Here is a 143,005-nt window from a genome sequence, read left to right as displayed (position 1 = left end):
TGACAAATACCGAAGAGATGAAAGGTTTCCGACCCAATCAGGGAGATATTCCATGTTGTCACAATCACAAATTCCCAATTCTTTCAGAGTAGTGAACTGTTGCAGTTGTTCTGGTAAACTCTGCAACTTTTCCCAACCAAACAAATGCAAAGATTCAAGAGAAACGATTTTCACGAGGAAACTCATATCAGGAACCTCATCTAGCTCCCAATAACTTCCAATCCCTAAAAGCCTAAGACACGGAAGGGTGTATAGCCAATCAGGAGGCTGAGTTATCATCTTTGTCATACTCCTTATACTGAGATTACAAAGACGGGTTAATCCTGTCAAGTCTGGTAGTGTCTCTACCTTTGGACAACAAGCAAACCACAATCTTTCCAACGAGTTGCAACTTTGTAGCCCTTTTGGAACACTTGTTAAAGCAAGATTGTGGAAGATCATAAGCTCACGCAACGAGCCAAGGTTGCTGAGGTTCGGTATAGACACTAGTTTGTCACACCTCTTTATTTCCAACACCTGCAACGATATCAACATCGATAGATTCTCTGGTAAGAAACTCAGATTTACACAGTTACCTATTTTCAGTGTTTGCAGAGATTTGCAACTTTCAGCCAAGTACTCGGGTAAGTCTGTGATATCTGTTATCCAGTCAAGTTGAAGAACTTTCAGACACTTCACAGAGCTTTTGTTGGTTATTATGTTTGACAAGGGACGACCGCTTGTGATATTTGTAACAGTTAACTGTTTAAGAGAGGGGAATGTATTTGGAGTTGTTGTCAATTCATGGCAGTATGCCATTTTTAATTCCTCCAACAAAGGAAAGAGAGTCCACCCCCCCGAACTTGGCTCAACCCATTCTGTTAATTTGTGAAGCCCGATTAATCGAAGTTGTTTCAAGCTTGGAAAATATACCATTGACGACTTCACCTCAGTTAATATCGCAGTATTACAGTACAACTCTTCACCTATACACTCCAAGCTTTCCATATCTTCAATTAACAGCTTTTCTAGAAAAGGCAGGTGCCCTAATGTTGGCAATTTTTGGCACCTCCTACAACCAACAAGCTCGATTATCTTTATCACATCCATTCTCATTAGCCATGATGGAAAAATCTCACCCCCATACCCGCAAATTATCAGATATCTCAAATTACTCTTCGGCTTCAACCCATCTAACACTTCCTTATGCTTTATCCAGTCATCGTCACTATCCCAGAGTAGCCTCAACTTCTTAACTCTCGATTTCTCTGATAAACTGGCACTTTCAGCATCTTGTTTGCTGTTGATGTGTTCGAGGCCATGAATTGCTAAACTGCCACTTACGTGAGGCAAATCTCCCAATTCAGAAATCTGGAATCCCCCTTCATTCACCCACAGAGGTGGAAGAGTTTGCAAACACCTCAACTGCCCAATCATCCCTGCTGGTAAATTTAATATCTTAATCATAAGATGCCTCAGATTAACCAGGTTGCTTAATCCTCCAGGTACCTCCTTTAATAGATCACACTTCAAAAGATTCAAAGATTGCAAGTTGTATAACTCAGTAACAAATTCGGGCAACACCTTTATAGGGTTAGCTGCCAAACTGAGAGACTTTAAACACTTCAATCCAGCGACTGATTCTGGAACCTCTTCTAGACCCATGTCACATAAATCTAATACACGCAGGTACTTTACATGCTTCAATAATCCTCCAGGTGAACCCTTATACACGTGTAATGCACGTAAATTTTCAACTACCGTTTTGTCCCAACAATCGATTTTCAGTTCCTTGTGTTTATGTATTGCCAAATGTCGAACATCAGATATGGTTGTCACATGGTTACCTGCTTGCAGGTTTAAGAATTCGTGCCCGGAAACTGATCTTGCTAGGTCATGCACTAAGTCATGCATACCATACCAAACTATTTCTCCAAGTACATCCCTTTGTACTTCATGTAAGAAGGAAATGCTTAACAATTCATCAATATATTCTTGAGCAATATCCTCCATCAAGTCTCCATTTTCAGATTGTTGGACAAGGCCTAAAGCCATCCACTTACCTATCATCCCGTCTTTAAGAATGCAATAGCCCTTAGGAAGAATGGCAGAAGAAGAAAAACATTTCTGTAAGAATGGAGATGACAGATTCTTGTAACTGAGCATCAAGGATGGTAATATGCCAGTATCATCCTGCGATAAATCCCATATCTCACTTCGTTCTATTTTCTCCCACAGGTGTAAATGTAACTTTTTTTCCAGCATTCCTCCAATGGTCTTGATTGCCAGAGGAACTCCCTTACATTTCTGAACAATCTTTTTACCAGTGGTTTCAAATATAGAAATATATTCCCGGGATATTTTTGCGAAAGCAACTTCCTTGAATAAATACCAACTATCATCTTCTGTGAGTTCTGGCAGAGGATGGACAAAAGCATGCACCGTTTGTGCTACAGCATTATCTCTAGTTGTCACCAAAATCATGCTTTCCTGAGAACCACCAATACTTTCCAGTGAACTTTTCAGTACATCCCAAGTACCTTGATGAGAATTCCAAACATCATCAAGAACAAGTAAGTATCTCGTTCCATCTAGATTTTCCTTCAGTTTTCGTTCTGCTACTTCTCTGCTGCTGGTGGTCACACTATGGTTCATATCAACAGACTCCAGCATATTGTTTAAAATCTTCATAAGATTAAAATTCTCTGATACGACAACCCAAATTCTTTGTGTGAATTTGGTCGTCACTCGCTTATCCTCAAAAACCTTTTTAGCTAGCACTGTTTTTCCAATTCCTGTGACATATAAAGGTACCAATTACCGTCTGCCATAAACTATGTTATGTTGCAAATTATCCAAAAGAAAATACCAGCAGATATATCAATTACCGTCTGCCATAAACTATGTTAAGTTGCTAACTATCCAAAAGAAATTACTAGCAGATTTACCAATTACCATCTGCCATAAACTATGTTAAGTTGCTAATTATCCAAAAAAAATTACTAGCAGATTTACCAATTACCATCTGCCATAAACTATGTTAAGTTGCTAATTATCCCAAAAAAAAAAATTACTAGCAGATTTTTCAAGCATTGTTCATTACAGAGTATAAGTCAAACGAATAAGAGATTGTTCATTACGGAGTATAAGTCAAACGAATAAGAGGTTGTTCACAACTTCTGAAGTAATTCATAAATATGAATAAAACAAGGGTGGGGAGATAGTTATCCGCTTCGAACATTGAGCCTAAGAGGAGAAACTCTCCAAGCTTATAACTTAGTTATTATCTCTTTTTTTTCTCCCATGTGGGACGACTCAACATGTGCATATGCAAAATTGCAAACATGTTCATATGGGGTCTCAACAGTATATATAACATGATTTAGGGAAAAACTCAGTTGTACAAGAAGTTCATCACTCAGATAAGTAGGGTAGAGCTTGATAAATTCAGATAAATGATAATCAAGTGAATATAACACACCCTAAGAAGTAAGAATGTTACCTCCAATTCCTACGACGGCCACGACAGAAAGGCAGTTATTGCTGGTATTGTAACAATCCTTTGAAGGGTTGCACAATTTGTCCACCACAGAATCAACATCAGAATCCCTTCCAACTATCAAGGATATATCTACATATCGTCGAAGCTGTTGCAGACGATTCTCTGCAGCTGCAGCCGCGCCTTCATTGGTAATAAAGTTTGTTGCAGTTGGCAGGGGAGAGGTCGAGTGCACTAAATCCTTAAGCTGGATAATGGTTTGAGCCTCTATTAAGGCTTCCCCAGTAATGGTATTAATTCTTTTAATCCACCTGCTAATCTTACGGCGAAAGTAAACCTGTTTTAAAGGCCATAAGAATGTCCTTTTCATGACAACTTGGCGCTGCTTCTCATAGGCCAACACATCCAGCAAGTCCTCTACATTGTGTACAATGTTCACAACATCTCTCACCCATAACTCCATAGTGTTACTACTACTACTACTACTACGAGTATTAGTAGCAGATGTCATGTTGAGCACAGTGCTTGAGATAATTTGGATCTTGCGTTGGAGTTCGCTCAGATCTCGGTTGAAGTCCCGGCAGAGCTGAATCTCCGCCGTGACTCGACTCACCAGTACCCCGATCATGGGTTTCGCTGCCTCGGCCAACAGCGGCAGAACAGCAGATTCTGCCATTTATTTCCCTTTTCTTTGTTGTTTGTTTTGGATGGAATGATTTAATTTATTCAATGAGAAAATGTCTACCAACTATTGTTTTGTGCTTGATTAGATAATTATAATAATCCATAGTACTAAGCTACTAACCCACCCGCGTTGTAGTCTTCTCGAAGCTGCCACACTTTTCATTTAAAAAAGAAGAAAGAAACCTAACATTGTCTTTACTGAATTTTGATTATTATTACTCCGTATGTGCTTAAAAAGGCTTGAAATCTTGAATGGATAAATGTGTATAAATAAGAATTTGTTTAGTAATTAAGATTGATGGCCTCTGCGTACGATAGGTCAAAGTTCAAATCCAAACCGTAATCACCAAACAGTTTTTTCCGGAAATACTCCCGATGTTTCACAAAATTCACCTTACTCACTGAGTTTCAAAAATACACCAAATACTCCAATTTTTCAAAAATACATCAAGATGTCCTTCCTTCTGACGGAAGTCTACCTCCGTTAACAATCAGACCCTAATTAACCACTAATTAATTAACCCATTAAGTCCTAATTAATTAATTTAACCCAAATTAACCCATTCTCTCTAATAGCAACCACGAGCAGCCCCTGCATCTTCCTGCACCCTTCGTGCACTGTTGCCTGCTTCTCTCTCCTCCCCACTGCAAGCAGTGCCACCAACAACACGCTAATAGCAACCCGTAATAGGATCAAGATGAGCATACCATTTCCAAAACTATGCAATGTCAATTTTTTATATCTTCCAAAATTCATGGAAAAAACCCCCAAATTCTACTGTAGACTAAAATAAAAACACTAACTAGGCCGCTTCAAATGAGCAATTACTCAAATCAGTGACTAAAAACACTAATTGCAAACTACGGACTCTACAAATCACAAAATTGGTATGTTGTTCATCAATCCGAAGTATAAACTACTGAAAAAAACTGAAATATCTTGTCCGATAACCATGAGGAAGACAAAGAAACCATAAGGCAAGAATTAAGGCAAAAATTGGGGTTTGATACCTCAAAATTGTGATTCTTCGTCCCTTTCAAATGGAAATTGGCGACCAATTACCGACGAGCAACCGGATTCGCCGGCGGTTAGAAACTGCAAGTGTGGTGGTGGACTAGTGGACCGGTTGGTCACTTGGTGGGACAATCTCAGTAAAAGAGGGAAGAAAAGAAAAGGGAAAGAGAGTGAAAAGATAAAAAATAATCCAATGGCCCAAATTTGATGTTGATGATCCAACGACCATAATAAAAGGTTGAATATATGATCACTTGGGGATAAATGTTACTGATTTTTCATGAAATACCAAGTTTTGACATAATTTACCAAATGTTCATCAACTTTCAGAAATCACTCAATGTCCCTTACAAATGAAGTAATACCCAAGATACGCTTACTAATGGCGTGCCGTTAATCCTCCATTAGCTTAGTTTCACAATTCACCAAATACCTTATTTTAATACTTATTTCACCAAATACTCATATTCTGAAACATAATTCACCAAATAACCTAACTTATTGATTGCCTATAACTGAAGTCAAATATATGAAATGTAAATTAATCAAGCCAAATTACAAGGGGAAAAAAATAGTACCAAGTCCTTTCTGCCGTCATTCTTTCTAATTTTTGTAACAAAAAAGGGGTTGTTGGATGGAAATAAGTCTGTTATTCCTTTTCCAAGGTTCTTGACATGGTATCCAGTGAATGAATCTAAAAAAGTCAGACATAAAACTTAATTCAATAGAATGTTAAGTGTAGCTGAAAAGAACCAATCTTATATTAAGCCAATGTAAGAAAAATTCTTACAATTTCCTCCCCTGCCAAGGTTCTTCCTTATAGCCGAATTCTCAGCTTGGTCCACGACTAAATCTTCTTCATCTTCATTGTCCTCTTCTGTTGGCGTCTTTGCTTCTTCTTGGCCTGCAAAACACCCGGTAACTGGTTGCTTCTTGAAATGACTTGTATTCGGAGTTCTGATCTCAAATGTAGAGTATCCGTCATATTTAAACACCATAAATTCTCCCCCTAACAGTGGATAATCGGAGACAAGCTTAGACCATCCTTCTTGGAAAAACAAGCCATCCTCGTTTTCAACAATTCCAACAGGCCAATGGTCATCAAAACAATTTTTCAGGATAACTTTCTTAGGGATTTTTGTGCTTAAATGTTCCAGAAAAGCATCTGGGATTTTCTGTAAATATGATCAAATTAACATCGAAAATAAATTCATCCATGAAAATTTATAAAAAAAACAATACATGAATGAATTACTTGAGGGAGAAAGTACATTAAAAAGTGATGAACATGTCAGCCAATGTAATACTTTGTAGTTAACATCACACAGTATGGGAGAGTGGGAAACCATACCATGGTCTCAGAATAATGATCTGGGCGAAAAGTTTTGAAGAACTCTGGAAGTTTCTCCTCTGAAGAACCCATCTTTGAAGGTTTCAAAGAAACTTCCCTTATACCTGTGATATCTCACTGTCTGCAGATACTTTGATTTGTGTCTTCAGTTCTGAAAAGCAAAATCAAGAGGTGGTTGAGACTGAGTAAATTAAGAAGGTTTGAAGAGAACAAAAAAGGCAATTCAAAGCAGAAGAGCAATCCTATCTGTTTTTTTCTACCAAGTAGGAAATAACCTCCTGTTCATGTAGTACTAATATTTTTTAATGGAATAAGCTGTCTTTCTCGTGGCATGATCGTACAATTAGTCCTCCACACGGTAATCTACTAATCTCAGTCTTAAATCTCCATTCGAGACCAATAGTATCACTACTATAGTACCATCACCCCCATTTCATTAGCTCTAATTATTCATTGCAACACATAATATCCTGTTTCTTGACTCCATTACATTATTTTTTACCGCTATAAAAATCTCGACAATTTTCATACATGCCTATGAGTGCAGATCCCACAAAGACACCCTTGCTGAACAGCGATGACTTGAACCATGCTTACAGAGTTACAGGAGCAGTTCAAGTGATATATAATGTACATACATCACTAGCCTTAAATATCAATGCTTTTGCTCCTGTACTGACCAGATGAAAATCTTTTCAACATCAGAGTCCGAGCAAATATTTCTTTGACAATCAATCAATATATATCAAAGAAACCATTAGCTTCATCCATGAAGTTTACTACCCTATTTCACAAAAATAATATGTAACAACTGAAAAAAGTCAGATCAGTAGAAATGAGGAAGAAGATGATTTGGGGATAATTGATAAATGGTTGTATTAGCAGTGCAATAAATCATCACTAAGGAGATTACAACCCCAGGCTACTGAGTGGCTGGACACTCTCACTAAAACTTAAACAAAGTAAAATGAAACTCAACAAATTTCTGCTTATCACCTCCCTAGTTGATGTACTCTGTACATAGAAAATAATTCTCATCGCTGTACTGCTACATGAAATCTCTAAAACTATTAGGATTCAATATCATAACGAAAAAGAAACTTATAAGAAAAAGGATTTAAGTAACTAACCTTATTTTCAAACATATGAGAGATCTTCACCAACCTCAGTAGCAACTCGCAACTCTTCCAGGATGACTACTCTTGCTTATCTGAAAACGGCCAAATTAATTAATAAAACTTACATTTGTTTTAAACCAAACAAAACTTCTTAGTTTTAAGAAGAAGTTACTACGTTGAAAGAGCTAAACCATATTACCATTAAAAAGACCTCTATGGGTAAGTAAAGTGAAAACAGAGAGGAAAGAAAGGAGCATCAGCTTGCTTTAAAACGTAGCCTCACTCTAGCAAAATATACAAGGGTGTTCATTAATCAAATAAAATAAAAACAGCTCATAGAAAGTTCTGTAGCTTACTTTTTTAGGTCAAATCATGTAAATGTTATTTCATAGAAACATACAATTTAAGGTTTAATGACACTTAAAGTTTCCATTCAAGGGGTATGGGGACCTCAGAACTATATTGCTAAAGTTCAAATAATGTTCAGTGATAATTTTAGCAACATATTGGCAACAAAATAAATTCATTTTCTTTCTTCAATGAAGTGTAATAAAATGCATTATTATTCACTCTTTACTACCATATGGCAGATCACACATCACACATCACTTTCCTATCACAATGTGAACATGTAACTGCTGGAAATTTGTAGGTTTAAAATGGGAGACCCTGTTTCAACCAGTAGTCTAAAAAATTAAGCACCCACCTTCGGTAATTTTCGCAGATACAGATCGAGGTACAACTCGATCAACTCGCACGTTTTAAAAGTAAATGGCAATAATGTCAATAATTATGCAACCAGATATTATAAATGAATTGACATACAACATAGATAATTGAGCAATACTGGAAGCCTATAGAGCAGCTATAAGCAATATAAACACCCATATTTCTGCATTTTAGGTTCAGAATTACAAACTCTAAAAGAAACGAATATCATTATGCACATAAAAAATATACTCGGATATTTAACACTTGGCATGAAATGAGAGACATGAAATTGAACCAACCATAATTGCTAAGAGAAATGCCTCCACACACTTGAAGTCTTTTTAACTATAAGCCTATAAGGTCATAATAGAAAACTGGTACAATTGACTGATGACTATAGTTTCTTACCTCATTGATAAATCCAACACCAAAACCAAGCAACATCTATTGATAAGTTAATAACAGCATTCAAGGAGAAGGCTTATAGCTCTGGTACAGAAGAGAAGTCCCCCAAGCATACTCCAGCTGAATCAACTATTCGTGTTAACATAGAAGCCACTGTGGAAGACATACAGAAAAGTGAATGTCAGAGTCATGCTGCCAAGTTCCCTTCTTGAACCGATGGGAGAAACTTCAAGAATGGTGCCATCAACTGAATAAAATAGATTAGGATATAAGCGGATCAGATTTTGCAGTTCAAATATTGCAGAATCCTATGTGGCTTACTATACAGTTTCACAAGGCTAAACATAACACAAAAGCACAACTTCAGAATCACAAATAGGTAGAAATAAACTATCTTTATGAATATCAAAAATCACAATCACCTCTCCCCATGCGTAGTGAATGTGTATAAAAGGGTATTGCAACAATCACCTAGCTAGTAAGCGATAATTTTATTAGGGGTCTGGGAGATAGTACATTTTTTTCTAGTATCCAAAATAGGTATAATAAGGCATACCATATGATTTTTTACTAGGAACAAGTTTAGTATCTGGTTCCAAAACATATTTGGATTGCATGAGGTGCTACAATCCCTTAGTTTAGACCCTTTGATTTTGTGGAGAAGGGAGAAAGTGCAATTTCCGGTGGATGTCACATTGTCACATAATAACAAGAATACAATCTGTAGTGAAGATTGACAGTAATACTTTAAGTTTTCTACAACCATTTTAATCATTATCAAGGAAATAAGAGATAATGAATGTGATCTAACTGAGTAACTTTCACGGAGAAGAAGATTTCGGCTAATACATGCAACTAGTGTGTACACCCCTATAGCATCCTAGTGGAGAAAACGTTACCTCAAGAGACGGCTCCTAACAGGATTGAACAAGGTGGATGACCTTGATGTGGTCTCTCATTCTCCTGCCATGAAAGCACATCCTGGTTTACTCAACCAAACTGTATCCGGGGTCTTTCTTCATTCCCTTAGATCTTAGTACTGCATGAGACATCTCTGTGCCCTCCCAATCACCCACTGAGGAGTACAAATTTGAAACAGAGCATAGATGCCCAGCACCTGTGACTGTGAGATCTAGTGTGAGTAGTTGTTGGTATATCTCAGCTCCCACCTTGGTGTTACCGTAGACTCTACACGCACTCAGTAAAGCACCATAAACCCCAGAATGTGGCAGCAAAGGCATCTTAGCCATCACCAAATGGGCCTCATCTAGTCTCCCTGAACGTCCAAGCAAGTCTACTACACAAGCATAATGCTGCTTATTAGGAACAATGCCCCTTCTCTTAACCATAAAGTGGAAAATCTGAATACCTTCATCAACCATACCAGCATGACTGCAAGCAGACAAGACAGATACAAAAGTTGATTCATTTGGATTAACGCCCAAGTCGTCCATTCTCCAAAGGAGACGAACTGCATCACTACCATTCCCGTTCACTCCCACAGCTCTTATCATTGCATTCCAGCACGTAATATCCTTCATCTCCATTCTGCTAAAGTACTTCTTCGCGCTACCTGAATCACCACAACTTGCATACATGCTGATGAGTGCAGAACCAACAAACACGTCCTTGTTGAACCCTCGTTTAACTACCAATGCATGAATCAGTCTGCCTTGAGGTAAAGCTCCTGAACGTTTACAGCATGATATCATGCTTACAAGAGCAGTAGAATCAAGAGACATATAATATACACGCATCAATTCACGCAAATGTTGAACGGCCTTGCTCCAATACTGACCAGAAGAAAATGCTTTCAACATCAAAGTCCATGCAACCATATCTTTGACAACCATTTCATTAAAGACACCATAAGCTTCATCAATGAAGTTACCACTCGTATACATATCAATAAGAGCGGTTTGAATTTGTTGTTCTTTGTTGTATCCTATTCTAATAATCAAACCATGAATCGTACTACTAGTTCTTCTTTGACTAGACTCAGAACAAGCCAAATCAAGCTCATGACGGTAAAATAATCTAATGAAACCCCATTATTTCGCATTAAATTAAAAAGGTACAGTGCATCATCACCCATTCCATTGTTAGCATACCCTGAAATAATAACATTCCAAGAAACAAGATTTCTCACAGGCATTTCGTCAAACAGATTCCGGGCAACAATAATGCGCCTGAAACGGCAATACATATCAACCAAAGACGTCTCAACAACAACATTATGCTCAAATCCACGACGAACCCAGAAACAATGAACCGATTTCCCCATCAAATCCAAACCCAGATTCGCAAAAGCTGGCAAAATGCTTGAAATAGTAACCTCATTGGGCATTAACCCACTTCCCACCATTTCCCCAAATAATTCCAAGCCCTCGTCATAAAACCCTTTTTTTGTTAACCCAGATATCAAAATTGTCCAAGAAACAACATTTTTTTTGGAATTTGATCAAAAACTCTCTGGGCGTTGGAGATCAGACCAGCAGAAGAAATATATGCATTCATCAAATTGTTGGAGAGAGAAACATGGTTGAAGGTTGCGCCAGAAGTGACGATTTGAGCATGTAACGGAAGTAGATTTGTGGGATTTTTTATAGATTTGAGAATGGAAGAGTAAAACGATGGAGATGGAGATGGATGATGAATTTGCTGGGTGCATTTGAAACGAACAAGGTGGGATGCAAATGCAGTTATTTGGCGGGAAATGGAAATTGCTTGTTTTTTCTTTTTCAACATGTTTTTCTTATGATGTGAGTGTAAGGTGATAATGGTACTCGTGAGTCGTGACTCGTGAGTTAGCAACTTAGCACATTATCAGTGAAGTATATGATTAAAAAACAATTATTAATAAAAGCTGGCGTGGATTTCACTATCACTATTCTCTATTAGTGGTGGGTAGTTTACTCGGTAAATAGACAAAGTTTTTTCCTTAGATATGCTTACTCTTGATTGTTGTTCGTGCTAATCTATTTCCCATCCTAACTTATCTATACTCCATAATGGGTAATAAACAAAAACATAATAAATTATTAAGCAAAATTAGGGATAAATACGAGCCGAGCCGAGCCGAACTCTAATGTAGCTCAACTCTAATCTATTTCCCATCCTAACTAATCTTTACACCATTCTACGTGGACAATAATTTGATAAATAAGTTTTATTCCGACGCATAGTGGAAAATAAGTTTTATATGTGCATTAGTTTGGTAAATCGATTCTCATTTGTATTGACTTGGAAAGGACATTACTCCTGGTAATTTGAAGATGTCATTGTGTTAGAATCAATATGTGAGATCTTCTTGTTGTTTTATTGAAGGATCTAAGTGGAGTAGCATGGTCACAGAGGGTTCCGGTAAGACAAAGTGGTCACGATTACTTTAGTTGTTATGTTTTCCTTTGCTTTATTTAGGCTCTACTTGTTTAGGGGAGTAACCAACCTGAAGGAAAACGGTACTCCTTACTTTCATTGGTTTGTTGAGTCAGCCAACCGCAGGAAAAAGGGGGTCGGAAAAGAGCTTTTCACTGAGGCAAGTACCTTTTACTTTACTATATTTGGAACATTACACTTTCCCTTTTCTTGCCCTACCTCTCTCCTCATCCGGCATGATTTATCTCTCCTACCCAGCGCTATTTGTTTGTAAACTTTTATTTTTAATGAAAGACAAGTGAACATAAATTAAGATAGTTTTTTTTCGAGACTACATCTTAATTTATATAAGAAAACAAAGGAGTAAGAAAATTTGATATCGATTAGTGGGTCTATATCTTGGTAGGTATGAATGTGATGACTAATGTCTGCAACATAGTACGATGCACGGTTAGCTCTAGGATATACATGGCGTGAAGTATGTAAGCAGATGTTGACATCCTCCATAAGCAACTGAACCTTCCACGAACAAGTAGCACATTGCTATAAAATTTGAATAATTAGTAATTATCTCCTTCAATGAAAACATGTCTAATATGATTTTCAATTCCTAAAAGTAACTTGCGGAGGGAAATTGCTTCTACGAGAAGGGCTGTTATGTCTCTCAAATTGTAAGAGCGACTAGCGACATCATTTCCTAAAGGATCCCTAATAACCGCATCTATAACATCTGAGTTATGACGAACAAAGTTATCTAAGTTGAGTTTAAATGTATTAGGAGTAGGAGGGCCCAGACAACTTGAATATAACAAGGCAGACATTTATAAATATTTATATTTGAATGCATTTCCAAAGAGTCCAGACAAGTACGTGGCACTAAAACTTTGATATGTGCTGATTTTGGCACTATAACTTTTAACAACCCTGTGAAAGTGCTGCAATTATAAACGCTGGGAAATGCAACATCCATGAACATCAACATTAGGACAAAGGAATCATCCAATAACAGCAGTATATTATACATATATATGCTATTCCTGAAACAGATAAGATGCCATTGAATTTACAAGCAGTATATTATACATAAAGATCGGTAATCAGTCAATAAAAGTCAACGTAAATGGATACAAGAAGGCTGTGACCTGTATGAGCCAACAGCAATCTCACACCAGCAAAATATGCAGTCTGAATTTTTCTATACAACATAATTATAGATTTATAGGCATAATCTAACCCAAAACAAGGGTCCAAAACAAGTATGACTGACTGTATGAGTAATTAACTAAGTACCCGAGACTTGACAGAATTTAGCCATAGCATCGAATAGGGTCATTGCACCCTTTCTCAGTGGATTGCCTGAAACCAAACCGGCCACCCTTAGCAAGGTACTGTTGATGGTACTCTTCAGCTCTGTAGAACTTCTTTGCAGGCAGAATCTCGGTCACGATTGTCCTGTTTAAAACCTTTTGTTGAAGGTCCCTTGATTCAATTGCAGTTTGTTCTTGCTCAGGTGTATAGAAGTATATTCCTGATCTGTACTGTGTCCCTACATCATTCCCCTGATACGTAAAAACAGGTCAAGCAGTTAAAACAGTTCTTCTGCATTCCCTCCCCCCCCCCCCCCCTCTCAAATGTAAGAAAAATATGATCTTATTGTTCATGAAATCCCTTAGTAGCTAGTGCTACTCTGTCCCAAATTACTTGCCCCAGTTTGACTAGACACGCTTGCCAATGCACAACTTTGACCACTAACATTTGGTTTGCAAGTATACTAGAAACAAAATATGGTCAAAGTGGATTGCGGGTGAGTAGTGTAAAAAGTCAATATGGTGCAGAAATTTGGGACAGAGGGAGTAAAAGAAATAAGATTGCACATCTTAACAGTTAACAGTTAATAGTTAATACCTCGTATTCACCTTCTCAGCCCCAGAGGAAGTACAAAGAATAATTACATGAACGAAGAATGAGAAGGGCAACACTTCAAAAGTTTAACTATTGATATTTTAAAACTGAGGGCTATCTGTTTTGAAGGAGACTGAGACAAAGAAGAAACTAGAGGATGAGAGCATAAAAAAGAGCATGAAACTTTTTTAAGAAAAAGTATATTAAGGCCAAACTGAAATCCGGAGATTCTGGTTCATGGGGGTGATGCAATTTACAAGTGATTTGCATGCCTCGAGAACATAGTATCTCAAGCATTGAGCGATTTAAATTTTGAACAATGAACCATGTAAAAACAAAGGCACAAATATTCCAAGATGTCAAGTAACTCAAGTTGTTATCTTCTCAACTATCCATGCTAAGGCCAAATCTCAAAGAACAGGGCCAAAGACCTGGCCCACCTTAACCAACATAAAACCAATAGGAATAAAGGCCTGGTTCGCGTCTATTGGCAGGCACTATCCAACATTCCAACAACCAGTTGAACTAGCTGGTATGTCTCAACATGAAAGTCATTGTCTCCCCCCCTTTTTTTTGACATAATCTGTTTGTCTCCCATTGGTAATCACTGTATTGTGGTAATAAAAGCTAGGTCACCATGAAGCATGAACCCCTAGTTGCTCAGTTTTGTGCTTATGCAATTGCATTACTTATATCACTTTGGTGAACTAAAAAGCAGTAGAGTTTCTAGGAATGATTTCATTTCACGAATTACTACGTATTACCAACAATGCGTCAAATCATTGATCGAGTCTGTCCCAAATCAAATGAAGGGCTGATTCAACAAGTTAATACTTAAAGCCTTTTTGCTTCCCATGAACTCTCAAACGCCCATCCTTCTTATTAAAACCAAATATCTTTACTACACCTAAATCTACAATGGCTAGCAACAACATTAGTCTCTTTTACATACTCCTTTACCATCAACATTAGCCTCTGTGCATATAAATCATTCTTAACATCTTCAACTACACCTAGATGATGCCCCACATGAATGATACAATGAATACTACCTAGAAACTCCAATCAGCAGCCAAACCAGCATTCTCCCCCAGCTAAAGTTAAAGTCAGTGGATACAAGTCAATATATAAATACCATGGTTTCCATAGCTAAAGTTATATTAACATCTATACTAGCATTACAGAGCTCCTGCTATTGAATCGACAATTTCAGCTCTCATAAGTAAATGTTAGTCAGTTGGTATTCAACTATTCACCATTCAGTAGAATAAAGGCCCTTCACATACAAGCAACTCAGGCAGAAAAATGATTAACAAAGTACTCCGTATAAGAACAGTGTGACACTGAGACATTCATCCTTTCTTCAAACTCTCATGTTTCCATTTTCAAGTAAAAGTGTAAAACCAAAGGATATGCAACAAAACTCAAGGAAACACCATTCTTTTCCATTCCTCTTATCCAAAACTTCATTGGCATCTTTCCTCAAAAGAAAAAGTGTCTTCCTCTCACAACTATTGTAATTATAAAAACCAAAGTAGTATATGACACTTTTGTGCATCATTCTGTAATCAACTAATTATATGTGCTACATGCTTCATTTAGCCCACTATATACACTTCCAAAAATACCCTCAGCAACGCGCAACTTTTCAGAAAATTTTTCTTGAGAAATTTAACTTTTCAGCTGAATTGAACCTTCAGAAATACACTGTGAGCTTCAGAACATAAAGGCTTCAGTATTCCAATCTCAAGCATGGGCAATTCTTCACTACAAACCCTTGGCATACATTCAAGTTTCAACAATAGCAATCTCCCAATCATTTGATTTAGCAGCCACATGTTTGAAAATCAAATAGTAGATCAATACCTAATTAAGAACGGTGACAACTTTTTCTCCGAACATCTTAGCAAATTACAGCAAACTCAAACCCCAAATTTGAACTGAAAACGCAAGAATTATACCAAGCAAGAAAAAGAACAAAGCAAGTCTAAGATTGAACTTTTTTTTTATGATGGCCAAGATTAAACTATTCTTAAACCCAACGGTAACATAATATCTCAAAGTCATCAAATAACACAATCACACACAGATAATCACATTAATTAACAACAACAATCTGAAAACCCCATGAACATACTACCAAGTACCAACCAATGAAACACTCAAAACCCAGAAAATAATCAACCAAAAAATGTAAAAAAAAGTTCCGAAATTCAATGAAAAATCAAGAAAAAAGGGAACTTACTGAACGGTTAAGAGTAGTAGGATCATGTCTAGCCCAAAAAAGATCGAGAAGATCCTGATAATTACACACTTTGGGATCATACTGAACCCTAACAACCTCAGAATGGTTAGTCATCCCAGAACAAATATCCTCATAAGTAGGATTATGAGTGAGCCCTTGGGTATAACCAACTTCAGTACGGCTCACACCAGGCACCCTTTGAAATGCCAATTCTACCCCCCAAAAACAACCTGCCCCAAATTGAGCAAACTGCTGACCAGGGGCAGGCAAGTCATCATCTGGGCCTTGCGCAATTGCAGAAGAATCCGCCAATGAAGCTTCTACGGGGGTTCTAGAAGCAAAACCCAGTTTTCCAAGGAGGTTGTTCATGGGGTTTTTGAAGGAATTGAGAACAGAGAAAGTGCGAAGTGTTGGTGGGTTTGAGGGTTTTGAGAAAGGGAAAGAGAGACAACGAGATAAGGATGAAGAAGATGAAGATTTATTGAATTTGAAGAGAAGTGGGAGGGATGGAGATGATGATGTTATGGTTTTCAACATTGTTTTTTTCGTGGAAGATAATTTATTGGGAAGGTCAAAGGAATTGAATTGTTCTTGAAGAAATTGAATATGGGAAGTGGCCTAAAATTAATTTCAGGGGTGCAAATTGCAAATGGGGAAAGATTAATCTAGAAATGTTGGTTGTGTGTAGGATTGGTTTTTCTGGAAAATGTTGATGGGAAATTTTGTAAGCCTTATCGAGTGAGGGTGGAATGTAGGGACAATTTGCATTTTGGCAATTTTGTTTGTGTGTGGTTGGATTGACTGACGTGGTGCTCAATTATTCATAGATCACTTTTTGTCTCTCTCTCTTCCCTCTCCTTGATATTTGGATGAGTAGTCCGGATCTTTTGTCAAACGATCTGACCAAATATCATTTCTATTTTTGTAGGTGTTTAAGTACTTTCTCTGTCCCTTATTGTTCGTCCCTTAAAACAAATGTGCTTCATTAAGAAATGAGTAAATAGAATTGAGAAAATTCAAAAGTGGTGTGCCAAATGTATTATATATGAGAGTAAAATTGTAGTCCCATAAACATTTACGATAGAGGGACTATATTTAGGGACGGACTAATATAACAAATGAGGCAAACAAATAGGAGTTAGGTTACAACGTTGTCCACCAACGGGTGTTTGCCCCATACCCACCCCAAAAAGAATGTAAAAGAAAAGAAATTGAAAAAGTTGGTTGGCCCTTAAATAAATGTGTGAAATGGTTGCTAATTTGTTATATAGTCAACGGTAATATAAGTATTGTCATTGTTATATTAAAATACTGTCAATCACCCAGAAAAAAGGAAATGAAATGAAATAGAAAAAGTAAAGGGATCGTTTAAATAAATAGGTAAAAGTATTGCATATTAAATTAATGGGTAAAAGTGTTGTGTATTAAGTGTTATATATAAGTATTGTCATCGTTTGCATAAATATTGTTATTATTGTATTAAAATATTGTCATTGTTTTATTAATTACTGTCATTATTGCCGGTACTTAGTACTTTGTTTGACTTTTCAACGCAATAAGCGAAAATATGGGGCAAAAACCGTGTAACCTACCTCAACAAATAGGGACAAAAGGAGTATTGGTTAAGATTTTGAAGTTCGGTGGTGCGGCTAGTGCCATTAGATTAGCATAGAAGTTCTGAATTTAAAATCGAGTTAAGCTCATACAAACCGAGTTATGGCCTAGCCAAATTTGAATAAGAGTAAGTCACAAGTCACAAGCAAGTTAGGCCAGGTATCTCTAGTACAAATACTCCCTCCGTCCCGGAATACTCGACCCGGTTTGACCGGCACAGAATTTAAAGGTTTTGAATTGACTTATTTAATTTAATAGATAGTAGTTGATAGTAGGGTATTATTTTAATGTAGTTAGTGGGAGGTGGGTTAAGAGGTGAGGTTGGGGGAGAGTAGGGGTTGAATTTTTAATTATTTTTTGTATGGAGTAGGGGGTAGGTGGGTTAATAGCGGTGGAGTGAGAAATAATATAATATTGTTAGAATATTTACATGTTTAGAAACAGGTCAAGTATTAAGGGACGGCCCGATAAGGAAAACAGGTCAAGTATTCCGGGACGGAGGGAGTACCTAAAACAATGAGATATGGGGGAGAGTTAACAAAGACAGCTATGGTACAAGTTGGTTATAACCAACAGTAAGGGTGTTTCACCAAGCTTGTAGAAGAGGTTTTAAGATTCAAAACTGAAAATAGACCTGCACAAATAACACCATATTTAAAAAAAAAAAAAATAGTTTACTGATCGCATGATAAGGGCACATGTGTGTAGGAGATACTTTGTACTCCTACAAAATAGCTTATATATTCACCAAACAAAAAAAAAAGCTCATATATGTTGTACAGAGTACATGCTAAGGCGGTTTTATTTTAAAACAAACCGCCATTTGAGTTGGCGGTTTATATCATCGAACCGCCAATTCAAATGGCGATTTGTTTTAAAACAAAACCGCCATTTGAGTTGGCGGTTTTGTGCTGAATCGGAAAAAAAAAAAAATTACTTTTCTTTCTTCCAACGTGGACGGTATGGAGGAAAATATGTTATAAAGTGGCGTATTTTGAGAATTTAACGGTCTTTAAGCAATATTAAAGAAAATCGCTCAAGTTAGAAAGAGCTTTTGTCAACTCAATTGACTTCGGGTTCACCAAACCACTCAAAATTAGCCAAAATTCATACACATATGTGACATTTCTTTCATATGTTTAATTTTGCTCATAGCCTCACCTGTCACGCAAGTTGTTGGACTTTCTTGTAGGTTGGATTGTAAAGTCTAACTTGCATTCTTGCAGATTTTGATTGTTGGAGTCTTTGATGTCATTTGCTATCTAAAGCTTGAGTTTGATGTGAGTATTGACTAATTCAATTCACCGAGTGATTTGGAGCTCACTCTTGAGGTCGTCCGTTTAGCGTCTGAGAAATAGCTTTCATTGAACCAATCACGGTGTATAGTACTGCTCTGAGTGTGCTTGCATATGCTTGCACTGATGCAACAAGCTGAAACGCACAAGAAACAACGACATGCATCAGCATTTTGGAATGAGATCAACCCAAGTAATCTTTTAAAACATTGAATAAGCTAAATCTGTCCAATTCAGCTGTGAGAAATAAAAAAAAACTATATATGACCAACTACCTATTCCACAGAAGATTGACCTTAAAACCATCATTAAGAAAATGCCACCAACCTACCAAATCCTATCTACGGAGTATTGGGATATTTTTCTTCAAAAATACATTTTAAAAAGGAAAAGAAGTTGATGACGACTTCCATAATCCATATAAGTGATATAACATGATGGATTCTTCTGTTGAACTTGTAAAAAGCCTATTTAATGTAGTGTAACACCTCTTTCAATATTGTTCTTCAGAATTACGACCTTTCAAATGAAGGAAGTAAAACTACCTCCATCTAAAAATTGTTGGACATGTCTGAGTTTTTTGGTCAACCCTTATCAATTTTGACTATGGTCAAACATTATATGATAATCAGAAGCAGCAGCAGCATTATCAGCAAAATCTAGTTAAGAATGGCTCAAGTGGTTCATATGTTTCATCATGGCCATAAAGTTGACAAGAATAATCAACTTGATAATGGTTTTTTAATCCTCTAATGCCATCTTAAAGCACATATCCATATCAAAAAAGGACAAACAACGGTAATGTTTTGTTTGTACTTCTTTTGTAATAGTAGTTGAATTCCACTTTTCTTAATTATTTTTATTTACAGTTGTCATATCTTTGAGCATGTTAGTTGAATTCAACTAGACAAAACTTTGAATATGCTAATTATGTCGTAGCCTTATAAAACTACCATCTGTTCAAAGTTAACTAAAGGCTTGTATATAAAATAATAAAATTGTAGCCAGACAGAGTACCGGGAGCTAGTACCTGGAAAGGTTTCCGTGAATCTGTTTAAGACTCTGCTGACATTTGTTTGCCATTTGTCTGACTTCTGCTTGCAGCATTTAGTACCACGGTCAAAGTGGCTGGCTTCAGTTCCACACCAAGAGACAAAATCAACAAAGATAGATGCAACAGATAACTAATCATGAAAATAGCACTAGTGAAAACCAAATACAAGATATGACTAAATGTGTGTCTTACTGGAGACGGTCTGTTGACTGGAATCTGGATGCTTTGGTATGAACTGCATACTAGAAGCCCATTTTCTTAGATGAAGCCAAACCTGACATAAATTTCAAACCACTAAGAATAAGTCTAAACGCACAATAAAGTTTGAACTGGTTACTGGTTAGCCAAAGACAAAACACACAAAGCTACTACTGTTAGTAAAACCAGATCGAACAGTTTCTTTGCTCATAGTAGAATTAGAGAATCTAAAAACTTGCATTTAAAGCAAGAAATGAATCTGTATCTACCTGTTGGCTTGACTAATTACAAACCAAGTGCTAGGTTGTCTACCTTTCTGTCAACCAAACCAGATTGCCTCAGCCCAATGCGGTTCAATTATTGCGGACCCACATCCTGAAGGCCTTAACATGCTCAAGCCTCAATCTTTGTGCTTCAGTTGTAGCATCTGCGGCCTTCAACCTTCTGTAAAGATTCTTATGAAGCCTTATAAACTCCTGCTTATACATCCATCTATCAGTATACATAGCTTGCTCTTTCATACAACAAAGAACATCCAGTACTCTCTCAAAGTAGCCTCCTCGAAGAAAATTTAACAGCAGTAACTCATACAAATCCCTGTTTGCAAGTGAACATCCATGATACATAAACCTTTTGATGTCACCCCACAAGATGGTATTTTCCCGATACATTTCTAAAGATAAGTAGCCTTCTACCAAGTACGCGAAAGTTTGCACTGTTGGCGGGATATTTAACTCCTGCATTTTTCTGTATATTGTCTGAGCATCCTCCATCATTTTGGCCTTACAGAAGAAATACATAGACGAATTCAGCTCATAAACTTTAGACGAAGATTTATATTCCCCGTTCATTTCTTGGACCAAATATTCAGTTAATTCTGATTGTCTACCGGTAATTGGTTCAACCACACTTCCATTTAGTACACCTGTAATACAATTAGATACCATCATTTCATCAGATGCATTGATGAGCAGACCAATCCTTTTAATTTGTTTCACCAGGGCTTCTGCTTCCTTGGACATATTTTTTCTGCAGTAGGCATTCAACAGTAACATATATGTTGAGGTGGGAACAGACATGTTAGCCATTTCCATATCATCCAAAATATCATGAGCAGTCTCAAGGCAACCAGAATAAATGCACGCATGAATAACATCACGGCAGAGACTGCCTTCTTGATCTGAACCCGTCTTCTTTTGAATTGCAGCAATAAGTTCCGACAATTCACTAATCCTTTCTCTTTTCTTGTATTTTATAATTAGTCGTGCCCACCCTTTACTGGTAAGGACAAGTTTTCCGTTCTCAAGAACTACATACTCCTCTTTTCCTTTTGCGTGAACAACAAAATCCTTCTGCAGCAACTCAAACATAACTTGTACTTTCAAACCTTCTTTCAAATATGGGGGACCAATAGGTACTTGACAGGGCTTCATTAGGTCCTCAGTTGGATGCTGAGGACGTGATCCCCAGAGAAGATAAATATCTGCAACAAGTCTGGCAGCAGCATCAAGATCATCAAAATCATAATGCAAGCTCAATAACTTGTCATAGAATTGAACATAATGTCGAGAAAGTGGCAAAGAAACTCGATCTACATACTCTTTGAACTTCTTCAACTCATCCCTTAGACCATTCATTTCATAAATGTAAGTGAACAGAAGAACGGAGTGTACATCAGCTACTACTCTTATTCGTGCCATTGCCTCTATTATCTTATTTCCTTTCAGTGATGATCCAGATCTTACACAAGCCTCAAGAATAAGGTTGAAGATTGTGGTACTAGGCTTCATTAACATGGCACATTCAGATCTCTTTGCACTAAGATGATGGAAGAGGTCACAAATTTCAAGTAGGGTATTCGATGCCAGACATTCGCCAGCCTCAGTCTTTACCATATGCATAAACACAGAACACAACACATCCACTGGGGGAGCACTATTTCTCTGCACCATGAGTCTAATTACTTTCGATGCAAGGACAGGCATCTGAGCTCTTCCGAGTGAAAGGCAAAGCCTAGACAAACTATCATGCTGAAGTGATTCAGTATTTTCTTTTGCAATTTTAAATACTAAGTTGCACACTTTAGGAAGTGAGCGGTGGTCAGATGAGTAGGAGAGTCCAGAGATCACCTTACTCAAAACAGCAGGAGGAGGAAAACCATACAAACTCTTAAACTTGCTAAAAACTGCCCATACCTCATAATCTTTGCAATCCAACAATGCACTTTCAAGCCTTTTCAACATAATATCATGATTAGAACCTTCCCAACATAGCTCAGCTTGCTCAGTGTAAGTAGAAAATCGCTTGAGACAAGCAATATTACATTGTCGATAACACAAATCCGTTTCCTGATAAGTTCTAAAGGAAGATTTATTGATATGTGGGTTGTGGATCACTCCTGATACAGCCTTTTTAATGTTTGAAGTAACAAGTAAATTGAAGATGGAGAACTTGATCAACCGTTGATACATACTTATCACTTAAAACCAAGTATAATGCCATGTAGACACATCACACATGTAATACTGTAAAATGTATCCATGAAGAACATTTTCCATCATCTATCAAATATAGTGAATGCCCTGCCTCATAAAATCTTGGATACATGTGATGATATTGACCTCATTTAGCTCATTCCATACTACAAAGGCCTGTATTACACATTCCACAGCAACATTATTTATGCGGGCATGCATAAAATTGAAACTAGCATCAAAATTCATTAACTAAATCAAATGATAAAAATTGGGCATGAATCAACAAAATTAAGTTCCCAAATCTACCTAACTACAAGTCTACAACTATATTGAGCACAACAGGAGGGCACACCCAACCTGACCCAAGGGCCAGGATAAGGGAGAAAAGGACCATTTTCATAGTTCTCCATCTTAACATAAAAGGGTTATAAACATCAACCAGTGAAATTAGGCTGATTGGTGGAAGTGGTTCAGTGGTATTGTCAATTTTTCATCAATTTTTTTAAGACATCAGGGGTTCTAACCCAGTACATTGTCTTCTCATGAACTAAACCACTACCAGCTACATTTCCTCAAACTCCATAATTCAAATCAAAAAAATTGCCCAACTTCCTATTCAATCAAACTCATGAAAAGGATAATATGATTTTCAACTACAATGATGAAGTGAGTATAATTAGACATGAGCCAACAAAAAACCCAACATACTATATTAAATAAGATTCTATCATTTGAAACATCATACCAGGCAAAATTATCATCCCCACATGAGACTAAACACCTTTTTTATTATCTATGAATACAATTAAATTCAACAGCAAAATCCAAAAATCGGTATAAAATAGACAAATAAAGAAAATAAATGAGGAAAAGAAGTTATACACTGTCGTCAACACCGAGAATATCAGCGGCAGAGAAGGAGAGGTGGTTGGAATTCCCCAAAATTGAAAACTCTAGGTTTTTCATCCACAATGGCAGAGGCGGCGCCGCCGAATAGAGGTTGTGATACAACTAGAAGGTGGCGGTTTTGTTAGAGGGGAGTAGTTAGGGTTCCGCCAAGGTAGTTTGGAGATGAAAGCAGCTGCGAGCTGGAGTTTGAGGAGAAGGAAAGTTCATTTGGATTTTGGAGTTTTCCTTTTTTGTTTTGCAGAAATTACTCTGTATTTTATTTTTATTTTTTTGAGGGGACCAGATAGGTAGATGGATTACTAAATAATTGTAAATAGTTGGAGGATTTTTCAAAAGCCAATAATTTGATGGCAATATCTATTTTGATGCATTTGGAGTGGTTTTTACGGATTAAAAAATTAAGTTAATAACTGAGAAATAAAAGTAAAGGAAGACTAAGTACGAGTACATCTTAAAATTGAAAGTAAGGACTTGAAAAAGATTGAAAATAGTGCATATACGTGCGCGGTTCTTTAGAGAATCACATGATACAATTTTTAGTATATGATGACAACATGCATATAGGTACGATTAAAGCAAAAAATAGAGATACATTATTTCTCACCCCTACAAATGATAGCCGACACCACAATTAATCAAACAATATGATGGTGGAGGATTGGTGAGCATAGTAGTTAATTAGTTGAATCGAGAAACAAATAAAATTAGGTTTTAGAAATCGAATTACCTCCACAATCAATTCATTAGCTTACTAAATTACCAAGATCTTTTGAAAACCAACCCTAACCCTCTATTAGAACAATTAATATGGTTACAAATTTAAGATAATTGCTCATTCCAAACAATGTTAATTCATCCACTCTAAGCAATCATTAAATGATGCGTCTAAATGTTCATGTACTCTAAGGAGTTGACCTAGTGGGAAAAATCGATGGGTTGTATACAATAGATCATATCTCTAGAATTCACTCGCGCCCATTTATAATTTGTAACACCCTTATATCTCACTAGTTGTTGGATTGCGTGCGATCCTCCAAGATATTGAAATCAATCGGCAAAATGAAATCAGCAAATAAAAAGAGTGATAAGGAAAAAGAACCTGAAAAACTGAACTTCGCAAAATAATATATACGAAGTATATAACAATTAGACAAGCATTACATGATTCATCAATAAATACGTGAATATGGTAGGATTGAATGATGTATAACTTAGGCATGCTATAATATGCTATATACATGTACTAGAAAAGAGAAAGAAAAGGAAAGTACTCCGTAAAGAACTATGCAAAAAATACAAGCAATGAGGTTTGAACCCTAGATGGCTTGCAACACCAATATAGAGCTTTTAAAGGGAAGCTTTGGAAAACACCCTCTTTATGAATAGTGAATATCATGGATTTCTCACCCATATCACTATTGATAATCAAAGTACTCCAAACACATGTATTTTAAAAGTTTGAGATTCGGACCATAGAAACACCAAACACAAATGAAAAATCAACTCCATCTGTAAATAACGAATTTGTAAAGTGCATAAAAATCAAGCTAAGCTTGGTTTAGTGGGGATAATTATATTTTCCAACCTCAACTTTTGTGTTCAAAGTCCAATCCCAATAAAAACACTTTGAAAAGTATGTAGTCTGCTAACATGAATCGGAATAACTCGGTTAACTCGAGAGGGGTTCGTAAGCATTAGGGGCCAAAGAAAAAAGAAAACAATACCAACAAAATAACAAATCATGAAAAACTTGTGCGACTTTCGATTTATGTGTAAACTAGTGTAGTACCCGTGCGATGCACGGTTTAAAATATTAATATTAAATTTGCATATCTAAACTACAGCTATAGATAAGTCATAAGTATCACTAACATAGAGCTTATAGATAATCTTCTTATTAAAATTTATAATTGATAGATATGTTACTCCCCCCATTCCGTTGGTTATTTATTTTAAAATTTGAAAAAAAAATATGGGTACGTAAAAAATTTATTTTCTTCCCCTTTCATCACATGTTTCAATTAAGCATAAAGTTATTCTCATCTGCTCTTTACTTTAATAGTATAATACACACTTAATACTCCCCCCATCATCTAAATCATTACCCAGATCATTTAACACTAATCCCCACCATATATACTTTAATCAGCTAGAGATAACTTCGAATCGGGGTGGGGTTGGTCCCTAAATTCTCGCATCCTCTGCCCGCCACCACGATAGGTACGACACTCATTCCTGTCCTAATCCCCGCCTCACATGCAGAAAACAATTATATCCCCGTTTATTACCGTTCGTGTATCCACACCCTCCTCAAACCTAGCTTTAGCCCTAGGGGACGAGCTAGTGTTTAAGATGTGGGGTCATTAATTTGACCCCATTTGAATGTAGATGTTTGATAAATTTTTAAAAAATCAGAAAATTTGTAGTTTTTTAATAATAAAATCAACTTTGGCAATTTGCATCCACTAAAATAAAGATTTTTTTCTACCCACTATTATATTATTTTGGATCCGCCACTGCCTAGACCCGACATCATTTTTTTGGTAAAAGAATTTTGAATTTTAAAATTCTTTTGTGGAGTATTTGGTAATTTGGTTGTCTGATTAAAGTAATGGAGTAAATAAACCAAACATTATCAAGTGTAGATTAGTAATACTTGTTTTTACTATAATAGCTACTCCCTCCGTTTCTTTTTGTTCTTTACGTTTCCTTTTTGGATGTTTCAAAATGTTCTTTACATTTCCTTTTATATTATCACATAAATGCTTTAATATTCTAATCAAAATTTGTGTTCAATGATTATTTTAACCAATTAAATTCATCGGGTCATTTTAACTTTCATACTTTTTCATTGGGACATTAAAATTTCTCATTTTCTCAATATCATATCAGAATTTTGATAAAAGTGAAAACATTATAAATAAATGTAATTTGCCTTGTTTACATAAAAAAGATAGAGGAATCTCAATGTACATTAATTAGTCGTTAATAAACGTGTAAAAAGCCAAATGTTAAGAACAAAAAGAAACGGAGGGAGTACTATATTAAACTACAAACTAAATTAATATGTAGAATGAGCAAATCTCTTTATTGTTATATTGACTAATATTGTATCCCTATATTTCTCCGTTGCCCTTCTAGCTAGCATAGATGTGACATAAACATTCTCTAAACTCATCATTTCTACAATTACCTCCGTTCATGCACTTAAGATCTTTACGCTTTATGTTTTAGTCATTTCCTAAAAGTTCTTTCCACTCTGGTTTATTCCATTGTAAGCATATAAATTTTACATAAATTCCCTCATTTTCCCACCACAACATTCAACTAACAATATTTTATTATAGGAGTATGCTAACCACAAATTATTCACTCACACTACTTTAATACTTAGTTTTCACCCACTTGCATTGTTGATTTATTTAGCACCATTCTATTCAACTTATTTTGTCTGAACTTATATTATCTGAACTTATATGAACTCATATGAACTTAACTAAACTTATCTGAAATCACTAAACTTATCCGAATTGGAAAAAAATTGTCTGAAATAAAATTATTTGTGTAAAAATGTATGAAAAAAACTTATTTTTATGAACTTATCTTAATTGAACTTATTTTATCTAAAATAAGTCAAAATAAGTCGAAAAAAACATAGCCTTATAGTCACACATTTTCCTATTTGTTACCCGCATATATCATCACATACTCACCAACGTTCTTAAATTATGGTTCAGATAGTTAACGTAAAGATCATTCAGGAACGGAGGTATATATGAATATGAAGTACGTCTAATTCAAATAAAAGTATATACTTATTGAAGAAAAATGTAATATAGTTATATAAATCTGTTGATCCTTGTAAATAAATAAACATACTCCATTTGCTTCAAAATAATTATACAGTCACATGCCATAATAAATATAGTATGTTTATTATTCCGTAATAATTATTCTATCTTTTTTATTAAATGGAGTAACACACGAAGTAGCGAGGCTTTTAGTTTTTGGAAAAAATAGAAGATATAGAATTTCTTTTGTTGGTAGATAAGAGATATAATATTTAACATAATTTATAACATTTACTTATGGTGCAAATAATTAACGTAAATATCATTTGGGAGCGGAAGTAGGAATACGAAGTATGTCTAATTCAATTAAAAGTATATATTGATTTAAGAAAAGTGTTGGGTTTGCTAATATGTTGGTCCTTGTAAATAAATAAACATACTTCAATTCGTTTGTTTCAAAATAATTGATACAGTCACATGTCATAATAAGAGTATATATGTTTGTTATTCCGTAATAATTATTCCAATTTTTATATTTAATCGAGTAACATATAAAGTAGTCAGACTTTTAGTTTTAGGAAAAATAGAGATAAAATATTTTTATATTTGGTAAATAAGAGATATAATATTTAACATAATATATGAATGTTTGAGAATACAAATATACTGGTAATTTAATTTTTTTACGTAAACTTTATAGGATATTTATTATTAACATGATCTTAAGAGTAGTGAATAATATTTTCATGGGGTGTATATTTTTCCTTATGTAAGACAAAGTAAATTTAGATTACTTATTTTAATTATTTAAAAGAGAGTCGAACCATAAGATGACATTTGTCATCACCACATTAATTTCCTCTCATTTAGTATAATATTATTATTTTTTTTGGTAAATAAGAGATAGAATATTACATAATATGTAACATTTAATTATGGGGTGCAAATAGTTAACGTAAAGATCATTCGGGAGCGGAAGTAGGAATACGAAGTATGCATGTCTAATTCAATTAAAAGTATATACTGATTTAAGAAAAATGTAAATTGGGTTAGATAATATGTTGGTCCTTGTAAATAAATATACTTCATTTGTTTTAAAATAATTGATACAGTCACATGTCATAATAAATAGATTATATTTGTTGCTACGTAATAATTATTCATTTTTTCTTAATTTAATCAAGTAACATATAAAGTAGTCAGACTTTTAATTTTTAGGAAAAACAGCAGAGATAGAATATTATATTTGATAAGTAAGAGATAGAATAATTAACATAATATATGAATATTTAAGAATAAAAGTATATTGGTAATTAATCTTATTCTATATTTGGAACGATAAGATCTTAATATTATATTGTAGATTATATTTAAATATCATATGAATATTCTATATTAGATTTCTAACTATATTCTAAAGTATCTAATAATGTAAATATATTAACAAAATAGTTTTTTAAAAAATAAATATATTTTTTACACAGGGACACTTGTCAGCTCCAGACTGAGCGCCCTGTGTTTTAGTAGAGTACTAGTATAGTACCCGTGCGATGCACGGTTTAAAATATTAATATTAAATTTGCATATCTAAACTACAGCTATAGATAAGTATCACTAACATAGAGCTTATAGATAATCTTCTTATTAAAATTTATAATTGATAGATATGTTACTCCCCCCATTCCGTTGGTTATTTATTTTAAAATTTGAAAAAAAAATATGGGTACGTAAATAAATTTACTTTCTTCCCCTTTCATCACATGTTTCAATTAAGCATAAAGTTATTCTCATCTGCTCTTTACTTTAATAGTATAATACACACTTAATACTCCCCCCATCATCTAAATCATTACCCAGATCATTTAACACTAATCCCCACCATATATACTTTAATCAGCTAGAGATAACTTCGAATCGGGGTGGGGTTGGTCCCTAAATTCTCGCATCCTCTGCCCGCCACCACGATAGGTACGACACTCATTCCTGTCCTAATCCCCGCCTCACATGCAGAAAACAATTATATCCCTGTTTATTACCGTTCGTGTATCCACACCCTCCTCAAACCTAGCTTTAGCCCTAGGGGACGAGCTAGTGTTTAAGATGTGGGGTCATTAATTTGACCCCATTTGAATGTATATGTTTGATAAATTTTTAAAAAAATCAGAAAATTTGTAGTTTTTTAATAATAAAATCAACTTTGGCAATTTGCATCCACTAAAATAAAGATTTTTTTCTACCCACTATTATATTATTTTGGATCTGCCACTGCCTAGACCCGACATCATTTTTTTGGTAAAAGAATTTTGAATTTTAAAATTCTTTTGTGGAGTATTTGGTAATTTGGTTGTCTGATTAAAGTAATGGAGTAAATAAACCAAACATGATCCAAAATATGGGTTAATTAGAAAAAAATGGGTAAATGGGTGGGTTAATTAGCTGGTAATTGAGTTAATTAAGGATGATGACGTCATTGAAGGGTATTTGGGGGTATTAAGTGATTTGTGAGGGGTATTTTATGAATTATTGAAACTTGATGGGCATTTAGTGAATTAAGGCAAAACTCGGGGGTATTTCATGAAATATCCGTTTATTATTTTAATTGTGATTTAAAATATTTAATGGAGAAATTGAGGATTAGTTTTTGCTAAAATATTTTCAGGAAATGAAAAATAAGATTTCTAATTTATTTTTGAATTAAAAAAATTGGGTGCCTCTCTTTTAGTATAGTACGGAGTATATATTTAAATTAAGAAATTTATTGACATGGGTAAATAAGTAATTCGTATTATAATCGATTATTACCACAAGTAATTGGAAGATTTTAGGTAAAATATATACAAAGTATATTAATTATTTTATCAAAAATAATTTTAGGTAAATTATTTTATATTAGTTAACAATTTTATAAAAGAGGTAAATCGGAGCAGCATTGTCAGATATTAATATCTTAAATTATCAATTAGTAAAAATTATTTAAAAAAATGGTAGTATTATATAAGTATTTAGACAAATCCAACAAAATACAACGGAGTAGTACTTGACTATGTTCATCATAAATTATTAATAATCACCAAAAACAGAAAAAGTAGAGGTATGTGTGAATATAATAGCTATAGTGTAAAAATCAAATAGTTGCATCTAAAATATTCAGGAATTACGTAGATAAATTAGATTAGATTACACAAATTTTGCTCATGTTTAAAGAAGTTACATATTTTTTTTAAAGTAGTAGATAATTATCGAATTTAGTTGCTAAATATACTACGTACAAAATAGTATAATCAATAATGGTTATCTCATTTAGCTGCTAAATATACTACGTATAAATAGTACGATCAATAACTTTTTATAATTATCGCATTTAGCTGTTAAAATATTATATAGTACTAATGTAATTTTTTTATAAACTCTTATTCGTATTTGAATGATTTTCTAATTTATTTGTGTTCGAATTATGCAAGTACGAAATACAAATAGTAGACTACTCTTGAATTTTTATAAAAATATACAACGTACTCCGTATAATGGATTAATTTTTTATAAAAAGATAATCTTATATTGGTTTTTTTTATAACAAATATAGAAAATATATATAATTTAAAACTATATTCCCTATGTATAAAATGAAATGTTTTTTTATTTTCAGGAAAAGAGAATCAAATATGTTTTTGAGGTAAATGTTAACAAAATAATTATAGAATCAAGTATTTTATTTTAATTTATTATATATCTATAAGAGAGGTCATTCAATGAGTTGCATTTGTCATCACCACATTGATTTTCTCTCTTTTAATATAATATATATAGATTTTTTTATTTTATTGTTGGTATATAAGAGATATAATATTACATAGTATATAACATTTAATTATGGTGCAAATAGTTAACGTAAAGATCATTCGGGAGCGGAAGTAGGAATATGAAGTATGTCTAATTCAATTAAAAGTATATATTGATTTAACAAAAATGTAAATTGGGTTAGATAATATGTTGGTCCTTGTAAATAAATAAACATACTTCATTTGTTTCAAAATAATTGATACAGTCACATGTCCTAGCAAATAGAGTACTCCGTATGTTTGTTATTTCGTAATAATTATTCATTTTTTTTATTTAATCGAGTAACATATAAAGTAATCTGAATTTTAGTTTTAGGAAAAATAGCAGAGATAGAATAATTTTATGTTTGGTAAATAAGAGATAGAATATTTAACATAGTATATGAATGTTTAAGAATAACAATATATTGGTAATTTAATCTTATTCTATATTTGAAACAATCAGATCTTAATATTCTATTGTAGATTATATTTAAATATTATCTGGATATTCTATATTAGATTGTTAACTATATTCTAACGTATCTAATAATGTAAATCTAATATATATATATAAAGGGGAGTTGTTTGGAGAGATTTTAGAGCGTCCACGTAGGATTGTCCAGTCACATAATTAAATATTAATTTTATTTTTAAATGATAAATAATGAGATAAAATTGAATATAATAGTAGTCAAATACTGATAAAAGATAATAAGGAATAATATTATCAGTAAAAGTATAGGATAATTATTATCCTAATCAATAATACGTTTTTAAGATAAACTTTATAGGTATTTTAGTTTACACTAAAAACTCATTGCTATAATTCCCTATATAAACAAAGCATCGTCACTTCTCATCCATCACCCAAAAAAAAGTTTGAAGCATTCTCAATTGTTTAATTAAGTTCTAAACAAAAATATTAACTATGGGTAAGGGTGGAAATTCTGATGTTCCTGCTTCCGAAAACATGGCCGCATGGCTTCTTGGGGTTAATAACCTCAAAATCCAACCTTACACTCTTTCCGCACTTGATAACGAAGGCCTATTTATGACGGGCTCAAATCCCGTGACAGGATATCGTATGTTGTTATTTTAATACTTTTACCCCATAAAAAAAATAACAAATTATGTATTGATCCGTGCATTGCACGGGCTTAATTCTAGTATATACAAAATTTTAGTTTTTGTACACATAGACACTTGTCAGCTCCAGACTGAGCGCCCTCCCTGCCAAAGAAAAAAGAAAACGATACCAACAAAATAACAAATCATGAAAAACTTGTGCGACTTTCGATCTATGTGTAAATTAGCCGATTTCTTTTGAACAACTTCTTCACTAGTTTCCTTCAAAAAAAAAAAAAAAAAAAAAAACTCTTCACTAGTTTTATTTGTCTTTCAAATAAAAAACCCTTGTCCCCCATTTGTCTCTCACTCTATCACGCACAACGGCAGCCACTACCGGATTCCGGTCACCGGCGACGCGCACGGAGCATCCTAGATCTGGCCACTTTGTCTTCTCAACTTCTCTACAAGTCTACTATTCAAATTTTTCTAAGGTAATCTGCTAAATGTTGTCTTATTTGTTCTAACTAATTAGTAATTGTATTGCGAGTTAATTGAACTCAGAATTTCATATTCAGTTTATCAGATTAAATTTCATATTTTGTTGTTGGTTTTTACTTATTGTAGATTTATTTGTTGTTTAGGGAGTTAGGGTTGAAGTCTTTGAATTTTTAAGAAATATTGTCAATTGAAATTGAAATTGTTGGTACAGAAGAGGATGATTTGTGCTATATTATGTCAAATTAATCAAGTACTGTTGTGATTTCTGAATTGTGATTGTTAAATGTTCATATGTATATTTCTGGGCTATAGCACAGTTTTAGACTTTGAAGTTTGAACACGAAGGGTTTAGAGCTAGTTTTTATGGAATGACCATCTGTCAAAGTCACAAAAATCACCAGCTTGGTTCAAGACCACTCGTTGAGTAAAAATCATTTTCAAAACATGAAAACTCGTCGAGAACAATTGTAAATCATGTTTCCTTTATTGAAATTTGCACTTGTGCACCAAATTATTAATTGTAAGTTGGAATTTTGATCATGGTATTAGTTTCATTATATGTGTTTGAAGACTTTGTACTCACAAGTAATACTTTTTGAATCCGCCTCTGTGCTAAAAAGCCCCTAATGGCCTAAATTATTGAATTAAGCTTCATTTGGAAGTGATTTCAAGTTAACAAATGCAACTGTTTTTTTGTCAAACCCCTCCTTTTCTGACCGCCATATGAATTAGTTTTCTGAATGAACCTTGAATGCTGGTTTAGTCTGTAGTATTATTCGTTTAGAAATCAGTATAATCTGTTTGAATACAAAACTCCATGATTATGGTAAAAAACTTACCCAAGTTTGTTTTATTGCTAATTAATGAAGCTGCTTGAAAGTGTAGCACCACTAGCACTATCCAATGCTAAAGCAGTAAAGCCTATCTGCTTCCCAATAAAATTAATAAATTTCCTGGAGGTGCCTTTGTTTTTTTCCCCTCGAGGCTCTCAATTTCACCGGTTTTTGTTCTCGTTCCCGGCTCTTGACTCTTGAAGTCTTGAGTAAGGTTTTCCAAATTTTATTGAGTACTTCTCTTTCTTTGTTGAGTTTCCTGCAAATGTCTAAAATATATTGGTGGAACTTTTATATGTATGTTGTTTGAGTACATTCTGTTGGCACCAATTCGTCATGTAGTGGATTTTTACTATCTTCTTGAAAGAATGTGTAGACTTGCTTTTAGATTCCTTTTTAGGGCTGGGACTGAGGGTGGGACTGTTGGTAATGTTGGCAGTTTTTATTCTGTTATCTTCTCTGGCTTCCCAGTCCCCGTTCGTAATGTATAACTTGAGCACCATTGTCACAAACAACTTATAGTTTTGAATCTATAGTTTGTTTATATTTTTTCTCCTTTACAGTGTTTCCGTTTGTATGATCAATTGTTTGCCTGTTGCCATTGCTATATGTTACAAGGCAGCCCTGAACATCTTTACTTCTTAAGAAAGACTTTCTTGGGGGTTGAGGCCTTGAGGGGTCTGGCCATGTGGTAACTGGTAAGGGGGAAGTAAATATAGGTTGCTCCTCAGCTAGAGTTGAGAATAAAGCTGGTGTTTGACTAAACTAAGTCTTATTATGAAGCCATGGGAATGCTTCCTTTACCCTTTTGATGCGGCTGCATAGTCCTTTGTATTTAACTGAACTCATTTGTGATGTGAACACAGGTTGAAAGCATCGGTTTTTAAAAAAAAATTCTTTTCGTTTTTAAATTTTTATGGTAAGCAAGTAAGACTTTTTATTGCAATTTATAGTTTCAAACACCCATTTACAATCAAGAGTAAACTGGCGCCACAAACCATCTAAAATAGACCATGGAACAAAACCAGAGAACTCTTAAAACAGCTAGGCTAGCAAGCCTGAGTAACAAACTCAATACATAAAAAACCAGGAAAGAACTCAGTGACAAATGCTGTCAAACCAAGTTTTATCTTGAGCACTTATCCTAGAACTCACAACGGTAACTCTATCTAATATCACTCTTTACATTCTTTACAAAATTATCTACATACATCAAGGGAGTGTTCGGTTTGGTGTAAAACGTTTTCATGTAAAATGATTTTCCCATTTTCGATCATTTTACATTGTTTGGTTTGGCATGGGACGGTTCCAGAAGTCCTTCAAAGGTGGAAAAACCTTTTCCATTTGAAAGGAAGAGAACTACTTTTCTACGTTTCCACCTTTCCTCTTTACCTCACTCTTCCTTCTTCCCATCAATCTTCACACATCTTCTCCCATTTGTCTATGAATTTCTTGTAAGGAACCAAACAAAGGAAAACTAGTTTGAATTGTGTTTTTCCTTTGAAAATGCTTTCCGTGGAAAATCATTTTTAACTTAAAACGTTTTACACCAAACCAAACGGAGCTCAAGTGTCGATCTCATAGGACAGTGTTCCTGGTTTTCCATTGCTGATAAATGACAGCTATGAAGCAAGCTTTAAACACACCTTTCCTGAATAGTGAACACTTGATTCTCCTCACACTTCTGATTAGACCGCTTAGATTCCTGAAACCGTACCTAAAACCAATCCAGTAATCAAAGAAGATGTGGTTCTGAGACTCATCTGCCGTTCCAAGCAGTAGGCACAACTTATCTGTTATCTGAAACGATGCCAAACTGTATCTTTTGTGTTCAACTGCTGCTTGAAGGGTAGCCAGGCAATAGATTTCTTTGGAAATGGCAATTCTTTCCCAGACAAAACTATCCCAGTTGCATCTATCCCGTGTAGGCTTCAGTCCCTCCCCCAACTGAGCAGGAGTAAAAACACTATTCATCTTATCCTTTACAGCACAAATCTGCTCCCAGTACCAACTACAGTGCTCTTTGGTGTATAATCCCACCAGTTTTGTTTTTTCAAGTACACAGAAGTAACCAAAAGCATGTTTTTTTGTCATTTCTGCTTGAATTACCCGAAACTTAATAAAAAGGATAAGTATTTCCAGCCTAGAAAAGGAAGGATTTAATGAAACAATGTTGAATTTGGACCTTCGCTCATGCTTAGTAGTCAACTAGTCATTATAGATTTTACACCAAACTGTTCCCTACAACACTGCATCTACTGATATAAGAGCAAGTATGCAACCATAATTTTGAATCCCTTCGTTTCACTTACCCATAGTATCCGTCTCTTTTTCTCATTTATATTACCGTGGATTAGTGAAATTTGCATATATCTTTTTCAGTGTATTCAACCGGACCATTTCCTGTTTAGCCATTTTTTCTGTAATGTTCTTGCTGAAAAGCAGGTGAATGGTGTAATTGGTTATCTGTCTTTATCTTTCCCTGCAAATTAACTTTTTTTGGGTGTTACTTTCTGCAGACATTTTGAAGCTTCAACTTTCAGCCAATCAATCATCCTGAGCCAGAAGCATGTCAGAGAGCAAGGGAAATCCAACTGTAAACAAGTCAACAGGTTTGCCTCGGAAGCGATTTTACCGAGCCCGAGCGCACAGTAATCCGTTAAGCGATTCTCATTTCCCTGTTCCACTTTCATCCCATCATGTTGACTACTCGCTTCATTTTCCTCAAATTTTCCCTTCTCCCGACCGATCTGGAGATGCTAGGAGGATCGAATTCGCCGACATAGGTTGTGGTTTTGGAGGGCTTCTCATTAGCCTCTCAACTTTGTTCCCCGAAAAGCTAATGATCGGAATGGAGATTAGGGATAAGGTGCAAGAGTATGTAAAGGAACGGATTTTGGGGTTGAGGACAACAAACCCGGGTCAATACCAGAATGTCTCTGTGGTAAGGACCAACTCCATGAAATACATTCCAAACTATTTTGAAAAGGGTCAACTATCAAAGATGTTCTTCTTGTTTCCCGACCCACACTTCAAAGAGAAGAATCATCGCCGAAGAGTAATCAGCCCGTTCTTGCTAGATGAATATGCTTACGTACTCCGAGAAGGAGGGATCATCTACACGATTACAGATGTTGAGGAGTTGGGAGATTGGATGAGGACGTGTCTCAAGAATCATCCCATGTTTGAGGATATCACAGATGAAGAACTTGAAGCAGATCCTGTAGTTAAGCTCTTGGAATCTGCTACTGAGGAAGGGCAGAAGGTTGCCAGAAATGGGGGACTGACTTTTCAAGCCGTGTTCAGACGGATTGCTTTGTCTGGTTAGTCTGTAACTTTGAATGCCCTTTTAGTTTTTAGCAGAATATTGGATCTGAATCAGTTTTGCATCTCTTAGGAGTAGTTCAGTTTATATTGTGCTATTCTGAAAAAAATGAAGGTTCAATTTTGAGGTGTGGGATTTGTTATGCTATTTTGCAAGATTTTGGGTTTTGAATTTATTTTTATTTTACTAGACAGGTTTTGGATTTAAGGTCACAATTATCCTCAGTCCCAGAGGTTACTTCAATTGCAGGTAGTCTATTCTTTGTTAAGAGCTAAGATTGAAGGTAATACAAGTACAGTAGTTGAAATCAATTTTTTGAACCCTAGATTTTTGGGTAGTTCAGTACCATTATTCAGAATTTTACCAGCCAACCGAGGTCAAACTTTTATTGATAACTTTTATCAAGGCTTTTTTTGTTACTCCGTATCCGTATTAGAGCCGGGCTGGCACGAGGGTCGTCAGAGCCAACACGGCCCGAGTCTATTGTAAGTCCGACATGACACCAAAGGCACGCCAATAGGCTATTGCTGTACATAGACATAATTTCTGAAATTTGGCACGAGTAACCGGGTTGGCCCCTACTTATTTTTTCATACGTGGGACGGGTTATACATGAGCCTTACTTATGGAAGACAGACACAAGGCGCCAAGGCGGACGCAAGATGAATTTTCTTGGGCAGTTTCAGACACAATCCGTTGGGGTAGGAGGACATGGGCTTTGTAAGTGGGCTTAAACAGCCCAATACATGCTTAGCTCTACTACGAATAAGGTAATACGAAGTAGTTGAAATCAAATTTTTGAATCTTCATTTTGGGCCGTCTATTTAAAATTTTACCAAGTTAATTGTCGAAGATAACGTAGTTATCTGGAGGATACTCCGTAGAATATAATATGAGATAGAGTTATCTCATATTTGTGAGATAGAAGTCTATACTTAAGAATTCTACGAAAAATTTGATTGACAATAATATAACTCAATTGCTTAATCATAACGGGTTATCATTGGTTTAAATAGGAAAGTATTTCATAACTTTATTAGGTTTAGGACTCTATTAGATTCTTAAAGTAATACAGTTTCCTAAACATACTAGAACCCTAGATTTATTGAGTGTTTTACTTTAAAATACTTGGGCTTCAAGCATACACAATTCAACGGCTTATGGGACCTAGTACTCTTATTTGAGGAATATAAATTAATAAGGCTTCCTTCATTACATAATCATCAATTCTTTCGACCTTTTCCCCCTCACCCAAAACCGTACCCCTTCCAAAACAATGGCCAGACATGAGAGCAGCCATAACAAAGGAGAAAGAAAGAGAACGATTTCTGAAGAAGATTTAAAGAATTACGCCGTGAAAAAGGCTCTGAAATTGGCAAAGAAGTTGAAGACTCGTATTGTTTCAGGCGATTCGAGGTTCGTATGGGTGAAAAAGATCGAAAGAGATGTGACAGAACAAGGAGTTGCGAAGATGTTGGATCAACTCAGTGTTAAATCTGAATTGAAGAGGCGCCAGAAATTGATGACTGAGTTTGAAAAGGGGAAGAAGAACAGAGAAAAGAGAGCGCTAGAGAAGGCGCGTAGAGAAGAAGAATTACTTTTACTGCAAAGAGAACGAACTAGTGATGAAACCGATGTCTTAGAGAAGAAAGAGACAGAGTTCCGATGCAGAGAAGAAGAATTACTTTTATTGCAAAGAGAACGCTCTATGACCCAAGCCGATGTCTTAGAGAAGAAAGAGACAGAGTTTGGCTTTGAACAGAATACGGTTAGGGAAGAAGAATTGCTTTTTTTGCAAAGAGAACGCGCTATGGATGAAGCCGATGACTTAGAGAAGAAAGAGGTAGAGTTTCGCTTAGAACAGGTTAAGTCTAGGATTCGGTTTCTATCCATGGAAGAAGGTGACGTGGTATTAGGTTCTGGTTCTGAAGTTAATCTGGATTCACAGGTATATGGCCTAAGAAAACCGAAGTTCTTGAACCGTTTTCATACAGGTTATGAATGGAACAAGTATAACAGAACACATTATGATTATGATAACCCACCTCCCAAATATGTATTAGGGTACAAATTCATCATCTTTTACCCTGATCTTATTGATAAATCCAAGATTCCAAGGCATGTTTTTGAGAAAGATGGGGATTCTACCGATACTTGTATTATTAGGTTTGAAGCTGGCCCTCCTTATCAAGACATTGGTTTTCGGATTGTGCTTAAAGATTTGGAGGTTTCACATAAGAAAGGTTTCAGATGCACCTTTGAAGGTGGCATATTACGTTTGTATTTTAACTTTAAGAGGTATGGTTATCGACGATGAATGTTCAGACTAACTTCACCAACATGATCCTTTGTTTAACAAAATTTGTAATTTGTTTACTACTTAAGAACAACTTAGTGTTTTTTTTTGGGGCCTTTTTTTGCTGCAATAGTGCAACACTCGGCTTTAATTTGCTGCTTTGAATATGTAAGAACCTGGTTTTAGAAGCTAGAAAATAAAACAGGGTTTTGATCCATTTGACTCATTGAATGTGTGGGAAAAACATTAGCTTATGTAGCTTAGTGGATGGTGTTCTTGATTTAATTAGAGTTGGTGGTTATTTTTCTTTCAATCTGATGCTCTAAAAGTCACCAATAAAACTGTAATTTTTTTTATAGAAATCACTAGCAATTTAGGGAAAGCGTGCAAAAAAAGATTATACAAGAGTCACAGGATATCCTGCAACCCAGCAAATCTTCTAAATGACATTGCGATTAGGGTGGACTCCAATTGGGCTAACGCTGAGATTTTTTTAAGATGACATCTTAGTTTAATTTCAGAATACGATTACAATTATGTTTTGTTGTTGTTGTTGTTGTTACTAAGACAGACTACATGTCACTAATGATTGAAGAAGAAATGGGACCTTATGATGATACTACCTCCCCATAAGGAAGTGAATGCCAAATTTCGTCCCTCACAATGCACACATGAGGTTTCTCACATGGCCATGGGCCAGATTGGGTCGGGCTTCAGGTCGGGTCGGGCTTTGGGCCGGGCCAGATTGGGTTGGGATTGTATCGTGTCGGACCGAGCCAAATTGTGCAGTCAAGCAGATCGCCCAAATTGTGCAGTCTAATTTTGACGAAAAACGAAGAACATATGGCATTTTGATCGAATACAGAGAATTGTGCAGTCAAGCAGATCGCCCGATTGGGCCCGATCGGAAAGAAAATTCTTTTACTATTTTCCAAGAAACTAAGGAAAGCGCCTAATACCAATCAAACTCATGCTCTAAATAGCTAAGTGAACAAACCCCTACTAATTGCAAAACAACTAATAACATGTTAAGCAGAGACTTTTCTTTCATATCATACATAACGGTAAGCAATGCTATGAAGGTTGGCCATTTGGACCATCATAATAACTCAAATCATCCAGCATAGTAAACAATTCCCAATAACTTGTGAATATTGCCCTAAAAAATGTCGGAACAACCAATTGTTAGTCAGTGTCCTCAAAAACTTACCTTGCACTGTCTACTTCATTGACAAAATCATGTGTGGTGCATCGATTTTTTTTTTTGTTTTTTTTTTGTTATAATAACACTTTTGTTATAATCCCGTCTTCATGTCTAAACTCATGTTCATACTCTCCCTACACGGAAATGTCTTTTCTTCATTTCTTATTTGTAAATAATTGTTTACGAGTAATTAATTAATAATACTCTCTAAATAAATTTTTAAACATACATTTTAATATGCAACTTTCGTCTTACAACGTATTACATATTTTGTATGTCTAATATGTTAATTTTACCAAAATAATAAGAAAATAAATAATTAATCTAGTTAGAACTAAGATTTTAGAAATAAGAAACTATTGTAAACTCTATCATTAGCTTCATAAACTCTTAACGCTTGTAATTATTTACGCTAACCATTTACGCATGGGCTTCTTTCATAGCATACTTAAAGCGCTTAAAGAGTTTTGGTCTACGAATTTCTATAACGTATTTATCAATTAGAAGTTTGGGTACCCTCTCAATTACACGGATTATATTGGAAGGTTATTATCTCTTGGAAGTTCAAAGGCACAAACAATACAAATAGTACACCTTCTTAGGCACAGTCGAATTTACTAATATCAATTAATCATACAACTTGATAGCAGTCAATTATAAACTCTAACACATTTATCTAAACTCTTAACTCTAATACATTTATCTAACTATTAATACAATGCTTTAACCCTAACATATTTATCTAAATTCTTAATACAAGGCTTTCATACTTTCATAGCGTACACATCCGTCAATTGAGCTATAAAGTTGTCCCAATTCGACCACAACATTAATTGATATTGCCCAGTGTAATACACTACAGAATATCCCTTAAAATAGCCTTGAGATTGAGATCGGACGGCGGAACAAAAGCCCCTGCGGTATCCTCAAAGTTTTTTCTCGATTCCTCTATTTCACGCATAAATTTCTCTGGCGTAGAGCAGCGCTCTTTACCGATTACAAAACTTTCCCTACTTGATGGAATGAAAAGTTAATTCTAAATTCTCCATTTTTAAAATCATCAGGAATGTATTCCCCTCTAATGTAATTCATCCCTTCTTCAGAGACAGAAAAATTTCATCTTATCCCAAGGCTCAAAAAAATTCCAATAACAATCTGAAAACAAGCCCCAAAACTACCAAAATCAATAGTCACAATAAATTTTTTATTTACGAGTAATTAATAATACTACGTAAACAACTTTATAAACATTCGTGCGTTGATTCTAAGCTAGTTATGACTAATTTACTACAGGAGTACATATCTATGTCTATTTCCATGGACATGCATCATATATATATATGCACACGGAGTATCAATTATGGGCATTTCTCTTTTTATCTTACCAAAATTTTTTTAAATTTTTTTAAGAATCAAACACACAAAAATCTATAATAAAATCAGAAAAATCTAATAAACTCACCAATGTGAAAATTCAATCAAACAAATATCCTCTGTAATAAAAATTCTTCCACAATTATTTTGATGTCTACTTTTTGAAACTCTGCGAATAATTTTTTCTATATAACATAATTTTAGTTTTCAATATATCTAATACTAGTCTTATACTTTCTCTGTTCTTTTTTGAATGACACAATTATTTAATCACGTTTTTCAATGCTCGATTAATATCTTCTATCATGGATAAGAAAAAATTATATAAAGTTGATATTTAAAAAATATTTATTGACAAGAATCTAATAAGAACCCACACGACTATGTTTTTTCTTATTTATAGATAACAAAAGGATTCAAATGAGTTTGTGTGAAGTGTCAAAAACCCAATTGTGGTCATGTAATAGAAACGGAGGAAGTATATATTAGAAGTATTATTGAAATTATTCATTTTACACGAATAAAATATTATTTGTAATTTTTAAAGGTATAAATATTATTTGTTTTTTTTGGATATCGATATTCACCACGTACTCCCTCCGTTTATTTTTGTTCTTTACGTTTGGCCTTTTACACGTTTATTAACGAATAATTAATGTGTATTGAGATTCCTAGAAAAGTGTGAGAGATCAAAAGACCCAATGAATTTAATTGGTTAAAATAATTAGGACAAATTGTTTTTTACCACCTACAAAAATCGATTTTTTTTTACTACTTAAAAATTTAAAACTTGTATTTTATCACCTAAAAAAATATATTAAAACTTACTTTTTTACCACCTGAAAATGAAAAAATAGATAAAACCTCTAAGTATGGCTACCTAATTCCATTTTTCTCCAATTATTTACACTCCTTGTGTGATTTTCTTTAACTTTTTCACCATTCTCTCTTTACTTCCATTAAATTTTATCAATTTTGTAAATTGATGGTGGTGAAAAATTATGTAAATTAATGGAAGATAAGGAAGCGGGGGAAGGGAAGAGAGTTAAATACATGAAATCGTGGAAGAATAAAACATATCAGAAGTATTATAGTTATTAATTGTGGCTCCCCATATAACATTTTCATCAATTTTTCCATTTTTCATGTGGTAAAATACAAGTTTTAGATTTTTTTAAGTGGTAAAATACAAGTTTTAGTTTTTTGGGTGGTAAAAAATAAATTTTCGATTTTTTTAGATGGTAAAAAATAATTTATCCAAATAATTATTTGTAACAAATTTTGATAGATTATTAAAGCATTTATGTGATAACGTAAAAGGAAAGGTAAAGAACATTTTGATACACTAAAAAAGGAAAACGTAAAGAAGAAAAAGAAACTGATAAAGTATTATTTTATTTCCATAAAATCTTACATGTATATTTCGTGGCAATTTGTTTCCTATTTTAGCTAGCTTGGGGCAATTGCGCAATTAGGTTCCTACTTGGAGTTGGCTTCTCGAAAACTGATTACCAAAACATATTCTTGACTTATATGGTCCAAACCCTCATACTATAAATATAAGATCGAGCACAAACAAAACCCATTATAATTTTCTTTATTATACAAAACAAAAAGTGCCTGAGATTGATCGAGAGAAAGAGATATCGATCTATCGATCGGAGTTTAAGCAAGTTTATCAATGGCAGTTTATGACAATATCTTGAAGAAGATACATGAATACAACCGCAACAATTCGACGGCGGCTTCGGATGTCGTTCGAGACGGAGAGAAATTCGAATCAATAATAATGGATGAGTTACTCAATCTGGAAATCCCATTCAGCGGAGAAGAAGGGTTAGGGAAGTACCTTGATTTACACGAGTTTTACAACGTGTTTATTAATTCGAAGTTTGGGTACCCTCTCGATTACACGGATTATATTGATTACATCGAAGGGGTGTTTGAGTATTTGGTAGGGTTCTTGGATCGAACAGAGCCTTTAATGTTATTGGACAGAGTTTTTAAGAATTTAGAGGCAGAATTCGAGAATCAATGGAAGAAACGGCCAAGAACAACGACGATTTATGATGTGATCGAGAATTTTGATGAGTGTAACACAGTGGAGAGTTTGATTGAGTTAGGATCAGTGAAGCTTAGAGAATGCTTGGAGGTTTTAGGGCTTAAATCTGGTGGTACCGTTCTCCAAAAGGCAGCGAGGGTTTTCTTAGCCAAGAACACCCCTGTAAACAAACTAGAAAGAAAACACTTCAAGAAGAGAACAGAAGATAAAGCAACCGTTCTCTTAGAAGTCAAAGTGAAGAAGTTATGTGAGATTTTGAAAGAAACTCTTGATCGAACTCGACAACATGTTAAGAATAGGTTAGCAATGACTGCTAAAGAGTTAGCTGACGACGACCGCGAAGCTGATGATGTTCTTGACTTAGAAGAAATCGATGGAGAAGAAGATGATGATGATGACAACAAGGTTGTTAATGTTAATAAAAAGTTGTCGATGCCGTACTGGTTGTACAAGTTTCATGGACTCGATCAAGAATTCAAGTGCCAGATTTGTGGGGACTGTACTTATAAGGGTAGAAGGTCTTTTGAAAACCACTTCTGGGAAAAACAACATGAATATGGAATGCGTTGTTTAGGAATACCGAACTCTAAGATGTTTTACGAGATTACTGAGATCGATGAAGCGAAAGAGTTGTGGGAGTCGATTCGATTGAGAGAGGGGTTGACTCAATGGTGTCCTGAAACAGATGAGGAATGTGAAGATGGTGATGGTAATATTTATACTAAGAAGACTTACATGGATCTTGTTAGGCAGGGCTTAATTTGATATTATTACCTTCATTGATTAATAGGTTAATTAGTCTTGTGTTGATTTCAGTAGCTTGTGTCTGGATTTTGACTTTTGTAATTACAAATTACTGATTTGTTTCATAAATAAAAGAACTAGAATTCCTGATTCCAATTTGGAGTAGCATACGGTTTCGATCTGTCAAATAATCTGATTTTAGTGTAAACAAATTATAAGTATTACAAATACTACAAATTCTTAGGCAATCCTTGATCTCTAACTTGACTACTCGAGCATTGCCTGTAAATTAAGCTAAGTGAAGAACACCAGCACCAGCAATGTCAAAGTAGTCTTACGGGAAATGTATTTTCCGTGATCTTTTCATTGATCTTGCATAATAATATATTATATATACAACGTGATAGTATAACCATTAGCATAATTCTAGGCTTAATTACATGAGCTAATTGACTATAACCAAGGAATTAAATATTTACTTGTTAAATATAAAAGATTATACTAATATGTGCATTGACTATTTCCATAGTCTATCGTTACAATCATATAGCATTTGAAGGTAAGACATGTAATTCAACATTATATATAGGCCACTGATTCCATCCAAACAAACAGATCAATGATACCTGATCAAGGTGAGCCCGGCCCGCCCGAAATATTTGCGGGTTTGGGCAGAATTTTCCGGCCCGGTTTCCGGGTCTGGCCCGAAAATTTAATTTTTTTGGGCGGGTTTGGGAAACACAAAAATACACTTTTTACTTATAACGGGGTTGGGCACAATTTTAAGTCCCCAAAGCCCGGCATTTTAGGCCCGAAAATAACGGGGTTGGGCACAATTTTTTGGCACAAATCTTGGCTTGGCCCGACATAGCTGGCTGATTTTTATGCCCAGACCCAACCCAAACCCGACTCGGCCCGTCATTTGATCAGGTCTATAATATCTCTGGACCAATGGACTACAACAAGCAGAGTACTCAAAATTTAGTGATATAAAATAGCAGCTACGTTACCATTTTGTTTGACGTAATTATCCTTGTTTCATTGTTGCTGCTGCTATTCCTTATTTTAACATTATGATTTGCTATTGTTTTTGGCATTCTTGGAACTTTTATGTTCCACTGTGGTTTTGTAGTTTCTGAATTGTTATTTGAATATATTGACACCACTTGAAGATTGAACATAGTTTTAAATGCTTGATTTATACTATATAGATTTAGTAGTTGGCATTTGCTGCTTCTTGTTCATTATTGATTAATTGATCACAGACAAGTATGCTAGGGAAGTAACCACATAAAAAAGGGGTAAAAAACAGGCATGGATCAAATTACTAGTCATAGACTGAATAAAAAACATGGAAGAAAGAAAACAGAAACAGATCAAGGATTCAGATAACAAGGCCTTCAATAAAATTACTAATCAAATTACTAAAACGATAAGGCTAATTAAATTACTAAACGGCAACTTTTGTGTAAGACCGCCTTACCGGAAAGACCACTTTGGTTGCTTAACTAGTTGGTTCAATTTCTTAACTAATTAGTTACATTACTTAATTAATTGATTCAATTGCTTAACTAATTAATTCCTTTGCTTAACTAATTGGTTTCAGTACTTAACTAATTAGTTCAAGTGCTTAACTAATTGGTTTCATTGCTTAACTTATATGATACCAAAGTGGTCTTTTGTGTAAGACCGCCTTATAGAAAAGTTTGTAATTACTAAAACCTTACCAACCTGTTTAGCTTTGGGAAAAAAAATTTGCAGAGAAAATAAAATACTCAAATTAGCTTAAAAGTTATCCTTCAAAACTACAACTTGGGAATCCTAAGAAACCAAAACATTAAAGCATGGAAATAATCCAAAAAAACATCCCGAAAAAAACATTGTTCGGATATCTAATTAAGACTACAAAATGCAAGTACTGAAAACTCCCATATCGATCAATGCTAGCTTCTCTAGAAACCTGGCCTGAAGAGTCTGCTCCCCAACTTTGGATTCGTCAAAGGAACCTGACCTGACACAAATCAGCTTGGCTGAGTACGCACTTAAATAACATGCAAGACAAACAAATTAAACAACCAATTATCTAGGCTCCGTTTGGTAGGGCGTAAAACGTTTTCATGGAAAACGATTTTCCCTTTTTTAATCATTTTACGTGTTTGGTTGGGTAAGGGATGGAAAACAATTTTCCATTAGGAGGGAAACCACTTTTTCTTCTTTCCTTCTTACCCCCCTCTCTTTTCTTCCACTCAATCTTCACCATCTTCTCCCATTTTCCTTTAAGTTACCAAACGAAGGAAAACTAGTTTGGAATTGTGTTTTCCCTTGAAAAATGTTTTCTGTATTTTACAATGAAAACGTTTTACGCCTTACCAAACGGAGCCCTAGTCACATACAAAATCAGTAGCAATCACAAGTAATTTTAAGCATAAACCAAACAATTTGCATACATCATTAGGTAATTAAGATGTTAATTAATACCTGCCGCCAACATGCTTGAAGAAAACAAAAGTTGCCAACGGATCGAATGTCAATCAAAACCTAAAAGTACTCAATTCACACGCAAGGTATCCATTTTTGCAGTCATATCTTGATGCTCTTATATACTCAGCTTTGAACATAATCTCACAAGTTGAAGATCGAGCTCCTTGGAAGCTTTTACAAGTCGGTGAAGAATTTACATTTCATTCCATAGTTTAGCTTCTTTAGTTACACGATTCGAACGAAGATTAATGTGAAGCTCTTCCAAAACAGTTGCATTACTTAAAATGTAAGCTACCAACTTGAGTTCATAATCAGTCCCATTAAGTGTCCTCATTTTGATTGTCTGGAGCTTCCTTACTAAACAATCTGGCACAGAATCTGGTGCAGACCACCACAGGTTCTCCATTCGAAGATCATTTCCCATTTCCATGTTCACTTCAAGATGTTTTAATTTTGGAAAGTGTTGCATACAAACTAACAAATCCTTCCACCCAATTAAACCAATATTTTTCAATGTCGCTTTAAGAAGAGTTTGTAGGAGATATGACTAATAGTAGATGAAATTAGAATGGCTTATCTGAACTTATGTCGTGGCGTGACACCAATCACTGCCCTAAAGTTGAATTTGCCCCGCTACACACACGCGGACTCATGGCAATCAACCCCTATGGTTACACGACTCCTCATTTCCGGTGTGGACGGATACGAAGATTGAGAACACCCTTAAGCAATGTCCAGAACAATGGTCGATTTTGTGTTTGTATTTTTGGAGAAGATGAATAAGGATTTCTTTTCTGTGTCTCTGGAGGAAGAATCAATAGCCTTTAAATATGCCGAAAAGATCAACAAGAATAGAAGGTTATTAATTGGTCATCAATTAGTCCATAAATGAAGGAAGTAATTAAGGTAATAACGGTCAACAAATCAATTAGTTGACATTACACAATCAATTCAATAATTACGCTCCAAAATTGATGATTCATAGTAGGAAAAACCACATTATATTTACGGAAACTTTAATTCTTTTGAAGCAACATAATTTGGAGTTTTTCAACATAGACCGACATGAGTAAAACTCCAACAGAGTTAAGTTGGGAAAGATTGGCTGGTTCACTTGATTTGTAGGATTAAAGTAACTGTATATATTAGTTCTTTTGTCTACCAATAATTTAAGCTGACTAACATTAGACATTCCACCTACAAACTTGGACATCTGGTGTATATAATCTTCCTGTTCGACCATCAAATGTGGTTCATATTCCCAATATGGATTCAAGGTCAAATCAAGAGATGAAAAGAGCAATGCAGTTGGATTTTGGAGCAAATAATAACATGAAAGGGATCAGATATCTTGAGGTACATAGGGTTTCCAACAAATGACAAGACCTACATAGGGTTTCCAACCAAGGATAGACTTCCCTAATACGGGACAAAGTAAGCTTTTTTAAATTAGGAAGTCGGATTTCAAAATTGAACTCAAACTTAAGCTCAGCACTCAATTCCAAACTTACCAGTGATTGAGTTTTAAACACAAAGGCAGGTACTACAAGAAACTTATCTTCAAATATTCGGCCTACAATAGTAATTTCCTCCACATTTCGGCGACAAACTTGATGAAAGCATGATTCTGCTACTCCAGGTTCACAAAAGTAATCCAGGTAATAATGCAACCAGATCAGTAGCGGATCCAGAAATTGAAATTTTAACTATATAAAAAAAATAAAAATAAAATTCAAGTGGGGTCAAGGACCCCACTGAGGGCACCGTGGCTCCGCCACTGAACCAGATATAAAAAACCCGGAGTTTTGTACAGGTCAGCTTTGGTAACATGTTGCGGATCGCATTTGTCAATGTTTCGTCGTCCCCTTCGTAGTCTGATAAGTCGAAGCGGGTAACACCTGTCCAAAGGTGGCGCCACCGGTGAGATAAGACGGAGGTTGCGACGGCGCTATCCATTTGAAGGCGAGATAGAATATCGTCTGGAAGTGAGCTCAACCGATCTCCATCTTCTAAATCCTTGTTCAACCTCTTGCTTCGTCGTTGTTTGACATTGTTAGCACTTCCTTTTTTGGTTCCACCCATTTTTCTCTCACTAAGGAAAGTATTAAGGTCACAAGCCTATATATATGGTAAAATTTCTTTGGAATAAGTATACTTTTCGAGTAGTTAGTGAATTCTGATTTAAAATTCAAAGTCCAAACTAGTGACTCTTTGTATTATTGGTTCACTCATACGAAGTAATCCGTACTCCCTGATGTGAAAAGTATTTAATTAATTATACAAAGTACACTATGTCACTATGTCTATGTGTAGAGAGAAATACGGAGTACTTATGTAAAATAATGGATTAACTGAACAGGTACAACGTACTTCGAGTTTTGAACAATGGGAAAATGAGCTGATGAATTGAACGTACATAGATGAAAAACATGGAATGGAAAAGGAGCATATTTAAATTTGATTAAATGCAGTGAAAAAAACATATTTGTGTTGAACTGAACTTATCTGAACTTAACTGAACTTATTTTGTATGAAATAAGTCAAAATAAGTTGAACAGAATGGCGCCTAACATAGCAGCTATAATACCATTTTAGTGACGCATCTACATTCCACTTCATGGAGGTAGGGGGTGGTGGACGTACTCCATAGAGGTTGTTGTGTTATGTTTCGACAACCAACCTTGATTAGGGATGATACATTCCATAGGAGGCAGGACAGGTTGAGAAGGATATCTTGAGTAGAGTACAGGAAGGGGTCCCCCCCCGGCCTTTGATCCACCAACTTAGTCTAAATGAGGATCATATCATTTCTTGAAGGTGAACATGGGTGGAGGCTGTACGTGTTGGCAAAGATTCTGGAGTTCCTTTCTTTCCATATTGTCCACAATATAATGGAGAATGATCGAGGCAGCCCACATGCACTTTTTTCAAGGAGATGTCCATTGTTCAAACATCGATCGCACTCAATGTGAATGGCGGGGACCAAGAGATTAAGCAGGGCCGACTCCGACAATTTAGAGACCCTGTGCTAAAATATAAATATTGTGGCCCGGTGCTGGAGATCCGCCTGGACCTCCCTTTAGCCGGCCCTGAGATTAAGCCACCAACACCAAAGTTTCCAAGCGAGCGAACTTGCAGTGTAGAACCAAGTGGTCACTATTTTATGGGTGCGAGTTACAGAGGATACACTGACCTTCCGAGTTTGGGAGACCCCTATGGAAATAGGCTTTAATTTTGTATTAAGTTTGCCTAGAAGAGCAAACCATGTGCATGAAGAGCTCAATTCGGTGCGGGATCAGTCCACGCCACAAACCTTTGAAAGGGAAAAGGGAAAAGGCTACATGTACAAGATTCTCTTGTACACCACCATTAATTTGTTGATACATCATCAAACCCACTAAAAATGAGAATAAAAGACAATAAGTATGTCATTTCAAACAATAGAAAAGCATGGTGTACAAGATGCCTTGTAAACTAGGTGTACATGTAGTAGGATCCCTTTGAAAGAGGCTGCTCTAGACCCGGGGGAGAGCTTTTCCATGTTGAATGATTTCACAGAAAATTGTGATTTCCATATTGTGTCTTTGTATTAAGACAAAAGAGAGATTGTGTCTAAAAGAGGGGCTCAATATAAGAAAATATGCCTATATAGGTGCTTTTGTATAATAATGTAGCAACTTTTGCATATATTCTTTTGTATATTTGCATATTAAAATTGCTACATTATTAAAATTTAATACTTGTGTCTCTACTACATTATTAAAAATTATTAAAATTGCTACATTATTAAAATTTAATACTTGTGTCTCCTCCCTTTCTCATACCAAAGTTGCTACATTATTAAACTTTAATACTTGTGATAAATTTGCATATATTCTTCACCATAGAAGTCGTGATGAGTAAGGCATATTAATGTAGCAACTTTTGTATGAGATCGCTAATATGTCTATATAGGTGCTTATAATAATAATAATAATAATAATAACACTTAAAGGTCGCCTTTATTTGGTTCAGCATTAGTAAAGAAAAGGAAGATAAAATTAAAGAAAGGAACTTTTGAAGGGAAAGGGAGGAGATTTATATTTTCTAATGTTTCGTTTAGTGGAAGAAAATGATCGAACACTGTGTTTGGATACCACTTTAACATGGAAATTTAGTGAAAAGTAAAACGATGGAAATCTATAAAAAAAAATGAAATCTCTAATTTTTAATTTATTTGGCTAATGATTTTGAAAAACTATGGAAAATAGACTATTACACACATTTCACTTTCACCAATGATATCTTGGCCTAGTGGTTAAGACTGAGGGCCTGTGTACAATAGGTCTCAGGTTCGAATTCCCCCGCCCCCATTTGTAATTTATATTGCCCTGCGGCTCATTCGCACCAAAAAAAAAAAACACATATTTCACTTTCCATGGTTTTTTCTTCAAAACATTACTAACTGGTTTGTTTCAGAAATAATTTCACACAAAGTTCTATTTTGCCTAAACTATGATTCTATGCAAATATCCCTTACCCTTCCAAAACATATCCCAAGATCAATCTATTATCTCCAATTTTCATACCTTTCACAAATTCACAATTCAAAATTCCAATCACAACATTAGAAACTTAGACTAATTTACTTTTACAATGAATCCATTTTGGGACATATCATTCGATAATAAACGGATGCAATCACCATCAAACTCGATTTTAGAACTCCATGGAACCATTAACATTGTCATAGGTAACTCATATTCCCTCCATAGCTGAAATCCTTCACTACCATCGCCGCCATTACCATCATAAACAGAGGAAACATAAAGCCGATCCAGATTAATCGCCTTACTTAGAATATAAACCAACAACTTCACATCATTAGTATTACCCTTTATATTCAGTAACATTATCTTCTTCAACTTACTTAACAGGCACACAGGTATTGGGTTCCGGTCACCCAAATCCGCTTCATTCGTAGTCATATCTAACCTTAGATGAACCAGATTACGAAAGACTGATCCAAGATCAATTAAATCCGAGGTATTGAGCGCGTTGAACACAGCAAGACCGTTTAACAGGTTAAGAGACTCAACACTGGAAATCCCTTGAACAAGTTCTGGTATATGGGTCAGATAATCAGTCCTACTGTAACTAAAATTCGAAATGTCGAGGTCTGCACTCAACAGTCTCGCTGGAAGCTTGACAAATTTATAAATTCCAAGAAAACCTCGAATCTCGATGTGTTCGAGGGTTGGTGCATCGATCATGAACATGAAATGTCGCGATTTTCCTCGGATGATCAAGGATTTCAGATTCTGAGATGATATGTTTAACAGCTCAAAGTTGGCAGAATCTGAATCTAATTCTAAAGACAATGTTTCCAAAAGGGGGGAAGATGTAAATAATGTTTTAAACACAGAACGGTTGATGGGTAGATCGATCAACACAACTTTCTTCAAATTAGGAAGATTAACAATTCCAGTTTCTGGTAATTTGCAGCGAAGATTTCCACCCAATTCAAGCTCTACTAATGACTCTGTTTCAAAGATAAAACTCGGCAAAGGAACGTGAGGAGAAATAAAGACAGGAAAGTCGCAACTTACCTTGATTTTAACCACATTTCTGACGCAAATTAGACGAATCCAGGATTCGAAATATGCAGAGAAAACATCAAATTCATCTTTTTCCAAAGTTGGCGGGAAAGGGATGTGTAGATGGAAGGTTTGGATATGGTGGGAGGTGATTTGGTGGAGTATATGGTCAACGGTGGTGATAAATTGGTGAAATTCTAGGAAGTAATCGGAGTTTGTGGAACGCGGCCATGGACCGTCCAAGAAGAGGTGGGGGAGTTGTGTCCAAAGGTGGCACCACCGGCGAGATAAAACAGAGGTGGCGGCCGCGGATTTGAATGGGAGGAGTGAGAGGATTTCCACTAACAGAGTGTCTGGGAGTGAGGTTAATCTGTCTGTTACACAATTTGAGAGAGTTTTAGCCATTTTTGTTCGGATTTTCGAGCTTGAATATCTATGGAGTATAGGCTGACTTGAGGCATATATGGGAAGGATTTGATAAAAAGGAGAACGAAGGTGTTGTGAAGTTGCCCTGTTTGTATTCTTTTCTCTAAACAAAGAAAAGAAGTTGGTTGGTCGGTCCAAAAGTCTACATAACTTTTGAATATTTTATTTTGGAGGGATTAGACTAGAAAACTGGATTAAGTTTACTATGTATAAAAAAAGACTACAACTGAAATAGGTGGCAAAAATTAAGTCAATGACTAGTTGACTACCATTATAAACTGATCTTTAATCAGCCGGCTCGAAACGACCTTCTTAAAGCATCTTTGTGTTAGATGCTCACTTGGTTCAAATAGATGTCCAATTGTCTAAGGGAAAAGGACGTTAGTCTGTCGGGTGGTACAAACATCTAAGGTGCACCCTCTTACATTTTTCCTATTACACGTGCATATCATGTGAGGAGAAAATGTGAAAGAGACTACCAATTGACATTAAAACACCCTTGTGCCAGTGCATGATGCACCTAAGAATTTTTAGGTCTGGTAATGGCGGCTGCAACGCTGCAGAATCCCTAATTGGGAAAGGATTGCTACAGTCTGCAGGGAGTATTGCACTATTTAAAGAATCAGAAACAGCTGATTACCAGACTCGACCTAATCTTAAGGGGGCAGATTAGCAGGAATACACTCTGTTATATTCATGGCCTGGAGTACACTATTTAGTTAGCAGTCTGCTAGCTTACAGCACAAAAAAGTCACTTATTGTGCATAAAGGTTTCCTGCAACACTTTTAACACTATGACTCATGAGTCACGACTCGTGAGTCATGAGTGCATGATTCATGGTTCTTTTAATTTCATGCTCTAAACTCTTCAGACAAACTTTAATGTCCGGAGTCGGGAATAACACGGACATTCGTACAGGATTATAGAATTGCATTTTTGAGAAATGCAATTCATTGAATTTCCTAAGAAAGACTCAACACAAGAAATCCCTTGAAGAAAGTAAGAGCATCAATCAGTAATACTATGAACAAAATCCCAAATAATTCCGATGTCTGAAGCAGACTAATCAAGGAAAAGAGAGGAAGAAGAAACAAAGGAAGCCGACAAACTCACCCAAAAACTGAAAAAACCAGAAACAAACTAAGCATTCACAAGTAGAAGAAATTTAAAGAGTAGACCCTAACCTTCTTTTCAGTTGAAAAACCTGAGGAGCATAAACACTGTTTTATACAGAGTACTCCCTCCGTCCCGGAATACTCGACCCGGTTTGACCGGCACGGAGTTTAAGGGACTTGAATTGACTTATTTAATTTAATAGGTAGTAGTTGATAGTGGGTTATTATTTTAATGTAGTTAGTGGGAAATGTGTAAAGGGGTGGGGTTGAATTTTTAATTATTTTTTGTATGGAGTAGAGGGTAGGTGGGTTAATACTTAATAGGGGTGGAGTGAGAAATAATATAATATTGTTAGAATATTTCTATAAGAAACAGGTCAAGTATTAAGGGACGGCCCGATAAGGAAAACAGGTCAAGTATTCCGGGATGGAGGGAGTACTCTGTAATGATCATTGTGGTAATATTAAGTTATCTCCACTTTAAGTTGGCTAACATATATTGGCTTAATATGTTTACCTGTTGAGGTTCTGTAAGGAGTCGAAAACAGTAGTAGTCAAGCTCAGTATCAACTATCAAGAACACAGCTATCTATTACTAAAATGATAGGAAGTTCAGGCTTAGCATCAAGAAGGAATGTGCAAGGTGACTTCCTAAGTAAACAGCTCAATAGTTGCCTGTAAATTGAACAATGAAGCCGAATATTTCAGAATCCAATATTTCAGAGTAGGGAAAGTGGACAGGCAACGGAAACATCTTTCATGACGAAAAGACTTATTTCATGGGGTATTAGAGTCTGAAACAGGTGAATATCAGACTCAATGATGTTAAGGAGGACAATCATTTGTATTCAAAGGCCAAGCGATCACTAATTTGTTAAAGAGGTTGCTAGCTTGCAGCTAAAGAATAAAGAATCACTAGTTGGGTATGAAGACTGTCATTTGTGGTCTTATCTAACTGCTACAGACAGAATTTTAGCTCCTACACAATTTTCAGAATTAAGGATGTCTTTCACGCTAATCAAATCCTCTTGAACACACTAACATAATCGGGCAGGAACCAGATAGTGATAACAGTATTGTCACAAAACGATGTACAGGAATAAAGTTTTTCAGGAGTTTCAGCAGTCAAACTCAGAAGTCAGAACATAGTCATTAGTCATGTAATACACAAATAGATAGGATGTTTCTGTAAGAGGGAACCATTCCTCACTACACGACTCCATAAATTAAGCGATAAACTCTAAAGGACTCCAACCATAATCAGTTTAGGCACTAGCGGTAATCAGCAACTAATAATATGATTAAGCAAAGATAACATCATGCCACAATAAAAAGGATTACTTAAACGAGTTTTTGAGTATCTTAACCATGCCCTTTGTGTTCTTAGTTAACTGTACTTGCAGAATTCTAATGTGTCACAAAAATAACACAATGTTTCAGAGTATAGGATGCCCTTAACAACGATCAAATCCTCTTGAACAGACACAACTTAAAGTTCACCTCTAGTTGGGTAGAAGATACACTAGCAATACATGAGCATACATCACATAGAATCACAGGCAAACACAACATATGAACAAACAAATACAGTAAAACACCCTGTTAGGATGACAAATGCTACTTCTGTGATCTACACAGAATCTGAAAAGTTAAAAAACTAAAAACTGATAATCAAGAAGAGGGTTGGCAGGAGTACAGGACGGAAATCAGAGAAGGATATACAAAGAGAATAGCCTAGAGTTCACTAATTTATCAAGCTGCTCTCATGATGCACCAAACTAGACTATAAATTGTCCATGAAAACCATGTCATTTGCGGTTATATTCATTTGAAAAAGAAAGGTTGAATAAGTTCTATAAGATACATGGTACGATAAATTGATAATTTAGGATGTACTTGTGAATGCACATCCTGCAGTGATGTTTGTACAAGATTAGTGATGAGTTTTTCATATCAACTTATAGGGAAGATAGGAGATGAATCAGGTAATTCAAATTTATTGCAAAGCAACAACATTAGCTAATATTCAATAACCATATTGAAATTCAAAGCACAAGGCAAAAAATGCATACATAAAAAGGTATTGAATGTTCTTGCTATAACCAAGAAATTACCATGATAGTCTATTCATCGGATTCATTGTCGTCCTCATCGTCCTCATTTAGAGCAGGCCACGTTCGGGATCTCGACCAGTCAATCTCAGAACATCCTGATTCATTTTGAGGCCCATAACTTGATGCACGGACATAAACACCATCAAACTCAATCTTGCAAGTTAAAGATATCCTTGGAAATAAGAACAAATTACCACAAAACTTATATTCCTTCCATAATACACTTCTCCCATGTCTGCGAGTGTTAGCAAATGAAGTAATGTGAAGCTTGTCCAAAACATTAGCATTAGCAAGAATAAATTTAACTGATTCCTCATCATCTTCATCCCCATTCATTGTTGATAGCTCTATACTCTTGAGCTTAGTTAACAAACATGGAGGAAGAGTGGCACCCCAATTCCCATATTCCTTATTTAAAACCAATTTAAGATGGGTCAGATTACTAAATAGTGACCAGATATGGGCATAATTTGGATTAAAGCCATTGAATATAGCAAGATTAGTCCCAAATGTAATGAACCTAGCTTTTGAAACCCCTTGAAGAAGATCCGGTATGTTGGTAAGATGAACACCTACTTTCTCAGGTTCATAAAATTGAATCGTTGCCTTCTGCAAGTTACATGGTATCTTGACAAAACTATACAATGCAACACAATCTAGCATCACAATCACTTCCAATAAGGGTGCATCAATCACAATTTTGCTCCGGTACGACGATCCCATCATCCAAATTGTCAATGATTTCAGATTTGGAGCTAAAATATCAATAAGTTGATCCTCCACCAAATTTAATCTCAAGAACAAAGTCTCCAGTAATGGGCAAGAATTAAACAATGTTCTCAATACTTTAGGGTCGAAATCAACGCCATACAGACTAAGTTTTCTCAAATTAGGAAGAGTTACAATACCAGATTCAGGCAAGTTGCAGTAGAAAAACCCACACAAGTCGAGGTTGACGATTGAATTGGTTTCGAAAATACAAGTTGGCAGAGTAATGAATTCCCCATTTTGAGAAATTACGAAGCTTACCTTCAAAATCGCTGGATTTCGGGCGCAAAACAAAGGGATCCATGAAATCAGAGACGCCGAGCAAACATTGAATTGTTCAACATCCAAATTAGGGTAATTGAAATGAAGATCGAATGTATGGATATTGGGGGAAGTCATCTGCTGGAGGATGTGATTGAAGGTGGTGATAGATTCATGGAATCTTTCTTTGCAGCTATCGGTGTCAAGGTTAAAAATGGGGATGTCGGAGTTGATTTTTAGAAGGGGAAGTTGGGTCCAAAGGGGGATCCAACGGCGGGACAAGGCGGAGGTAGCGGCGGCGCTATTGAGAGGGAGGAGAGAGAGAATTTCGACTAGAAGAGAGTCTGGAAGTGAGCTTAATCTGTCTTCTTCCATTTTTATGGAGGTGTGGCTTACTGTTCAGATGGTTGTTTGCCGGAGAAGAACAGTCTATTCCATCCTTTTATCGGCGAAAAACAAAGGGGCGTTTTCGTAAATTAATCTAAATTTTAAAATAACAAACCATGTACTTGAATCCGACTAAGACCCCTCAGAAGTTAGACCCAGACCCTATTTTGCGATATGCGTTGGTAGCATCGGGTTTAGGTGTCCATGGGTTGAGTCTAGACCAGAGCAATAGGTCTTGTACGTATCAGGTGTACAATAAATTTATGTACATTATGTAACTTTTTTCCAATTGTTAGTAACTTATAATATGTTCAGATTAACTTTTTATATTATGAAATAATTTTAATTAAATTATCACATTAATACATTAGGATTTATGAGTGATTTTAAAAGTTAAATCTATTTAAAAGAAAAATGTATTACTAGTAAAAATAAATAACTTTTACCTACCGAGGTAACTTTTAAGTATTTTAGGATAAGTTTATACGGAGTATATGTCTTGTAATATTTATTGTACACCATGTGTAATTAAGAATTTGTGAGATCGGACTATAAAGGATAATATATCAAGGAGATATCATTTCCTTGATTGTAGTTAGTGATTGATTATCACAAATTCACAATCTTTCATAATTGTATAGATATTATTGTAGAATATCTTCTTATTTAGGAAATTATTGACTTTATAATATTATTAGACTTGTATAAATGTATAATACTCAACATTAACATTAATGATTTCAAACCGTCAAAAAAAAACATTAATGCTTTCAAGCTTTCTCATAACTGTATCACGGACTCTAACAATTTTCGCCGATTCACAAATTCCTACATATATTTTCAAATTATCTCTATTATGATATTTCGGTACCACCACTTTTGGTGTCCCCCATCTAAAACACCAAAATACCCTCTATAATTTATCAATTTAATTTCAATTACAAAGCACCTACAACGTACCAAAGAGCAGTATGTAAAGGTTTGAATTGTTGTACTATTATTGAAGACTTTACAAACTATTACAAATTTACAATGTCTAAGGTTGTACAACTAAGAGAATCAATCAATACTCAAGAGAATACTTTACAAATATAAAAAGATAATATATGCTAACAAAGTCAAGGAGATCAAGAGATTTCCGTGAGTATTGACGACTAAGTAATATTTCCATATATTAAGAGTAATATCATGATATGATATTATTCTTCACACAGTAAATGCCTAAAATCAAGGAGCAATGAACGCCTAAACCTTCATAATTGACCGTAAAAATTTTAAGGCAGTTTCAAAGTTTCAATTTAGAAGTTGAAATCAACACATCCCACATCAGTGAAGAGGCCAACCCAGGTTGTATAAAAGACAAATAAATAATCAGCCTTCCTTACCCAAACACGCAGTGAGCACAAAACTGATCAGCTTTTGCTGGGGTTGCTGTTGGCGGTGCTGCTGTGACGACGTCAGGGATTTGGCTCGATCCAATTTCAAGCTTGCCTCTAATACCGAAAGCCATGTCGAAGGGTTCTTCGATTATTAAAATCGGATTAAACAAGTGAAAAACAAGAATGCTTCTTTAGATGGGCGTTGTGAACGGATTTTCTTGCCTACTGTGTCTGTGGTAATTAAATATTACAACACAATTTTAATTTTTATACTCAGATGCGTGCATATAAGACTAGTTCACATCTGAGATAGGCATATTTACGAGTTGCGACTTTAAAATGTACTACTTCGTTTATGAATTGTGGAAGTATGACAATATCTTTGTTGAATTATAATGTTTTTTTTCGTTTATTTGGCAGGCATGATGTAACGCCCCGACTTCTAAACACCATTAATTAGGTTAATTACCTTTAATTAGCAGCGGAAACCCTAATTTAGTCGGAGCGTCACTGCCGTATCTCCCTCGTGGGAAATACAAGGCGACATAACCTTTTTAAATTTACTGACTACTGTTGAGTAACTGTAATTATACTTCACTTCGATTAATTCTTTAATATTTACACCGAAATCTAAATGAACTTTAATAAATATTCCTAACATTGATTAAACATAAATATTAAAATCTAACTTAATACTTAGAGTTTAATTAATACATCCATTATTACTAGTGAGACATAGTTATCTTTATCGATCGTGAATTTGATGGTTGCATCCTCACTCTAAGGCATCTCATGATCTTCTTCGTACCTAAAACAAAAGCAACATCGTGAGCCGAGGCCCAGTAACATACTACCCTAACAACGTAAATTCATTTCAATTCATTTTATTTAATTTGCAATAAGGGAGAATAGAATATAATAAAACACTTTCATAAATGCATTATAATAAAACATCACTTATAACTTGAAACTTTAATAGATCCCATTATCTTTCATAAAACCTTCATTTTACTTGGTAACTGACAAGTTAGCCTTGCGGGACGTCTCCCACCTTGCGATAGTCCTCAAGGAGCACTCTCCCTTGTTGGACATACGCCCGTACCTGATTCGTTTTTTTTTTAAGCTTGCGGTAACCCTCAAGGAGCACTCTCCCTTGTTGGGTATTCCGCGGTACGGCGGTACGTGCACGACCTAGAAATAGTAACTCCACTAACTGCCAGAACCGGTTACACTTTTATTTATCATGTTTCGTATCTTATTCGTAACTCATCATTCTTATAAAATCATTCATAAACACATTTGAATATCATCATGCATAAAACACACTTTGTAAACACAATTCATATCCCACAATCCATTAAAACATATCATTATAAACATATTTCATAAATTCATAAAACACAGTTCATAAGGGGATTGTGGGTGTTAGCAATAGATGTTACCTCAACCGTAGTTTATATTCCCTGTTCGATGGACCGTTCTTCCTGAGCTCCGAGTCCAATTTCCAAAAATAAATAATAGTAAAGTGGGTTGACCTTATTGTTAGGAATAAGAGTACTGACTACTCAGTACAATTTAATTTGGAAATTGATTCCAAATTCTGGGAATTGGTTGCACAGAGACACGAACAAGGAGGAAGGAAGGAAGGGAAAGGGGCGACAGCGAATTGGTGGCTAGGTGGTGTGGCGGCGAGGTGGAAGGGAGGGAGCAAGGGCGGCGATGATGGTGGCTGTGCGAACCGGAAGAGGACAGGGGTTTCGAGTGAGGAGGGAGGCAGGGGAGGTTGCAGGGCGTTGCTGGAGGCGGCTGGTTGGTCTGGTGACAGGGCGGCGGCGGGACGGAAGATGGAGGCCGAGGGTGGTCAATGGTGGCGGCAAGAACAGAAGGCGGTAGTGGTGGTGGTGGTTAAAAGTCGAATCGAAGGTACTGAAAATGGTGAAAACTCCATTGTTTTTAATGGTGGTTAGAGCTTGGTTGAAGGTGAATTCAACTTGATGGTTTCTGGTTCAATTTGCTGGCTATTTATAGTGATGAATGGTGTTGGATGACATAGGAGATAACATCAATTGAAGCTCCATTGATTGACAAATGTGAAGCTTAATTGATGGACAAATGTGAAGAGGAATTCAGAATTGATGACTAAGGCATAGAAATTCTGATTAGTGTCATGGAATTGATGAGTCAAATTGAGATGAACAAGGGTGGTGACAAGTGGAAAGTAAGCTTGACTTCCATGGAGAAAAAGGGAAAGTGGCGTGAGGGAGAAGAAGGGAGTAAGAAACTGATTTTTGGTTTCTCAATTGAAAAAGGGGTACTTTGGTAATTGCAAAATATTAGAAAAATTTCTGAATTTTACTCCTCTAATTGAACTTAAATCGAAAATAGTTACAACTTTAAATAAAAAATTATGAAATCAAAATAATAATAATCTTACCATTAAAATATTTAAATTTCCAAGTCAAAGTAATTTAAAATTGAAAAAAAAAGTAAGATTTAAAACGGTTTTGCGCTAATAAAAATAATTTAGCATAATTAATCAGGTTTTATAAATTCGGGGTATTACATTCTTACCCCCTTAGAAAAAGTTTCGTCCTCGAAACTTGAAAATTTAGTTGTATAAAATGATTGTCGAAAGTCGAAAATATTCGAATAAAAGTATGATATTTTATTTTAAAACCAAGATCTCACAATTTTGTTTCAATTCCGACAATGTCTAGCCTTCATTCCACCATCTTCTTTCATGACTCCGCTTCAACTCGAGACCTAGAATCGAAGAGTAAAGAATACAAAAGGGGCAAAATTATATGTTGATCCTTAATCGTCATTAAGGTCAATTACATTTTGCCATCGTCTTTCGTATCTCCACTTTACTTCATAAAATAGGATCGAGGAGCAAAGAACATAAAAAAAGGGCAAACTTGTTAGCATAGGCTAAACTCCCATTTTACTTTGTGATATCCCGTTTGAAAACATTTTCTACCAAAGATAAAAATTATAATTCAGAAATTATACATATATATAATGAAAATAAATATTTACCTAACAACTAGAATACTCAAATAATTTGTAAAAGCCATTTATTATAACAATCTCGTACTCTGAGCTCAGGAGAACTTCCATAGAAGACGGCTTCCATGTATAACGATTAGTTATTACCAATACAATCATGTAAGCATAAACATAATCCATAAAGCATATTATAAACACAAAATTCTTTAATTGAAAATTTCACATTTAAAATAAGCATAACATTCATATAACCAATGATGGTAATACATCTTAGTTAGATACTCGATTAGCGCATACTACTTTCAAAATTTCCATCATTTATTCTAAAATATTTTCTCTAGATGTTTGATCACACGTTTTCAAAAGGTCATTCTGCTTCATTCTTCATTCCATACTAGCGAAGTCGTCGTTGTCATTTGCATCATCGTCTTTTCCCTGCATTAAAAACACTCTTCCATTCGAAGTTGGTCCACGTGGGGGATTACGGTTGAAATTTTTAGTGCCACCATTCCCTTTGTTCACATCGTTTCTCTTATCACCTTGCTCTCGATGTATTTGCGGACAATCTCTGATTTGGTGATCTTTGCTACCACATTTGAAGCAATCTCGCGTACCAATTCGACATTCTTTCTCAGTATGGTTCCATCTTCCACACTTGGCGCATCCACGATTCTTGTTGGAGTTTTGGTTTCCGTTGTTCCCTCCTTGATAGCCAATATTTTGTTTCTTGTTGTTCGATTGATTTTCCTCGAAGTTTCCTTTTCGTTTTCCATATGTTTCTTCTCGAAGCTTGATAATTCTTTCGACGTTAATTGCTCGGTCGTACAACTCTTGGAAAGTGGTAATCCTAGAACTCGAAAGACGATCACGGATCTCGAGGTTTAATCCTCCTTCAAAGCGGTTCATCCTTTGCCTATCAGTAGCCACCAAGTCAGGGGCAAATCGAGCAAGCTCATTGAATTTCACTGCATATTCTAGAACATTCTTCTTTCCTTGACTTAATTTGATAAATTCCGATTCCATTTGAAGTTGCAGGGAATATGGATAAAATTGTTCCCGCATAGCTTCAGTGAGCTTTTTCCAACCAAAACCAAGCTCATTTTGGATTCCTTTAACACTTTTCCACCACAGGTTGGCTTGTCCTTTCAAGTAAAAGACGGCGTAGTTGACCTTCCATTTCTCGGGGCATTGAGTTGCATCAAATAACTTCTCCATATCGCTAATCCATTCCTCAAATTCAGTAGGGTCTGGCTTGCCATCATAAGTAGGGGGTTTATGAGAAGAGAACTTCTTGAACATGTTGGAGCATTCTTCTTGCTCTGACCTTGGCTTCTGACGATTTCCTTGTAGAAGTTCCGACATTATCAATCTCATTAAGTCCATTCGATTATCACTCGTTTCTCCTGGGGTGTCACCGAAAATGGGATCCTTGCGCAATTCTTCAATTCTTTCTTGCATTCCTTCCAGCGTTAATGCAGATTTGTGATTACCATTGCCATCGTTAACATCGTTATCGTTTCTAGTGCCGTCAATAGGAATATTTCCGCTTGAAGTCATCGCCGATCTAATCTCAAGGATACAACGCTTCAGATAATCTTTTCTTCTTGAAATTAGACAAAGAAATTCTGCAAATCATAATAAAGAAAACATTCCCGTTGCGTTCCCCGTTCCTATCACTCACACTCATTTCATTTTAACTTAGCATGATTTTAACATATTCTTTTTACTTATTCCATAATATTCTTGCTTAAAACCTAATAAATTTTATTTCGGGCAAAACCCGTAAAGTTTAGCACTTATGGTCGCAGAACCTTGGCTCTGAATACCAAACTGTAACGCCCCGACTTCTAAACACCATTAATTAGGTTAATTACCTTTAATTAGCAGCGGAAACCCTAATTTAGTCGGAGCGTCACTGCCGTATCTCCCTCGTGGGAAATACAAGGCGACATAACCTTTTTAAATTTACTGACTACTGTTGAGTAACTGTAATTATACTTCACTTCGATTAATTCTTTAATATTTACACCGAAATCTAAATGAACTTTAATAAATATTCCTAACATTGATTAAACATAAATATTAAAATCTAACTTAATACTTAGAGTTTAATTAATACATCCATTATTACTAGTGAGACATAGTTATCTTTATCGATCGTGAATTTGATGGTTGCATCCTCACTCTAAGGCATCTCATGATCTTCTTCGTACCTAAAACAAAAGCAACATCGTGAGCCGAGGCCCAGTAACATACTACCCTAACAACGTAAATTCATTTCAATTCATTTTATTTAATTTGCAATAAGGGAGAATAGAATATAATAAAACACTTTCATAAATGCATTATAATAAAACATCACTTATAACTTGAAACTTTAATAGATCCCATTATCTTTCATAAAACCTTCATTTTACTTGGTAACTGACAAGTTAGCCTTGCGGGACGTCTCCCACCTTGCGATAGTCCTCAAGGAGCACTCTCCCTTGTTGGACATACGCCCGTACCTGATTCGTTTTTTTTTTAAGCTTGCGGTAACCCTCAAGGAGCACTCTCCCTTGTTGGGTATTCCGCGGTACGGCGGTACGTGCACGACCTAGAAATAGTAACTCCACTAACTGCCAGAACCGGTTACACTTTTATTTATCATGTTTCGTATCTTATTCGTAACTCATCATTCTTATAAAATCATTCATAAACACATTTGAATATCATCATGCATAAAACACACTTTGTAAACACAATTCATATCCCACAATCCATTAAAACATATCATTATAAACATATTTCATAAATTCATAAAACACAGTTCATAAGGGGATTGTGGGTGTTAGCAATAGATGTTACCTCAACCGTAGTTTATATTCCCTGTTCGATGGACCGTTCTTCCTGAGCTCCGAGTCCAATTTCCAAAAATAAATAATAGTAAAGTGGGTTGACCTTATTGTTAGGAATAAGAGTACTGACTACTCAGTACAATTTAATTTGGAAATTGATTCCAAATTCTGGGAATTGGTTGCACAGAGACACGAACAAGGAGGAAGGAAGGAAGGGAAAGGGGCGACAGCGAATTGGTGGCTAGGTGGTGTGGCGGCGAGGTGGAAGGGAGGGAGCAAGGGCGGCGATGATGGTGGCTGTGCGAACCGGAAGAGGACAGGGGTTTCGAGTGAGGAGGGAGGCAGGGGAGGTTGCAGGGCGTTGCTGGAGGCGGCTGGTTGGTCTGGTGACAGGGCGGCGGCGGGACGGAAGATGGAGGCCGAGGGTGGTCAATGGTGGCGGCAAGAACAGAAGGCGGTAGTGGTGGTGGTGGTTAAAAGTCGAATCGAAGGTACTGAAAATGGTGAAAACTCCATTGTTTTTAATGGTGGTTAGAGCTTGGTTGAAGGTGAATTCAACTTGATGGTTTCTGGTTCAATTTGCTGGCTATTTATAGTGATGAATGGTGTTGGATGACATAGGAGATAACATCAATTGAAGCTCCATTGATTGACAAATGTGAAGCTTAATTGATGGACAAATGTGAAGAGGAATTCAGAATTGATGACTAAGGCATAGAAATTCTGATTAGTGTCATGGAATTGATGAGTCAAATTGAGATGAACAAGGGTGGTGACAAGTGGAAAGTAAGCTTGACTTCCATGGAGAAAAAGGGAAAGTGGCGTGAGGGAGAAGAAGGGAGTAAGAAACTGATTTTTGGTTTCTCAATTGAAAAAGGGGTACTTTGGTAATTGCAAAATATTAGAAAAATTTCTGAATTTTACTCCTCTAATTGAACTTAAATCGAAAATAGTTACAACTTTAAATAAAAAATTATGAAATCAAAATAATAATAATCTTACCATTAAAATATTTAAATTTCCAAGTCAAAGTAATTTAAAATTGAAAAAAAAAAGTAAGATTTAAAACGGTTTTGCGCTAATAAAAATAATTTAGCATAATTAATCAGGTTTTATAAATTCGGGGTATTACACATGATCATAATATAGTTTTGTACATATGACAATACATGTTGAAGGTTATGAATCAAACTTTGACCGTGAAAGAGTGAACGGAATCAAGAAGGTGTACACACAAACACTTAAACACACTTCTCTTTTACTAGTTGATTATCTCTTAATCACTTCAGTAATCTTATTTAGGCATCGGAGGGGATCCTCGAACCACCCCCGAGACTAGTTAATCTATTCTATTGTGCAGATACAAGCAGGCGTTCTCAACAGGAGTTCAGTACCCCACAGTCAGCTGTTCCTACTCCATACCCCGAACAATTGGCGCTAGAAGGAGGGGACTTCATCCCTCTTAACGGTTAAACAACTAACATGGATTTCTTACTCAAAGATAGTAATAAAAAATCGAAGAAAATTCAGGAAAAGGCGACAACTTCGCAGTCGGCAGGAATTGGCAAATCTCAGCCCGCGCGCACCCATAAGTTCAACGAATCCTTTACCAGCACAACCGCTCATAAGCCCAGTGATAAGAAACGTCCTTCAGTCGGCACAACAAGATTTTATTGTAGAGGATGATGATGAAGTAGAAATGGAGAGTCATGTCCGGGAGCAACCCGCAACACCCCTAGAACAGACGCTGCAGGAGCGCCTGTCACCCCTGTCGGCGATATTCACGGGAGAACAGTTAAAAACGTTGTCCACTGTCATGGCAGCTTTATCAGAATTACCACCCGCTCAAAACTCAGGTTCAGTCGGCAGCCTTAGAAAAGCCAAATCAGCCAATCCCCACCTACCCGTTAGGAATCTCCTACCCTCTCTCAACCAGGAAAACGCAACACACAAAAAAAATGCCCAGACCCACACGAAGATGGAGAACATGAAACAGAACCACAACCCACCCCAGTGTACGAGCGTAGAGCGCCGGTACTGCAGGAATCCAGACGGAAAACAATCCAGCCGAAAGATTCTCCTCTGTGAAGAGAAATCCTGGAAGAAAGAATGGAAAAAATAAAAATCCCTACCGGAAAACATGATGGAACGACGACCGATCCGGAGGACCAGTGCACCACCTTTGAGCAACACATGATGCTATACACAGATTCTGACGCCATGTGGTGCAAGGTATTCCCGTCCACGCTCCTAGGAGTCGCGGCAAGTTGGTACAAAGGTGTAGATGCTCATTCAATCTACAGCTTCAGGCAATTACAGGCGGCATTCTTGTCGCGCTTTGTAAGCAAACAGAAGAGGAAGAAATCATCGGGAGAATTGATGTCGTTTATCCAGAAAGATAGAGAATCTTTGAGGGATTACCTCACCCGTTTCAACAACGAATCAATCACTATACCCAATCTGCAGCAGGAAGTTGCGGTCCTGGCTCTGATGAGAGGAATGCAGGACTGTGAATTCAAGAAATATCTTAGCCGGAAGTCATACTTTTCGTTTTTGTTTATCCATCGGTTTGATCAATGCATATTATTGTTTGAGTTGTACTTCATTCTATGAATCCTTGTTTTCTTTGCCTATCTAGCTTTGTAACAACCAGCTTATGACGTCATTATTGTGTGCCATGGTAACTTGATTTTATTGTGCATTTGTCTTGGCTTAGACTTTAGAGTGGTTGTTTTGTGCAACTACTGTTAGTATAGTAGAACTTGATTTTGGGTTCGGGGGATGTTCTGAATGGTCGAGTCATCACTTAGATAATTGTAACTATACTTTTGTGCAAACAAATACATATAAACCATAATTAACTCCTATTTTTATTAAAATAATTATTCTTTATTTTATTATCACTCTATTATATTTCGTTTGCAAAAGATAACATGTAACATTGCAAAGCAAAGTGGATAAGTCATTAGTGTTAAAATCATCAAGTTATGAGTTTGAATCTTGTAATTCTAATTTTTGAATAATATGTGAATGACATGAATTTTGGATTTCCAGGTTTGTAGCTCACATTACAATTACAAAGCAAAGCGGTTTTTTATGTGCAACCCCACTTGATCCATTTGATGATTGCACTAGGCTCGTGATAATCTTCTCATAAAGTTATGAGAAAGCTTAAGTATATCTATACCTAGTCTATACCTAGTAGTATTTAAAAAGGAACACCATAAAATATTAGAAGCCATATGACATCTCATTATTAGAAGCCGTGTGACATCTCTCCTTTCATCCATCATTTTGTTTTGTTTTTTTTTCAATTTTTCTTTATTGTTTCTATGATTTACAACTTCTAATGTCTCTTCCACTCCATTTTCTTATTCAACATCAAGTTATTAATAGTCTAATATACTCATTAGTCTCTTCCACTCCACCCCTTTAATATCCAATATTTATTCAACAAATAATTTTTATATTTTTCCAACCTTCAAATTACACCTCTATTTAATTCATATATCACCAAAAATCACAAGTACTCACTAATTAAAACTTCAAAAGACATCTGAACAACCACTATACAACTGCCCGTTCTATGAACACGCTCAAAAGCTAGTTGATGCTTATGAGGGAGTATTTATACAATCCTCGGAATATTACAAAGACAATAATGAACATAAATTAGAAGATTACAATTAACTATAGGATTATTTACTTTAAATAATCCAACCTTTGAGCCATTTTCCAAAAATAATCCAACCTTTTGATTATTCTGTGTTAATCTAACCTTTATACCCCTTTGACACGTAATGCTCCCAAAAACTGGGAACCGGCTTACCAAGTCAACGTTTTTGCTGACCCCTTGGTTTTTTCTGATTTCCCTCCAAAAACCAAAAACATTAACTTCATTCCAACCACCACCTTCTACCTTCTGATTCACAACTCTCCATTCTGTCTCCACGCCATTACTGCAATCAACATCCCAAACCTAAATTTGTACTAGCAAAGTGACGCGTCGTTGTCCTTGATGAAATTCTTTTCCATTTGAAGCAAAAAAGGGAACTTTGACTCTGCAATTCGCATTAAATTCGCACAGTAGAGGTAAGTTGCGAACCTGAATTTCGTTCTCAATTTTCATTAAAATTTGATTCTTAATCAGTTTTTGTTGACAATTTATGTTCTCTATGGTGTATTATACCTTGTCGTTGTTCGTACGAGTTAGATTTTGCCTCTGACCATGGATTATGTGTTTTTCCCTAATTTTGCGATTTGATTAGAGGAACAAGTAATTGAAGTAATTAATTAAGTAGATGTTGGCTAAATTAATTAAGTTGGTTAATTTTGTAATTATTTAGGGCATAAAATTCGTTGCTTGATAGTTAAAATTAAAAACCCTAATTTTTGTAAAAACCCTAATTTGGTCTAATTGTAACTGTACAGTATGCGTTGTGGTTTGAATTTAGCAATGTGTTATTGTATCGATTTTGAATTGTTAATTTGCCAGGAAAGTTTGACTGAATTAGTTAATTGTTGTTAAATTTGGCTAGGATGGGTGATGTGACTTTGAAATTTTGGCATGGTGGGATCTTTAAGACCGTTAATAATGGCCAATTAGTATATGCGGGTGGAAAGGGGAAGACTTGCCAAATCGATTCAGATGTTTTGTGTTGGTGGGATTTACTCGATTTAGCAAAGAAAACTGGGAATTACACCACCATTGAGGGGTTGTGTTATCTGGTCCCAGGGCAAACTTTGGCAAATGGGTTAAGAAAGGTTTATGAAGATAGTCAGGTGTTGGAGTTGACTGACTTAGCATTGAAGCATAGGTGCATTGAGGTTTATGTAAATCATGGGGTTGAACTTCCTGGGAAAATGCAGAAATTACAACCCAAAAGGGCCCCACCTCCACCTCCACCTCAATTAGATTCTTTGAGATGTAGTCCTAGGAAACCAACTGCATCCCAACAGAACAACACACAAACTGCCAAAAAAATACCATCCACCCAAAAAGATGCTTCTTTGTTGTTGACTGGTCCCACAAAAACTCCCACCCCTAAAGAAAATTGTGACAAAAGCAGCAATATAGGGCAACAACCAACACCCCAACCACTTCATTCCCCCTTCATTCCTGATCCAAAACAATCCCAGAAAAACATAAACCCTATTTCTCAAACACAACTAGATCCAACTCAACCTGAAGTGGAAAATCAAGATGATTTTCTCAACAATTATGAATGGGAAGACCCTAGACCTAACAGCCCTGTGAACCTCAATGACTATTACTACACTGACAGTGAGGATGATGATCATGTTGATCCTTTGTATGACCCTTATAAAGACAAAGGCAAGGGTGTAGCACTGGGTGACATCAGTGTTGGGGGGGGGGGGTACTGTGGGTGAGGGTACTGATGATGCTGAGTTCAGTGATGCTGAGTGCACTGATGCTGAGAACAGTAGTGGATATTCTGACCCAGATCTAGAAGCTGACAATGAGGGGGATGAGTTAGAAGCTGAACAAAAGAATGAAGATGAATCTGGTTTTCAGTCTGACTGTAGTGATGATGAATATGAAGCAGCTAAGAAAAGAGTTAATGAGGTGAATAATAGGCTAACAGAAATAGCCCTGCAAGTCCAGAGGCAAATTGAACTAAATGGTAGGCCCGTTGAGAATGATGTACAGGAATTAAGTTGTAGAAAATGCAGAGGGTGGTTTTCAGAGTGAGTATGAAGATAGTGAAGATGAGATACACACACCACCAGATTTAGGGGATGAGGATCTGAGTTTTGTGGAAAGGAAGAAAAGGAGAGGGGTTCTTGTTGGTTCTGAAACTGACTTTTCTAAGTTTAAATGGGCTGTTGGGCAGAGATTTCCAAACAGGAAAGCATTTAAGGATGCAGTGGCAATGTATGGGGTGTTACAAGGCAGAAATTTGTATTTTAAAGTAAGTGACAGAAAAAGGCAGCAGAGATTAGGTGTTAAGTGTGTGAAAGGGTGCCCATTTTATCTCTACGCTTCTTGGGATTCTAAAAGAGCTGTTCTGGTTGTTAAAAGGGTGGTAGGAGAGCATAGTTGCCATAGGAATATGAAGAAGAATAGGCAGTTGAAGGCTAAGTGGGTAGCTAAATAGTTTCTAGAAGTTTTCAAGACGAGACCGCATTGGCCAGCTAAAGAGATTAAGGAGGCAGTGAGAAGGGCTTTCAAAGTGTTGATTAGGAGGACACTTGCTTATAAGATTAAGTATTCTGCCCACACTTTTTTACATGGCTCAATGCATGATCATTACATGAAAGTTGGTGGGTATATTGAAGCACTAAAGTCAACTAGCCCGGGAACGGAGATTGAGTTGGTCACAGACCCAACCAAAGAGTGTATCCCACCTGTATTTCAAAGGTTATTCACATGTTTTGAAGGGTTGCAGAAGGGGTGGAAAGAGGGGTGCAAGAAGGTTATATGTGTCGACGCTTGTTTTTTGAAGACTTTCCTTGGTGGTAAGTTGTTGGTTGCTGTTGGTCGAGACGGGAACGATCAAATGTATCCCATTGCCTGGGCAGTTGCTGAGGGTGAGAACAACTATTCTTGGGAATGGTTCTTGAAGCATCTTCAGAATTGTCTTGACCTAGGAGATGGTTCAGGCATTGCTTTGATTTCTGATGAACACGTGGTACGTATAAATCTGTTTTCAGTTTACTATTTATTCTTCTTGTTTTTAGTTCCCTTCTTGTTTACTTCTTGTTCTCACTTTTGAATATCCTTCATGTTTTCATTAATTTCAGTTTACTTTCTAATTAGCTTGAATAATGGGTAGTAGTTTCAGTTTGCTTTGCTACATTGATGTCTGATTTGTAGGTAGTAACCTCAGTAGTTTAGTTAGTGTGTTAGTCTTATTTTGTGTGTTGTTTGTGCTACATAACAGGGTATACTCCATGGTGTAGCTGTTGTATTCCCTAAGGATGAGCATAGGCATTGTGCAAGACACATTTTTGCTCACTGGCACAAGGCATTTAAAGGGGATGAAATGAAGTTGCAGTTTTGGAAAATTGCAAAAGCATATAACTTGACAGACTTCAATGATGCACTGGCTGAACTTGGTGAGATGAACGAGGAAGCAGTGACTAAATTCAACTCATACAACCCTAAATTGTTCTGCAGAGCTTACCTTGATTGCACTATGAAGTCAGATGCCATCACAAGCAACATGGCGGAAACATTCAACGGATATATCATAAATGCGAGGACGAAGCACTTGTTGTACATGCTGGAAGACATCAGATTGGCTTTGATGCAGAGGCTTGTTTTAAAAAGGCAAGAGATGGAGAAGTCCAGTTCTGTTTTGTGTCCTAGAATTCAGCAGAAACTTGAGAAGGAGAAGACTAAAGCAGCAAATTGTGAGGTCATTCCATCTACTGACAGTGTGTTCAATGTGAACTACTACTTGGATCAGTTGGTAGTTGATTTGGAAGCGAGGACATGCAGCTGTAGGATGTGGAATATGCTTGGAATACCTTGCTGTCATGCCATTGCATGCATATATATTTCCTCAACAAAGAGGCCGAAGAATTTGTAGAAGGATGCTATAAAAGGGAAAACTACTTGAAAGCATATTTAGGTACATTTCTGTTTTAGTTCCTGATGTGCTTCATTTATTTCAGTGTACAACAAATGGAAGCATGTTCTCACTTAGACACTTCTCACTTAGACACGTAACACTTAGACACGTAACTTTTGTTCTAACTTTTCATGTTCTCACTTAGACACGTAACTTTTGTTCTAACTTTTCATGTTCTCACTTAGACACGTAACACTTAGACACGTAATTTTTTGTTCTAACTTTTCATGTTCTCACTTAGACACGTAACACGTAGACACGTAACTTATGTTCTACTCGTGTTTTGAGTTTGGCATTTGTTACTTGTTTGTACAGGTTCAATACCAGCTATTGAAGGTGAAAGGTATTGGCCTAGGGTGGACCGTGCTTTAGATCCTCCCCCGATTAAAATTGGACCGGGGAGACCTAGGACCAAAAGGATCAAGGGTCCAACGGAGGATCCGAAGAAGCCTAGAACTTTGACAAGAACTGGCATGGAGATGACATGCAGTACATGCCATGTTAAGGGCCACAACAAACGACGATGCCCCAACAGGGAGACTGCTCCAGCTGCCCCAACTGAACCACAACCAAAGAGGCCAAGAGGTAGACCGAGGAAAGATGGTCAACCTCCTGTCTCACACTCACATGTTACATCAACTACCCCACAACAATCAACTGATCACCACAGTGCAACTGCACAGCCAACCCAACTTGGAAGAGGTGGTAGAATGTGTCGAGGTGGAGCAGGTTCAAGGGGAGGTGGAGCAGGTTCAAGGGGAGGAAGAACAACTTCAGCAAGAGGAAGGGGCAGAGGGTCAAGGGGAGGGAGGACAACTTCAGCAAGAGGAAGGGGCAGAAACCAGGTGAGTTTGCAGGCCCTTGTGTTGTTTTATTTATTCCCCAATTTTTTTTTACACTTAAACACGTAAACGCGTACTCGGGTTTTCCATACGAACAATGACAGTCATATCTAGGTTCTGGTTTGAATTTGTTGTTATTTTCCTTTCAGGTCTGATAGTCTGATTGTGTGTGTCCATTCTTTGTGTTTGCGTTGCAGGTTCCAATTGGTGTTGGGATGTACATTGCTTCAGATGGGTCAGCATATACCAATGTAAGTGTTTTTTTTTAGTACATGTCATTTGCTGTCAGCATGCCTTATACAGTCACTCATGCCTATAAGTGTATTTGCAGCAAGGTGGCAGTAGTTATGCACAGCCTAGACCAGTGGATAGCCAAGCAACACAATCAAGCCAAGCCTCGACAGTGTACCAAGCAACTCAGTAGCATATTTAGCTCAAGAGTACACCAAACTTCAGTGGAATGACAACTCAATATCATGTTTAGATTGACAACTTTTGTGTATGCCAAAACTGTAGTGGAATTTCAATTTAGGTGTTCACTAATCCCTGATATTTTGGATTCAAACAACATTGTGCCCTCCTTTTGGTTTATTGTTGTTGTAACAGTTTGTGATGTTCAACATTAAACATTAATCATATGCTTTCAATTTGAATCATTCAATTTTGTGCAAACAAATGCTTCTTTACTTCTTCATTAAACATCACCATGAGCCATTACAATTGACAAAGACAATGTAAACGCTTAGTCGGGTGATCGTCCTAATTCAACAACTACTTCAAATACATAATTATGATGCAAAAAAACACCCAAGAGCATAACAGAGCCATGGAGAAATTCTTCTCATTTCTAGAGGTGTTCATAAGTTCAATGCGTGTGTGGCGAAACTCGATTTTAATTTCCTGATTCTCTTCCTCAAGGCTATCTTTCTTCACCTGCAATTTTTTGATTTTCTCTGCCATCAAACGTTGCTCGACCTCCAACTTTGCTATGACATAATCCTTCTCCGAAATTGTACATTGTAGCTCTTCAATTTGATTATTTTCAGGAAGAATCCATCTGAAAAATTGACATGTGGTACGCTACACCAATCCATCAGAAAATACTGAATTTTTCCCCAATTTTTCCACAATTTTAAAACCTATTAATTTCAACAAATTAAAAAATTTAATGAATGAAAAATTAAAATCAAGGATTATTGCACACTTACTGGCCATAAAGGGCATCCATGGAACTTCATTCCAATGTTAGGGCCATGTTTAACAGTCCGCACAACCGAATCATTACCACACTCGCATTTCAATGTACCCCGTGAATTTTGAGAAGCTCCAGACCCAGTTGAACTTTGCCCCTTACGAGATTCCATTCAGGTTTGATTTTTTTGAAAAAAAAAAATTTAAGCTTAGCCTTCTTCAATGGTGAAGAAGATGCGTTGGGGAAGAAGTAGGGGATGAAGAAGAGGGGACTGAGGTTTTGAATGGGGGGAGGGTAAAATATAGCTGGAAAAAAAGGGGACCCACATACTTTTATAACGGTTATTAGCCACGTCAGCAAAGTGACCGGCTTCACCTGCTTCGTAACAGGTTGGGAGCATTACGTGTCAAAGGGGTATAAAGGTTAGATTAACACAGAATAATCAAAAGGTTGGATTATTTTTGGAAAATGGCTCAAAGGTTGGATTATTTAAAGTAAATAATCCTTAACTATATATGTTTCTAAATATATTAGAATAAAATTTATACTAAATTAAGTTATTCTGATTGATTAAATCAATCAATTAATATATTCTATTAAGGATAATATATCAATGAGATATAATCTCCTTGATTATAGACTTAGAATCAATTAATATATTCCAAGTCTATAATAAAGGAGATTTTATCTACTTGATATATTATCCTTAATATCTTCAATGAATGAGGTCCACAATGGACCTCTCCCAGTGTCTTGTCATGCGGTGCTAGCCACACTTTAATAATTTTAACATTTTATTTTTAATGGTTTAAAAATAAGCAGGTCAAACGCGTGAATCAGTTTTATCATGTTTATGTTGACTTTTATCGAATTTCTTAAATGATCTCTCTACACAGCCTATGATCCATTGGCGTGCCTTTCAAACATTGTGTCTGACTTTCGTACCGTATCGAGTAAATTTTGTGTCTGCTCGACCCATGCCCCATCTACACACCTACACGTAGATCTACGTACACCTGCACCAAAACGCAAAAATATTAAAGCAAAACGCAAAAAAGCAAAAAAAGGAAAAAGAACATAATAAACTAAACAGAAAGAACATGATAGAGTAAACGAAAAGAACATTATCCAAAACCTGAAAAGAACATTAATGTTAAAAAAAACTAATGAAAAGGTAAAAAACGAAAAGAATATTTTCTCTCTCCAGATAAACTATAAAAAGAACAACTACTTTTCAAAAAGAACATCATGATAGAGTAAACGAAAAAAACATTAACCAAAACCTGAAAAGAACACTAATGTTAAAAAACCAAATAAAAGGTAAAAAACGAAAAGAATATATTTTCTCTCCTGATAAACTATAAAAAGAACAACTATTTTTCAAAAAGAACATCATGTGAAAAATGCAATACAAAAACAACAAAAAAATCAGAAAGAATTGAACATGATATAGTAAACGAAAAGAACATTAACCAAAACCTGAAAAGAACACTAATATTAAAAAAACTAATGAAAAGGTAAAAAACGAAAAGAATATATTCTCTTCCCTGATAAATTATAGAGAACAACTATTTTTCAAAAAGAACATCATGTGAAAAATGCAACAAAAAAACAACAAAAAAATCAGAAAGAACATAATAGAATAAATTAAAAGAACATTAACAAAAACCTGAAAAGAACATATCAAGTAAAACACTAGTATTAACAAATCAGACAAAAGGTACAAATATGAAAAGAACATATTCGTTCTCATTTAAAATTTTATAAAAAGAACATCATGAGAAAAATGTAGGATAAATAGAACAAGATAGTCAAATATTGATAATAATACTTGAAAAATTAAAAAAAAGCGTCAAAAAACCTCAAAAGAACATAAACCATTAAAATTAAAGAACAAAAAAACTCAAAATTAATAATAAAAAAAAAAACAGAAAACTACAGGGGAAAAAAGCAACATATGTGAAAGAACAACAAAAGTAAAAGAAAAGAACAATAAACAAAAGTAAAAGAACAACAAAAGAACAATTTTATTTAAAGAATGTAAATGAAAAAGAACCATGCACCAAAGTTTGGAATAAAGAACAACATTATTTTTAAGATTAATGTTCTTTTAAAAGGTCTTTTTGTTCTTTTTAATAAAACGACGATACTTGGAAGGACGAAAATTATATTTCAATGAAAGAATTATGTGTATGTTCTTTTAAAAGTTGTTATTATACTTCTAATACAATTTATTTTTAAGATTAAAAATGTGTTTTAATTCCGTTATTTTATTTATCAAAAATAACTCAACACAACACTGTAAATTAATATGTAAAAGAACAAACAATGCTGATGACACAGAAATAATATGTTAAAAAAAAGAACATTAGAATTTAAAAAGAACATAGAAATAAGAACAAGGAAGTGTACCTCAATCACCCGATGCACATTCATCAGCAGCATCAATATCTTTGAATCGATAAAAAAAAATACAAAAACTAGCGAAATTAAACTAGTATTTTGCTTAATTAGCTAGTTTTCGATAAACGAAATTCAATTAAAATCACATGTTAGAGAGAGAAGGAGGAGAAAATGTATTTCGAACTTTCTCTCTCATAAAATCTCTCTTTTGTTGAGAGAAAATAAAACCTCTCCTCTTTCTCTCTCTAAAATGTGTTTCTAAAATGAGAAATGATTGAATTCAATAGGAGAAATGTTATATATATAGAAAAAGAAAAATAAAACAAATAAAAAAAAGAGGAGGAAGGAGAAGAAATATAAGCAGTGTTCATAATCAGAACGGTGCACTTTTGTTGGGGTACAAATATGAAAAGAACATATTCGTTCTCATTTAAAATTTTATAAAAAGAACATCATGAGAAAAATGCAGGATAAATAGAACAAGATAATCAAATATTGATAATAATACTTGAATTTTTTTTTCAAAAAAAACGTTGAAAACCCTAAAAAGAACATAAACCATAAATAAAAGAACAAGAAACTCAAAATTAATTAAAAAAAACAGAAAACTACAGGGGGGAAAAGCAACATATGAGAAAGAACAACAAAAGTTAAAAAAAAGAACATTCAAAATCTGCATGAATACTAATAAAAGACACAAAGAACATTACCAGTACATAAAAGAACAACAACAAAGCCTAAATGAACATATTAAGATAGAGAAACGAACAACTACAAAAGAATTTCAAAACAGTACCAAAAGAACTGCGAAATAATTGTGAAGTAATTGCGAAATCATAATCATCAAAATCATCAAAATATATAATCTAAATACATTCATCAAAGTAATTGAAAAATTAGATAACTGCGAAATAAAAATCATCAAAACATGTAATTCGTTATTAAAAAAAATTGAAAAATCACCTTCACAAATCTGATTATCAGCTGAGGAATTCAAATTTTAAAAAGAAGAATCAATAGAATTTGATATTGGAGTAGAAAAATCAACCAATATCTGAGAATTTTCCATTATTTTCTCTCTCTAAAATTAAACTTACAGTTTATCATAGTTTCTCTCTCCTCTTCACAAATTCTGATTTCAAAATTATGAAAAATACATGAATATATACCCGCAAAAAGAAGCGAAAACAAAAGAACATAGTAAAACACAGCGGAATAGAACATAGCATTCTTTGTTCTTTTTTTTAAACAAAAAAAAGTTCGTTTGTTCTTTTGTTCAACAAAAGATGTTCTTTTCTTCTCCAAATTTAATAAAAAGCGCGTTTTGTATTTAATGGTTGTCGTTTTGGTACCAGTGCACCAAGAGCACGGTGCACAAGCCTACACCATCAAATTTGCGCTACACACATAACTATATTATTTCTTTATACAATGGCCAAACTTCGCAGGTTTGACCTAATAATATGCTGGGCCATGCCATCTTTAGTTGGGTTATTTATTCTGGGTTATCTGGAATTCCTGATACTACTTTAACCTAAAAACAACCGTCCTCCGCCACTCTACCTCCCTCTTGAAACTCAAAAAACGAGAACAATAAAATCACACTCCGAAATGCAAATGCTTGAAGCAATCGAATCCATGGAGAATTTACAAATCAACAATGAAGAAGAAGATAGACTGAGCTCTCTCCCAGAAACCCTCCTCGAGAAAATTCTGGAATTCGTCCCATTCAAATCCGCCGCCGCCACTTCCGTCTTATCCCAACGGTGGCGCCACCTTTGGACCCACCACCCCCACCCCGCCTTAACTCTCTCCGACGAAAACATCCACGAACAAATCATCAGCGTCAATCGTATCTTCGACCGCCTCGACTGCCTACCAATCCAAACCTTTGAGATCTATTACCCTTCTAACTTAACCGATTATTATTCAAATCGTTTTCCCGTGGCTTTGGATTACTGGGTTTCTCGATTATACAAACATAAAAGTATCACCAAAATCAAGCTAGACATCCGCCCCAAAAACGATCGGCGTGGTATTCCCCCTGATATTAATTTATCATCCCGTATTTTTCAATCTCAAACCCTAGAACACCTTGAATTGTTTGGATCTTTTGCCTGCTTTTTCCCTGAATATGCTCGAATTAATCTTCCTAATTTGAAGAAGATGGTGTTATTCGGTGTTTATTTGGACGACAACTTGCTGCGAAACTTATTCAAGTCTTGCCCATTATTGGAAGATTTATTCCTCTCGAGTTTAAGTAGTTTGACAAGGATGGATCCAATTTTTAATATTTCATCTTCGAATTTGAAGTCATTGAGCATCGGTCACGAATACTCCGCCGAATTCGTGATCGATGCTCCTATTCTAGAGTTCATCGAAGTACGTGGTCGTGTTGCGTCATATCGTTTTGTAAAGGAATTAGGTAAACTACGAGAGACGACTCTTGGAATTACGCTTCCTATCACACGAATAGATGAACTCAAAGATGCAAGTAATTTTACCCGAATACCGACATTTTTTACAGGGATTTCTAATGTTGAGTCCATTCATTTTGACAAACCAAACTTACCCTGGATGTTTCCTTAGAAAAAGAAGGGTTTATGGATCCACCAATTCCTCTAAGTGAGCAAGCTAGAGTGGATAGAATTATCAGGTGTCGAAGCTAATGAGGTTCATATAAATTTGGTGAAATGCATTATTTGTAATGCAAGTGTTTTGGAGCAATTTCACATTTCTTGTTCTGCTCATCTTGTGGAGGAAGAAAACAACTTCATTCGGAAATCGATCACGCTTCGAAGGAGCTACGTATCTTGTGAGATTAAGTTTGAAGGTGATCCTGTCATTGCATCTGAAATTGAGTCATTTGTTTATCAGATTATTGTGTAGTCATTAAATTGCACATTTTAATCTGTTTGTTCTAATCAATAATTTGATGTCATGTTGAACAATGCTACGATAAAAGTTTAGTTTAATCTGTTTTTGCTTCTATTGTTGATTTTGTTTCCTATCTTTGTTTTGATATGATTTTTTTGGGTCAAGATCTGAGTTCGACAAGTTTGATTTATCTTACATTATAGATTTTAGGAAATTTTGTGAAGCACTACCTTAAGTTTTGGATGTTTTGTGAATTACTACCTTATAATTTTTTTTTTATATTTTCTTACCTTTAAGTTTGATATATGTTTTAGTAACACTACCTTGTAATAGAAAACATTAAATCTCTCCGTTTGTGGTTTGTGGGTCCCAACCCAACGACTTTATTCCATTTTTCTTTCCACTTTTCTCAATCTCTGGATTAACTTTTAGTACTCAGTTGTAATTCACGTAGAAATTACTTGTATGATGGACTATGAGTCTATATATGTTACAAAGTTTTAAAAATCAAATATAATGAACATGAAAGTAAAGACTACTAATAATAAAAATTATTGATATTTTTCGGCTACAAAATACATCTATATATTTTTTGATCAACTAATAAACCTATTTATGTTTATTGACTGTCTAATACTCCGTCTATTTTACTAATAGATTGCAAGTGCTTATAGTAAGCCGGTGATTTTTGGAGGGAGTAAACTAATTTTTACTGATTCGTATATGTAATCGATTGGACAAAAATTTGGATGTGCATGTATTTTTTTCAATGGCGAAACGATATATTTCAGTAACTGTAAGACATATCATTTTGGAAGGGACCCTAATCCCTTATTTCGCCTAGGGCCTCTAAAAAATCAGGACCGGGCCTGATTAAATGGCTAAAGGGAGTATTAGGGAGACTTGAGTATCAGAAATAGCCGATTAGCAGATCCAAAGATTTTGTTAAAGAGGCAGATCAGCAACACAAAAACCATTTATATTCATAACCTAGAGTGTTGCACTAGTTTTTTAAGACTTAAGAGGCTTCTAGTTTGCAGCTAACTACGCATACTACAGAGTACAGACTATGTCATATCTTATATGTGATCTTATTTAAATACACACATAGAATTTTAGGTGCAACACAATGTTAGAATTTTAGGTGCAACACAATGTTTAAAAGTAATGGAAGTCTTTAGCACTGGTTAATTACTATTGAACACGAACACTTAAAAGTAATCCACTTGTTGAGCAGGAACCAGGAAGGGATCAACAGACTATAGATGCATTGCAAGTCAATAAGCAAATAAAAAAACTAAGGTTGACAGCAACCATTCATGAGAATTCATAGAGAGCAGGAATTGATATATGCTGATGCATTTATTCATGAGTTTAAGACTTGCCTTCCATTCTTGGATTGTCAGATGTGTAACCAGATGTAATCATGCAGGATTCTAATATTTGAAGGTAACAATCAATCCAGTTTGAGACTTATCATGACGGGACACACGGATGTAATGTCCAACAAACTCTACCTCATTAGGTAGGGAACTCTTTGGAACCCTGACCAACATGTTATATATCTCGTATTCCCCCCATAGTTGACGTCTTCTACAGTCATCACCATCATCAAAGTTGCGAAAAGAGGAAATATAAAGCCTCTTTAAGACATTTTCCTTACTAAGAATGTAATCTACCAATTTTGGAATACATGAATTCTCCTCATTGCCCTCCACCTCCTCCAATATTTCTATGCACTTGAGCTTACTTAACAAGTACACGGGTATTGGATCTTGATCACCTTTGTAGTATTCGCAACCTTCAGTTAAATCCATGATAAGATGAGTCAGATTATGAAAACTCGACCAAATATTTACATTTGCACCCAAGTAATTGAGGGCACTGAAGATATCAAGGCCATTTGACAGGCGAATAGACTTAATACTTGAAAGCCCTTGAAATAGTTGTGGAATTTGGCTAAAAATTAAAATCAGTTTCTCCAATACAAAAATCCCAAATTTCAATATGTGCAGCAGACAATCTAATTGGATACTTGACAAACCTAACAACTTGAACAAATTCATGAATTACAATGCGTTCTAGCATAGGTACATCAAGCACAAACTCTGGGTCAGCGTGTACTGTGTTTCCCTCAAGAATCAAATTCTGAGATGATATAAACATAACTTGAGTCTCCGCCAAATTTAAGTATGACAAAGATAGAACTTCCAAAAGTGGGCAAGACTCTATTAATGACCACAACTTACCAGCTTCTATCGGGTCCAAATAAAGAAAAGTCAAGTATAGCTTCTTCAACTTGGGAAAACTAACAGTTACAATTTCAGGAAATTTGCAGGAAAAATGTCCACTCAAGCTAAGCTTTACTAATGATTGCATTTCAAATAAACAAGTTGGCAAATTAACTAGAGGGTTTACAGAAGAATCAAGGATTAACTTGAACTTAGCCACATTTCGGGCGCAAATTAGAGGAATCCATGAATTCAATGACACAGAGAAAAGTTGGGATGATTCCACACTTGAGATACAGGTGAAAAGATAGAAGTTTTGTATGTGCGGGGAGGTGAGCTGCTGGAGGATGTGATCCACTTGAGAGCAATTAGAGCCGTCCACGAAGAGCTCGGAGAGTTGGGTCCAGAGGTGGCGCCACCCGTGAGATAAGGCGGAGGTAGCGGCGGCGTTATTAAGAGGTAGGAGAGACAGAATTTCGACCAAAAGGGCGTCGGGGAGTGAAGATATTCTGTCTAATTCTTCACAATTGTTACCACCACTGCTGCTTCCATGGTTAGTGCTGCAATTCTTGGTGCAATTGCCGCAATTTGAGAGAGTTTCCGCCATTTTTTTAGGGTGATTTCTGTGGACCAGAGCTTTTAGGGTTTTACAATCGTTGTCTTTTCTTGTTGTATAATCACCCCAAATCTAATATATATACGGAGTATCTAATATATAAAGGGGCTTACTATTTACCGACACATATTAGTCAAAATCGCCCAATTTATTTACCCATATGACCTTCTTTATTTACCTCCTCATTCAACATTTACCCATGTACCCGGCCCAAATCTAACCACCACCGCTGGCCACCACTGCCGACCACCACCTCCGGCCACCATCACCGGCCACTACCATCACGTCGTAGGCTACATAATGGTCGAGTCTTCGATCACAAGAGTTTTTTTTTTTTCGAATTTTTTTTAGAAACTTATGCATTTTTAGCTTGTACCATGGTATAGGCTTATGAATTTCAAGCTTGTACCATGGTACAGACTTATGAGTTTTTAGCTTCGACCATGGTATTGACTTATGCAGTTTAAGCTTGTACAAAGGAGCTAAAAATATATAAGCTTATACCATGATACGAGCTAAATATTCATAAGTCTATATTATTTAAAATTTTAATTTGTTGTTGCATTTGATTTAATGTAATTCGAAATAAAAAATAGAGAATTATGAATTTTTAGCTCCTTCCATGGCACGGGCTTATGAATTTTAAGCTCCTTCCATGGTACAAGCTTAAATTGCATAAGTCAATACCATGGTCGAAGCTAAAAACTCATAAGCCTGTACCATGCTACAAGCTTAAAATTCATAAGCCTATACCATGGTACAAGCATAAGTTTCTAAAAAAATTCCGGACAAAAAAAAAGAACTTTTGTGAAGACTCGGTCATTTTGTCGCCTACGACGTGATAGTGGTGGTCGGAGGTAGTGTCGGCGATGGTGGCCGGAGGTGGTGGGAGAGAATTGGAAAGTAAGAATAAATAAGGGTACTAATGGAAAATAAGGGAAAATAGTGGGACGGTTTTGAGTAATATGGGGCGGTTTTTAGCGTTCCACTATACGGTGATTCAGCCAATGAAAAATCAGATTTTAAAGTTATTTTTAAATTAAAAATTTGAGAGTCACGTATATAATTAATAAGGTGTTATGTAGATATTTTAATTAATTAATTACTATATATACAACTCTAGCTAAAATCAAACACTCCAATAATTAAAATAAATCTAAAATAAAATTCTATCCAAAATCAACACCAATCTAAAATTAAATTCTATCCAAAATCAAACATTAATCCAATATAAGAGCGCCGCATAGGAAATTTAATGGTTTCGGCCAATGAAAAATAAGATTTCGAAACATTTTTGAATAAAAAAGTCGAGTGCCACCAAGATAAAGAATTAGGAATCCGTAGATATTTTATTAATTAATTACTAATATTACACATATACAAATCTTACACTCTACTCCCTCCGTCCCGGAATACTCGACCCGGTTTGACAGGCACAGAGTTTAAGGGACTTGAATTGACTTATTTAATTTAATAGTTAGTAGTTGATAGTGGGGTATTATTTTAATGTACGTAGTTAGTGAGAGGTGGGTTAAGAGGTGGGGTTGGGGGAGAGTAGGGGTTGAATTTTTAATTATTTTTTGTATGGAATAAGGGGTAGGTGGGTTAATAGGGGTGGAGTGAGAAATAATATAATATTGTTAGAATATTTCCATTTTTAGAAACAGGTCAAGTATTAAGGGACGGCCCGATAAGGAAAACAGGTTAAGTATTCCGAGACGGATGGAGTAATAATTAAAAAAAATACGGTTTATGGAGTAGTATATATAGTAAAACTAAATTAATAAAGGTTTTCATGATAGTAATTCAACAAAAGTCAAACTTAGTTATATATATCCAACCCAATAAGCAAAAAGGATGAAATGCCCACCTTAATTTAGCCATAGTGAAAAAAGTTTAGCGGCGGAATGTAATCGGTCAATGATTATTTACCTATGCACCTAGTACATAGGAAACCGTTTTAGAAAATAATCAATGATTAAATTATTAATTGAGGGGGTGTACCAAACTTGAAATTTATGTTGTTAAAATAAAATTAAGATACCAAAAAAAGCAATCCATCATTCTAATCTAATAATGGAGTTGTTGTCCTTTAGAGTTGGGTGTAGCATTGGGGGTTGTAGATTTAGTTACGTTGTTTGATTAAGGAATGATCGAATGAGTAATAATTATGGGAAGGTCATGTGTTATTGGGTTGTCCTTTGGTTGTGGAGGGTAGTTTTTGTTATCCCTTCTTTTACATTAGCGTTGAGGGTTGTTCTTATATAGCGCTTTTAAAAACCAGTATCTGAACGCTGCTCCTCATTTTATGGGGTTTCATAACATGCTAATCCATTTCTGTTTTGCCACTTGTGAGAAAAACACAAGGTCTACGAGCCTAGCCTACCAGCATTGTCTCTTTGTCGCTCCTTTCTATGTTTTCCTAATTCTACAGGTACTTCCGAGAGACTCCTACTTAAAATTGACCTAACATCACCACCATCTGCTATAAAGAAAACTCAGTCGCAAATAGCCTTGGTCAAGACATCGCATCATAGCTGGTGCAAGCAAGACATTTTCAACAATCATGGGCTCAAGCGAGAAAAGCACTCTGCCCTTTATTTGTTAATTCATGTGTATTTTGTTGGTTTAGTATGTGTAATGGTCTATAAGGACCTTAGTATTGTGGTAGCACAAATTCTTATTTATAAGGGTTGTACAATAAATATTGTACACCGGAGTAAAAATTAACTCAAAATGCTTAAAAGTTAAGCTTATATATGTAAATTATCTATTTTTTAGTGATAATTTTTTTCATTTTAGTAGAACTTATTTCTTCAAAATCACTAATAATGTATAAAATTAATCATTTAACCATTTAAAATGTTTATCTATCAACTTTTTTTTATTAATATAAAAGTTAATCAAAACTAGGTTAAAGTTATAAAAGAATGGGTAAAAGTTATCTTTGTGTACAATAAATTTATTGTATACCTTGTGCGCGCAAGACATTTTCTTGTGGTAGAATCCACCAGTATAGTTGTGTAAAACTCTTTATTTATGTAAAATTTATCCTATGTCAATAAAAAAAACAAGGAAACTAGAGCTAGGATGGAGTATCAACTTAAAGTTAAGATGCAATTAAAGATAATCAGTTCATAAAGGATAGAAGAAGAAACTCACTGTCCAATAAAATTCACAAGGGGCGACTTGGGCAATGCAGAAATCTCAACAAAGAGATACAACTATGTTAGACGACTTAATGTAAATGTCTGACACGTCTGATTAATTTTTATTAAACCAGAAACTAGAAAACAAGTGATTACTGATTAACACTCTTTAGGTAATTTAAGGAGATTTTCAAAAATGAAATTGAGAAGTTTTAAGGAGTATCAACAACATATTTCACTGCATCAAATGGTGCCTAGAGAACTCATGGAAAGATGTAACAATTTTGTCAGATTGTCAAAGGGCGGTGCTGAGTATCAATGATGGGAATTCCCCAAAAGACAAACTGGCTAATGTATACTCACTGTGTAGGGAGTACCTGCAAAGGATTGATCAGGGAATACTATGGAGCGTGCCTTGGGAAAAAGTGAAGGATGCGGACTATGTTGCTAGAAATGCTAGAAATCTAAATTCTATGAATATTGGGCCTGTACCCCTTAACCCCCCCCCCAAAGGATTTGTTTGATCATGTGTATGACAAGAACAATGTTGCTTTTAGGCTACCCATGAGCATAGCAGAACATGGGAATGCTGACTCTGATGTAATAAACAATGGTAATTTTCTTATCTAAATGCTAGGTAATCTCAGTTAACCAAAAAAAACAACATATTCGTCAGTCGTGTTACATGTAATACACAAATTGACAGGAAGTTTGTGTAAGTCTTTACTACGCGACTCATAAATTAAGCGTTAAAATTTGAAGGACTCCAAGCTTCATGATGATCAATTTAGAAAGGGGAAAGGAAGAAGATGAAGAATGAATGAAGAAGAAAGAGTGAGATAGAAAAGATTTCAGATTCAAAGGTTGAAGCTTTGATACTTCAATGCATTAGTATTCTATTTCATTTTCACAAGCGTAGCTCTGATACCATGATAACTTGATCATCATCAAACACTGATGATTAAAGTTCAAACCTTGTGCATGAAATTCAGAACACAAATGCAGAAAAATAGAAGGAAGGGAAGCAAGGAGAGCTCTTGTATTATATTGGGCTTGCTTGCCTTACAAATATGCTGCACACACCTTATATAGTGCGGCTCACATACCAGAAATGTAGGAAAAACCCTACTAGCTTTGTACTATTTGGACAGCTCATCATTGGCACACACTCATGAGCACAAAAGGACAAAATACAGCTCTGAAGGACTAGAAAATAAAACAGAATAAAAAGCTTATTTATTTAGCTTAATTAATCTATTACCCTTCATTAACTTTCTTCTGGGAATAGTTCATATTTATATAACATTGACAGACCAAATTACAACGATGACAAAACAAATTGTAACTGCATTCATTTCCATTCATTTGACTGTCATATATATATATATATATATATATATATATATATATATATGTCTCACCAACGTACTCACGCATGACTCTAATCATCTAAGCGTTACAATCAATTGTCCATCTTGAAAGCTATCACCAAATACATGGACATACCAACCATCAAACTCAATCTTGCAAGTCAAAGAGATCCTTGGAAAGATGAGTAAATTCTTACAGAAGTTATATTCCTTCCATACCATACTTTCCTTAGATTCGTCAATGGAGATACATGTAATAATGTGAAGCTTCTCCAAAACATTAGCATTACCTAGAATAAATTTAATTGACTCCGCATCATCATCATCATCATCATCGATCACCCTTTTCCACCAAGGTTAACTTTATACTCTTGAGCTTAATTAACAAACATGAAAGAATCTTGGCACCCCAATTCCCATGTTCTGGAGTCACATATTCAAGATGAGTCAGATTACAAAAGAGTGACCAAATATTTGCATCCTTGGGGTTAAGGCTATTGAATATAGCAAGATTATCCCCAATGTCAATGGACCTTGCTTTCGAAATCCCTCGAAGAAGATCCGATATAAGATCCGATATGTTGGTAGTTAGATGATCAACTACTTCCACAGGACTATAAAAAAGAATCTCTGCCTTTTGTAAATTACATGGTATCTTGACAAAATAATATCCCTCCGTTTCTTTTTGTTGTATCCGTTTCCATTTTAAGCGTTTCATATTGTTGTATCCATTTAGAATCTATTCTATTTTTGGACATACATTTTATCCTAAAATACCCTTACATTTCTATCTAATTACCAAAATACCTAAATATTCTACCCATATTCCCACCTAATTTTCCCCACCCATAATATTTAATTCTTTTCCCTTCTCCATATACCCACTCTCTCACCTCCTTTATCACACATCATTATCACTTCTCTTTCTTACCTTATTTCTTTATTATTTTCTCACTTCTTTATTTATTATAATCTCTTACACCCAATCATTTCTCTTACACCAAATCATTACACTTATACCCATACAAACCAAGATTCCAATTTTCTTAAAAACCACACCAGATTCCAAATGGATACATCAAAAAGAAATGGAGGGAGTACAATGCAATACAATCTTCCATCCTAATCACTTCCAACAAGGATGCATCAATCGCAAATTTGCTACAGTACGACGATCCACCCATCTCAATTGTCAGTGATTTCAAACTTGGAGCTGAAATATCAATAAGTTGATCATCCTCCAAATTGAATTTCAAGAATAAAGTATGCAATAGTGGGCAAGATTTGAATTTCAAAGCCAGTCAGAGAAAGAGATTTCAAATTAGGAAGACTAACATTAACACATTCGGGCAGATTTAAAGGTGATCTCGGCCAACACAATTCCAGGTTGACAAGTGAACTGGTTTCAAAAATACAAGTTGGCAGAGGAATAAATTCTTCGTTAAATTGAGAAATTGAGACGGTTACCTTCAAATTTGACGGATTCCGCGAACAAAAGAGAGGGATCCATGAAACCAAAGACGCCGAAAAAACACGGAATTGGTCAATCTTTAAATGAGGGTGATAAAAATTAAAAAAGAGATCGAAGGTATGCATATTCGGGGAAGTGAGTTGCCGGAGAATGTGGTTGAAGGTGGTGACGTAATCATGAAAGTATTTGCGAAAATAATTGGTTATATGCTTAAACCTGGGAATTTCGCCAAAATAGTCGTTGAAGACAAGGATGGGAAGTTGGGTCCAAACGGGTACCCAACGGCGGGACAAGGCGGAGGTAGCGGCGGCGTTATTAAGAGGGAGGAGAGACAGAATTTCGACCAAAAGGACGTCTGGGAGTGCGCTTAATCTGTCTAATTCTTCGCAATTATTACCACCACTGGAGAGTTTTTGCCATGTTTAGGGCAATTTCTGTGGGTCAATAAGCTTGAATGACCGATCGGAAAAAAAACTTGCTAAAATTATTGGAGAATATATTATTTGATTGTGTCATGGTATTCGTGAGCATACGCCTCTATTTATATATATTACAAACTTATTGTCCTACACTTTGTAATATTCCTAAGTCCAATAGACTTCTAGCTCATATCAAATAACATAAATCTATCTCATATGATATTCTATGCGATAACTTTGTTATCCTTAACTCCCTCCGACAATTGTAACGGCAGTTTCACGAACATTGCGATTGGAAACATAAAGATATGTTCTATGTTAGCACCATATCAATCGGATAAATTGGTACTTCTCCATCTTTGTTGAAGTCGATATGCAAAACTCTATGATGTCGGATCCAATAAAAAAATTCTTGATCTAGCAGGAACGTCATTCTTTTCGAACCTGTAATTTTTTTTATGTTGATGAGAACATCTCTTTTAGAACTCACCAATTATTATCTCAACATGACGGGTACGCCTTTGGCTTCTCTTGAGCAAAATCATGCTCAATCCGTCATTGTTTTTCGGAGCAAAACTAAGCTCTAAAATCTTAATTGGTTTTTCGAAGCAAAATCAAACTCAGATGTATACTTGAGTTGGAGGTTATCCCAAGTACGAGTCTACAACTTACAAGAGTAATAAATCTTCCAATATAGGTCTCTGTGTAGACCTATAAGATAACTAACTTCAACAATTTGTATAAACTTTTCTATAAGGCGGTCTTACGCAAAAGACCACATTGATATCATATAAGTTAATTAAGCAATGTAACCAATTAGTTAAGAAATTAAACCAATTAGTTAAGCAACCAAAGTGGTCTTTCCGGTAAGGCGGTCTTACACAAAAATTGCCGAACAATTTGAACGATGGCAAATTAAGCCACCAACATATCAGCATACGGGTGATACGGAGTATGTAAACATTCACTCATAATTTAATTTAATTTCTCCACTAACTAACAATCAACCATGTCAAATAATTCTCGGCAAAACAAAATCAAAATGCACCTACCAAACTCATAATTTTATCTTGCCGGTGAATTATATTTTCTAATCCACCGGCAGGGCATATTTTTTGTAAACGCTCCTTAGGATCTCTCTAGGCTTTTGATACCATACGTTATCCTCAACAGAACTACTCACTTCATTAATTGTTTTCTTTAATTATTTTTCAATTTAGTTAATTAACTGGTCCAACACGGTTTGGTTCCGATCCCAGAAAATCGGTCAAGGTCTACAACTCTGTTCTATTCTATTTATTTTACCTGAACTTACTTTATCTAAATTGAAATAAATCTTATTTTGTTTGGAATGAATTTATTTTTTTCTTTTTTTTCCCGAACTTATCTTAATTAAACCATCTGAATCTATTTGAACTTAACTTCATTTATCTGTATATCTGAATTTATTTTATCTAAAATAAGTCAAAATAAGTTGAACACAACATAGGCTACGAATTTTGATTTATCAAATGTTCGGTTTTCAGTCTAGTATGTAACCAGTGATTTAGTGAACCCTAGTAAACATGAATACTAAAACAAATTACAAATATTTTCATCTCTTTAACTTTTGTCCTTAGTTTACGAGGGCATTGAGGCAAGTCGGACAGACTTTTGTATCCCAACTTCCTAAGCTTTCACACTGGACACAAGATTGGGCTGGGCTTCTACAGGGCTTAGTTTGCTTGAAGAATAATGGTTGGGCTTTGTTTGGTCTAAATTTATACTTGAGTTTTCCGTTGAAATTAAATTCCACAACAGATGTGAATCTTCTTTACATTTAGAATATGCGATAGAGTACGTTAATATTCTGAAACAAATAAGCACTCTTTATTTTTTTTTATTTTTTTTTATCATCCGGTTCACTTTTATGGCTAATTCGGATTCGGGGCATGTTTTGGGTGGATAGGTTACAATACCCTGTATTCTCTATGAGCAAGATCATTTTCGATAAACAAAAAAAGGATCAATCGTTGTTGTTAGTCTACTTAAAATAACGAGTAGGGGTGTTCAAAAAATTCGGTATGGACTGGAAAATAGGCCGGAACCGGACCAGTTTTGGACGAAATTAGACCTTAAAATTTTTCTTTCCGGGTTTTAAGTCCCCCATTTATATTTAATAAATCATTAATTTGTTCGATAGTCCTAAAATCATGTGTTAATTTCTTTTATTTTCCTAGTCTTGGTCTTCTGTAACCATATATACTCCCTTAAACATGTTTAATTAAAGTTTAAAAGATTTCCTAACTATATTTTGGTTGGAAATGAATAATCTCAAAAATTATATCGTTCCATATTCAATAATTTTGATCCAATCCGTTCTATACCCGACGCGGACCGGACCGATAGTTTACTGGATCGGTCGAGACCGGAATTTTTTCTGTCCGGTATTCAATCCACAAAATTTCTCTATTCCGGTTCCAGTCCGATTTTAGAACGGTGTGCATCCCTAAAATTAACGAGCAGAGACTCGTGGGAGAGATTACTAGCACTGCTCGACATATCTTCAAAGGGTGATGATAAAGGTCGCAAGTTGCGACAACATTTAGTTGTCGCAATCTTACGTGTAGGAATTTAATTGGTACACATAGGCGCCACGTAGGGTATGCGTCATCAAATTATTTTTACTATCAATTCAATATTTTTACTATGAAAATATGTAAATAAGATATTCGAGATAAAAAAAAGGAAACAAATTAGAATATTAATATTTCCCTACTTTTTTTTTTTTTGAAACATGTATAATAGATTATATAAGTTAAATATTTTAGTTTCCAATTTAAATCATGACACATAAGCATGCCATGTCATGATTGTGACACGGCTTAAAGATCTCATGTTGCGACCTTTATCATTTTCGATCTTGAAATTCGGTCATATATTACGAAGTCTTAACAACCTCTTGGTGATTAAGAGAATAAATACAGAAACTAATGGGAAATTCAGGATTAGCAAACAGATGCATACATAGAAAGTTAGTCACTAGTCAGTATTTCTTGCTATATTGAAATTACCATGATGATAGTCTATTAGTCATCCTCTTCAGAAGCAGGCCACATTTGAGATCTCAACCAATCAATTTCAGAGTTCCCTGATACATTTTGGGACCCACAACTTGATGCATGAATATAAGCACCATCAAACTCAATCTTGCAAATTAAAGAGCTTCTTGTAAATAAGAACAAATTACCACAAAACTTATACTCCTTCCATAATTGACTCTTCCCGTGTTTGCCTGAGCTAGCAAAACGAGAAATGTAAAGCTTCTCCAAAACATCTGCATTACTTAGAATATACTTAATCGAATTTACATCATTATCATCCCCTTTCATCACCAATAAGTCTATCTTCTTGAGTTTGGATAACAAACATGAAGGAATTCTGGCACCCCAATTCACATGTTCTTCGGATAAACCCAGTCGAAGATGGATCAGATTATGAAAGAGTGACCAGACATTTGCATCCATTTGATTAAAGGTATTGAAAATTGCAACATTATTCACTAATTGAATACAATTAACATTCGAAATCCCTTTTAGAAGATTTGTTGTATTGCTCATATAGTCACTTTCTTTTGTGAAAATGGAATCCTCTGACTTAGAAGACCAACACCCAATCGATGACTTTTGCAAATTACATGGAATCTTGACAAAGTGATATAATGCAAGACAATCTTGAACCTCAATTTCTTCCAACAAGGGAGCATCAATCAAAAATGTGCTCCGATACGATGATCCACGCATTAAAATTGTCAAAGATTTCAGATTAGGAGTTGATATATCTATTAACTCATCTTCCATCAACCTTAATTTCAAGAACAGAGTCTCCAATAGTGGGCAAGACTTAAACAATGTTCTCAATACTTGAGGGTCGAAATCAAGGCCATTTAGACTAAGCTTTTTCAAATTAGGAAGATTAACAACACCAGTTTCAGGCAAGCAGCAGTAAAAGAATCCACTCAATTTGAGGTTTACGAGTGAATTGGTTTTAAAAATACAAGTTGGTAGAGGAATGAATTGCCTACAAAACCGCGAAAAGTCAAAGCTTACCTCGAAATTTGCTGGATTTCGAGAGCAAATTAGAGGGATCCATGAATTCAAAGACGCAGAGCAAACATGGAATTGGTCAAGCTCCAAATTCTGGTGATAGAAACGAAGATTGAAGGACTGGATATGTGGGGTTGTAAACTGTTGGAGGATGTGGTTGGTGGTGGTGATGAATTTTTGGAAGTTTTCTTGGGTGTAGCCATCTTCTATACTAAGTTGAGGAAGTTGGGTCCAAAGTGGGACCCACCGCCGGGACAATACAGAGGTAGCAGCAGCAGAATTGAGAGGAAGAAGAGACAGAATTTCAATCAAAAGGGAGTTTGGGAGGGAGCTTAATCTGTCTTTTTCATAGCCATTGTTGTTGATTCTGCAATTGATGTTCATGGAGTTGTCCTCATCCATGTTTATTTCTGTGAGGTTAGGCACTAATTAATTCAGGAAGGAATTAATAGAGAAGAATGGGACTTGGTCTACTTGAAACTCTGACAGAATTCTTCAGATGGTTATAATGCATAACTAGTTGTCTAAGATAATATAGGAGTGGTTAGACTAATATACATTAGAAAATAATGGACTTTTCCTATCTTTATTTCTGTGAGGTTAGTCACTAATTCAAGAGGGAAATAGAGAATAATTAGACTTGGTCTACTTGAAACTTTGACATAATGGTTCAGATGGTTTTATTACATAAATAGTTGAGTAGTTGACTAAGATATATAGCAGTGGTTAGACTAATCTATTCCTTATCATATATATAGGTCTCCTAATTTTCCAATGATTGCTCGGTCATGTGAGGTACAAACACGGAAATTCAATTCAGCATTCACTACAAGAATTTATATCTTTAATGACCTAATTACGACGGGTCAAAAAATCCCGTCGTAAAAGCCTTATGCGACGGGGCTAACAAACAAATAAAGACGGGAACAACCGTCGCAAATGTCTTTTACGACGAGTTAACGACGGGATCTTACATTAACGACGACCCCCTTGTATAACGGGTTCACGACAGGAAATCTCGTCATTAATCAACGATTATTGACCTTTAACGACGGGATTTCCGTCGTTAATGGTACAATTTTCTTGTAGTGATTTAACGAACATTTGGGGCACTCAGATACTTCTATACATAACAAAAAGTCATAAAAATCTTTACTAAAATCTCAAATTCTCAAGACAAATATCTCCAAAATAGGGCATGATTAAAGCAACAAGAAGCAGTATTCAAAGTAAATGTCAAGCCAAGGATAGCACAAATAATACAAGCAACATTCATAAAAGTTAATACTATGTAGTTTATATTCAATTCTTTTGAAAGTAAGACACTTAGAAATGTATTTCCACAATCATATATAACAGATATTACTACAAAACACCATCAAAAGTGTATTCAATAAACATTCTACTAACAGAAATTGCAATAAAACAACCACTATAAAGTCTAAGCAAAAACAAATGCATAAACGTTCTTGCATAAAATCAAATTACCATGACAGTCAAGAACTCATGAGTCATCTGTCGATTAGTCTTCCTCTGAATCCTCTCCTGCAATGTTGGAGCTTATCCAATCAACTTGACAAGTACCTAATGCATTTTGGGACCCATCACTCGATGAATGAATATAATTACCCCTAAACACAATTTTGCAACTAAAAGAGCTCTTTGAAAGGGAGAACAATTGCCTGCAGAACTTGTATTCCTTCCGCAATTGACGTATCCCACCTTTACCAGAGTTATCAACACAAGAAATATATAGCAGCTTCAAAACGTTTGCATTAGCTAGGATGAATTGAATTGAACTGACATCATTCTCATCACCTTTAATTCCCATTAAGTCCATCTTCTTGAGCTTACATAACAAACACAAAGGTATTTTGGCACCCCAATTCACATGTTCCGAGTTTACACCTAGTGTACAAGATTCTCATGTACACCACCATTAATTTGTTGACACATCATCAAACCCACTATAAAATGAGAATGAAAGATTAAAAAAAATGTCATTTCAACCAATAGAAAAACATGGTGTACTAGATGTCTTGTACACTAGGTGTACATGTAGTAGGATCCTCGAAACTCAATAGAAGACGGGTCAGATTACGAAAGAGTGACCATACATTTGCATCCATACGATTGAGGTTATCGAATATAGCAACATTATTCCCTAAGTTAAGGGAAGTCGTAGCATTCGGAATCCCTCGAACAAGATCCGGTATGTGGGTAGCATAAATACCTCCTATCATCAACATAGAATTCCGAGGGGGGCCGAGGGAGGCAGTGGCGAACCTTGAACGGTTTTGTAAGGGGGCCGGTAGAAAAAGTTAAGCAATATACTATGTAATTATACAACTATACACAAATTTTAGTTGGGCCGTAACTAAAAATACACTACAAAAATTTTTGGCCGGGGGGCCAGGCCCACCCCAGCCATAACAAAGATCCGCCCCTGAATGCAGGGATCTTTATATGCAGATGATTGACAATCTGACATCAAGTTGGAGTTCGAACCTAGGACGTCTAACAAAGTGGCAGATAGATTAGCAAGAGTTTGTAGAACTGATGTTATAGCTAATCATGATTTAGTAGTTTATGAACAAGCCCCCGAGGCTTTTCCGGATGTGTTAATGGAGGATAGACCTCCATGAATTTCTATAACTTTTTAACTCTCTCTTTTATTTATTGAACCCAGCTTGCATCAAAAAAAAAAAAAAAAATCACACCACGTGGTACTTTCTACTAGTATACGAAATAGTTTTTAAGATTATAACTACCTTTGTAGCTCGTTCAAAGAACGAGCAATTATATAGTGTTTGTTAACCCGTTTTTTAAAGTGTTAATTTTTTTTGCGGGCTTGTGATTTGAGTTGGAGTATATGATTTATGAATGGGTGATCAAATTTCTAAGTTGAAAAAATATATAAATTATATGGTTGAATATGAATTCAATGGTGAATTGATGTTGGATGAGGAAGATGAAGTGGAAGATGTGTTGAAGTTGTGAAATGTTTCGTATAACAAACAACAACATGAAAATTTGAAAAAAAAAATAAAAAAAATAAAAAATCCATGGATGAAAGAAAGAGGTTACACGTGTTTTCTAACAAAAAAAAAATCCATAGATGAAAGAAGGAGGTGACACGTGTCATCTAATCATGTATGGTTATCCTTTTTAAATACTAGGTATAGAGGTATAGATTTTCATAAATTGATATACCCTTGTTGTTTGACAAGGTAGTTTGTTGGATAACTTTTTTCAAACGTAAAAATTAGTAGCTTTTAAGGCAGCGGATAGTGTTTGACAAATTTATAGTAAAGTTTTAAACAATATTTTAGTTTTTTTTTTATTTTGCAATATCAACCGCTGCTTTTACCAAACACTCATATTAGTTACTCACTACTTTGACAGCTAACCGTTACCGCTACTATTTACACCTACACGATACTATAACCGTTATCCGTTACTCAACCGTTATCCACTACCGCTAATTTTGCCGAACAGAGCCATAATATGCTCTACTTGGACTCGGGCCGGGCTTATGGCCAAACCCATAGTCCATAATATCACATCAAGTTAAGTTTGGGCAAGTGAAAAGGTTACAATTTTCAATCTCAAGACGAGTCTTTACTAGGATTACTCTTGAAAAGGAGATCTCCCTGACCCCTGCCCTTCGGGTCCTAACATTGAGACCTTTCCTTTTATCTAACCAAAAATTATCGGATCATATTCCTTATTTTAGTTACTCGATACGGAGTATGTCTCAAAATCCACATATATTCCAAAAAGTTTAAAAACAAAATTAAATATCACGTGATACTTTCTACTCGTATACGAAATATTTTCTTAAGGTGATAATTTTCATAAATTCAAGTTCTATACATTCATCTAATTTAATTCAAGTTTTCTTTGGTCTTTCCATGACGAATTGTATACACTCTGATTTCATTTAAAAGTTATACGAAAACAGTAAAGTAGTTTGAAAATGTCAGATACTTTTAACGAGTTTTAAGAGCTTAAAACGAGTTACTTCGAACTTGAACAAACTTATTAACGAGATTAAATGAATTGTTCAAAAGAAGGGGCTACGTGCCTCCCACCGTCCACATTTACCGTTAATGCTGGCGGTGGCGGATTTGCGTAGTAAATATGCACTACAAGAAATTATACCATTAACGACGAGAAATCCGTCACGAAAGGTCAATAATCGTTGATAAACGATAGGATTTCATGTCGTGAACCCGTCATAAAAGGGAGTCGTCGTTAATGGAAAATCCCGTCGTTAATCCGTCGTAAAAGACATTTACGACGGTTGTTTCTGTCTTTGTTTGGTTGTTATCCCCGTCGCAAAAGGCTTTTGCGACGGGATTTTTGACCCGTTGTTGTTAGTTGTCATTAAAGATACAAATTCTTGTAGTGATGTAACTAACGAAAAAAGATTAGACAGTGGAAAATGGAGTAAGGTTTGAATTTTTTGATAGCATAACAAATTAAAATCTCTCAATGTAGATCATGTCTGCCATCTATATTCACTACAAGAAATTGTTTCATTAAAGACGGGAAATCCCGTCACTAAAGGCCAATAATCGTTGATTAATAACGGGATTTCTTGTCGCGAACCCGTCATAAAAGGGGGCCGTCGTTCATGGAAAATCCCGTCGTCAATCTGTCGTAAAAGACATTTGCAACGGTTGTTCCTGTCTTTGTTGGGTTGTTAACCCCGTCGCAAAAGCCTTTTGCGACGAGATTTTTGACCCGTCGTAATTAAGTTGTCATTAAAGATACAAATTTTTGTAATTTATATATCCAATTTCAGTTACCTTAAGCTTATCGTTCTATTTTCACTCTCGGTTTCCAAAAGGTGAAAAGTTGTTTAGGTATTATAACACACATCTGTGTTTTGCTGTTTAGTATATAGGTAAACAAAAAAAATTAGAAAGGGTAACAATTGATGTAAGAATTGAATTTTTGATACCATAACAAATTAAAATCTCGCATGTGTAGTTTTTGACGGATAGGTAAGTTCTAATGGGTTTTGTTTCGCATGTTTAAGTTCATTAGTGTGCGGGATAGTATGTTAATGATTGAGTCTAGCTCATTCAGCCATGTTTCGTAACCAAAACTTGATTTTTATCCGGAGAATATTCAACAATAGTTCCCAAAATCTTAAGTCCAAGATTAAATCGAAAATTACTAGATTACGGGCGCAGATAATTAAGAGGAACCATGAAAACAAAGCCACAGAGCAGACATGGAATTGGGCAATTTTCAATTTAGGGTGATAGAAATCAAGATGGACGATATGAATTTGCGGGGAAGTGAGTTGATGGAGAACGTAGTGGACGAAGGTGAAGAATTTGTGGAAGCTATCTTCAGAGGTAATGCTGGAACGCCGAAATGGGTTGATCTCGATTTCAATGTAGGGAAGCTGAGTCCAAAGGGAGACACAACGGCGGGACACGATGTTAAATATAAATCTAGAAAAATCTAGAAAATATGATTGTAAATTATAATCTAGAATAATCTAGAAACTAGAATACAAAAACTATAAATATTTGCAAAAGTTTATAGGTGAGCCAATCAAAAGAACGTAGAAACAAGAGTTCTACCAAAGAGATAAGTCAGAGATATGGGCGCGTGCGTCAGGGTTTATTTCTGACAAAAAGCGGATGACCTGTATAATTACATTATCCGATTATATCCGAACCGATTATACCTGATGTTCTACAATATTCGTAAACTAATTTGACTTTCTACAATATTCGTAAACTAATTTGACTTTCTACAATGTTCGTAAACTAATTTTGACAATCAATGTATACACTAAATGTATCAATTTGACTTTCTACAATATTGGTAAACTAATTTTGACAATCAATATCTTATTTCATATTAATAAAATAAAATATAAAATTAGATATGCTAATATACATTGAGAAAGTATGTCTCTAAATCCTATATTCAAAAAACTTAAAACAAAAAGTAATAATATCATACCTAAACAAAAAGTAATAATATCATACCTAGTTAATCATATAAAAAATAATATACGTCCTCTTTTAAAAAGTATAACTCGTATTAAAATATGGAGAGAGTATAGTTACAAACATTTTACAAATACGATTATTTCGTATTTGCTACGAAAACAATAGTCCATGACCAACGCATAAAACGTACTCCCTCTGTATTTATTTAAGTGATATACTTGCCTTTTCCGGCCGTATTTATTTAAGAGATACACTTGCCATTTTTAGTAACTTATCAACCCTACCATCTAATTAAATAATCTATCTATACCCCACCCCCACCCTCCATCCCCTAAAATGACATGGTCCCCATTTGTTTTACTTATTAAAATATCTACCCAACCCCACTTATTTTATTACTTTATTTCATTCAATTCTTTTTCTTAATACCCGTGCCCGACCAAGTGTATCTCTTAAATAAATAAGAAGGGAGTATATACTTTGGGAGACTTTGTTGAGTTTTGAAAAGCTTAAAAACACGTAACATTACAACATCACAATTCAGGGTCGAAACAGTCGGACCATGACACAATTACTCTATTAATTGTAAAAGAAAGATCATACATCCACCAAATAAAAATTTCAAGTCAAAAAGTTCCCTCGTAACATTGTTCAACCTGAAATCAAATAACAAACGACCCGACTAATAAACTGAAATGCCAGGATAGAGATAATTAAGTGTATAGCAACAAACCACAAAAAATGCACTTTAATTACTACTCGATAATCTGATAAACAAATGACTCAATTTCAGATACAATGACAGGATCACCTTCAAACTTAATCTCACAAGATATATAGCTCCTTCGAAGTGTGATCGATTTCCGAATGAAGTTGTTTTCTTCCTCAACAAGTTGAGCAGAACAAGAAATGTGAAATTGCTCCAAAACACTTGCGTTACAAATAATGCATTTCACCAAATTAATATGACCCTCATTAGCTTCGATATCTGATAATTCTATCCAATTTAGCTTGCTCAACCAACTTAGAGGTATTGGTGGATCCATAAACCCTTCTTTTTCTAAGGAAACATCCATGGTAAGTTTGATCAGGTTTTCGAATTTCGTCCAACACATAGGATCATCGAAGCGTTTGAATAACCAAAGATTATTGTCAAAGTGGATGGACTCAACATTTGAAATCCCTGTAAAAAGTGTACAATTTTTATTAACGTAATCAATGATAAAATACAATTTTGTTATATTATTCAGGTCCATCAAAACTTCCGCGTGCGTCAGGGTTTATGCCTAATCCAAAGTCCACTAGTAATCCAACCGATTTCTGACAAAAAGCGAATGACCCGTATAACTACATTATCGATTATACCATAACCGATATATTATACCTGACTTTCTACAATATTCGTAAACTAGTTTTGACAATCAATGTATACAATAAATGTATCAATTTGACTTTCTACAATATTCGTAAACTAATTTTGACAATCAATATCTTATTTTATAATAATAAAATAAAATATATAATTAGATATGTTAATATACATTGAGATTAACCCAATAACAATTAAAAAAAAAAAAAAAAATTGTCCACACATATTAGTTATAAATTTGGTCAAAATTAATAAATGAATAGTGTGAAAACTCAACATAATGCAAATATTAAGAAACGGAGGAAGTATGTCTCTAAACCTATATTCAAAAGACTTAAAACAAATAGTAATAATATCATACGTAGTAAATCATACCAAAAATAATATACGTCCTCTTTTAAAAAGTCGTATTAAAATATGGAGAGAGTATAGCTACAAAAATTTAACAAATACGATTACTTCGTATTATTCGTATTTGCTACAGAAACAATAGTCCATATTTCCTCTATCATGTACAAACGGAACCAAAGACGTATCTGCTTTGGAAGACTTTGTTGAGTTTTGAAAAGCTTAAAAACATGCAACACTACAATATTTAATGATGCTAACAACAACGGAAGCAAATACAACATCAGATGATTGACAAAAAATAATAATTTTATTTAAAGCCTGAAACTTTTAGAAAGGTTAAGCCTTGAGATAAAGAGAGATAAGAGCGTGCCACACAATTCAGTGTCGAAACAATCGGACTATGACACAATATAAATTACTCTATTAACTCGTAAAATCATAAATCCTTGTTTCTTTCTAATGTTCAACCAAATTAAAAATTTCAAGTCAAATAGGTTCCCTCGTAGCATTGTTCAACATGAAATCAAATAACAAACGACCCAAAACTAGACTAATAAACTGAAATTTCATGATACTCCACATGGTACTCCATACATAGTAGCATTACAGAAGAGATAATTAATTAAGTGTATAGCAACAAAAAAAAAAGGTGCAATTTAATTACTACTCGATAATCTGATAAACAAATGACTCAATTTCAGATACAATGACAGGATCACCTTCAAACTTAATCTCACAAGATACATAGCTCCTTCGAAGTGTGATCGATTTCCGAATGAAGTTGTTTTCTTCCTCAACAAGTTGAGCAGAACAAGAAATGTGAAATTGCTCCAAAACACTTGCATTACAAATAATGCATTTCACCAAATTTATATGAACCTCATTAGCTTCGACACCTGATAATTCTATCCACTCTAGCTTGCTCAACCAACTTAGAGGAATTGGTGGATCCATAAACCCTTGTTTTTCTAAGAAAACATCCATGGTAAGTTTGGTCAGGTTTTCGAATTTCGTCCAACAAAAAGATCATTGAAGCGTTTGAATAACCAAAGATTATTATCAAAGTGAATGGACTCAACATTTGAAATCCCTGTAAAAAGATTATTATCGTTGCTTTCAACTAATGGTGTGATAGGACGCCTAATTCCAAGAATCGCCTCACGTAGTTTACCCAATTCCTTTACAAAACGATACGATGCAACATGACCTCGTATTTCAATGTGTTCTAGAATAGGAGCATCGATCACGAATTCGGCGGAGTATTCGTGATCAATGCTCAATGACTTCAAATTCGAAGATGAAATATTCAGAATTTGAACCATCCTCATTATACTTAAACTCGAGGTTAAATCTTCCAATAATGGGCAAGACTTGACTAAATCTCGCAGCAAGTTGTCGTCCAAATAAACCCCGAATAACACCATCTTCTTCAAATTAGGAAGATTAATTCGAGCATATTCAGGAAAAAAACAGGCAAAAGATCCAAACAATTCAAGGTGTTCTAGGGTTTGAGATTGAAAAATACGGGATGATAAATTAATATCAGGGGGAATACCACGCCGATCGTTTTTGGGGCGGATGTCTAGCTAGATTTTGGTGATACTTTTATGTTTGTATAATCGAGAAACCCAGTAATCCAAAGCCACGGGAAAACGATTTGAATAATAATCGGTTAAGTTAGAAGGGTAATAGATCTCAAAGGTTTGGATTGGTAGGCAGTCGAGGCGGTCGAAGATACGATTGACGCTGATGATTTGTTCGTGGATGTTTTCGTCGGAGAGAGTTAAGGCGGGGTGGGGGTGGTGGGTCCAAAGGTGGCGCCACCGTTGGGATAAGACGGAAGTGGCGGCGGCGGATTTGAATGGGACGAGTTCCAGAATTTTCTCGAGGAGGGTTTCTGGGAGAGAGCTCAGTCTATCTTCTTCTTCATTGTTGATTTGTAAATTCTCCATGGATTTGATTGCTTCAAGCATTTGCATTTCGGAGTGTGATTTTATTGTTCTCGTTTTTTGAGTTTAATTTCAAGAGGGAGGTAGAGTGGCGGAGGACGGTTGTTTTTAGGTTAAAGTAGTATCTTGATTTCGAGATAACCCAGAATAAATAACCCTTCGATGTTACATGGGCCTTCTATATGGCCTGGCCCAACATATTATTAGGTCAAACCTGTGAAGTTTGGCCAATGTATAAAGAAATAATATAGTCATGTGGGTAGATGGGGCATGGGTCGAGCAGACACAAAATTTACTTGATAAGGTATGAAAGTCAGACACAATGTTAATTATGGTTTATATTTATTTGTTTGCACAAAAGTATAGTTACAATTATTCAAGTGATGACTCGGCCACTCGGATCATCACCCGAACCGAAATCTAGTTCTACTAACAATAGTTGCACAAAACAACCACTCTAAAGTCTAAACCAAGACAAATGCACAATAAAATCAAGTTACCACGGCACTCAAGAATGATGTCATTAGCTAGGTAGGCAAGGACAACAAGGATTCATAGAATAAAGTACAACTCAAAAATAATATGCATTGATCAAACCCATGGATAAACATATATAAAGGATTGAATATGTATATATACTAGACTAGTACTGAAGCCCGTGCGATGCACGGGTTTGTAATGAAAGTACATATTTGTCTTATTATATCATCGTATACAGATAAGTGTTTTATATATTATAGCGCCATTATAGAAAGGCACTCATAGAAAAACCGAGTTATAAATGGTTAGTTCAATAATGGTAAAACTCGAGTTAGTTATTTATGTGATCTCAACAAAATCATTACAAATAATTTGTATTAGTATAGACTCCTTCTGTCCTTATTTAAAATTATGATATGAATTAGTCCAAATATCAAGGGTTTAATGTAAATAAAATTCCACAATTTGTAATTCTATCTTATTTGTTAAAAGAGAATAATTGTATTTTTTTTTCTCTTATTTTTTTTAGGACTCTTATTATCTTTTACCTAGTACTTATTTATCTTTTTTATTTTGTATATGGTCTACTTAAACCTTGATGATCGGGAGGATAAAGTCTGATAATAATATTCGTAGTTGTACGATCTTCGTCGTGAATTATCAAAATTGTATCACGGGAAAAATAGTATATTCTCAATCAGTTTCACTTGACAAAGAGACTACTCAGAGCATTATAATTAATGTACAACATCATCAACACACTAATAAAAGTAATAATACAAAATGCTACTCATAAGATTTAGGGGTAATTTAGGTAGACTCAAATAACAAAATTGTACAATAAGGAATGACAAAAGCCCAAGATATACGAAGTATAATAAAGTTAGTGCAACACTAATTTATGTCATCTGATTGCGTAGACCGGATGAAACAACACCAAACACTGTCCACCTAAACCGAAATCCATCCTAATTAACTCGTGAGTTTTAGAGATCGAAGGCTTTAAGGCTATTAAAAAGTTAAAGCGGTTTATTTTTAATAGTTGAGTCAAACATTAACGATTTACAACATTAATTGATGACTTTTTTAATAATTGAGTCCATCATTATTTTTAATAGTTGATCCAACATTAACAATTAACAACACTAAATGATGATGATTAACAACATTATTTAGGCTACACTTTGGACTTAACTATATTTTTAAACAACTCTTATATTTGATCGGTTTGAAAAAAGTATTACAATTAGCTTGGAAACCGATGAAATCCTTATTATTAAGGTAATTGAAATTACAATCATTATTTATTATATTAAGGTAATTGAAATTACAATCACCATTTAGCCTTGCTTTTACAAAAAATATTTAATTTTGGAACTTTTGCCGATCTTTCGCCTGCTGTCCTTGGGCCGATCTTTCGCCGGCTGTCCTTCTACTTTTGCTATGGACAAATTTATCGTACATTTTAAAATAAAATCTTTGCAATTCACCATTGCAGGTAAACTCTGTCATCAAAGTTATCGGAGCACTTTAAAAGATACCAGTAGTTCAATTAAGCTTTTGAAACAAGTTCTACCCTTGAGCTTGATTGTTAACCTTGGATCAACCTTTTAGATGCTCATTTTTTTTTTCGGAAATATGTAAATACTCTGTACACGAAAGTATTACGTTTGTGCAGAAAAATATCAATATTATCCAAAAAAATATTTATGCTTAAACCACGTGCACTGCACCTAGTATTTATAAATTCGCCATTGAATCATATCCGTACAACCACCATGAAGTGTTGGAGGGTGGTGTTTTGATGTCAAAGGGACCCAAAGCCAAGACTACGGTGGACTCCTGATCTTCATGAACGTTTTGTGGATGCTGTATGTTATTTTCCTCCTCTCTCTTCTTTTTCTTTTTTTAAAAAAATAGTTCGTTGTGGATAAAAGATAAGCTTTTGTTCTCAATTGCAAGATAGCAATCTACTATAATTTGTTGCATCAATCACCCTCCTTGAATTAAAGTTTGTGTTTTATTTTTTCTTGCGTACAACCTATATGTGCAATACTCCACACCATCGACTTTTGCGCTGAAACATAATAAAGAATTAATGTACGTGAGTTACTTAAGCAAGATGAAATCAAACACAACAAAAATTTAAATACAAACATATCAATATCCAGTAGGCATACGAGTAGTATTAAATGAACACACATAGACGAATTGCAAGTTCTTAAGCCGATGGAGCATGGAACATAAACAATTATGTTTGTAACGAATTGCAAGTTCTTAAGCCGATGTAGCATAAACAAATATGTTGTGCATAATTTTTTTTTTCTATTGTATATTTTTTTGTGGATTTTATACGTGAGTTACGTGAGTTTTTGTGGAATTCCAAAAGAAAGTTTATATGTATATATATGAAAAAAAGGTAGAAGAGAAGTAGGATACGTTTTAGTTGAAATCTATCTTTATCATATTAAGTGGTCAATCGTGGCAAGACTCCAATATTATTTATTTAATTAATTAATAACTTAATTATATGTGATGACATGGAAATCATACGTGGACGCTTTAAATGCTCTTGAAAAAACTCCCCTTTATATATATATATTAGATTTTGGATCGATTAACTAATTTCTCATAGCTGAACTTTAACCAACTACTGATTAAAGATTAAGGATGATGTCTTGGCCTAGGGATCAAATTCGACGAAACCATGAATCCAGAACACCAGAAAAATATTTATGCTTAAAATTCCGGTTGTAAACCCGGAGACTGAAAGTTCGAATCGACGGTGAAGTGAATTTCTCGATTACTGATTGATGACGAAGCAAGCATCGAGGCGGCGGCGGTGGTGGAATTTTCTAGTATCGATGTCTAGAGAAGTAATCTGGGTCCATAGACCCCGCCACCGTGGCGATAAAATGACGGTGGCTACGGCGACGTCGGTCGGAAGGAGAGAGATGATTTCGATGAGGAGGGCATCAGGGAGAGAGCTCAGTCTATCGTCTACTTCTCTTGTCGACGGTTTTTCAGTCATTGGATTGGAAAGGTTTGGAATTGCCGCTATTGGGTTCTGTCAATTGCTAGGTTTTTTTAGGTTTTGTTTAATTTTTCAATATGTAGTACTCCCTCCATTCCTTTTTGTTATTCCCGTTTATATTTCGGGCGTTTCTTTTTGTTCTTCTCGTTTCTATTTTTGGACATGACTGTTTACCATAAATTTCCCCACCATCCCTTATTTAATTAATTTACATTTCCCCATTCACCCACCCAACCCCACTTTTATGATTTTTTATTACTCCGTACTTTATTAAAAATATATTCTCTCTCCTTCATTTCTTTATTACTTTCCTTCACTACTTTATTACTTTCTCTTACACTCAATCATTACTCTTACACTCAATCATTACAAGATTCCATTTTCTTAATTTTCACCCTAAACCCCAACCGGGAAGAACAAAAAGGAACAGAAGGGTAGAAAATTACGCAATGCAAATATGGAAGAAAAAAAAAATCAAAATACCTTTTACAAAATAATAAATAAATTAGTTTAAATTAGTTAACCTAGGACTCTCGTCGCTCGATCTCCCCCACTCTCTCTTTTTCTAGGGTTCATTTTTGTTTTTTTCTTTGTTTTTGCCATTGTTAGCTGAAAATAGTCTAATTTTTTCATAAATAATAACACTATTTTGTACCCTTCTTTAAAATACGGTCGAGTAAGGAAGACCAACAAATAACTAGATTTACAAAGGTAAAATAATAATAACGAACTTATTTACATCAACTTTTCTTTTAGTATATTAAATTCTCGTTATTAGGGGGTTTAGTTAGTCATATACTACAAACATATATTGTTTTCCTTAAGAAAAGTAGCGCCGAAAATTATAAAGCTAAACCGCAAACCGACAAACCTTTTTTATACAATTTGGTCCTATTTGACATATTATACGGTCGTTTAGGTATGAAAAAAGGTCAAACAATAATATTACGGTATGGTTTGGGTTATGTACCAAAAGTCCAAAATGCACCAAATTGGGTCGTGTACACCATACTTGTTATAAACCTTCACACCACAAGTAATTATACCCTAACTATTTAATTTACTCCTTCTACCCATAGAATCAATTCAACTTAGGAAACTATAATCTATTACATTACATTTTACTATATCAACATTTTCCCGCCAAACGTCATTTTTCTAAAAAAAAAAATTCATTTATTTTCTTTCCTTTTGTATAAACTCTTTATGTATGGGAAAAAAAATATAGGATATATATCAGTATTAGAAGATTTTTAATAATATTTTAGTCAAATCGTCACATTAATAATAGAAAATATATTTATACAAATTATGTAAAATTAACATATTAAGCCTATCGAATATTTTGGTCAAACTATCATATTAAAAATAAAAAACATATAATACGTAATAGGAAATTTTCAAAATAAATTTTAAAAATTATACACAATAGGAATGAAGTTGCATATTAGATTATTAAATGAATTTATTCATGATTTATTAACTATGCATTAACTTTAAGGGATAAATATTTCAGTTAAATATTTTATAAAAAAGATAGTCGCATATTAACTTTTGAATATATGTACATGCACGAGTCCTAATCTAGTAAAATATAAAGTACAATTCATAACAATATGTTTCTAAATATTCTAAATACCCCCGAAAAACTACCATAATATTCAATTTTAATTATTCCAAACTACGGACATCTATCTCGATATTTTTCATAATGTAATATCACCAATTGAATACGTATTATGCTTTTCCATGAACGTGTATTGTGTTAATAGTGTAAAATCAATATGTATCCTTAACTTCTTGACATTTGGTAGGTTAGTTAACCCCATCAAGAGAAATAATATTCAAATACCCCAAAACTATTCGATATTACCTCGTAAAATTTTGATAAATAAATATGACTCGGCCACTCAGGCATCGCCCTAACCCAAAATCTAGTTCTACTACCAAAAGTTGTACAACTCCAAACTCCAAACTCTTAAGCCAAGACAAATGCAATGGCACTCAAGAATGATGTACAACTCAAACAATAACACTACAAGAAATTATACTATTAACGACGGGAAATCCCGTCGCGAAAGGCCAATAATTGTTGATTAACGACGGGATTTCCTGTCGCGAACCCGTCATAAAAGGGGGCCGTCGTTAATAGAAAATCCCGTCGTAAACCCGTTATAAACCCGTCGTAAAAGACATTTGCGATGGTAATTCCCGTCATTGTTTGGTTGTTAGCCCCGTCGCAAAAGGCTTTTGCGACGGGATTTTTAACCCGTCATAATTAAGTTATCGTAAAAGATACAAATTCTTGTAGTGTAATATGCATTGATCAAACCGATGGATAAACATAAAGGATTGAATATGTATACTAGGTTTTGGATCCAGGATTAACTAATTCTATTGTGTAAAGGATCAAGTGTTGCTACACATCTTCATAATAAGCCTGAAAATTCAATTTCGCACATCGGCGAACTTCTTTCCAAAACTTCAATTCCCCGAGATAACCTGATTTTGTAAGACCCGAATTATTCGTGTAAAATTGGGTAAAGATCAAGCGCTCCAAAACTTGGGCACTAATCAGAAAATACCTTACCAATAAACTCCACTTATCGTAAAAATCAAGGGAAAACGCCTCGATCTCAATCCTCTTGATACGAGTCATTAGACACAAAGGAACAAAATCATAATCATCTATGGGGATAAGATGATTGCAGAAATAGTTCTCGGTAAAACTCAAAACAAGAACCTCCATACTCGGGCATGAATTGAGCAACGGGAATAACCACTTATACATACTCATAGAAAACACACTACAAAAAATTGTACTATTAACAACGGGAAATCCCGTCGCGAAAGACCAATAATCGTTGATTAACGACAGGATTTCCTGTCGCGAACCCGTCATAAAAGAGGGCCGTCGTTAATAGAAATCCCGTCGTAAATCCGTCGTAAACCCGTCGTAAAAGATATTTGCGACGGTTATTCCCGTCATTGTTTGGTTGTTAGCCCCGTCGCAAAAGGCTTTTGCGACGGGATTTTTGACCCGTCGTAATTAGGTTGTCGTTAAAGATACAAATTCGACATTTGCAGTCGAAGATAGGTCAGATTTGCGAATAACACGGCCGTCGTAATCATAACATCGTCATCTCTAATACAAAGTGTGAGGGAACTAACATTAGAAATCGATCCAAGAAATTCCATGATCCAGTTGTTTCTATCATCATCAACATCATCATCATCAGTAAATTCTAAATCAAAACTTATGTTTGCTTCACGTATGGAATTCGGTTTCTTCACAAAGACAAACTTGGAAAGAATTAAAACATCAAACCTTAAGTATTCCAATCTAGGGGCATCGACAACAACATTAACCAATTCTTTCCCAAGTACACTTAAATTCAATCGCACCAAATTTCTACTAGTGATTGATATGTCAATTTGTGGTTTATCGAGAAAATATCTATCCTTCGTTAAAGGAACAACCATTGATAAAACTTCGAGGGATGGTAAAGACTCGATTAATTTTCCCCAGCCTTTACAGACCTTTACAGTGAAAGGGAAAAACTCGAATATATCATCACTAATTCCATAACAACAGCCACGTATATTGGAATCCAGTTCAAGCAGTACCAACGAAAGGGTTTGGAAAACACACGAAGGGATTTGGAAAACACACGAAGGATTTTGGAATAAGATGTGATCGAAATTAAAATCTTGGATTTTGAGACTGATTTCTTCGATGTTTCGGTCACAAATTCGACGACACGATGAATCCATAACACCAGAAAAATATGTATGCATAACAGTGCGGCAGTAAACGAAAGTGCGGCCTTTAACAAAAGTGCGGCCGCAAACACGGAGCTTGAAGGTTTTAATCGACGGTGAAGTGATCTTATTGATTACTTGATTTATGGCATCGAGGCGGAATTTTCTGGTATCGATGTCGAGAGAAGTAATATGGGCCCATAGAAACCGCCATCGAGGCGATAGAACGGCGGTGGCTATGGCGGTGGCTATGGCGGCATCGGTCGGAACGAGAGAGATGATGTCGATGAGGAGGGCATCGGGGAGAGAGCTTAGTCTATCTTCTCTTTTTCTTGTCGGCCGTATTTCAGTCATTGGATTGGAGAGGTTTGAAATTGCAGCTATGGGGTTCTGTCAATTGCTAGGTTTTTTTTAGGTTTTGTTTAATTGACTTAGTTTAGTACAGCTTAAATTAGTCAAAGCGTGGAGATGAGTGCCAGCAAGGTGAACCCGAACACACGAGGGAGGCTCTCGCGCCCAACATTAGTATTATATTGTGAGATAAAATAGTGAGAGAGGAGAGAGTGTCCAGAGCCTTTACCTTCCCCATAAATCAGTATTTATAGGGGTTTGAGGAATATTAGGTCATTTGATTTGGGCCTTAGGCCTGGGTCCATATTCTATAATAAGCCATTCTTGTATTTTATTTGGGCCACGGGAGTATCCCGTACACTAGGACTCTCGCCGCTCGATCTCCCCTTCTCTCTCCCCCTCTCCTTTTCTAGGGTTTCTTTTTTTCCCATCGTTGGCCGGAAATATTTTAATTTCTTCATAAATTAGACTATTTTTTTAGTCTTTTGCTTAATTTAATCAGCTATTCTCTCTTAAATTCAATAAATTTTCAGCATAGAGGTGGAGTTCCTCCTTGTTCTTCGTTAATCTAGTGGATCATCTAAACCGCACTAGATTCAGCTAAACCGCAAACCGAATCGAATTCAGCTAAACCGCAAACCGAATAGAACCAAACCATTTTTAAACACATTTGTCCGGTTTGACATATCATACGGTTCGGTTTTGTTTGACATATCATAAGGTTTGGTTTGAATTATGTACCAAAATGTACCAAACCGGACTTTAGTCCTTCTACAGCCAGAATCAATTCTGACTTAGGAAACTAGAATAAGATATAAAATACAATTCATAACAATATGTTCCTAAATATTCAAAATATTCTTGACTGGGGGTTAAGATTGAAGGTATGTGTATGATTGATTTCAAATTCGAATCTCCATTCGCATTTAAAAAAATAAAAATAAAAATAAAAACAAATTAAGGAAATTTCTCCAACATATAAATATAAATCTGTCTTGAATGTTCTCCTACAGCTAAAGTATAAGTTAAAAAACAAAAAACATCTAATTAATTCATCAGCTAAATTACAAAGATTTATCCTTTATATACAAATAATGCGACCCTTAGATGTCCTAATTAACTTAGGTTCATCGCCAGATAATTTGATTTGAAGATATTTTCCCAAAAAATCAACTTGATAGCGCGAAAATGAACATCTTGCCCACTCGAATGCCTCCCTACAAGCTTCCACTTCGAGGTTTTCTTCTTCTTCTGAAACATCACCATCTGAAACATCACTATCTGAATCATCATCGGAAAAATCAGTATGACTCCAACCAGTAACCTCAAGTACAAGCTCCTTCAAAACACGGGCACTACTTAACATATAATTCATCATATTCAATGCATCTTTGTTAAGCAACAAGGAAGAACCGAACTTCATCCACACTTTCTCGACACGAGTTAACATGAATGCAGGTTCAGAAACCTTCTCATATCTACAAGTTGTAGTGATGTTTAAGATAAGAGCCTCGAGAACCGGACATCGTTCGAGTAAACCTAGGACCGCATTGAAATCCGCCTCGGAACGAGATATGGTGCATATAAGATGAGTCAAATCGGAAAACAAGGTAGGCGTTTCGGATATCATGGCTCTCCGTAGAGTAAGGGTTCTTAGATTACAAATCGAATCGAAAAGTTTCGACGTCATTAATCCGTTATGAAGATTGCCACCTATATGGGCTTCTACTAACCCAATAGGAGTCGACACGAACCGAAACAAATCGATTGAAGAATACAATGTTAAGTATTCCAATCGAGGTGCATCTATATCGATGATTTTCGCTGGGTTATAGCCCGAGTGTTGTACACTCAATCGCTTCAAATTCTTCCCCGATAATGGAACATGACCCGGAATTAAAAGCCCACCTCCACGGACTTTACAACACTTCAAACTTAACTCTTCGAGTAATGGACAATACTCGTCAAGTTTTTCGATAAACAAATACTGTGTCGATTGTGTAAAATCGATTTGTATACTCAACTTTTTCAAATTCGGCAAGTTAACCTCATCGACAGAAATAACAAACGAATCTATATCACCACTTAATTCAAGAACTACTAACGTTGGTATTTTGAAGATAGTTGGGAAAGATATATGACCTTCGAACCCGTTCGACTTGACCTTAACTTCCTCGATCTTCCATCGAGCTGAAATTAGTTGATACCACAAATCTATTTGATCAGATGCATATGTGCTTAAAGCACCACAATTTATATCGAGACCAAATCTTCGAATAAGTGGAGAAGTGAGTTTTGGTAGGATTTTCTCTTGAAAGGTGTTCCAGTACTTAAAGGGTCCTTTGGAAGTTTTGATATTGATATGGATAGCTGTGACTTCAGTCCAAAGATCCCGCCATTGTCGGGCAAAGAAGCTCGTGGCAACGGCAACGTCAAGGGACATTAACGATAGGATATCGACAAGGTAGTCATCATGAAGAGAGCTTATTATGTCTTCTTTGACTTTAATTTGGTTGCTTTTTTTCCTTTTTTTGTTCTTATGAACAGCCGTAAATTTGACAGCCATTGTTTACGTTTTGGTAAAAAAAGAAATTGGCTTTGATCAAATTTTTGTAACACTATATAGTCACGTATAGCTTTATCTTATGGTAAATTTTAAGATTTTGTACTTCATTGATTGATTTGATTTGTTTCTGAGATAAAACCACATTTTTAGTTTGCGTCAAGTACTTGAGAAGGGTATGCACATGCCCAACAATGGCTAAAAAAGAAGCCCATGGCTTATTGGGTTAAACCTAATTTCATTTGGAGGTGATCAAAATTCGAGCCCGGCTAGGCTTTCACAAAAAAAATCTCATGTCCAAACCCATAAATTTTCTGCGGGTTTTCGGGCAGGATTGGATTTTACGGGCCTTTCGGGTCGGGTTCGGGCTTTGGTCTAAAAATGGGTATTTGAGGTTGCCCAAACTCGTACTTTTTCGGGCCAGAGTAAGCCGGGCTATATATAATCAGGTCTAATTTCATCCTTGGCCTCTTGATTTAAATTTAGCCTTACTCTGATGTGGTTAATTTTCTCCATGCAACAACGAATCAACGTGGATATCCACATACTAGTGTATGGATAACTTATTGATGTCCGCTTAATTACTTTACAGCGACAAATCAATCAACATGTGTATGGATAACTCAACTTAATTACTTTACAGCGACGAATCAACATATGTATGGACATTACAACGACAAATATCAACACGTGTATGGATAACTTATTAATGTCCGCTTAATTTCTTTACAACGATGAATCAAATGTGTATGGATATGGATAACTTATTGATGTCCGCTCAATTACTTTACGGCGATGCATCATCGTCACACGTATGAATAATTGATTGATGTCTGCATAATTACTTCACAACGACGAATCACCATGAATGATTGATTGAAATCCGCTTTAATTGCTTCCAATCTTGCTAATTCTGATTAATTAATCAGAATTAGCAAGATTGGAAGCAAAATCTATCTTAGTTGAGAACACTATTTCACTTTTTGATTACCTAAAACACATTAGTATATGTGTTTTTTCTGCAATATAGTTTCAAGTAAATCAATCAAACACTTTGTAAATAATTTCCAGCAAAACAAAGGGCAATGCTGCCATGGTAGATCTTTCTTGGGAGCTACTGCTTGATGTGCTCAGCTATGGCATGTGTGCTTGTGCAATTCTCTTTTGATTTATCAGGTATTATTCCACAAACCTCGCATACAACATTCCCATCCTCGCATATAGTAGGAAGTTGATTTATCATATTGAACACATTTTTCCTGGATCACATAAAACATTTGTCAACTGACATTCAAATACGGTAACCCAAAACAGGATAAATTTGGCAATAAGATCAAGTCTCCAATGTACAAGAGTACAACTCGCGGGTAAAATCTAGCCCTGGAGGAAAAACCAGTCCAAACAATGGCCATTTCACGAGTTAGTTAAACCTTGAACATCATACACGCATTTCGTCTATCCAGACAAATGTATTAATTCTCTAACGATTAGGGCATTTTCTTCACCTGATCTGAATTTTCTAGTTTCTGGTCTGGTGTGGTCTAAATATTTTATACGAGTGTTTTTTGTTAGTCTGATTTTCCTAATATGATTTAATAAACCATGAGAATAAAGTGAATAGAACAAAGTCTTGCCTTGCAATACATTTATTGTTGCACACTTCCTCTCTAATATTGACACAATAGTGACTACAGATCAAATAACAACATTAGAGTTGGCAGGGAATCGAAACTAATGGCTCTAGTATCAAGCAACATGTTAGAAATTAGGATACGGAAGACTTGATGGGTATTTGATGCTTATGATTTAATATGGAGAGCAAGGGTGTATATATAAGAGTAATTAACATGCTCTAGATTCTTCTACTCCTCTCGCAAATCTAGATTTTTCTTGCTACTAGATTTTTTGTAGATTCTAGATATTTTTTAGGATAATTCTAGACATTTTAGTTACTAAAATTTTCTAGGCTAGCTCCTAGATATTGTCCACAGCTAGACCTGTCAAAAATCGACTCAATCTGAAACCGACCCGAAAATATTGGGTCTTGAACAAAATTTTGTGACCCGTAACCCGATTTTATCTAAACTCAAGCAACCCGAAAAGTAATGGGTAAAAACTCAACCGAACCCCTTTTTTACCCGACCGATTGAAAATCATTGTATTTTACAGTAATAAGTGAGATTATGAGGAATTTTTACCATGGTAAACACGTTATTATTATTGTTGGGATATGATTTTAATTTGAATGTTGAATTTGACTAAATATAAAATTGTGTAGGAAAATTTGTAATTTTGTGCCCGAATTTGGTATATATATTTATTACCCGAACCCGAAAATTTTGGGCCTTGAACAAGCATTTGTAAACCCGAACCCGAAAGTGACCGACCCGATTTAACCCAAACCCGAAAATAATTTTTTACAACCCGACCCCACCAACCCGCTCGACAAGTCTATCCACAACATAAATCTTACAAGTTACAAGGGCAACTCTAGCAAGAACTCGCCATCAAATATCAACTACTCCCTCCGCATTTATTTAAGGGAAATGATAAAGAAAAAGGCAAAAAAAAGACTTATTTTATTTTTCGTTGTTTGATTTGATGGAATAAAGTGAAAGGAAAAGAAAGGAAATTAATTTGATAGCTTTTACAATTTGTTTGATAGAAAGGAATTGGAAAGAAAAAAAATATATACTCCCTTCGTTCCTAAATAAGTGTCCACTTTGACATTTACGCGGGATTTAATAAAACTGAATTGTGTGTAAGAGGTAATGATTGGAAATGTTTTTTTTTTTGGAAAGGAAAAAGTAGATAATTGTTTATTGATAAAGTATATATAAAGGTGGATGTGGTGATTGAAAAGTGGTTAAAGTATAGAATGTGTAAGAAAAAGTAATAATGATTTATAGAAAAGTGGGAAAAGCGCGTGGAAAAGTGGGAAAAGTGTATAGAAAAGTGAGAAAGGTGTATGTCCAAAAATAGAAACTGGACACTTATAAGGGAACGCTATTTATGGGAACTGGACACTTATTTAGAAACGGAGGGAGTAAAATTTTTGGTGTTTGGATCTAAAAATTATATGGGATTTGATGAGAAAGGAAGGGAAACGGAGGGAAACCAAATTACAATTTGATGAGAAAGGAAGGGAAACGGAGGGAAACCAAATTACAATTTGATGAAAGATAAAATTGAATAGCAGTGTTTTTTCCAACATCAGTCATACACAAGCACATAACTATTGAATTTGAGCACTTCAAACAAATGAAACCAAATTACTCCGTATGAAAATTTCAATTCTGCATTTATATACTAACTTAATAAAAAAAACAAAAAAAAAAAAAAAACACAAAACACGCATACGAATCGGAGATAAACCCTAACCTGGATCACACTGGTGGTAGAAATTATCAACATCTACAAAAAGAACAAAAAAAAGAGTAAGAACAAATAGAAATAACGACAATACTAACAACATTAGCGTAACACAAATTAGTTCTTATACAAAACCGGCCTCATCGTATACTCGAAAGAATATATCGTTCATTCTACCTCCGTTTCAGAAAGTTCTTTACAGTTATTATTTGCACGGATTTCAATGCAATATTTAACTACTAAAAATTATAAAAAGTTGGATATTCTGAAAATACATACCGAGACCGGCCAATCTAACAAGAAATAGTGAGAATTTAAGGTCAAGGTTTTTTTATTTTGGACACGTATTCCAAAGCGTAAAGAACTTTCTAAAACGGAGGAATTAGTAAAGTAAAATAAATCGAACATTCGTACAACAAGTGTTAATCTAACGATTGAACTAATGCCTAGTAAAATAATCTTCTATATCAAAACCCTAGAAATTAAAGAATCCAAAACAAAAGAGAAAAATTCAAATCAGTAATGAGAGCCTTGATCACGGCATCACGTCGACCCTTGAAAACATCGAAAACTTCTTCAATGGTAAGCGAAGGCAATAGATAGAAAGGAAAGAGCACCGTATACGGGTTTGACTCTAGTATATATATGAGGGTGATTTTCTAAAAAAACAAGAGTTTGTATTGTACGGAATATGATCTATACGTATAGATGGTAAATTTTTATGATAACTTATTAAGATTTAAATCGTTAAATATATCTTTTAAATATTATATTTTATTTAAAATATCCTTTAAATATTATATTATATATTATATTATATTAAATATTATATATCCGTTAAATATATCTTTTAAATATTATATTATATTTTATATTTTATTTAAATATTATATTTTATTTAAAATATCCTTTAAATATTAAATTGCATCCTTTTCCTCCGTATTTCCATCTAATATTGATTGCATAAAGTTTTGAAAAGATTCAAACGCATCACGTGCACGAATAGCTAGTTTAAATAAATTTAACACATTAGTAAAAATATAAAGCGAACACAAATTCTTATTTACATGGGGTGGACGATAAATATTGTACACCGAAGTTAAAGTTGACGTAAAATGCTTACAAGTCACCATTATATATGTAAAAGTTATCTACTTTTAAGTAATAAAAATTTTCATTTTAATAAAAAATATTTCTCCAAAATCACTAATAATGTACTTCCTCCATTTTTTTATTATTGCACCATCTACCTTGGGCACAAGAATTAAAAAATGAGGTAAAATGTGAGAGATTGACCAAAATACCCATGTGATTAAGTACAAGTTTTTATGTAAAGAACAAGTGGGGTTTGGTCCCCACCACCCATATAAGGATACAAATGTCATTTCATGTAGGTAAAGTTGCCAAAAAAGGAAATGGTGCAATTAATATGCAACTTCCGAAAAAGGAAAACGGTGCAATAATAAAAAAAAATGGAGGAAGTATAAAATTAATCATTTAACACTTTAAAATGTTTATCTATTAATTTTTTTTAATAGTATAAAAGTTAGATAAAACTGAGTAAAAGTTAAAGAAAACTGGATTAAAGTTATGTTGGTGCATAATAAATTAATTGTACAACTTGTGCACGCAAGACCTTTTGTAAAACGAATTACATACCAAGTCAACGATACACTTCTTTTACGGTGTAAGGATGACCGTCTTATATATTTGGGTGGCTAAGTGATGATTTTGATGACTTGGTTCACAGATATGAAAATTGACCCAATTTCAAAATAGATATGGAGTATATTTTTTTAATAAATAGGAATAAATGTACATGCTAATTGCATATATGAAGCATATAAATTGTAAAATACTGAGTTCACAGTAAGGTTGTGTTCTCTTCAACTTATAAGGCATGAACTTATCTAAATTTATAAGGCCTGAACTTATAGTAACTTATCTAAATTTATCTTAACTTATACTCCGTAGGACCTTATAGAAACTATAAGACCTTATAGGAACTTATAACACTTTATTGGACCTTATATGACCTTATAAGATCTTATTAAACCTTATTAGACTTTATTTAAAGTTTATTAGATTATTACTAAACCATTTTAACCATTAGAATATTGAAAATAATTATCCAAAATTTATGCTCTGGTGATTGAAGCAATCAATTGATAAGCTATATAAGTATCATTATTATTAAGAAAAAAAATATGATACCTCTAAATATTTACAGGCGGTGTTGCAAAACGTTGTGATTACTACGTGCATGTTATTTGTTGTATGTCTCATAAAAAAGATCGTCAATTGATTTGTGATGTACAGGTAATATTTAAAAGTAAGTTTTTCCCTTAAAATTATATTGATAACAAATTAATAATAACATATTAATTACGGTTTTTTCATGAAATACCCCCGAGCTTTACAAAAACGCACCAAATACCCTCGCGTGTTTCGATTCACATAATATACCCCTATTTATCCGTACTGTTCATGAGATGCACCTAACAGTTAACGGCGTTAGTCTACCGTTAGTGGAGTTTTACTATTTTGCCCTTAATTGTGTTATGACCCCCATTTACTTACCTTCCCTTTGGCAGAAACTCAAAAAAAAAAAAAATCTCATATTCTTCTATTTCTCTCTCCTCTCCCCTGTTCTTCAAGCTTCAACCTACTCGAAACCCAGTAATTCTGGGTAGATCCGTCGGATCTCATATTTTTTTATTTCTCTCTCCTCGCCGGCGGAGGCCGATCTCTGGTCGCCGGCAGTGATCCGGAGGATCACTTAAATCAGATGCTGATGGTGGTCGACTTGGCTTCGCGGAGGGTGGTCGTTTTCCGGTGGCCGCATTGGGAAGGTTGTCGATTCTCCGGTGGCGCGGAAGTTTCGCGGCGGTGTGTTGGCTGGGAGGGGGTTGTTGATGGCTACGACAGTAGGGTGGTGGTTGCTGATGGATGCGACGGGGGTGGTGGAATCTGGGTGGTCTTTCGCATCCACGGATAGGTTTGCTGGCGCGGGTGGTTGCTCTTGTGTTGGCTGGGTCGGGTATTTTAGCCCAGCTCGATCCACCACTTGAGTTTCTGTGACATTAAGCAAATACTAAACTGCTCCCAGATCTCCCTTGAACTTGTAGCAACTCCGTACACAAGCTCGTGTCCTCAAGAATCCCAAACCAAATTTTTGATGGAATTCTCAACGGACTCCCGCGCTGAAAGAAAAGTTCCATTCCCCACAGGTTCATGGTTCGGTCCTCTCCACACTTCAATCTGTTCCTTCATAAGCGTAACTGGAATACATGGCACCAAGTCCTGATAAAAAATTTGGTGACAAACAACCAGAGATTCAGAGGAATTAACTAATCTGTCATTTGAAAAATTGGTTGTTGCCATTATTTTGTTGGTGTAGACTGTAGAGTGTACTTAGATGTTGCTGACTTGCTGGTATAGTACTTGGGACCCATTTGTTTCATAAATATTGAAGTGGTAAAATTGGGAACTTGACATGGAATTTGATCGGTAGCATTGCAACTGATTTGGTGGAGTTTTGGGAAAGAGCTAGAAGATTAGGATTGACGACAGGTAGCTCCTATAAGTTTAAAAGGTTAATACGAATGAAGTTAATCATTCATTCTAAGCGCCTGACCTGTAAATACTACACCAAAAAATCGCATTGATTTGGTGGTGGAGTTTTAAACTTGACTAATGCACTGATCGATATGTACACCAACAATATAATTCAATTCAATCAATTTCTTATTGGATTTGTTGTTTGATCATTTCAATTTTCTTTGATTATTACTTCTATTTTTGTTTTATGTTTAACTTTTAGGTTGATTAATTTGATTAATTAGGTGAACAATTTGTGGAAATCAAATTCTGCAGTTTAAAACCAGTTTGAGTATTTGGTGCAACTTAGTTTCAAAATAGGTGTATATTGTGCAATAGGTTTATAAATAGGGGTATTCTGTGAATTATAAACACGACTTAACGGAGGACTAACGGAAGGTCAGTTTAGGGGTATTTGGTGCAAACTTGGAAAAAAATAGGGGTATATTATGTGAATCGAAACACGCGAGGGTATTTGGTGCGTTTTTGCAAACCTCGGGGGTATTTCATGAAAAAACCGTATTAATTAATACTTACGAATAATTGATCATTATTAACTTCAATTAGTGATCACAAAGAATTTTAATATAATAACATAAATATGGTGTATTTAATGTAACAACTCAAGTAATCATAATATTACATATTTTATTTAATAACTTATAGAAACTTATACGATCTTATTGGAACTTATATGACCTTATTAAACCTTATAGTATCTTATTGGAAATTATAGGACCTTATTGAAACCTATCCGAACTAACCTGGACATATATGATATGGAAATAAGGTTCTATAAATTGAAGAGAACAAGACCTAAGTAATGAACATTGAGCGGGCCTTGTGGAAGGAGATAAAAAAGTAACTAATAGTGTGATTTATTATTTTTATTTTAATAAATGTGGGCCCTATACTTGTGGGACGGTTGCGAGGATTTCTTCTTACTTGTAAAAAAAAAAAAAAAATGGAAGCAACTGAAAAATGTGCGTAGTACTAATTATCATATATTACCTATGTTCCTAAATGATATTTATACTTACTATTTGTACGGTAATTAAGGAATTTTGGTGAACAAGTGATGATGGGGTAATTACAAATGGAAAATGAGTGGCTATAATTTCCAACAATGTGAGTGGTTGAAAATTAATACTCCCTCCGTTCCTAAATACGTGTCCAGTTCCCATTTATGGCGTTCCCTTTTATGTGTCCACTTTCCGTTTTTGGACATACACCTTTCCCACTTTTCTATACACTTTTCCCACTTTTCCATACACTTTTCCCACTTTTATATACATCATTATTACCTTTTCTTACACATACTACACTTTTCCCACTTTTCAATCACCACCTCCACTTTTATTTATACTTTATCAATAAACAATTATCTATTTTTTCCTTTCCCAAAAAAAAACATTCCCAATCATTACCTCTTATACACCATTCAATTTTATTAATTACCGTGTACATGTCCAAAGTGGACACGTATTTAGGAACGGGGGAAGTATTAAGGTATTGTGAGTGGGTAAGTTATGGTGGGCCAAATGAAAGTAAAAGTGGAATAAAGTAGATTGTAAAGAACTTTCAGGAACTTAACGGACTAAAACGGAAATTGCGTAAAAAACTTTCAGTAACGGATGTACTATTATTATTCTAGTATGAAGTACTATTATTTTTAAGAGAACAAATCATTTTGTTGATACGGTTGTACCCCGTATCAGACAACTATGTTTTGAAGTACACTGGCCCTCGAAGACACTTCTAATATATATTATCTTTCTTACCTTAAAAAGATATAGTAAGTTATTGTTTATGTTTTTTTGAATGTAAAAACAATTCCTTATAGAAAGTTATACGACATCTACAACAGAAATCGAATTTAACAAATACATAACAAATTGAATCAAAAAGAGGTATTCCTTCATCAAAACTACCATCGTTGGGAAGATCTTGCACTGTGAGACATCTCTCGCACATATCGCTGGAACATACAGCCTTTTCGGAGAGACGGTCTAACGATTTGTTGTACCAATTATCAAGTTATTGTTTATGTATTTATCCTTTATGATCATAGGAAATATATTAATTAAAGTTCATTAGCATTTAGCTCAATGATGTTTGCTAGCCCTCCTAATATCAATTATTTGTAAGTAGCTCAATGATGTTTGCTAGACCCGATAATATCAATTGTTGTGTGTAATATGATTTTAATTTGAATTATACGCCATTTTATGGTTGAATTTAACTAAATATAAACTTTCGTAGGATAATTTGTTGATTTGTGCCCATATTTTATATAGTTATCACCTAAATTAATGAAAAATAATGCGCGTTTTAAAATCTCTCAACCCGTTGGGTCGACCCGAACCCGAAAGTTCTGGGTCTTGAACAAGCATTTGTAAACCCGAACCCGAAAGTGACCGACCCGATTCAACCCGAACCCAAAAATAATTTTTTACAACCCGACCCCACCAACCCGTTTAACAGGTCTAAGCGCAACGTACATGCATTATATTACAAATTCGTATGGAATAATTATAATTAATAAAAATTTATGAATTAAAGTTTTGATATTTTGCTATAAGTCATAGGGTTGGGTCATATGAGTCAATTAAGCACCACTAGTCCACCAACCTATTCAATCATGACCCCAACCCTTAAAAAATAAGTAAAGAAAATCGGTGGAATAAGTTATAATTTGTAACACAAGTTGTCCACACACGTTTTTCACGTAGTAAAAGAGGCCATCTTGAATTGATTCCTTGTCATTTTCATTTACACGAATGGCCAAAAGAACTTGATGCTCAATGTGTCCTAGGCTTGTAACAATAGCCACGTCTTTGATTTTAGGATAGAATTATGTAAGAGTCACTCATTTAGTGATGGTTTGAAAACTAACAAATACAAAAACAAATACAAATAAAAAATACATATCAAATTTAAAAACAATTTCTTGATCCAGCCGTTCAAGCCCAAATTAATCGTGACCTAATTATCAGAAATTGACCAAATACAATTGGCGGTGATCAAGCTATTTGTCTTAATCAAGCTACTTACTCTTAAACGTAGTTGTGGTAGTACTATTATGTTGGTTCAGTGGTGATTGAGGCTGAACCAATTGTAATAAAGAGTCAATTATATGTTGGTTTAGTGGTGATTGGGCTGAATTTGGTAGGGCGGACCGCGTGTTCGATCTCCCACAAAAACAACTGGGAGGGGACTGAAACCTATTCACCCAAAATTTGCATCGAATTCGGATTAGCCCTAAGGATGAACCGGGTGTAACACACAAAAAAAATTAACTTTTCTGATTCTCTGGACTTTCTCCCAATAGAAAGGATAATTCTAACTTGATAGTCTGAGGGACGATGGACGTTCTAGAGATCACTCTATTTTTTTCAGGAAAAAAACGAGCTTATATATTAATTTAAGGACAAAGTGTCTACGTGTACACGAGGAGTAACATCAAGGGAACGATGGTTAGCTAAGACTATTCCCCAAATACCCTCCATACAACTACTCATTGATTTCTTTAAATGCTAAAACAAAAACAAAAAAACAATATCTTTTGGAACAATGATAAAATTTACTTGTATAGAGAGTGATGGATAGCTCAGTTATGTTGGTTAGAGTTTTTATCCCGATTCCAGGTGATCCTAGGATCAATTCTCATTCCCATAAAAAAAAAAAAAATTACTTGTATAAACTAACCCAAAAAAAAAGTACGTGTCCAATTACTGTTTAATATAACATTCATTTACAAAGTAGGTACGAAAAGTTTGTTAAATAATTGAATTGATTTGATTTGATACGTATTTGTAAAACTATGGAGTAAGTATCACATGGTTTTTAACTTTTTATACAAATAGAATAATTTTAGTAAAAAGATACTCCTTCCGTCTCAGATTAGTTGTTACACTTTCCTTTTTCGTCCGTCCCAGATTAGTTGTTACACTTCTAAATTAGGAATGACCCCACAATTATTATATTGTTTCTCTTCCCACTAAATTTTTTTTGTCCCCACACCCTCTCTCATTCAATTAAAAAAATACTCCACTAACTCCTATCACATTTACTTTTTGAATAAAATAACAATTGATAACCAAACAACCACTTATCACTAAAACTTTGTGCAAAGATAAGTGTAACGACTATTCTGAGACGGAGGGAGTACTAAACTTTGATGTTGAAGTTAATTACATACTCATTTTTTTTTACTTTTAAACTTGAAATAATAATATTAAAAAAATCTTAAGAAAATTATGTTGGCATCGATTTTGTGCTATAAATGGATCAAAAGAAAGGGAGGACAAAGAGGAGTTCAGGCAAAGAATAAAAATGTCTGACCAACTTTATTCCTCTCTCCTCTCTCTCCTCCCTCGTGATTATGTTGAGGTACTTTCTGATTACTCTATAAATTAATTAATTTTTTTCATAAGCCTTATTACTTTATATACTTCGTATATTTTATTTGAGTAAGTCACAATGACAATATAAATTACAAATATGTCGTCATAATTTCTCATGTCTTATTATAATTATTACTCGGTCATTTAATCAAAGGATTTTTTGTTTCTTTTATAGTTAATTGAATTTGAAGTAATTTATATTAGCTACATACTTATTGATTTATAGTTACTTTTCAATTCTAGCTTAGTTGGTCTTTATAAAGTATTAAAAGGTTGGTATCGAAAATATGTGATCAAATTCTGTCTATATATAGTGTAATTTTCCTTTTTCAGGGGGAATCCTCAGTATGTGACAATATAGAAGAGGCAACAAATTACATCAAAGATTTGGAGAAAAATGTTAAGGAACTTCAACATAAGAGAGAAAAGCTTGAGAAATTTTTATCTAATCAAATGCCAAATGATGTTGGACCATCTTCAACCGTCATTAGTAGTATTAATCCTTCTTCTAATGAGAATTATGTGAAGATTAAGGCTTCGTCGAATGAGTTAGAGATCGAAATTAATGTCACGGCTAAAGAGGGGGAAGTATTTCCTTTATCAAATGTGTTCAAAGTGTTACAACTTGAACAAGGCCTTAATGTTGTTGATTGTGCCTACTCTAAAGTTAACCAAAGAATGGTGTACGTCATTCATTGTCAGGTATTATTGTCAATAATTACTCGTTTTATATTATCTGACCACTTAAATAAATTTTCAAACGTAAAATATTAATACTATTTCGTATTTTTCAGGTTGATGATAGGAAGTTGGTTGATTCTTCTAGCTTACAGAAGAGGTTGATCAATGAAATTTCATCATATGCTTCATAATATTTCTCAATATAGTTTTTGCATATAACCTTTTCCTATAATGCCCCACTTTTTTTTTTCTTTTTCTTCTTTTTTTGTGAAGAGAAGATAGTTCGGACATTTTATTAAATTAAATCAATTTCCGACGAAGCAAATGTACTTTTTGGAAAGCACTATTACAAATGTACTCACACTTACTACATGTATCCCACCCATAATGCCCCACTTATTCCAATTTATGTTTTTATGTCAATTTATGTTTATTTCCAAGTGATATTTTCACACAATTTCCATTGTAGAAGGTTATTTAATTTGGGCGATGATAAAGGTCGCAAGTTGCAACAACATTTAGTTGTCGCAATCTTACGTGTCGTAGTTTAATTGGTACATATAGGCGCCACGTAAGCTATGCGTCATCATAATATATTTACTATCAATGCAATATTTTTACTATGAAAATATATAAATAAGGTAGTCGATATAAAGAAGGAAACAAATTAGAATATTAAGATTTTTCTACCGTTATTTGAAACATGTATAATAGATTATATAAGTTAATTAAATATTATAATTTCCAATTAAAATCATGACACATAAGCATGCCATATCATTATTGTGACACGACATGCGACCTTTATCATTTTCGATTTAATTTATCGAAGGATCCATTTGTGATTTGAGAGTTGCCTTGACCAAGTGAGATCGATCTAAGGTACGACTTTTACCTTGTAATTAAGAGATCGCAAATCTTTAGTAGTGGACGTTTACTTCATCTCCCCCCAAAAAAATGTGTAAAAATGTGAGGGATTCTGATCTGGCTTCTTATCTTGGAATAGTCTCTAGGCTAGTAGCATACACAAATTCTTATTTACAAAGGGTGTACAATAAATATTGTACACCGGAGTAAAAGTTAACTCAAAATGTTTAAAGTTAAGCTTATATATGTAAATGTTATCTAATTTTTGGTGATAAATTTTTTCATTTCAGTAAAAACATATTTCTTCGAAACCACTAATAATGTATAAAATTAATAATTTAATCATTTCTATCAACATTTTTTTACTAATATAAAAGTTAATCAAAACTAGGTTAAAGTTACGAAAAAATGGGTAAAAGTTATCTTGGTTTACAATAAATTTATTGTACACCTTGTGCGCGCAAGACCTTTTGAATAACATATGGACTAAATAAAGTATCTTACAATTAATTAATACATGTCACATATGATAAAACCTACAGAACTTCGTCCTACAAACAATCGATGATAGTTGGAATATCTAATTAAACTTATCATTTAGTCGTTCTCTCATCTTATTCTTAAATGTAAAACAATACAATATTTCTAAATCACGTATGGATTATATGTAAATAAACCATTACACACTATAAGTGGAAATATTGAACACAAATCAAACATTAATAAAGTAGATCAAGGCGTAACTCTTTTCCAGACAATTCTAAATTAATACTTCCTCCGTATAAAAATACTTGTACTATTTTGACTTTTGGGGTGATGATAAAGGTTGCAAGTTGCGACAACATTTAGTTGTCGCAATCTTACCTGTCGGAATTTAATTGGTACACATAGGTGTCACGTAAGGTATGCGTCATCAGATTATTTTTACTATCAATACAATATTTTTACTATGAAAATATGTAAATAAGGTATTCGAGATAAAAAAAGGAAACAAATTAGAATATTAAGATTTCCCTACTTTTTTTTGAAATATGTATAATAGGTTATATAAGTTAAATATTTTAGTTTCCAATTTAAATAATGACACGTAAGCATGTCATGTCTATCATTGTGACACGGCTTAAAAGTCGCATGTTGCGACCTTTATCATTTTCGTTACTTTTGACACCGTGTACTATTCACTTATCTTATTTTGACCATAGGTTTTTACTAATAAATAAAAACTAATATTCCGTATTATTAATATTGGTAGTCAAAGTTATGTGATGGAAAACATGAAATTAAAAAATGGTGCTATTATGTTGAAATGGAGGAAGTAATAATTGCATAATTAGTGAATTCATAAACCTAAAACTACGCTAATAAAAGAAATCCTGCATGATGCAGTTTTGTACTTTAAAATATTGTATGGGCCGGAACCTGTAGAATGGGCCACAGCTAATTGAGCTTGGACCAACCACATGGTCCACATTACACGTTCTAGTAAAAGAGTTTCTAAGACTTAAAATGTGATTGTGACTAATGAGCCACACATGAATCACGAAATGTGAATATGTGATTGTATTTAGTGTATACAGGTCCAAAACCAACAAGTAACAATTAAGAACCATTTATATTCGTTGGCTTATTTGTAACTAGTCTTATATGCACGCGATGCGTGCGAATTCAGTGACAATTATTAGGTGAAATTTGTACTCATTGGCTTATTTGTAACTAGTCTTATATGCACGCGATGCGTGCGAATCCAGTGACAATTATTAGGTGAAATTTGTACTCGTTGGCTTATTTGTAACTAGTCTTATATGCACGCGATACGTGCGAATATAAGAAACCGATTTGTCTTATTATATTTAAACCTGAAATAACATATAAAGAATATTAAACAGATTGATTAAAATAGTAAGATTTAATTAAGCAGCTAAATTGATTAAAATGCTTCTTTGAACTTTTCCGGTAAGCTGTCATTATATTCTCTATTCTATAAGTGTGGATATATTTTAGTTATCCAAGGAGACACCAAAATTGGATTTATTAAAATAATCTCACCTCTTCACTTATATAATAGAGATTCTGTAAAAAAATAAATAAATAAATAAAATAAAATTGTTTCTGCTTTTTGAGCAATTTTCTTTGTAACAATGATAGCAATGCTTATTAAATCTTGTCAATGCATCGAATCCGTTTGGATAGTACTCAAAAATATTGTATTTTTTGTATATACATAGTTTTTCTAGATTGTTTCAAATAAACTTCCTGCGCACGGACTTTGCATAGTGGTCATGGGAGTGGCGCACGGAATTTGCATAGTGGACATGGGAGTTGCACAGGAATTTTGCATGGCTCCCATGTCCACGGTGCAAATTCTGTGCGCCACCTCCATGTTTTCCATGCACAGAATTTGCGCCATGTACGGAGCAATACGTATGACTAGTCAAGTGAAGTCCGATATGAATGACCCATTTTCCACTTCTAACCCAACAATGATCTTAGATAAATAATTAAAGAGTTACAAATTACAAATTACACAAAAGAGAGTTCATGTAGGTCTATCCTCCATCAAAACATCCGAAACAAACTCCGGGAATTGTTCAAGAAATACTAGGTCATAACTAGCTATTACATCAGTTCTACACATCTTTGCTAATCTATTAGCCTGTACCCGCTTTTGAACACCACAATAAGTCTTCATTGCGGCTAAACGGCCATATAAGTCAATATTTATTTAGCCATCAAGCTTGAATTTCAACCCAAAAGGCTAATACATCTCGAGTTGAACAACATCTTTGATGAAATCGGTAAACTTGTGATATTTTTTTAAAAAAAATCATAGAATAGTCTCAGTGTTATACTCCTCCGTTTCTTTTTGTTTGTTACATTTGAACTTTTGCACGTTTATTAACGTATAATAAAGATTTTTTTTTATTTAAAAAATAAACCTAAGTAAAACTTCAATCCACTAATCATTACAACAACCAATAAGATTGTTTTATTTATCAAAATAAACCAATAATGGAAAAGCACAAAAATTGATAATTTAACATACTTGGAAATTGCAAAGACATTTAATGAGTTGAAAAAATTAGACCAATTAAAATTAAAAGATGGCACAAAAAATGATAGTATAATAAGTTTTATAAAAGGAAATATTCTCCCACGTAACAAATATTGTGAAACACCCAAAAAAAAATACGTAACAAACAAAAAGAAACGGAGGGAGTACTAATCAAGTACTTAGTAATCAACATGCAGCTTGCCTTTCCATGAATTTTATAATCCTTGAATCGTGTACCAAATCCTTTCACATTCATCAAACAATAATCTTCCATTAACAAAATGCAAATAAATTTATAGTTAAATTTTGCATAATTTATATTTACATAAACCTTTTATATGTTAACAATATAAATAAAATAAAAAGAGTTACCTTCAATCCTTCATATAAAGTTGTACTTGCCATTGACATACAGAAACTCCACCGCAAAACTTCCAACAAAGCTAACTCAGTTCTTCACAGAAGTTACAATGGAGAGTGGAAACGTTAGTGATCTTCATGTAGTAGTCCTTCCATGGTCAGCCTTCGGCCATATGATCCCGTTCTACAAGCTCGCCATAGCCCTGGCCAAAAAAGGTGTCGAGTGTCTTACATATCAACCCCAAGAAACATTAAGAGGCTAAAAAATCAAGTCTGTTATAACTGGAGCAAAGAAAAATTAAATTTAATAATGTGTTAGCTACGTCCACAAGGCAGAGGGGGGGAAAGTTATATTGATCTTGAGGGGTACAGACATAATACAACTAGGTTATGGCCTAGAGATTTACGGAGATCCCCGTATTGGGGCGTTGCAATAAGGAGCTTGACTAATTCAAGGCATTATTCTAACAAAGTCCAACGACCACAACTAACTTTTCCAAAAGTAACTATCACTTATTCACTATGTACTACGGAGTATATCCATTTCATAATGATTTTTACACTTTTCTTTTTAGTTCGTTTCATAATATAAACAATAAGCTCTAGAACTCTTTTTTTAGCAGTACTGCAAGCAAAACAAATACAAAGTAGGAAGTAGCATATTGAATGGAGAAAATAATTGCTCTAGATTGTTTAATGCTTAATGCCACAAGTCTTACTTCATGTTTCATTAACCTTCAGATGAAAAAGGCAAACTAAATTAGGTAAGTTCCTTCCCATTTTCCATTTATAATTATAAATCAAATACTTATTGTTTAGCCATCAAGCTTGAATTTAGACCAAAAGGCTAAAGCATCTCTAGTGGAATGTATTCTTTTATGATATAATATTTTTTCATTCCACATAGAATAGTCTATTAGTCTCAGTATTATACTAATCAACAAGCAGCTTGCCTTTTCATCATTTTCATAATCCTTGAATCATGAACCAAATCCTTAAAAACATGCACCAAACAATAATCTTCTATTAACAAAATCCAAACAAATTTAAAATCAAATTCACATAAGTTATATGAACCTTTCATAAAAAAGAGAGAAAGAAGCTACCTTCAATCCTTCATACCCAGGGAAACCAAGTCAGTAGAGATTTCAATGGAGAGAAACATTAGTGATCTTCATGTAGTAGTGTTTCCATGGTCAGCTTTCGGCCACATGATCCCGTTCTACCAGCTTGCCATAGCCCTGGCTAAAAAAGGTGTGCGAATTTCTTACATATCAACCCCAAAAAACATTAAGAGGCTTCCTAATATCCCTTCAGAATTAAACTCCCTTGTAGAATATGTAAGCATCCCATTACCAACAACTCCTGATGGTGGTGGTGTTCCGGAAGGAGCCGAGGCCACAGTTGACATACAGTTTCATGAAATCCCATACCTAAAAGTGGCTTATGATCTCCTATATGAGCCTATCAAGAAATTTGTTTCAAGTCGGTCAATTGATTGGATAATATCTGACATCATAGGTCACCGGATGGCTGATCTTGCTCGGGAATGCCATATCCAGCTCATGTTCTTCTCCGTCTACACGGCCACCACCCTGAGTTTTGTGGGTCCACCGGAGTACCTTTCGGAGGAAGGTCGGAAGAAAGTTAGACCAACACCAGATAGTTTGACAACCCCGCCTCCCTGGGGAGGAGGAATCTTCCCTCCATCAGTTGCTTTCCGTGGTTATGAGGCAGCAGGGTTCCACCCTGGGATATACAACAAGAATGAATCCGGGATATCAGATGCTGAAAGGTTGGCTACCATGATCAAGGGATGTGATGCAGTAGGAGTGCGTAGTTGCAGAGAGTTTGAAGGTGAATACATCGATCTATATCAGAAACTCATTAACAAGCCCGTGGTGCCAGTCGGGCTGCTCCCACCACCCAAAGTAGAGAAGAAAGAAGAAAACACAGATGAAACATGGATTGAAGTCTTCAAATGGCTTGATCAACAGAGCAATAGATCGGTTATCTATGTAGGGTTTGGGAGTGAGTATAAACTCACTAAAGATGAAGTTTATGAGATTGCTTATGGACTAGAGTTAGCACAGTTGCCATTCATATGGGCTTTAAGAAAACCCACTTGGGCTGTTGATGATTCTGAAGCTTTACCACCGGGCTTTGTGGATCGGACATCAGGAAAGGGGACCGTGTGCCTCGGGTGGGCACCACAGCTCAAAGTTTTGGCTCATCCCTCAGTTGGAGGCTCATTGTTTCATTCTGGGTGGGGTTCAATTATAGAGACACTAGAACATGGGCATAATCTTGTATTGTTACCATTTATTATTGATCAAGGGCTAAATGCAAGGATGATAGTAGAGAAAGGTTTGGGTATTGAAGTAGACAGAAGAGAAGATGGGTCATATACCAGAGATGACATAGCTTCCGCACTGAAACAAGCCATGGTAGGAGATGAAGCACGGAAGATTAAGGCTCGAGCTAAGCAGGCTGCAGAAATTTTTGGTGATCATAAGCTGCAGGAGGAACAATATATCAACGGGCTTGTTGAATTTCTGAGAACCGGAGCAGGACATTAATAAATTTACTGCAAAATTAAATTTACGAATCCATGATGTAACTTACTAATATAAACAATAAGCTTTAAAACTTTTTACAGCAGGTACTGAAAGCATGAGAAATAGGAAGTAGCATATTGAATGGAGTAAATAGTTGCTCCAGAGTGTTCAATGCTTAATGCAACAAGTGTTACTTCATGTTTCATCAACCTTCAGATGAAAGAAGGCAAGAAAAAGGTTTCATGTGACGGGACAAGTTAATCAATAAACTAAATAAGGCAAGTTCCTTTCCATTTTCCATGTATAATTGTATATCAAATATTAGACCGGATCTTTCCCTTCAACTCTACTGAATATGCAACTGTAACTGTTTTTTCCAGGGGATAAAAAATAACTAAATATGTGTTGCTCTAAACTTAGCCCTGTTTCATAATTACGAGAAGGTGTTTCATAATTACGAGAAGGAAAGATTAGTCTATGTTCTCCAATCAGAAGCCTCATTACAGGCTCTGCTGTGGTGATATTGTTCAATTGATGAATAAAGCAAGACCAAAATGAATGCCAAAACAATTTCTAATGTTAAGGAAAGCTCCTTTCCTCACAGCATTACGGCATTCAGGTATCTTGTTAGTAATGGCGACAGTCAGCTATACTAGAAGGAGGTAAAATATAATTCTTCCAAACAAGGCGTGAAATAGATAGAAAAAGGCATGAAAAAACACATATCTGACCTATTTCCATGGGAATGTTTATTTTGAGTGATTATTTTTACTGATTCTGATCAATTAACAATTTCAGCCTGATTATACCCGTTTCCAGAAAGTAATCCAGATTAAGTAGGTTGATGAAGAACTGGTGAACCAAGCAAATTCCAATAAGCTGGTTGACTCCACATATACTAAGGTAGTCAAAGGATACAAACTCCAATTCCAACATTGTCATCAGTTTGTTCAGCACGTATGTTCTCCTACTGTTAAATGTTAATCAAACTGAACACATAATTTTAGCTGAATATCTAAAAAGTGAAGCTTCATTCCAACAAATGCAGAATTCAACAAATTTCCTTCATTATGAGCAAATCATGAAGATAAAGATCAATCGAAAATGCAGGAAGTAAAAACCTAATAAGATCATACATTGAAAATGATTAAAAATAAGGGGATAAACATCACATAATTACAACAATAAATGACTAATCGCTATTTATTAGACGCAATTTTTATCATAAGAAAGCACAATAGAGATGAAGAATGGCTAAATAGCGAATAATCAGAGGCGAATTTCATTCTCCGTATAATGAAAAAAAAAATTGAACTAAATAATAATTGTAAAATTGAACCTGAATTCATCTTCGAATTCCTTTGAATTTCAACTACAATGTCGCATAAGAATTGCAGGTTATCCATTGGGCCGTTCCCCCAAGTATTGATCAAAGCGCCTATCGACTGTTAGGAGAGAGAACATGTTAAGGAGAACGCGGAGATGAAGGGAGCTCAATTGATTATTCTCCTCCTCCATGGTTGTGGATGTGGATTCTGCAAATTTTGCCAGCATTTTGTAGCTATTGGTAGTGATGAAATTTTAGGGTTCTTGGTAGGGTTCACTGGCTTTTGATTGTAAAATCGAACAGGATTACAGGAACTCATTTTTTGACATCAATGAAACTCAAATTCAATGTTTTGGGATGTTAAGTGTAAGAGCATTAGAGGAGAAATTCCGAGTTAAACTCAAATGTCATTTTCGTAAATATTTTTCTTGAAAATAGTAGGTGGTATAATGTTAGGTGTTGACTGTATATTTGTAGTTATTGACAGCATATTATTCGGTGTTGATTGTATACCACTTATCGTTGACTGTATATTTTATGGCTGCAATATTGTTTATTGGTAAGTGATTGACTTTATATTTATAGTTGTGGATTGTTTATTAGTAAAATCTTATTGTATATTGTTAGCCGTTGACTGTATATTATATAGTTGTTGATGTATTATGAAAATACAATAATGATCGTACAAGTGGCCCATATTTGATGACATGTCACTATACTTTAACCCAAATTTAATGGCATTTTCGTAATAAAATCATTAATTATTTACGAAAATGCCATTTGAATGGAAAAATTTCTCAATCAACGAGATTAACTCGGAACGACTCGCATTAGAGCAACATCAATGCCAAAGACTTTAACTTTGCGGACATGGCAAATGACTCACCTAGTCTTAAGATTCAGACATCAATTTTTAGCATTGAAATGGGTTTATCTTAACAAAGTCTTAAATCGAGTTCTTTAAAAATTAAGACTCAACTTAAGATTTAATATGTTAGTTAAATAAATAAAAATTTAAAATGTTATATTACTTGAGATGTTTTAAATGAGTTTGAAGGTGTGAAAAGCTAAATTTTAATGAGTTTTAAGAAGTCTTAACAAAATTTAATTAATTAAATATTAGTAAAAGCTGACATGACATATGAGAAAAGTCCTAAATAAGACCCCCTTAATGTTGCTCTAAGTGTGTCACTAGTGTAATTACTTTTGGGTAACAAATACTACTAAGGAGGCGTTTGGTTTGCAAGGGGTAAACGGAATGTCAATAAGAAAGGGAATGCCGAAAAATGGGAAGCAAAATCCTTTCTTTTCTAGGCTTGTTTGTTTTACAAAAGAGAAGAGGAAACCTCATAAGCCATAGCCACCATTCTAACCACCACTCCCCCTTGAATCTAAAACCACCACTATTCCCCCTTCCCTCCTCCGCCGGAACGACGTTTCTCCCCACTGCTCCGTGGAGTACTTACTCTATTACATAGCAGGGGAGTAGTGGAGTATTTACTTCCGAGTACTAAAATAGACATAGCAACAACACGTGTCAATATTGATGCTTAAATTAAGACAATAATATATACTACATACCGTAATAATTATCTGCTAAAAATAATTTTGATAAGATTTTATTTCAATCAATAGGTTAATTATGTTTTAGAAAAATTAGCATGTTAAACGTATACTATATTAATATGTAATAGGACGGAAATTGAATATTAGATGATTAAATAGGTGTGTTCAAAATTGATTAATTATATAATAACTCTGGACCGGAAAACAAACATTTACATCAATTATTTATATACAAAAAATGTCAAATACTCCAATTTAAGATATTTTAATGTATGTGTGTTAGGTATCTAATCCAATTTAAGATATTTAAAAGGACAGAGACCATGTATGGTCAGAGACTTGAGAGTTGTGATAAAATCATGTACAAGAGTCTATTCTGATGTCCGATTTGAACACGGGCTAGCCAAATTCAATCCAATAAAACTTCAGAATTGAAAAATTGAATCCTATCAAATTTGTACCCCGTAATTGTAGCAAACCCAATTTGAATTAAGGAGAAGTAGTGTACTTTTGAAAATAAAAATGAAGTCCAACAAAAAACTCCGTTCTTTTCAATTTATTTGTATCCGTATCCGCTCAATCCGATCCATTCGGGAAATCCATATTCCAAAAATCCAATCCGAATTAGTAACACGGTTTGGATTTAGTTGGATTCCGGTTTTTATCCAAACAATGGACCCCCTAGACCCTAGTTCGGCCCTAGTTGTGTACAATTCCACATGCTGAAACAGAATTTTCATGTTCTTGTCGAGCTAATTCTAGGAATTTCAATCAGAAGGGAAACATCATACTATTTGATGATAATGCCTCTTTAACTATTAGGCCAACTACACCGAATTTTGACTTGAATGATACATAACATAACATAAGTACATAACCACCAATTACACCTACATGATAGATTCCAACTAACCTAACTACTTCACCTTCCAATAAAATCGCATTCATAGTTGTCACTTTACTAGCTCAAATAATCACGACGAAAACTAATACAAGTATTAAGACAAGAAATCGCGATAAAGAAAGGTTACCAAAAAGAAATTCCAGCTAATAATCGACAATGATGTATTAATCTCATTAAGCATATCTGCATATGGCATGTTTGTTGCTACCAATCCCAACTTCAGCACAACCACAAATAATTTACAAAGGGATAATAGTAGGAAAAAACTGTTTTGCTTTTGAATGAATGAATACAAGTACCTTTTTTTTCCTTTTTGAGGTAGATGTTCATCTTCTAAATCTAACAAACTACAAGTTTAAATAAAACCAGAGCACACCATCACCATGTGTGATACTGCATATATCTCGAGTTTAAGACACAAAAACCATATGCAAAGGCTACCTTTAGCACACCTCAACTCTTCTATAGTGGTTGGGACAACAATGGTTTATAATAAAGGGCAACAAAAAATTTAAGGGGAATCTAGCTATATGTGCAGAATCTGCCCCGGGAATCAAATTTAACGGGACTGCAAGCAGGATTTATCAGCTTAGGTGGCAATTTCATCGACTTCTGAATGGAAAACGAAACTAGGAAACGTCGTTGTGATATCCCTACATGAGTTTTCCAGGAAAATAGAACTGAGTTAGACAAACTCATCCTCAAAATTGTTGGTGAACAAGATAGTATACATGTTGAGTGTGAGAGTAGATTATCACACATATGACATACCTGAGATATTGGAGAGTCATGATTTTCAACAATTGAGGATTTTTGGATACGAATTGATGCCACTCGGATCTACATATCTTTCCGTCTTGATCTACATCGGCTTCTTTGAATGTCTGTTCAGATAAATCATTCTTCGGTTAACCAGGTTGCAGAAAAAAAAATTGTGGCAGGAAAACAAATCAGAAAATTGAGTAGGTGATTCTATCATTTCTATGGATATGGTGTATGTTTACGGAAAATTGATACCCCAGCAACACTACCGAAAATTGATTCAATACCCCAGCAAATTGATTCAACACTACCGAAAATTGATTCAATACCCCAGTCCCCAGCAATACCCCAGCAACACTACCGAAAATTGATTCAAGTCAAATGAAGCAACGGGTTGAGCTTACCTTATCAAGTATCCCTTCAATCATTTCATCTGACAACTTCAGTTCAGATTCACATAGAATCGCAATCAACATTTGTCTCACCTGCAAAAAAAAAAAAAATTAATTCCAATATAAAAATGTATTCACAAACATGCCTGACAATAAATAAAAAATGTTCAACAAAAAGCGCATAAATCATAGAACGAAAACTCAAATGGCGCAATCATACAAAGCATTTGTAGCTGGTCAAGCGCATGAACTAATAACCAGGACAATATAAAGCACTACAATGCAACCTTAAATCAGAGACGGGAAGCATCACACAAAATGCAACTAGCAGATTGAAAAAATGTAAGGCACCAAGATTTCTCACTAATTTGGTTTATGTCCACACTCTCCCTTATGTAACACACAGTGATCACACAATTATAGGTCATAGTATGAGTTTTGACCAGCCCAAAAGAAATAGTGTTCTTGGTAGCAAAAAAAACAGCAGCAAAATCACATTAAGTAAAAGAGTGAATCAACCAAACATTCCAACATAACTCTCCCCACCTCTACAGCAAACTTTGATGAAACAATTACCTCAAACAATTCAACATTGATAAGTCAGAGAATAACAACTGAAGACAAATCTGTCTATCTAATACCACCAAATAACAGGGACAAACCGACAACCATGTCGCAGAAACTTATGCTCCCTTTAAGCACAGAATGGAAAATTACAACAATAAAATGTTCTAAATAGATGAAAAAAATCCGGGAAAAAAAAGGACAGGGACAGAAAAAACAATATACCTCATGGCGCTCAATATATCCTGTGCCATCCAGGTCATAAAGTTTAAAGGTGACTGAAACAGCAAAAAGTACATGTATTATTAGATGTGCATGATCTAGAATCCAGATAATACAGTTTAAAGGATAATGTTAATGATTTTTGTATAATTCCAAGAGACATACAGTCTATCTTATCTTCTTGAGAGGCATTAGGATGGAAGACATTCAACACTCTCACGAAATCACCGAAGTCAACTACTCCTTTCCGTTTAACATCAAACAAATCGAAGATCTGTATGCAAATAAATGGAGAAGTTATTAACTTTCCATAAGCTCCATACATGATAAATTTATAAGAGATAAATGATTAAAATCATAGATGAAGAAGAAAGAATATAGCAGGAGGAATCGTGTCTTTATTTTTACAACAACGTTAGCAACATACCCGATTAGCAAATAGATTCTCTTTCTTCTTGTTTTTGAATAAAGCTAACTGAAATTCCTCCTGCAAACATATATGAAATGGTAAGAGAAAATTTCACAAATAGTCCAGAGTTCCAGACAATAGTATATATGCAAAGGGAATCAAATTATTAGTTGAATCTTGGGTATATTATCAAATTTTCAGTTAAATCCTGCAGCATTTTCAATTTTGGGTGTAAAAATCGTGTTCAAGACCCAAAATTCAGACATGTTCATCAGAGTTTGAGATGGAATTTTTGTAGAAGCTCAGAATCAACATCATATGATGCAGTATTACAGAAGAGTTCAACATTCACATTCATAAAAAAAAACAGAATCTTCACATCCCAAACACACACTGATACAGGCCACAAACAAGAGAAATTACTCAATGTCAACATGGGTTCACTGTAATAAAAGACAGATAAGAAAATTGTAACATTGAATACCTTGCTTATAAGGCCATCATCAATCACAGAACTGCTTATGCTCTTAAACAGCTCGAACAACGCTTCGACTTCGCTAACACTAACTATGAAAAAGAGTATAAACCCATTTCAGTTCATCCGGGTCAAATCTCACCAATCATATCATATTATTCTATTCCAATCATACAATCATGTAACATGGGAAGTTGGGAACCCACAACAATAATGGGTGATTAAAAACATAATAATTAACAACATAATAATTAAGATCAAAGGTCAACATAGATGGAGGAGCTTACAAGCAGTTTGAGAAGCAAGGAAAACCGGGTCTTCATGTCCAGGATATTGCCTACTTGCAGTAGAATGAAAGCAACCCATTTTTAAAGAACAATAGATCCACTGCCCACCACTAGAAGAAAGCACTGAGGCGCTTTTCTTGTATACTACTACATCACCAGTAAAACCATCTTAACCTTGCAAATAACAAAGCAAAAATCCAAACCAAAAGATGCAATACCAATTAGTATAAACCATTTTCATAGATCAACAAAGAAAACAACACAAATACGACCATTAGACCGTCTTATACAAGAATTTGAGAAAATTGAGGCAGTTCAAACTTCAAATTCTTGAAACAATCAAACTTTTTCAAAAGTGAATTAATATTTAGAATAATTCAGTACAACATGGAACACCACTTTCAATATACTTGACTTTTTGAGTAGTTTTGACCCAGGTAATTGTCAAAATCAGTGAACTGCCCATAAACCAGCAATCTTCTCTCCTTTTTATTTTGTTTAAAATGAAAATAAAAACAGTACTGAGTATATTCTTTCCAATCGAATTAAACACCCAGAAACACTTTCAACTTCAAATTCATAAATCAGCAAAAAAAAACAAAAATTAGGATGAATCTCGAGTTCTCAACCACAAAATGGAATATTGTCAATTTCTAATATACACACAAACTTTGAATTAGCTAAATATTTCAATCCCATGAATCGAATTGATTTAGAGTACATCCCAAATTCAAGAATATTCAAAAAAAAATATCTAGAATATCAAAATTGAATAATTGATAATCGATTATACTGAATCTAAATTAACAAATAATAATAAAAAATAATGAAAACTTACAATAGTAAAGTGTCCAGCCGGAAGAACAGCACCGGAATCTGGACTTTTCAGGACACCAAAAGCCGCAAAAAGAGGACAGAGAGAAAGAAAACAGCTAATTGCGTCGCTAAAAAAAGGGGTTTATATGCGACGACAAAAGGCCGTTTTTATATTTTTCACAATTGCAGAAAAAGTGTATCAAGAAAGGATGAAAAATGATCGGACGGCTGTGATTTAGTGTGAGAAAATAAAAATGGAGAGAATTACGGGTTTAATTTGTCTAAACAAAGGCTGGACTGAAGGAAGTTTATATAGAAGAGAGAAAAAAGTGGGACCTACTTTGTTCAAAAGAGTAGGCGTCACGTGAGTTCGTGTATAACGCGCGTTAATTAGGGAAACTAATTAATTATTTTAATTTACTTTAGTAATTTTACTGTACTAATTGCTGAAGTTACTACTGTATTAAACTTTTCCTTTTTTGTTTTGAAAGTTGGAATATTGTGGAAAATAAAATCTCACTTTTTTGGGAAAAGTTTTTTAATGACTCAGTTTGTTGCCATTTATTCCATCTTGATTGTTGGGGATATTTAGTTGATTTTTAATTTAATGGTCAATCTTTCATAAGCATGATGTTAAACGCCTAAGATTAGGATATAATATAATATAATATGACCTATTAATGGTAGAAAATAAACTAAGATAAATGTTGCTCGTATTGTGATAGAATATTCACTTTTATGCTGAAATTATTTGGTAATTTTATGGCATGATATTAAATGTGTAAGATTAGGATAAAGGTGTAATATAAGATATAGATGGTAGAAAATAAGATGGAGTATAATACATTAATATTCGTATTGTGAAAGGATATTATTCTTGTTGAAATTAAGTTAACGTTGTTTATCCAATTTCATGCCTAAATACTTTGTATTTAACATATAGTGTTACGCGTTACTGTAATATTGAAGACATACTGAAGTCATTGTGAGTTCACATGTTTATTGAACTTTAACAAAACAATATAATAATTTTATGGGAAAATGTTAAATGTCAAATTAAGATATGGATAAATATCAATCATGAACTATTGTTTGTAAGAAAATAAAATATACTCCATACTTGTATTTGATAAAGTATAATAACTAAAAAGCTTCCAAAACATCTACAAATCATTAACAAATTTAATTACTTATTAGCCCCGAAACGTTTCTGAATGAAATTTGTAATTAATTATTTTGAGACTTATCGGAAGATAATGGTGGAATTGGGGTCGATAATAAACAGGATGGAGGTGTTGGGTTTTCTGATAGGAGAATGGTACAAAACTCCTTTTTTATTGCAATCGAAAAATCCAGTTCAATTACCGGTGTCCTTTTTTATATCCTTCTTATCTTGTGATGGCGGTTGCGGCAGTGATACCGGACCACTTAGGCTTTCCCGACTTGAACCTTGGTTGAGGTTGATAATGAGGTACGAGGAGCGACGAAATTGAAGAGGTATATTATGTTTTTTGAAACTAGCAGAGGTATTTGGTGCGTTCCGTGAAACCTCAAGGAAAAAATTGTTAAAAAAAATGAAAGTATTTTATTCTTATCCATAATTTTTATGTCTAAATATAATTGACAATATATTTTATTGGGAGGAGGCGTCACATGAGTTCGTGTATAACGCGCGTCAATTAGGGAACTAGTTATTTAATTAAATATGCTTTGGTAGTTTTACTGTTATACTCCCTCCGTATCTTTTTGTTTTTTACTTTTGTATTTTGCACGCGTTTTAACGACTAATTAATATGCATTGAGATTCCTCTATTTTTTTTTTAAACAAGACAAAGATTAATGTCCCGGTGGAAAAGTGTGAGAGATTAAATTATCCAATTAATTTAATTGGTAAAAATAATCATTAGACACAACTTTTGATAAAATATTAAGTCATTTGTGTGATAATATAAAAGAAAATGTAAATAATATTTTGGGACACCCAAAAAAGAAAGCGTAAAGAACAGAAAAGAGACGGAGGGAGTAATAAACTATATATTTTTTTTTATTGGAATGTAAGATTGTTATTGGGATGCATAATTGGATGATATGTGGTTGTGAGATATTGACATTCTTATTCATATATATAGTATAGGATAGGATAGGTCATAGGTTCCAAATTAATATCTCACTTTTTTGCAAAAGACTTTATTGCCATTTGTTCAGCCTAGATTGCTTGGAATAATCACTAGTATAGTGTTGTTGTTGTGGTTGTTGTTTTCGTTATGGGGAAGGGAATAATCAGTTGAACGGTCAATCTTTCATAAAAATGATAGTTTTACAAACAAAACAAAAAAAAATAAAAAAAAAATTACACTCTAATGGCATGATGTTAAATGTGTGGATTAAGATTAAAAAAATTTATTGCTCGTATTATCCACTTTTATAACTAAATATTACTCCGTAATTTATAGTGTTATGCTTCCTTAAATACTTCAGTAATTTAGTAATTTTATGGCACGGTGTGTGTAGGATTAGGATAATTGTATAAAAATCCGTATGAGTTATAGATGGTAGAACTTAATAATCTATTGTGAATGGATATATATTATTCTTGTGGAAAGTTAATGCCATCCACTTCCGTGCTTAAACATTGAACGTATAGAGTTACACTGTTACGTGTTCCTTTAATATTGAAGTCATTGCGTGTTTACAAACCAAAAAACAATTTGTGTTGTTGAAACTTGAAAGGCTTTAAGATGGTGACTTTTAGTTTAAGTACTCCACACTGTTTTATTTCTGATTAAATTTACTAACTCGTAACCAATTAGTTATTTAAAACATGTTCATCAGATTCCGAAACAACAACATAATTAAGATATGGATAAATATCAAATCACGAAGTATTAATTCTAAGAAATAAAATATTTTTGAAAGTAAAGTACACTAGTTTTATGGGAAAATGTTAAATATTTCGCTAATAAGATATATTATCAAATCGCAAATTTTAATAAATGTACTTTATTCTTATTCATATTTTTCTTATGTAAATATAATTGACAATATATTTGGATGGAAGGTCAATGAGAGGATGGACCAGTGAATAACT

The 143,005-nt window shown here is 34.8% G+C and overlaps 20 protein-coding genes across 28 annotated transcripts in view; 6 read left to right on the top strand and 14 right to left on the bottom strand.

The window, feature by feature from the left end:
* Positions 1-11,532, bottom strand: part of LOC110781762 (putative disease resistance protein RGA1) — an 11,901-nt gene extending 369 nt beyond the window's left edge. Inside the window, exons 1-7 of one of the 4 annotated variants that reach the window (XM_056830783.1) lie at positions 9,662-11,532; positions 8,766-8,915; positions 7,659-7,738; positions 6,529-6,679; positions 5,968-6,352; positions 3,482-5,892; positions 1-2,774 (exon numbers count right to left, since the gene is read on the bottom strand). The exon at positions 1-2,774 is cut by the window's left edge and continues 369 nt beyond it. In XM_056830783.1, coding sequence (XP_056686761.1) covers positions 1-2,774; positions 3,482-4,154 — 3,447 coding nt within the window. In that variant the 5' untranslated portion in view covers positions 4,155-5,892; positions 5,968-6,352; positions 6,529-6,679; ... (1 more) ...; positions 8,766-8,915; positions 9,662-11,532. Of the gene's footprint in view, positions 2,775-3,481; positions 6,353-6,528; positions 6,680-7,658; positions 7,739-8,765; positions 9,010-9,661 lie in introns of all 4 variants that reach the window. The other 3 variants (XM_021985813.2, XM_056830785.1, XM_056830784.1) reach the window with 3 other exon arrangements.
* Positions 4,732-6,600, bottom strand: LOC130459094 (B3 domain-containing protein At3g06220-like). Its single transcript, XM_056832905.1, has 4 exons — positions 6,529-6,600; positions 5,968-6,352; positions 5,756-5,871; positions 4,732-4,833 (listed from the first exon to the last, which is right to left on the bottom strand). The coding sequence occupies exons 1-4, from the start codon at positions 6,598-6,600 to the stop codon at positions 4,732-4,734; spliced, it is 675 nt and encodes a 224-aa protein (XP_056688883.1).
* LOC110781257 (pentatricopeptide repeat-containing protein At3g57430, chloroplastic-like) lies at positions 9,749-11,127 on the bottom strand. The gene is made up of 2 exons (XM_056832904.1): positions 10,841-11,127; positions 9,749-10,799 (listed from the first exon to the last, which is right to left on the bottom strand). Exons 1-2 carry the CDS (start codon positions 11,125-11,127, stop codon positions 9,749-9,751), a joined length of 1,338 nt encoding a protein of 445 aa, XP_056688882.1.
* A 1,589-nt stretch (positions 11,533-13,121) lies between the features above and the next one.
* Positions 13,122-18,360, bottom strand: LOC110781763 (peptide methionine sulfoxide reductase A1). The gene is made up of 2 exons (XM_021985814.2): positions 16,288-18,360; positions 13,122-13,699 (listed from the first exon to the last, which is right to left on the bottom strand). Exons 1-2 carry the CDS (start codon positions 16,822-16,824, stop codon positions 13,448-13,450), a joined length of 789 nt encoding a protein of 262 aa, XP_021841506.1. The 5' UTR covers positions 16,825-18,360; the 3' UTR covers positions 13,122-13,447.
* Positions 13,538-24,077, bottom strand: LOC110781765 (pentatricopeptide repeat-containing protein At4g17616). Of its 2 annotated transcripts, none has more exons than XM_021985815.2 (6): positions 23,808-24,077; positions 20,718-23,099; positions 20,443-20,524; positions 20,227-20,328; positions 19,063-19,332; positions 13,538-13,699 (listed from the first exon to the last, which is right to left on the bottom strand). In XM_021985815.2, the coding sequence occupies exon 2, from the start codon at positions 22,917-22,919 to the stop codon at positions 20,802-20,804; it is 2,118 nt and encodes a 705-aa protein (XP_021841507.2). In that variant the 5' UTR covers positions 22,920-23,099; positions 23,808-24,077; the 3' UTR covers positions 13,538-13,699; positions 19,063-19,332; positions 20,227-20,328; positions 20,443-20,524; positions 20,718-20,801. The 2 variants fall into 2 exon arrangements, with proteins under 2 accessions (XP_021841507.2, XP_056687496.1); XM_056831518.1 differs by lacking the exon at positions 13,538-13,699 and adding an exon at positions 16,853-18,535.
* Positions 24,078-32,789: 8,712 nt separating this feature from the next.
* Positions 32,790-37,388, top strand: LOC110781766 (tRNA (guanine-N(7)-)-methyltransferase). The gene is made up of 2 exons (XM_021985816.2): positions 32,790-33,005; positions 36,365-37,388. Exon 2 carries the CDS (start codon positions 36,415-36,417, stop codon positions 37,171-37,173), a length of 759 nt encoding a protein of 252 aa, XP_021841508.1. The 5' UTR covers positions 32,790-33,005; positions 36,365-36,414; the 3' UTR covers positions 37,174-37,388.
* Positions 37,389-38,446: 1,058 nt separating this feature from the next.
* On the top strand, positions 38,447-39,487 carry LOC130463694 (splicing factor Cactin-like). The gene has a single exon (XM_056832903.1). It carries the CDS (start codon positions 38,447-38,449, stop codon positions 39,485-39,487), a length of 1,041 nt encoding a protein of 346 aa, XP_056688881.1.
* Positions 39,488-43,725: 4,238 nt separating this feature from the next.
* LOC110781266 (splicing factor SF3a60 homolog) lies at positions 43,726-44,871 on the top strand. Its single transcript, XM_021985488.2, has one exon. The coding sequence runs from the start codon at positions 43,726-43,728 to the stop codon at positions 44,869-44,871; it is 1,146 nt and encodes a 381-aa protein (XP_021841180.2).
* Positions 44,872-51,750: 6,879 nt separating this feature from the next.
* LOC110781425 (F-box/LRR-repeat protein 13-like) lies at positions 51,751-54,670 on the bottom strand. Its single transcript, XM_021985610.2, has one exon. The coding sequence runs from the start codon at positions 53,310-53,312 to the stop codon at positions 51,951-51,953; it is 1,362 nt and encodes a 453-aa protein (XP_021841302.2). The 5' UTR covers positions 53,313-54,670; the 3' UTR covers positions 51,751-51,950.
* A 1,756-nt stretch (positions 54,671-56,426) lies between these two features.
* On the bottom strand, positions 56,427-58,091 carry LOC110781434 (F-box/LRR-repeat protein At3g26922-like). The gene has a single exon (XM_021985614.2). The coding sequence runs from the start codon at positions 57,965-57,967 to the stop codon at positions 56,573-56,575; it is 1,395 nt and encodes a 464-aa protein (XP_021841306.2). The 5' UTR covers positions 57,968-58,091; the 3' UTR covers positions 56,427-56,572.
* A 4,660-nt stretch (positions 58,092-62,751) lies between these two features.
* Positions 62,752-63,924, bottom strand: LOC110780941 (uncharacterized). The gene has a single exon (XM_021985225.2). It carries the CDS (start codon positions 63,922-63,924, stop codon positions 62,752-62,754), a length of 1,173 nt encoding a protein of 390 aa, XP_021840917.2.
* A 10,491-nt stretch (positions 63,925-74,415) lies between these two features.
* Positions 74,416-75,008, bottom strand: LOC130463693 (uncharacterized). The gene is made up of 2 exons (XM_056832902.1): positions 74,853-75,008; positions 74,416-74,724 (listed from the first exon to the last, which is right to left on the bottom strand). Exons 1-2 carry the CDS (start codon positions 75,006-75,008, stop codon positions 74,416-74,418), a joined length of 465 nt encoding a protein of 154 aa, XP_056688880.1.
* A 3,361-nt stretch (positions 75,009-78,369) lies between these two features.
* LOC130464010 (FBD-associated F-box protein At4g10400-like) lies at positions 78,370-80,502 on the top strand. Its single transcript, XM_056833333.1, has one exon. It carries the CDS (start codon positions 78,851-78,853, stop codon positions 79,826-79,828), a length of 978 nt encoding a protein of 325 aa, XP_056689311.1. The 5' UTR covers positions 78,370-78,850; the 3' UTR covers positions 79,829-80,502.
* A 763-nt stretch (positions 80,503-81,265) lies between these two features.
* Positions 81,266-89,470, bottom strand: LOC110787873 (putative F-box protein At2g39415). Of its 3 annotated transcripts, none has more exons than XM_056833862.1 (2): positions 88,950-89,470; positions 81,266-81,917 (listed from the first exon to the last, which is right to left on the bottom strand). In XM_056833862.1, the coding sequence occupies exons 1-2, from the start codon at positions 88,990-88,992 to the stop codon at positions 81,553-81,555; spliced, it is 408 nt and encodes a 135-aa protein (XP_056689840.1). In that variant the 5' UTR covers positions 88,993-89,470; the 3' UTR covers positions 81,266-81,552. The 3 variants fall into 3 exon arrangements, with proteins under 3 accessions (XP_056689840.1, XP_056689838.1, XP_056689839.1); XM_056833860.1 differs by lacking the exon at positions 88,950-89,470 and adding an exon at positions 82,535-83,456; XM_056833861.1 differs by lacking the exon at positions 88,950-89,470 and adding an exon at positions 82,554-83,452.
* Positions 89,471-92,250: 2,780 nt separating this feature from the next.
* LOC110787864 (F-box/LRR-repeat protein At3g26922-like) lies at positions 92,251-93,975 on the bottom strand. Its single transcript, XM_021992502.2, has one exon. The coding sequence runs from the start codon at positions 93,857-93,859 to the stop codon at positions 92,441-92,443; it is 1,419 nt and encodes a 472-aa protein (XP_021848194.2). The 5' UTR covers positions 93,860-93,975; the 3' UTR covers positions 92,251-92,440.
* A 15,706-nt stretch (positions 93,976-109,681) lies between these two features.
* LOC130463692 (F-box/FBD/LRR-repeat protein At1g16930-like) lies at positions 109,682-110,737 on the bottom strand. Its single transcript, XM_056832900.1, has one exon. It carries the CDS (start codon positions 110,735-110,737, stop codon positions 109,682-109,684), a length of 1,056 nt encoding a protein of 351 aa, XP_056688878.1.
* Positions 110,738-111,815: 1,078 nt separating this feature from the next.
* LOC110781296 (F-box/LRR-repeat protein At3g59190-like) lies at positions 111,816-113,300 on the bottom strand. The gene has a single exon (XM_021985514.2). It carries the CDS (start codon positions 113,298-113,300, stop codon positions 111,816-111,818), a length of 1,485 nt encoding a protein of 494 aa, XP_021841206.2.
* Positions 113,301-124,537: 11,237 nt separating this feature from the next.
* On the top strand, positions 124,538-125,813 carry LOC110781443 (transcription factor bHLH120). Of its 2 annotated transcripts, none has more exons than XM_021985622.2 (3): positions 124,538-124,661; positions 125,009-125,377; positions 125,470-125,813. In XM_021985622.2, exons 1-3 carry the CDS (start codon positions 124,605-124,607, stop codon positions 125,545-125,547), a joined length of 504 nt encoding a protein of 167 aa, XP_021841314.1. In that variant the 5' UTR covers positions 124,538-124,604; the 3' UTR covers positions 125,548-125,813. The 2 variants fall into 2 exon arrangements, with proteins under 2 accessions (XP_021841314.1, XP_056687689.1); XM_056831711.1 differs by having other exon boundaries at positions 124,592-124,661; positions 124,990-125,377.
* A 4,734-nt stretch (positions 125,814-130,547) lies between these two features.
* Positions 130,548-132,500, top strand: LOC110781306 (UDP-glycosyltransferase 91C1-like). Its single transcript, XM_021985522.2, has one exon. It carries the CDS (start codon positions 130,787-130,789, stop codon positions 132,212-132,214), a length of 1,428 nt encoding a protein of 475 aa, XP_021841214.2. The 5' UTR covers positions 130,548-130,786; the 3' UTR covers positions 132,215-132,500.
* A 3,627-nt stretch (positions 132,501-136,127) lies between these two features.
* On the bottom strand, positions 136,128-140,201 carry LOC110781767 (calcineurin B-like protein 1). 2 transcript variants are annotated; one of them, XM_021985817.2, is made up of 9 exons: positions 139,940-140,200; positions 139,102-139,275; positions 138,824-138,906; positions 138,358-138,417; positions 138,096-138,204; positions 137,934-137,986; positions 137,157-137,237; positions 136,762-136,874; positions 136,128-136,643 (listed from the first exon to the last, which is right to left on the bottom strand). In XM_021985817.2, exons 2-9 carry the CDS (start codon positions 139,178-139,180, stop codon positions 136,580-136,582), a joined length of 642 nt encoding a protein of 213 aa, XP_021841509.1. In that variant the 5' UTR covers positions 139,181-139,275; positions 139,940-140,200; the 3' UTR covers positions 136,128-136,579. The 2 variants fall into 2 exon arrangements, with proteins under 2 accessions (XP_021841509.1, XP_056687516.1); XM_056831538.1 differs by lacking the exon at positions 138,824-138,906 and having other exon boundaries at positions 139,940-140,201.
* Positions 140,202-143,005: the final 2,804 nt, after the last annotated feature.

The sequence above is a fragment of the Spinacia oleracea genome, chromosome 6 (assembly GCF_020520425.1).
Source record: "Spinacia oleracea cultivar Varoflay chromosome 6, BTI_SOV_V1, whole genome shotgun sequence".
Classification (NCBI taxonomy): domain Eukaryota; kingdom Viridiplantae; phylum Streptophyta; class Magnoliopsida; order Caryophyllales; family Amaranthaceae; genus Spinacia; species Spinacia oleracea.
This window is presented reverse-complemented; position numbering and strand designations above follow the sequence as displayed.

What these genes read in the sequence shown, in the direction of transcription:
- LOC110780941 (XM_021985225.2), bottom strand. Translation starts at nt 63,924, where the DNA reads ATGACTTCAAGCGGAAATATTCCTATTGACGGCACTAGAAACGATAAC.
- LOC130463693 (XM_056832902.1), bottom strand. Translation starts at nt 75,008, where the DNA reads ATGGAATCTCGTAAGGGGCAAAGTTCAACTGGGTCTGGAGCTTCTCAA. An exon ending in ATGGATGCCCTTTATGGCCA is followed by an intron (nt 74,725 to 74,852) that starts GTAAGTGTGCAA and finishes GGATTGGTGTAG; the next exon opens with CGTACCACATGTCAATTTTT.
- LOC110781765 (XM_021985815.2), bottom strand. Translation starts at nt 22,919, where the DNA reads ATGTATCAACGGTTGATCAAGTTCTCCATCTTCAATTTACTTGTTACT.
- LOC110781296 (XM_021985514.2), bottom strand. Translation starts at nt 113,300, where the DNA reads ATGGCTGTCAAATTTACGGCTGTTCATAAGAACAAAAAAAGGAAAAAA.
- LOC130459094 (XM_056832905.1), bottom strand. Translation starts at nt 6,600, where the DNA reads ATGGGTTCTTCAGAGGAGAAACTTCCAGAGTTCTTCAAAACTTTTCGC. An exon ending in CCTTGGCAGGGGAGGAAATT is followed by an intron (nt 5,872 to 5,967) that starts GTAAGAATTTTT and finishes TGACTTTTTTAG; the next exon opens with ATTCATTCACTGGATACCAT. An exon ending in ATGACGGCAGAAAGGACTTG is followed by an intron (nt 4,834 to 5,755) that starts GTACTATTTTTT and finishes GGTTGCTATTAG; the next exon opens with CGTGTTGTTGGTGGCACTGC.
- LOC110781767 (XM_021985817.2), bottom strand. Translation starts at nt 139,180, where the DNA reads ATGGGTTGCTTTCATTCTACTGCAAGTAGGCAATATCCTGGACATGAA. An exon ending in CCTTGCTTCTCAAACTGCTT is followed by an intron (nt 138,907 to 139,101) that starts GTAAGCTCCTCC and finishes TCTTTTTCATAG; the next exon opens with TTAGTGTTAGCGAAGTCGAA. An exon ending in ATGACTCTCCAATATCTCAG is followed by an intron (nt 136,644 to 136,761) that starts GTATGTCATATG and finishes AAACTCATGTAG; the next exon opens with GGATATCACAACGACGTTTC.
- LOC110781763 (XM_021985814.2), bottom strand. Translation starts at nt 16,824, where the DNA reads ATGTTGAAAACCATAACATCATCATCTCCATCCCTCCCACTTCTCTTC. An exon ending in CTACTACTCTTAACCGTTCA is followed by an intron (nt 13,700 to 16,287) that starts GTAAGTTCCCTT and finishes TTTACGTATCAG; the next exon opens with GGGAATGATGTAGGGACACA.
- LOC110781425 (XM_021985610.2), bottom strand. Translation starts at nt 53,312, where the DNA reads ATGGCTAAAACTCTCTCAAATTGTGTAACAGACAGATTAACCTCACTC.
- LOC110787864 (XM_021992502.2), bottom strand. Translation starts at nt 93,859, where the DNA reads ATGGATGAGGACAACTCCATGAACATCAATTGCAGAATCAACAACAAT.
- LOC110781434 (XM_021985614.2), bottom strand. Translation starts at nt 57,967, where the DNA reads ATGGAAGAAGACAGATTAAGCTCACTTCCAGACTCTCTTCTAGTCGAA.
- LOC110781766 (XM_021985816.2), top strand. Translation starts at nt 36,415, where the DNA reads ATGTCAGAGAGCAAGGGAAATCCAACTGTAAACAAGTCAACAGGTTTG.
- LOC130464010 (XM_056833333.1), top strand. Translation starts at nt 78,851, where the DNA reads ATGCAAATGCTTGAAGCAATCGAATCCATGGAGAATTTACAAATCAAC.
- LOC110781257 (XM_056832904.1), bottom strand. Translation starts at nt 11,127, where the DNA reads ATGGTGGGAAGTGGGTTAATGCCCAATGAGGTTACTATTTCAAGCATT. An exon ending in GGAATGGGTGATGATGCACT is followed by an intron (nt 10,800 to 10,840) that starts GTACCTTTTTAA and finishes GGGTTTCATTAG; the next exon opens with ATTATTTTACCGTCATGAGC.
- LOC110781443 (XM_021985622.2), top strand. Translation starts at nt 124,605, where the DNA reads ATGTCTGACCAACTTTATTCCTCTCTCCTCTCTCTCCTCCCTCGTGAT. An exon ending in TCCCTCGTGATTATGTTGAG is followed by an intron (nt 124,662 to 125,008) that starts GTACTTTCTGAT and finishes TTCCTTTTTCAG; the next exon opens with GGGGAATCCTCAGTATGTGA. An exon ending in TGTACGTCATTCATTGTCAG is followed by an intron (nt 125,378 to 125,469) that starts GTATTATTGTCA and finishes CGTATTTTTCAG; the next exon opens with GTTGATGATAGGAAGTTGGT.
- LOC110781306 (XM_021985522.2), top strand. Translation starts at nt 130,787, where the DNA reads ATGGAGAGAAACATTAGTGATCTTCATGTAGTAGTGTTTCCATGGTCA.
- LOC110787873 (XM_056833860.1), bottom strand. Translation starts at nt 82,954, where the DNA reads ATGGCGGAAACTCTCTCAAATTGCGGCAATTGCACCAAGAATTGCAGC. An exon ending in AGTTAATCCTTGATTCTTCT is followed by an intron (nt 81,918 to 82,534) that starts GTAAACCCTCTA and finishes ATTTAACTGAAG; the next exon opens with GTTGCGAATACTACAAAGGT.
- LOC110781266 (XM_021985488.2), top strand. Translation starts at nt 43,726, where the DNA reads ATGGCAGTTTATGACAATATCTTGAAGAAGATACATGAATACAACCGC.
- LOC130463692 (XM_056832900.1), bottom strand. Translation starts at nt 110,737, where the DNA reads ATGACTGAAATACGGCCGACAAGAAAAAGAGAAGATAGACTAAGCTCT.
- LOC130463694 (XM_056832903.1), top strand. Translation starts at nt 38,447, where the DNA reads ATGGCCAGACATGAGAGCAGCCATAACAAAGGAGAAAGAAAGAGAACG.